This window comes from Gadus macrocephalus, chromosome 18 (assembly GCF_031168955.1).
Source record: "Gadus macrocephalus chromosome 18, ASM3116895v1".
In the NCBI taxonomy this organism is placed as follows: Eukaryota; Metazoa; Chordata; class Actinopteri; order Gadiformes; family Gadidae; genus Gadus; species Gadus macrocephalus.
This window is the reverse complement of record NC_082399.1, coordinates 20,290,748-20,412,643: the sequence shown is the minus strand read 5'-3', so window position 1 is coordinate 20,412,643 and position 121,896 is coordinate 20,290,748. Positions and strand designations below refer to the sequence as shown.

Here is a 121,896-nt window from a genome sequence, read left to right as displayed (position 1 = left end):
CAATTAAGAATACCATGTTTTATGGCTGTCAAGTCATTTCTTCTCAGAAGCCACAAGATTCTCACAAGTCTTACCTTCAGTATATTAAGACAGCCTGGAAATGAAGTTTCTTTCAACCGGGCACTGGTATCCGATTTTTTTACAAACATTTTTACAATGCATGATACTCGTTAGTTTCTAAAACACTATGCCCCGTGTGAGGCTCGAACTCACGACCTTCAGATTATGAGACTGACACGCTGCCTACTGCGCCAACGAGGCAGCAATAACATAACTATTCAGGCTCATACCAATTTTTGCGCTTAGATCGATTTAATGTATAATAGAAATCCATGTTACACTTATAATGTTAAATCAATATGACAAATTGAACTACTGTTGTACACAATTAGGAATGCCATGTTTTGTGGCTGTCAAGTCATTTCTTCCCAGAAGCAACAAGATTCTCATAAGTAATAGCTTCGGAATATTAAGATAGCCTGGAAATCAAGAATCTTTAAACTGGGCACTGGTATCCGATTTTGTTTTACAAACATTTTTACAATGCATGATACAATTTAGTTTCTTAAACTCTGTGCCCCAAGTGAGGCTCGAACTCACGACCTTCAGATCATGAGAATGAAGTGCTGCCTACTGCACCAACAAGGGAACCATTGAACAGCAAGAATCAGGCTTACAGCATTATTTGTGCTAAGATTGATATCAAGTATAATAAAAATCCATGTTACACATATTATGATAAATCAATATGAAAAATTTAACTACTGTTGAACTCAATGAAGAATGCCATGTGTTATGGCTGTCAAGTCATTTCTTCTCAGAAGCCACAAGATTCTCATGAGTAATACCTTCAGAATATTAAGATAACCTGGAAATCAAGAATCTTTACACATGGCACTGATACCCGATTTCTTTTACAAACATTGGCACAATGCATGATACTGGATAGTTTCTAAAACTCTGTGCCCCGTGTGAGGCTCGAATTTACGACCTTCAGAATATGAGAATGAAGTGCTGCCTACTGCACCAACGAGGGAACCAGCGAACAGCAAGACTCAGGCTTAGAGCAATTTTTGTGCAAAGATTGATATTAAGTATAATAAAAATCCACGTAACACATATTTTGTTAAATCGATATGATAAATCTAACTACTGTTGTACTCAATTAAGAATACCATGTTTTATGGCTGTCAAGTCATTTCTTCTCAGAAGCCACAAGATTCTCACAAGTCTGACCTTCAGTATATTAAGACAGCCTGGAAATGAAGTTTCTTTCAACCGGGCACTGGTATCCGATTTTTTTACAAACATTTTTACAATGCATGATACTCGTTAGTTTCTAAAACACTATGCCCCGTGTGAGGCTCGAACTCACGACCTTCAGATTATGAGACTGACGCGCTGCCTACTGCGCCAACGAGGCAGCAATAACATTACTATTCAGGCTCATACCAATTTTTGCGCTTAGATCGATTTAATGTATAATAGAAATCCATGTTACACATATAATGTTAAATCAATATGACAAATTGAACTACTGTTGTACACAATTAGGAATGCCATGTTTTGTGGCTGTCAAGTCATTTCTTCCCAGAAGCAACAAGATTCTCATAAGTAATAGCTTCGGAATATTAAGATAGCCTGGAAATCAAGAATCTTCAAACCGGGCTCTGGTATCCGATTTTTTTTACAAACATTTTTACAATGCATGATACAATTTAGTTTCTTAAACTCTGTGCCCCAAGTGAGGCTCGAACTCACGACCTTCAGATCATGAGAATGAAGTGCTGCCTACTGCACCAACAAGGGAACCATTGAACAGCAAGAGTCAGGCTTACAGCATTTTTTGTGCTAAGATTGATATCAAGTATAATAAAAATCCATGTTACACATATTATGATAAATCAATATGAAAAATTTAACTACTGTTGAACTCAATGAAGAATGCCATGTGTTATGGCTGTCAAGTCATTTCTTCTCAGAAGCCACAAGATTCTCATGAGTAATACCTTCAGAATATTAAGATAACCTGGAAATCAAGAATCTTTACACATGGCACTGATACCCGATTTCTTTTACAAACATTGGCACAATGCATGATACTGGATAGTTTCTAAAACACTATGCCCCGTGTGAGGCTCGAATTTACGACCTTCAGAATATGAGAATGAAGTGCTGCCTACTGCACCAACGAGGGAACCAGCGAACAGCAAGACTCAGGCTTAGAGCAATTTTTGTGCAAAGATTGATATTAAGTATAATAAAAATCCACGTAACACATATTTTGTTAAATCAATATGATAAATCCAACTACTGTTGTACTCAATTAAGAATACCATGTTTTATGGCTGTCAAGTCATTTCTTCTCAGAAGCCACAAGATTCTCACAAGTCTTACCTTCAGTATATTAAGACAGCCTGGAAATGAAGTTTCTTTCAACCGGGCACTGGTATCCGATTTTTTTACAAACATTTTTACAATGCATGATACTCGTTAGTTTCTAAAGCACTATGCCCCATGTGAGGCTCGAACTCACGACCTTCAGATTATGAGACTGACGCGCTGCCTACTGCGCCAACGAGGCAGCAATAACATTACTATTCAGGCTCATACCAATTTTTGCGCTTAGATCGATTTAATGTATAATAGAAATCCATGTTACACATATAATGTTAAATCAATATGACAAATTGAACTACTGTTGTACACAATTAGGAATGCCATGTTTTGTGGCTGTCAAGTCATTTCTTCCCAGAAGCAACAAGATTCTCATAAGTAATAGCTTCGGAATATTAAGATAGCCTGGAAATCAAGAATCTTCAAACCGGGCACTGGTATCCGATTTTTTTTACAAACATTTTTACAATGCATGATACAATTTAGTTTCTTAAACTCTGTGCCCCAAGTGAGGCTCGAACTCACGACCTACAGATCATGAGAATGAAGTGCTGCCTACTGCACCAACAAGGGAACCATTGAACAGCAAGAGTCAGGCTTACAGCATTTTTTGTGCTAAGATTGATATCAAGTATAATAAAAATCCATGTTACACATATTATGATAAATCAATATGAAAAATTTAACTACTGTTGAACTCAATGAAGAATGCCATGTGTTATGGCTGTCAAGTCATTTCTTCTCAGAAGCCACAAGATTCTCATGAGTAATACCTTCAGAATATTAAGATAACCTGGAAATCAAGAATCTTTACACATGGCACTGATACCCGATTTCTTTTACAAACATTGTCACAATGCATGATACTGGATAGTTTCTAAAACTCTGTGCCCCGTGTGAGGCTCGAATTTACGACCTTTAGAATATGAGAATGAAGTGCTGCCTACTGCACCAACGAGGGAACCAGCGAACAGCAAGACTCAGGCTTAGAGCAATTTTTGTGCAAAGATTGATATTAAGTATAATAAAAATCCACGTAACACATATTTTGTTAAATCGATATGATAAATCCAACTACTGTTGTACTCAATTAAGAATACCATGTTTTATGGCTGTCAAGTCATTTCTTCTCAGAAGCCACAAGATTCTCACAAGTCTTACCTTCAGTATATTAAGACAGCCTGGAAATGAAGTTTCTTTCAACCGGGCACTGGTATCCGATTTTTTTACAAACATTTTTACAATGCATGATACTCGTTAGTTTCTAAAACACTATGCCCCGTGTGAGGCTCGAACTCACGACCTTCAGATTATGAGACTGACGCGCTGCCTACTGCGCCAACGAGGCAGCAAAAACATAACTATTCAGGCTCATACCAATTTTTGCGCTTAGATCGATTTAATGTATAATAGAAATCCATGTTACACATATAATGTCAAATCAATATGACAAATTGAACTACTGTTGTACACAATTAGGAATGCCATGTTTTGTGGCTGTCAAGTCATTTCTTCCCAGAAGCAACAAGATTCTCATAAGTAATAGCTTCGGAATATTAAGATAGCCTGGAAATCAAGAATCTTCAAACCGGGCACTGGTATCCGATTTTTTTTACAAACATTTTTACAATGCATGATACAATTTAGTTTCTTAAACTCTGTGCCCCAAGTGAGGCTCGAACTCACGACCTTCAGATCATGAGAATGAAGTGCTGCCTACTGCACCAACAAGGGAACCATTGAACAGCAAGAGTCAGGCTTACAGCATTTATTGTGCTAAGATTGATATCAAGTATAATAAAAATCCATGTTACACATATTATGATAAATCAATATGAAAAATTTAACTACTGTTGAACTCAATGAAGAATGCCATGTGTTATGGCTGTCAAGTCATTTCTTCTCAGAAGCCACAAGATTCTCATGAGTAATACCTTCAGAATATTAAGATAACCTGGAAATCAAGAATCTTTACACATGGCACTGATACCCGATTTCTTTTACAAACATTGGCACAATGCATGATACTGGATAGTTTCTAAAACACTATGCCCCGTGTGAGGCTCGAATTTACGACCTTCAGAATATGAGAATGAAGTGCTGCCTACTGCACCAACGAGGGAACCAGCGAACAGCAAGACTCAGGCTTAGAGCAATTTTTGTGCAAAGATTGATATTAAGTATAATAAAAATCCACGTAACACATATTTTGTTAAATCGATATGATAAATCCAACTACTGTTGTACTCAATTAAGAATACCATGTTTTATTGCTGTCAAGTCATTTCTTCTCAGAAGCCACAAGATTCTCACAAGTCTTACCTTCAGTATATTAAGACAGCCTGGAAATGAAGTTTCTTTCAACCGGGCACTGGTATCCGATTTTTTTACAAACATTTTTACAATGCATGATACTCGTTAGTTTCTAAAACACTATGCCCCGTGTGAGGCTCGATCTCACGACCTTCAGATTATGAGACTGACGCGCTGCCTACTGCGCCAACGAGGCAGCCATAACAAAACCTATTCAGGCTCCTACCAATTTTTGCGCTTAGATCGATTTAATGTATAATAGAAATCCATGTTACACATATAATGTCAAATCAATATGACAAATTGAACTACTGTTGTACACAATTAGGAATGCCATGTTTTATGGCTGTCAAGTCATTTCTTCCCAGAAGCAACAAGATTCTCATAAGTAATAGCTTCTGAATATTAAGATAGCCTGGAAATCAAGAATCTTTAAACCGGGCACTGGTATCCGATTTTTTTTACAAACATTTTTACAATGCATGATACAATTTAGTTTCTTAAACTCTGTGCCCCAAGTGAGGCTCGAACTCACGACCTTCAGATCATGAGAATGAAGTGCTGCCTACTGCACCAACAAGGGAACCATTGAACAGCAAGAGTCAGGCATACAGCATTTTTTGTGCTAAGATTGATATCAAGTATAATAAAAATCCATGTTACACATATTATGATAAATCAATATGAAAAATTTAACTACTGTTGAACTCAATGAAGAATGCCATGTGTTATGGCTGTCAAGTCATTTCTTCTCAGAAGCCACAAGATTCTCATGAGTAATACCTTCAGAATATTAAGATAACCTGGAAATCAAGAATCTTTACACATGGCACTGATACCCGATTTCTTTTACAAACATTGGCACAATGTATGATACTGGATAGTTTCTAAAACTCTGTGCCCCGTGTGAGGCTCGAATTTACGACCTTCAGAATATGAGAATGAAGTGCTGCCTACTGCACCAACGAGGGAACCAGCGAACAGCAAGACTCAGGCTTAGAGCAATTTTTGTGCAAAGATTGATATTAAGTATAATAAAAATCCACGTAACACATATTTTGTTAAATCGATATGATAAATCCAACTACTGTTGTACTCAATTAAGAATACCATGTTTTATGGCTGTCAAGTCATTTCTTCTCAGAAGCCACAAGATTCTCACAAGTCTTACCTTCAGTATATTAAGACAGCCTGGAAATGAAGTTTCTTTCAACCGGGCACTGGTATCCGATTTTTTTACAAACATTTTTACAATGCATGATACTCGTTAGTTTCTAAAACACTATGCCCCGTGTGAGGCTCGAACTCACGACCTTCAGATTATGAGACTGACGCGCTGCCTACTGCGCCAACGAGGCAGCAATAACATAACTATTCAGGCTCATACCAATTTTTGCGCTTAGATCGATTTAATGTATAATAGAAATCCATGTTACACATATAATGTTAAATCAATATGACAAATTGAACTACTGTTGTACACAATTAGGAATGCCATGTTTTGTGGCTGTCAAGTCATTTCTTCCCAGAAGCAACAAGATTCTCATAAGTAATAGCTTCGGAATATTAAGATAGCCTGGAAATCAAGAATCTTCAAAACGGGCACTGGTATCCGATTTTTTTTACAAACATTTTTACAATGCATGATACAATTTAGTTTCTTAAACTCTGTGCCCCAAGTGAGGCTCGAACTCACGACCTTCAGATCATGAGAATGAAGTGCTGCCTACTGCACCAACAAGGGAACCATTGAACAGCAAGAGTCAGGCTTACAGCATTTTTTGTGCTAAGATTGATATCAAGTATAATAAAAATCCATGTTACACATATTATGATAAATCAATATGAAAAATTTAACTACTGTTGAACTCAATGAAGAATGCCATGTGTTATGGCTGTCAAGTCATTTCTTCTCAGAAGCCACAAGATTCTCATGAGTAATACCTTCAGAATATTAAGATAACCTGGAAATCAAGAATCTTTACACATGGCACTGATACCCGATTTATTTTACAAACATTGGCACAATGTATGATACTGGATAGTTTCTAAAACTCTGTGCCCCGTGTGAGGCTCGAATTTACGACCTTCAGAATATGAGAATGAAGTGCTGCCTAATGCACCAACGAGGGAACCAGCGAACAGCAAGACTCAGGCTTAGAGCAATTTTTGTGCAAAGATTGATATTAAGTATAATAAAAATCCACGTAACACATATTTTGTTAAATCGATATGATAAATCCAACTACTGTTGTACTCAATTAAGAATACCATGTTTTATGGCTGTCAAGTCATTTCTTCTCAGAAGCCACAAGATTCTCACAAGTCTTACCTTCAGTATATTAAGACAGCCTGGAAATGAAGTTTCTTTCAACCGGGCACTGGTATCCGATTTTTTTACAAACATTTTTACAATGCATGATACTCGTTAGTTTCTAAAACACTATGCCCCGTGTGAGGCTCGAACTCACGACCTTCAGATTATGAGACTGACGCGCTGCCTACTGCGCCAACGAGGCAGCAATAAAATAACTATTCAGGCTCATACCAATTTTTGCGCTTAGATCAATTTAATGTATAATAGAAATCCATGTTACACATATAATGTTAAATCAATATGACAAATTGAACTACTGTTGTACACAATTAGGAATGCCATGTTTTGTGGCTGTCAAGTCATTTCTTCCCAGAAGCAACAAGATTCTCATAAGTAATAGCTTCGGAATATTAAGATAGCCTGGAAATCAAGAATCTTCAAACCGGGCACTGGTATCCGATTTTTTTTACAAACATTTTTACAATGCATGATACAATTTAGTTTCTTAAACTCTGTGCCCCAAGTGAGGCTCGAACTCACGACCTTCAGATCATGAGAATGAAGTGCTGCCTACTGCACCAACAAGGGAACCATTGAACAGCAAGAGTCAGGCTTACAGCATTTTTTGTGCTAAGATTGATATCAAGTATAATAAAAATCCATGTTACACATATTATGATAAATCAATATGAAAAATTTAACTACTGTTGAACTCAATGAAGAATGCCATGTGTTATGGCTGTCAAGTCATTTCTTCTCAGAAGCCACAAGATTCTCATGAGTAATACCTTCAGAATATTAAGATAACCTGGAAATCAAGAATCTTTACACATGGCACTGATACCCGATTTATTTTACAAACATTGGCACAATGCATGATACTGGATAGTTTCTAAAACTCTGTGCCCCGTGTGAGGCTCGAATTTACGACCTTCAGAATATGAGAATGAAGTGCTGCCTACTGCACCAACGAGGGAACCAGCGAACAGCAAGACTCAGGCTTAGAGCAATTTTTGTGCAAAGATTGATATTAAGTATAATAAAAATCCACGTAACACATATTTTGTTAAATCGATATGATAAATCCAACTACTGTTGTACTCAATTAAGAATACCATGTTTTATGGCTGTCAAGTCATTTCTTCTCAGAAGCCACAAGATTCTCACAAGTCTTACCTTCAGTATATTAAGACAGCCTGGAAATGAAGTTTCTTTCAACCGGGCACTGGTATCCGATTTTTTTACAAACATTTTTACAATGCATGATACTCGTTAGTTTCTAAAACACTATGCCCCGTGTGAGGCTCGAACTCACGACCTTCAGATTATGAGACTGACGCGCTGCCTACTGCGCCAACGAGGCAGCAATAACATAACTATTCAGGCTCATACCAATTTTTGCGCTTAGATCGATTTAATGTATAATAGAAATCCATGTTACACATATAATGTTAAATCAATATGACAAATTGAACTACTGTTGTACACAATTAGGAATGCCATGTTTTGTGGCTGTCAAGTCATTTCTTCCCAGAAGCAACAAGATTCTCATAAGTAATAGCTTCGGAATATTAAGATAGCCTGGAAATCAAGAATCTTCAAACCGGGCACTGGTATCCGATTTTTTTTACAAACATTTTTACAATGCATGATACAATTTAGTTTCTTAAACTCTGTGCCCCAAGTGAGGCTCGAACTCACGACCTTCAGATCATGAGAATGAAGTGCTGCCTACTGCACCAACAAGGGAACCATTGAACAGCAAGAGTCAGGCTTACAGCATTTTTTGTGCTAAGATTGATATCAAGTATAATAAAAATCCATGTTACACATATTATGATAAATCAATATGAAAAATTTAACTACTGTTGAACTCAATGAAGAATGCCATGTGTTATGGCTGTCAAGTCATTTCTTCTCAGAAGCCACAAGATTCTCATGAGTAATACCTTCAGAATATTAAGATAACCTGGAAATCAAGAATCTTTACACATGGCACTGATACCCGATTTCTTTTACAAACATTGGCACAATGTATGATACTGGATAGTTTCTAAAACTCTGTGCCCCGTGTGAGGCTCGAATTTACGACCTTCAGAATATGAGAATGAAGTGCTGCCTACTGCACCAACGAGGGAACCAGCGAACAGCAAGACTCAGGCTTAGAGCAATTTTTGTGCAAAGATTGATATTAAGTATAATAAAAATCCACGTAACACATATTTTGTTAAATCGATATGATAAATCCAACTACTGTTGTACTCAATTAAGAATACCATGTTTTATGGCTGTCAAGTCATTTCTTCTCAGAAGCCACAAGATTCTCACAAGTCTTACCTTCAGTATATTAAGACAGCCTGGAAATGAAGTTTCTTTCAACCGGGCACTGGTATCCGATTTTTTTACAAACATTTTTACAATGCATGATACTCGTTAGTTTCTAAAACACTATGCCCCGTGTGAGGCTCGAACTCACGAACTTCAGATTATGAGACTGACGCGCTGCCTACTGCGCCAACGAGGCAGCAATAAAATAACTATTCAGGCTCATACCAATTTTTGCGCTTAGATCAATTTAATGTATAATAGAAATCCATGTTACACATATAATGTTAAATCAATATGACAAATTGAACTACTGTTGTACACAATTAGGAATGCCATGTTTTGTGGCTGTCAAGTCATTTCTTCCCAGAAGCAACAAGATTCTCATAAGTAATAGCTTCGGAATATTAAGATAGCCTGGAAATCAAGAATCTTCAAACCGGGCACTGGTATCCGATTTTTTTTACAAACATTTTTACAATGCATGATACAATTTAGTTTCTTAAACTCTGTGCCCCAAGTGAGGCTCGAACTCACGACCTTCAGATCATGAGAATGAAGTGCTGCCTACTGCACCAACAAGGGAACCATTGAACAGCAAGAGTCAGGCTTACAGCATTTTTTGTGCTAAGATTGATATCAAGTATAATAAAAATCCATGTTACACATATTATGATAAATCAATATGAAAAATTTAACTACTGTTGAACTCAATGAAGAATGCCATGTGTTATGGCTGTCAAGTCATTTCTTCTCAGAAGCCACAAGATTCTCATGAGTAATACCTTCAGAATATTAAGATAACCTGGAAATCAAGAATCTTTACACATGGCACTGATACCCGATTTCTTTTACAAACATTGGCACAATGCATGATACTGGATAGTTTCTAAAACTCTGTGCCCCGTGTGAGGCTCGAATTTACGACCTTCAGAATATGAGAATGAAGTGCTGCCTACTGCACCAACGAGGGAACCAGCGAACAGCAAGACTCAGGCTTAGAGCAATTTTTGTGCAAAGATTGATATTAAGTATAATAAAAATCCACGTAACACATATTTTGTTAAATCGATATGATAAATCCAACTACTGTTGTACTCAATTAAGAATACCATGTTTTATGGCTGTCAAGTCATTTCTTCTCAGAAGCCACAAGATTCTCACAAGTCTTACCTTCAGTATATTAAGACAGCCTGGAAATGAAGTTTCTTTCAACCGGGCACTGGTATCCGATTTTTTTACAAACATTTTTACAATGCATGATACTCGTTAGTTTCTAAAACACTATGCCCCGGGTGAGGCTCGAACTCACGACCTTCAGATTATGAGACTGACGCGCTGCCTACTGCGCCAACGAGGCAGCAATAACATTACTATTCAGGCTCATACCAATTTTTGCGCTTAGATCGATTTAATGTATAATAGAAATCCATGTTACACATATAATGTTAAATCAATATGACAAATTGAACTACTGTTGTACACAATTAGGAATGCCATGTTTTGTGGCTGTCAAGTCATTTCTTCCCAGAAGCAACAAGATTCTCATAAGTAATAGCTTCGGAATATTAAGATAGCCTGGAAATCAAGAATCTTCAAACCGGGCACTGGTATCCGATTTTTTTTACAAACATTTTTACAATGCATGATACAATTTAGTTTCTTAAACTCTGTGCCCCAAGTGAGGCTCGAACTCACGACCTTCAGATCATGAGAATGAAGTGCTGCCTACTGCACCAACAAGGGAACCATTGAACAGCAAGAGTCAGGCTTACAGCATTTTTTGTGCTAAGATTGATATCAAGTATAATAAAAATCCATGTTACACATATTATGATAAATCAATATGAAAAATTTAACTACTGTTGAACTCAATGAAGAATGCCATGTGTTATGGCTGTCAAGTCATTTCTTCTCAGAAGCCACAAGATTCTCATGAGTAATACCTTCAGAATATTAAGATAACCTGGAAATCAAGAATCTTTACACATGGCACTGATACCCGATTTCTTTTACAAACATTGGCACAATGCATGATACTGGATAGTTTCTAAAACACTATGCCCCGTGTGAGGCTCGAATTTACGACCTTCAGAATATGAGAATGAAGTGCTGCCTACTGCACCAACGAGGGAACCAGCGAACAGCAAGACTCAGGCTTAGAGCAATTTTTGTGCAAAGATTGATATTAAGTATAATAAAAATCCACGTAACACATATTTTGTTAAATCAATATGATAAATCCAACTACTGTTGTACTCAATTAAGAATACCATGTTTTATGGCTGTCAAGTCATTTCTTCTCAGAAGCCACAAGATTCTCACAAGTCTTACCTTCAGTATATTAAGACAGCCTGGAAATGAAGTTTCTTTCAACCGGGCACTGGTATCCGATTTTTTTACAAACATTTTTACAATGCATGATACTCGTTAGTTTCTAAAAGACAATGCCCCGTGTGAGGCTCGAACTCACGACCTTCAGATTATGAGACTGACGCGCTGCCTACTGCGCCAACGAGGCAGCCATAACTTACCTATTCAGGCTCATACCAATTTTTGCGCTTAGATCGATTTAATGTATAATAGAAATCCATGTTACACATATAATGTCAAATCAATATGACAAATTGAACTACTGTTGTACACAATTAGGAATGCCATGTTTTGTGGCTGTCAAGTCATTTCTTCCCAGAAGCAACAAGATTCTCATAAGTAATAGCTTCGGAATATTAAGATAGCCTGGAAATCAAGAATCTTTAAACCGGGCACTGGTATCCGATTTTTTTTACAAACATTTTTACAATGCATGATACAATTTAGTTTCTTAAACTCTGTGCCCCAAGTGAGGCTCGAACTCACGACCTTCAGATCATGAGAATGAAGTGCTGCCTACTGCACCAACATGGGAACCATTGAACAGCAAGAGTCAGGCTTACAGCATTTTTTGTGCTAAGATTGATATCAAGTATAATAAAAATCCATGTTACACATATTATGATAAATCAATATGAACAATTTAACTACTGTTGAACTCAATGAAGAATGCCATGTGTTATGGCTGTCAAGTCATTTCTTCTCAGAAGCCACAAGATTCTCATGAGTAATACCTTCAGAATATTAAGATAACCTGGAAATCAAGAATCTTTACACATGGCACTGATACCCGATTTCTTTTACAAACATTGGCACAATGCATGATACTGGATGGTTTCTAAAACTCTGTGCCCCGTGTGAGGCTCGAATTTACGACCTTCAGAACATGAGAATGAAGTGCTGCCTACTGCACCAACGAGGGAACCAGCGAACAGCAAGACTCAGGCTTAGAGCAATTTTTGTGCAAAGATTGATATTAAGTATAATAAAAATCCACGTAACACATATTTTGTTAAATCAATATGATAAATCCAACTACTGTTGTACTCAATTAAGAATACCATGTTTTATGGCTGTCAAGTCATTTCTTCTCAGAAGCCACAAGATTCTCACAAGTCTTACCTTCAGTATATTAAGACAGCCTGGAAATGAAGTTTCTTTCAACCGGGCACTGGTATCCGATTTTTTTACAAACATTTTTACAATGCATGATACTCGTTAGTTTCTAAAACACAATGCCCCGTGTGAGGCTCGAACTCACGACCTTCAGATTATGAGACTGACGCGCTGCCTACTGCGCCAACGAGGCAGCCATAACATACCTATTCAGGCTCATACCAATTTTTGCGCTTAGATCGATTTAATGTATAATAGAAATCCATGTTACACATATAATGTCAAATCAATATGACAAATTGAACTACTGTTGTACACAATTAGGAATGCCATGTTTTATGGCTGTCAAGTCATTTCTTCCCAGAAGCAACAAGATTCTCATAAGTAATAGCTTCGGAATATTAAGATAGCCTGGAAATCAAGAATCTTTAAACCGGGCACTGGTATCCGATTTTTTTTACAAACATTTTTACAATGCATGATACAATTTAGTTTCTTAAACTCTGTGCCCCAAGTGAGGCTCGAACTCACGACCTTCAGATCATGAGAATGAAGTGCTGCCTACTGCACCAACAAGGGAACCATTGAACAGCAAGAGTCAGGCTTACAGCATTTTTTGTGCTAAGATTGATATCAAGTATAATAAAAATCCATGTTACACATATTATGATAAATCAATATGAAAAATGTAACTACTGTTGAACTCAATGAAGAATGCCATGTGTTATGGCTGTCAAGTCATTTCTTCTCAGAAGCCACAAGATTCTCATGAGTAATACCTTCAGAATATTAAGATAACCTGGAAATCAAGAATCTTTACACATGGCACTGATACCCGATTTCTTTTACAAACATTGGCACAATGCATGATACTGGATAGTTTCTAAAACTCTGTGCCCCGTGTGAGGCTCGAATTTACGACCTTCAGAACATGAGAATGAAGTGCTGCCTACTGCACCAACGAGGGAACCAGCGAACAGCAAGACTCAGGCTTAGAGCAATTTTTGTGCAAAGATTGATATTAAGTATAATAAAAATCCACGTAACACATATTTTGTTAAATCAATATGATAAATCCAACTACTGTTGTACTCAATTAAGAATACCATGTTTTATGGCTGTCAAGTCATTTCTTCTCAGAAGCCACAAGATTCTCACAAGTCTTACCTTCAGTATATTAAGACAGCCTGGAAATGAAGTTTCTTTCAACCGGGCACTGGTATCCGATTTTTTTACAAACATTTTTACAATGCATGATACTCGTTAGTTTCTAAAACACAGTGCCCCGTGTGAGGCTCGAACTCACGACCTTCAGATTATGAGACTGACGCGCTGCCTACTGCGCCAACGAGGCAGCAATAACATTACTATTCAGGCTCATACCAATTTTTGCGCTTAGATCGATTTAATGTATAATAGAAATCCATGTTACACATATAATGTTAAATCAATATGACAAATTGAACTACTGTTGTACACAATTAGGAATGCCATGTTTTGTGGCTGTCAAGTCATTTCTTCCCAGAAGCAACAAGATTCTCATAAGTAATAGCTTCGGAATATTAAGATAGCCTGGAAATCAAGAATCTTCAAACCGGGCACTGGTATCCGATTTTTTTTACAAACATTTTTACAATGCATGATACAATTTAGTTTCTTAAACTCTGTGCCCCAAGTGAGGCTCGAACTCACGACCTTCAGATCATGAGAATGAAGTGCTGCCTACTGCACCAACATGGGAACCATTGAACAGCAAGAGTCAGGCTTACAGCATTTTTTGTGCTAAGATTGATATCAAGTATAATAAAAATCCATGTTACACATATTATGATAAATCAATATGAACAATTTAACTACTGTTGAACTCAATGAAGAATGCCATGTGTTATGGCTGTCAAGTCATTTCTTCTCAGAAGCCACAAGATTCTCATGAGTAATACCTTCAGAATATTAAGATAACCTGGAAATCAAGAATCTTTACACATGGCACTGATACCCGATTTCTTTTACAAACATTGGCACAATGCATGATACTGGATGGTTTCTAAAACTCTGTGCCCCGTGTGAGGCTCGAATTTACGACCTTCAGAACATGAGAATGAAGTGCTGCCTACTGCACCAACGAGGGAACCAGCGAACAGCAAGACTCAGGCTTAGAGCAATTTTTGTGCAAAGATTGATATTAAGTATAATAAAAATCCACGTAACACATATTTTGTTAAATCAATATGATAAATCCAACTACTGTTGTACTCAATTAAGAATACCATGTTTTATGGCTGTCAAGTCATTTCTTCTCAGAAGCCACAAGATTCTCACAAGTCTTACCTTCAGTATATTAAGACAGCCTGGAAATGAAGTTTCTTTCAACCGGGCACTGGTATCCGATTTTTTTACAAACATTTTTACAATGCATGATACTCGTTAGTTTCTAAAACACAATGCCCCGTGTGAGGCTCGAACTCACGACCTTCAGATTATGAGACTGACGCGCTGCCTACTGCGCCAACGAGGCAGCCATAACAAACCTATTCAGGCTCATACCAATTTTTGCGCTTAGATCGATTTAATGTATAATAGAAATCCATGTTACACATATAATGTCAAATCAATATGACAAATTGAACTACTGTTGTACACAATTAGGAATGCCATGTTTTATGGCTGTCAAGTCATTTCTTCCCAGAAGCAACAAGATTCTCATAAGTAATAGCTTCGGAATATTAAGATAGCCTGGAAATCAAGAATCTTTAAACCGGGCACTGGTATCCGATTTTTTTTACAAACATTTTTACAATGCATGATACTCGTTAGTTTCTAAAACACAATGCCCCAAGTGAGGCTCGAACTCACGACCTTCAGATCATGAGAATGAAGTGCTGCCTACTGCACCAACATGGGAACCATTGAACAGCAAGAGTCAGGCTTACAGCATTTTTTGTGCTAAGATTGATATCAAGTATAATAAAAATCCATGTTACACATATTATGATAAATCAATATGAACAATTTAACTACTGTTGAACTCAATGAAGAATGCCATGTGTTATGGCTGTCAAGTCATTTCTTCTCAGAAGCCACAAGATTCTCATGAGTAATACCTTCAGAATATTAAGATAACCTGGAAATCAAGAATCTTTACACATGGCACTGATACCCGATTTCTTTTACAAACATTGGCACAATGCATGATACTGGATGGTTTCTAAAACTCTGTGCCCCGTGTGAGGCTCGAATTTACGACCTTCAGAACATGAGAATGAAGTGCTGCCTACTGCACCAACGAGGGAACCAGCGAACAGCAAGACTCAGGCTTAGAGCAATTTTTGTGCAAAGATTGATATTAAGTATAATAAAAATCCACGTAACACATATTTTGTTAAATCAATATGATAAATCCAACTACTGTTGTACTCAATTAAGAATACCATGTTTTATGGCTGTCAAGTCATTTCTTCTCAGAAGCCACAAGATTCTCACAAGTCTTACCTTCAGTATATTAAGACAGCCTGGAAATGAAGTTTCTTTCAACCGGGCACTGGTATCCGATTTTTTTACAAACATTTTTACAATGCATGATACTCGTTAGTTTCTAAAACACTATGCCCCGTGTGAGGCTCGAACTCACGACCTTCAGATTATGAGACTGACGCGCTGCCTACTGCGCCAACGAGGCAGCCATAACATACCTATTCAGGCTCATACCAATTTTTGCGCTTAGATCGATTTAATGTATAATAGAAATCCATGTTACACATATAATGTCAAATCAATATGACAAATTGAACTACTGTTGTACACAATTAGGAATGCCATGTTTTATGGCTGTCAAGTCATTTCTTCCCAGAAGCAACAAGATTCTCATAAGTAATAGCTTCGGAATATTAAGATAGCCTGGAAATCAAGAATCTTTAAACCGGGCACTGGTATCCGATTTTTTTTACAAACATTTTTACAATGCATGATACAATTTAGTTTCTTAAACTCTGTGCCCCAAGTGAGGCTCGAACTCACGACCTTCAGATCATGAGAATGAAGTGCTGCCTACTGCACCAACAAGGGAACCATTGAACAGCAAGAGTCAGGCTTACAGCATTTTTTGTGCTAAGATTGATATCAAGTATAATAAAAATCCATGTTACACATATTATGATAAATCAATATGAAAAATTTAACTACTGTTGAACTCAATGAAGAATGCCATGTGTTATGGCTGTCAAGTCATTTCTTCTCAGAAGCCACAAGATTCTCATGAGTAATACCTTCAGAATATTAAGATAACCTGGAAATCAAGAATCTTTACACATGGCACTGATACCCGATTTCTTTTACAAACATTGGCACAATGCATGATACTGGATAGTTTCTAAAACACTATGCCCCGTGTGAGGCTCGAATTTACGACCTTCAGAATATGAGAATGAAGTGCTGCCTACTGCACCAACGAGGGAACCAGCGAACAGCAAGACTCAGGCTTAGAGCAATTTTTGTGCAAAGATTGATATTAAGTATAATAAAAATCCACGTAACACATATTTTGTTAAATCAATATGATAAATCCAACTACTGTTGTACTCAATTAAGAATACCATGTTTTATGGCTGTCAAGTCATTTCTTCTCAGAAGCCACAAGATTCTCACAAGTCTTACCTTCAGTATATTAAGACAGCCTGGAAATGAAGTTTCTTTCAACCGGGCACTGGTATCCGATTTTTTTACAAACATTTTTACAATGCATGATACTCGTTAGTTTCTAAAACACAGTGCCCCGTGTGAGGCTCGAACTCACGACCTTCAGATTATGAGACTGACGCGCTGCCTACTGCGCCAACGAGGCAGCAATAACATTACTATTCAGGCTCATACCAATTTTTGCGCTTAGATCGATTTAATGTATAATAGAAATCCATGTTACACATATAATGTTAAATCAATATGACAAATTGAACTACTGTTGTACACAATTAGGAATGCCATGTTTTGTGGCTGTCAAGTCATTTCTTCCCAGAAGCAACAAGATTCTCATAAGTAATAGCTTCGGAATATTAAGATAGCCTGGAAATCAAGAATCTTCAAACCGGGCACTGGTATCCGATTTTTTTTACAAACATTTTTACAATGCATGATACAATTTAGTTTCTTAAACTCTGTGCCCCAAGTGAGGCTCGAACTCACGACCTTCAGATCATGAGAATGAAGTGCTGCCTACTGCACCAACAAGGGAACCATTGAACAGCAAGAGTCAGGCTTACAGCATTTTTTGTGCTAAGATTGATATCAAGTATAATAAAAATCCATGTTACACATATTATGATAAATCAATATGAAAAATTTAACTACTGTTGAACTCAATGAAGAATGCCATGTGTTATGGCTGTCAAGTCATTTCTTCTCAGAAGCCACAAGATTCTCATGAGTAATACCTTCAGAATATTAAGATAACCTGGAAATCAAGAATCTTTACACATGGCACTGATACCCGATTTCTTTTACAAACATTGGCACAATGCATGATACTGGATAGTTTCTAAAACACTATGCCCCGTGTGAGGCTCGAATTTACGACCTTCAGAATATGAGAATGAAGTGCTGCCTACTGCACCAACGAGGGAACCAGCGAACAGCAAGACTCAGGCTTAGAGCAATTTTTGTGCAAAGATTGATATTAAGTATAATAAAAATCCACGTAACACATATTTTGTTAAATCAATATGATAAATCCAACTACTGTTGTACTCAATTAAGAATACCATGTTTTATGGCTGTCAAGTCATTTCTTCTCAGAAGCCACAAGATTCTCACAAGTCTTACCTTCAGTATATTAAGACAGCCTGGAAATGAAGTTTCTTTCAACCGGGCACTGGTATCCGATTTTTTTACAAACATTTTTACAATGCATGATACTCGTTAGTTTCTAAAACACAATGCCCCGTGTGAGGCTCGAACTCACGACCTTCAGATTATGAGACTGACGCGCTGCCTACTGCGCCAACGAGGCAGCCATAACATACCTATTCAGGCTCATACCAATTTTTGCGCTTAGATCGATTTAATGTATAATAGAAATCCATGTTACACATATAATGTCAAATCAATATGACAAATTGAACTACTGTTGTACACAATTAGGAATGCCATGTTTTATGGCTGTCAAGTCATTTCTTCCCAGAAGCAACAAGATTCTCATAAGTAATAGCTTCGGAATATTAAGATAGCCTGGAAATCAAGAATCTTTAAACCGGGCACTGGTATCCGATTTTTTTTACAAACATTTTTACAATGCATGATACTCGTTAGTTTCTAAAACACAATGCCCCAAGTGAGGCTCGAACTCACGACCTTCAGATCATGAGAATGAAGTGCTGCCTACTGCACCAACATGGGAACCATTGAACAGCAAGAGTCAGGCTTACAGCATTTTTTGTGCTAAGATTGATATCAAGTATAATAAAAATCCATGTTACACATATTATGATAAATCAATATGAACAATTTAACTACTGTTGAACTCAATGAAGAATGCCATGTGTTATGGCTGTCAAGTCATTTCTTCTCAGAAGCCACAAGATTCTCATGAGTAATACCTTCAGAATATTAAGATAACCTGGAAATCAAGAATCTTTACACATGGCACTGATACCCGATTTCTTTTACAAACATTGGCACAATGCATGATACTGGATGGTTTCTAAAACTCTGTGCCCCGTGTGAGGCTCGAATTTACGACCTTCAGAACATGAGAATGAAGTGCTGCCTACTGCACCAACGAGGGAACCAGCGAACAGCAAGACTCAGGCTTAGAGCAATTTTTGTGCAAAGATTGATATTAAGTATAATAAAAATCCACGTAACACATATTTTGTTAAATCAATATGATAAATCCAACTACTGTTGTACTCAATTAAGAATACCATGTTTTATGGCTGTCAAGTCATTTCTTCTCAGAAGCCACAAGATTCTCACAAGTCTTACCTTCAGTATATTAAGACAGCCTGGAAATGAAGTTTCTTTCAACCGGGCACTGGTATCCGATTTTTTTACAAACATTTTTACAATGCATGATACTCGTTAGTTTCTAAAACACTATGCCCCGTGTGAGGCTCGAACTCACGACCTTCAGATTATGAGACTGACGCGCTGCCTACTGCGCCAACGAGGCAGCCATAACATACCTATTCAGGCTCATACCAATTTTTGCGCTTAGATCGATTTAATGTATAATAGAAATCCATGTTACACATATAATGTCAAATCAATATGACAAATTGAACTACTGTTGTACACAATTAGGAATGCCATGTTTTATGGCTGTCAAGTCATTTCTTCCCAGAAGCAACAAGATTCTCATAAGTAATAGCTTCGGAATATTAAGATAGCCTGGAAATCAAGAATCTTTAAACCGGGCACTGGTATCCGATTTTTTTTACAAACATTTTTACAATGCATGATACAATTTAGTTTCTTAAACTCTGTGCCCCAAGTGAGGCTCGAACTCACGACCTTCAGATCATGAGAATGAAGTGCTGCCTACTGCACCAACAAGGGAACCATTGAACAGCAAGAGTCAGGCTTACAGCATTTTTTGTGCTAAGATTGATATCAAGTATAATAAAAATCCATGTTACACATATTATGATAAATCAATATGAAAAATGTAACTACTGTTGAACTCAATGAAGAATGCCATGTGTTATGGCTGTCAAGTCATTTCTTCTCAGAAGCCACAAGATTCTCATGAGTAATACCTTCAGAATATTAAGATAACCTGGAAATCAAGAATCTTTACACATGGCACTGATACCCGATTTCTTTTACAAACATTGGCACAATGCATGATACTGGATAGTTTCTAAAACTCTGTGCCCCGTGTGAGGCTCGAATTTACGACCTTCAGAACATGAGAATGAAGTGCTGCCTACTGCACCAACGAGGGAACCAGCGAACAGCAAGACTCAGGCTTAGAGCAATTTTTGTGCAAAGATTGATATTAAGTATAATAAAAATCCACGTAACACATATTTTGTTAAATCAATATGATAAATCCAACTACTGTTGTACTCAATTAAGAATACCATGTTTTATGGCTGTCAAGTCATTTCTTCTCAGAAGCCACAAGATTCTCACAAGTCTTACCTTCAGTATATTAAGACAGCCTGGAAATGAAGTTTCTTTCAACCGGGCACTGGTATCCGATTTTTTTACAAACATTTTTACAATGCATGATACTCGTTAGTTTCTAAAACACAGTGCCCCGTGTGAGGCTCGAACTCACGACCTTCAGATTATGAGACTGACGCGCTGCCTACTGCGCCAACGAGGCAGCAATAACATTACTATTCAGGCTCATACCAATTTTTGCGCTTAGATCGATTTAATGTATAATAGAAATCCATGTTACACATATAATGTTAAATCAATATGACAAATTGAACTACTGTTGTACACAATTAGGAATGCCATGTTTTGTGGCTGTCAAGTCATTTCTTCCCAGAAGCAACAAGATTCTCATAAGTAATAGCTTCGGAATATTAAGATAGCCTGGAAATCAAGAATCTTCAAACCGGGCACTGGTATCCGATTTTTTTTACAAACATTTTTACAATGCATGATACAATTTAGTTTCTTAAACTCTGTGCCCCAAGTGAGGCTCGAACTCACGACCTTCAGATCATGAGAATGAAGTGCTGCCTACTGCACCAACAAGGGAACCATTGAACAGCAAGAGTCAGGCTTACAGCATTTTTTGTGCTAAGATTGATATCAAGTATAATAAAAATCCATGTTACACATATTATGATAAATCAATATGAAAAATTTAACTACTGTTGAACTCAATGAAGAATGCCATGTGTTATGGCTGTCAAGTCATTTCTTCTCAGAAGCCACAAGATTCTCATGAGTAATACCTTCAGAATATTAAGATAACCTGGAAATCAAGAATCTTTACACATGGCACTGATACCCGATTTCTTTTACAAACATTGGCACAATGCATGATACTGGATAGTTTCTAAAACACTATGCCCCGTGTGAGGCTCGAATTTACGACCTTCAGAATATGAGAATGAAGTGCTGCCTACTGCACCAACGAGGGAACCAGCGAACAGCAAGACTCAGGCTTAGAGCAATTTTTGTGCAAAGATTGATATTAAGTATAATAAAAATCCACGTAACACATATTTTGTTAAATCAATATGATAAATCCAACTACTGTTGTACTCAATTAAGAATACCATGTTTTATGGCTGTCAAGTCATTTCTTCTCAGAAGCCACAAGATTCTCACAAGTCTTACCTTCAGTATATTAAGACAGCCTGGAAATGAAGTTTCTTTCAACCGGGCACTGGTATCCGATTTTTTTACAAACATTTTTACAATGCATGATACTCGTTAGTTTCTAAAACACAGTGCCCCGTGTGAGGCTCGAACTCACGACCTTCAGATTATGAGACTGACGCGCTGCCTACTGCGCCAACGAGGCAGCAATAACATTACTATTCAGGCTCATACCAATTTTTGCGCTTAGATCGATTTAATGTATAATAGAAATCCATGTTACACATATAATGTTAAATCAATATGACAAATTGAACTACTGTTGTACACAATTAGGAATGCCATGTTTTGTGGCTGTCAAGTCATTTCTTCCCAGAAGCAACAAGATTCTCATAAGTAATAGCTTCGGAATATTAAGATAGCCTGGAAATCAAGAATCTTCAAACCGGGCACTGGTATCCGATTTTTTTTACAAACATTTTTACAATGCATGATACAATTTAGTTTCTTAAACTCTGTGCCCCAAGTGAGGCTCGAACTCACGACCTTCAGATCATGAGAATGAAGTGCTGCCTACTGCACCAACAAGGGAACCATTGAACAGCAAGAGTCAGGCTTACAGCATTTTTTGTGCTAAGATTGATATCAAGTATAATAAAAATCCATGTTACACATATTATGATAAATCAATATGAAAAATTTAACTACTGTTGAACTCAATGAAGAATGCCATGTGTTATGGCTGTCAAGTCATTTCTTCTCAGAAGCCACAAGATTCTCATGAGTAATACCTTCAGAATATTAAGATAACCTGGAAATCAAGAATCTTTACACATGGCACTGATACCCGATTTCTTTTACAAACATTGGCACAATGCATGATACTGGATAGTTTCTAAAACACTATGCCCCGTGTGAGGCTCGAATTTACGACCTTCAGAATATGAGAATGAAGTGCTGCCTACTGCACCAACGAGGGAACCAGCGAACAGCAAGACTCAGGCTTAGAGCAATTTTTGTGCAAAGATTGATATTAAGTATAATAAAAATCCACGTAACACATATTTTGTTAAATCAATATGATAAATCCAACTACTGTTGTACTCAATTAAGAATACCATGTTTTATGGCTGTCAAGTCATTTCTTCTCAGAAGCCACAAGATTCTCACAAGTCTTACCTTCAGTATATTAAGACAGCCTGGAAATGAAGTTTCTTTCAACCGGGCACTGGTATCCGATTTTTTTACAAACATTTTTACAATGCATGATACTCGTTAGTTTCTAAAACACAGTGCCCCGTGTGAGGCTCGAACTCACGACCTTCAGATTATGAGACTGACGCGCTGCCTACTGCGCCAACGAGGCAGCAATAACATTACTATTCAGGCTCATACCAATTTTTGCGCTTAGATCGATTTAATGTATAATAGAAATCCATGTTACACATATAATGTTAAATCAATATGACAAATTGAACTACTGTTGTACACAATTAGGAATGCCATGTTTTGTGGCTGTCAAGTCATTTCTTCCCAGAAGCAACAAGATTCTCATAAGTAATAGCTTCGGAATATTAAGATAGCCTGGAAATCAAGAATCTTCAAACCGGGCACTGGTATCCGATTTTTTTTACAAACATTTTTACAATGCATGATACAATTTAGTTTCTTAAACTCTGTGCCCCAAGTGAGGCTCGAACTCACGACCTTCAGATCATGAGAATGAAGTGCTGCCTACTGCACCAACAAGGGAACCATTGAACAGCAAGAGTCAGGCTTACAGCATTTTTTGTGCTAAGATTGATATCAAGTATAATAAAAATCCATGTTACACATATTATGATAAATCAATATGAAAAATTTAACTACTGTTGAACTCAATGAAGAATGCCATGTGTTATGGCTGTCAAGTCATTTCTTCTCAGAAGCCACAAGATTCTCATGAGTAATACCTTCAGAATATTAAGATAACCTGGAAATCAAGAATCTTTACACATGGCACTGATACCCGATTTCTTTTACAAACATTGGCACAATGCATGATACTGGATAGTTTCTAAAACACTATGCCCCGTGTGAGGCTCGAATTTACGACCTTCAGAATATGAGAATGAAGTGCTGCCTACTGCACCAACGAGGGAACCAGCGAACAGCAAGACTCAGGCTTAGAGCAATTTTTGTGCAAAGATTGATATTAAGTATAATAAAAATCCACGTAACACATATTTTGTTAAATCAATATGATAAATCCAACTACTGTTGTACTCAATTAAGAATACCATGTTTTATGGCTGTCAAGTCATTTCTTCTCAGAAGCCACAAGATTCTCACAAGTCTTACCTTCAGTATATTAAGACAGCCTGGAAATGAAGTTTCTTTCAACCGGGCACTGGTATCCGATTTTTTTACAAACATTTTTACAATGCATGATACTCGTTAGTTTCTAAAACACAGTGCCCCGTGTGAGGCTCGAACTCACGACCTTCAGATTATGAGACTGACGCGCTGCCTACTGCGCCAACGAGGCAGCAATAACATTACTATTCAGGCTCATACCAATTTTTGCGCTTAGATCGATTTAATGTATAATAGAAATCCATGTTACACATATAATGTTAAATCAATATGACAAATTGAACTACTGTTGTACACAATTAGGAATGCCATGTTTTGTGGCTGTCAAGTCATTTCTTCCCAGAAGCAACAAGATTCTCATAAGTAATAGCTTCGGAATATTAAGATAGCCTGGAAATCAAGAATCTTTAAACCGGGCACTGGTATCCGATTTTTTTTACAAACATTTTTACAATGCATGATACTCGTTAGTTTCTAAAACACAATGCCCCAAGTGAGGCTCGAACTCACGACCTTCAGATCATGAGAATGAAGTGCTGCCTACTGCACCAACATGGGAACCATTGAACAGCAAGAGTCAGGCTTACAGCATTTTTTGTGCTAAGATTGATATCAAGTATAATAAAAATCCATGTTACACATATTATGATAAATCAATATGAACAATTTAACTACTGTTGAACTCAATGAAGAATGCCATGTGTTATGGCTGTCAAGTCATTTCTTCTCAGAAGCCACAAGATTCTCATGAGTAATACCTTCAGAATATTAAGATAACCTGGAAATCAAGAATCTTTACACATGGCACTGATACCCGATTTCTTTTACAAACATTGGCACAATGCATGATACTGGATGGTTTCTAAAACTCTGTGCCCCGTGTGAGGCTCGAATTTACGACCTTCAGAACATGAGAATGAAGTGCTGCCTACTGCACCAACGAGGGAACCAGCGAACAGCAAGACTCAGGCTTAGAGCAATTTTTGTGCAAAGATTGATATTAAGTATAATAAAAATCCACGTAACACATATTTTGTTAAATCAATATGATAAATCCAACTACTGTTGTACTCAATTAAGAATACCATGTTTTATGGCTGTCAAGTCATTTCTTCTCAGAAGCCACAAGATTCTCACAAGTCTTACCTTCAGTATATTAAGACAGCCTGGAAATGAAGTTTCTTTCAACCGGGCACTGGTATCCGATTTTTTTACAAACATTTTTACAATGCATGATACTCGTTAGTTTCTAAAACACAATGCCCCGTGTGAGGCTCGAACTCACGACCTTCAGATTATGAGACTGACGCGCTGCCTACTGCGCCAACGAGGCAGCCATAACATACCTATTCAGGCTCATACCAATTTTTGCGCTTAGATCGATTTAATGTATAATAGAAATCCATGTTACACATATAATGTCAAATCAATATGACAAATTGAACTACTGTTGTACACAATTAGGAATGCCATGTTTTATGGCTGTCAAGTCATTTCTTCCCAGAAGCAACAAGATTCTCATAAGTAATAGCTTCGGAATATTAAGATAGCCTGGAAATCAAGAATCTTTAAACCGGGCACTGGTATCCGATTTTTTTTACAAACATTTTTACAATGCATGATACAATTTAGTTTCTTAAACTCTGTGCCCCAAGTGAGGCTCGAACTCACGACCTTCAGATCATGAGAATGAAGTGCTGCCTACTGCACCAACAAGGGAACCATTGAACAGCAAGAGTCAGGCTTACAGCATTTTTTGTGCTAAGATTGATATCAAGTATAATAAAAATCCATGTTACACATATTATGATAAATCAATATGAAAAATGTAACTACTGTTGAACTCAATGAAGAATGCCATGTGTTATGGCTGTCAAGTCATTTCTTCTCAGAAGCCACAAGATTCTCATGAGTAATACCTTCAGAATATTAAGATAACCTGGAAATCAAGAATCTTTACACATGGCACTGATACCCGATTTCTTTTACAAACATTGGCACAATGCATGATACTGGATAGTTTCTAAAACTCTGTGCCCCGTGTGAGGCTCGAATTTACGACCTTCAGAACATGAGAATGAAGTGCTGCCTACTGCACCAACGAGGGAACCAGCGAACAGCAAGACTCAGGCTTAGAGCAATTTTTGTGCAAAGATTGATATTAAGTATAATAAAAATCCACGTAACACATATTTTGTTAAATCAATATGATAAATCCAACTACTGTTGTACTCAATTAAGAATACCATGTTTTATGGCTGTCAAGTCATTTCTTCTCAGAAGCCACAAGATTCTCACAAGTCTTACCTTCAGTATATTAAGACAGCCTGGAAATGAAGTTTCTTTCAACCGGGCACTGGTATCCGATTTTTTTACAAACATTTTTACAATGCATGATACTCGTTAGTTTCTAAAACACAGTGCCCCGTGTGAGGCTCGAACTCACGACCTTCAGATTATGAGACTGACGCGCTGCCTACTGCGCCAACGAGGCAGCAATAACATTACTATTCAGGCTCATACCAATTTTTGCGCTTAGATCGATTTAATGTATAATAGAAATCCATGTTACACATATAATGTTAAATCAATATGACAAATTGAACTACTGTTGTACACAATTAGGAATGCCATGTTTTGTGGCTGTCAAGTCATTTCTTCCCAGAAGCAACAAGATTCTCATAAGTAATAGCTTCGGAATATTAAGATAGCCTGGAAATCAAGAATCTTCAAACCGGGCACTGGTATCCGATTTTTTTTACAAACATTTTTACAATGCATGATACAATTTAGTTTCTTAAACTCTGTGCCCCAAGTGAGGCTCGAACTCACGACCTTCAGATCATGAGAATGAAGTGCTGCCTACTGCACCAACAAGGGAACCATTGAACAGCAAGAGTCAGGCTTACAGCATTTTTTGTGCTAAGATTGATATCAAGTATAATAAAAATCCATGTTACACATATTATGATAAATCAATATGAACAATTTAACTACTGTTGAACTCAATGAAGAATGCCATGTGTTATGGCTGTCAAGTCATTTCTTCTCAGAAGCCACAAGATTCTCATGAGTAATACCTTCAGAATATTAAGATAACCTGGAAATCAAGAATCTTTACACATGGCACTGATACCCGATTTCTTTTACAAACATTGGCACAATGCATGATACTGGATGGTTTCTAAAACTCTGTGCCCCGTGTGAGGCTCGAATTTACGACCTTCAGAACATGAGAATGAAGTGCTGCCTACTGCACCAACGAGGGAACCAGCGAACAGCAAGACTCAGGCTTAGAGCAATTTTTGTGCAAAGATTGATATTAAGTATAATAAAAATCCACGTAACACATATTTTGTTAAATCAATATGATAAATCCAACTACTGTTGTACTCAATTAAGAATACCATGTTTTATGGCTGTCAAGTCATTTCTTCTCAGAAGCCACAAGATTCTCACAAGTCTTACCTTCAGTATATTAAGACAGCCTGGAAATGAAGTTTCTTTCAACCGGGCACTGGTATCCGATTTTTTTACAAACATTTTTACAATGCATGATACTCGTTAGTTTCTAAAACACAATGCCCCGTGTGAGGCTCGAACTCACGACCTTCAGATTATGAGACTGACGCGCTGCCTACTGCGCCAACGAGGCAGCCATAACATACCTATTCAGGCTCATACCAATTTTTGCGCTTAGATCGATTTAATGTATAATAGAAATCCATGTTACACATATAATGTCAAATCAATATGACAAATTGAACTACTGTTGTACACAATTAGGAATGCCATGTTTTATGGCTGTCAAGTCATTTCTTCCCAGAAGCAACAAGATTCTCATAAGTAATAGCTTCGGAATATTAAGATAGCCTGGAAATCAAGAATCTTTAAACCGGGCACTGGTATCCGATTTTTTTTACAAACATTTTTACAATGCATGATACAATTTAGTTTCTTAAACTCTGTGCCCCAAGTGAGGCTCGAACTCACGACCTTCAGATCATGAGAATGAAGTGCTGCCTACTGCACCAACAAGGGAACCATTGAACAGCAAGAGTCAGGCTTACAGCATTTTTTGTGCTAAGATTGATATCAAGTATAATAAAAATCCATGTTACACATATTATGATAAATCAATATGAAAAATGTAACTACTGTTGAACTCAATGAAGAATGCCATGTGTTATGGCTGTCAAGTCATTTCTTCTCAGAAGCCACAAGATTCTCATGAGTAATACCTTCAGAATATTAAGATAACCTGGAAATCAAGAATCTTTACACATGGCACTGATACCCGATTTCTTTTACAAACATTGGCACAATGCATGATACTGGATAGTTTCTAAAACTCTGTGCCCCGTGTGAGGCTCGAATTTACGACCTTCAGAACATGAGAATGAAGTGCTGCCTACTGCACCAACGAGGGAACCAGCGAACAGCAAGACTCAGGCTTAGAGCAATTTTTGTGCAAAGATTGATATTAAGTATAATAAAAATCCACGTAACACATATTTTGTTAAATCAATATGATAAATCCAACTACTGTTGTACTCAATTAAGAATACCATGTTTTATGGCTGTCAAGTCATTTCTTCTCAGAAGCCACAAGATTCTCACAAGTCTTACCTTCAGTATATTAAGACAGCCTGGAAATGAAGTTTCTTTCAACCGGGCACTGGTATCCGATTTTTTTACAAACATTTTTACAATGCATGATACTCGTTAGTTTCTAAAACACAGTGCCCCGTGTGAGGCTCGAACTCACGACCTTCAGATTATGAGACTGACGCGCTGCCTACTGCGCCAACGAGGCAGCAATAACATTACTATTCAGGCTCATACCAATTTTTGCGCTTAGATCGATTTAATGTATAATAGAAATCCATGTTACACATATAATGTTAAATCAATATGACAAATTGAACTACTGTTGTACACAATTAGGAATGCCATGTTTTGTGGCTGTCAAGTCATTTCTTCCCAGAAGCAACAAGATTCTCATAAGTAATAGCTTCGGAATATTAAGATAGCCTGGAAATCAAGAATCTTCAAACCGGGCACTGGTATCCGATTTTTTTTACAAACATTTTTACAATGCATGATACAATTTAGTTTCTTAAACTCTGTGCCCCAAGTGAGGCTCGAACTCACGACCTTCAGATCATGAGAATGAAGTGCTGCCTACTGCACCAACAAGGGAACCATTGAACAGCAAGAGTCAGGCTTACAGCATTTTTTGTGCTAAGATTGATATCAAGTATAATAAAAATCCATGTTACACATATTATGATAAATCAATATGAAAAATTTAACTACTGTTGAACTCAATGAAGAATGCCATGTGTTATGGCTGTCAAGTCATTTCTTCTCAGAAGCCACAAGATTCTCATGAGTAATACCTTCAGAATATTAAGATAACCTGGAAATCAAGAATCTTTACACATGGCACTGATACCCGATTTCTTTTACAAACATTGGCACAATGCATGATACTGGATAGTTTCTAAAACACTATGCCCCGTGTGAGGCTCGAATTTACGACCTTCAGAATATGAGAATGAAGTGCTGCCTACTGCACCAACGAGGGAACCAGCGAACAGCAAGACTCAGGCTTAGAGCAATTTTTGTGCAAAGATTGATATTAAGTATAATAAAATTCCACGTAACACATATTTTGTTAAATCAATATGATAAATCCAACTACTGTTGTACTCAATTAAGAATACCATGTTTTATGGCTGTCAAGTCATTTCTTCTCAGAAGCCACAAGATTCTCACAAGTCTTACCTTCAGTATATTAAGACAGCCTGGAAATGAAGTTTCTTTCAACCGGGCACTGGTATCCGATTTTTTTACAAACATTTTTACAATGCATGATACTCGTTAGTTTCTAAAACACAGTGCCCCGTGTGAGGCTCGAACTCACGACCTTCAGATTATGAGACTGACGCGCTGCCTACTGCGCCAACGAGGCAGCAATAACATTACTATTCAGGCTCATACCAATTTTTGCGCTTAGATCGATTTAATGTATAATAGAAATCCATGTTACACATATAATGTTAAATCAATATGACAAATTGAACTACTGTTGTACACAATTAGGAATGCCATGTTTTGTGGCTGTCAAGTCATTTCTTCCCAGAAGCAACAAGATTCTCATAAGTAATAGCTTCGGAATATTAAGATAGCCTGGAAATCAAGAATCTTTAAACCGGGCACTGGTATCCGATTTTTTTTACAAACATTTTTACAATGCATGATACTCGTTAGTTTCTAAAACACAATGCCCCAAGTGAGGCTCGAACTCACGACCTTCAGATCATGAGAATGAAGTGCTGCCTACTGCACCAACATGGGAACCATTGAACAGCAAGAGTCAGGCTTACAGCATTTTTTGTGCTAAGATTGATATCAAGTATAATAAAAATCCATGTTACACATATTATGATAAATCAATATGAACAATTTAACTACTGTTGAACTCAATGAAGAATGCCATGTGTTATGGCTGTCAAGTCATTTCTTCTCAGAAGCCACAAGATTCTCATGAGTAATACCTTCAGAATATTAAGATAACCTGGAAATCAAGAATCTTTACACATGGCACTGATACCCGATTTCTTTTACAAACATTGGCACAATGCATGATACTGGATGGTTTCTAAAACTCTGTGCCCCGTGTGAGGCTCGAATTTACGACCTTCAGAACATGAGAATGAAGTGCTGCCTACTGCACCAACGAGGGAACCAGCGAACAGCAAGACTCAGGCTTAGAGCAATTTTTGTGCAAAGATTGATATTAAGTATAATAAAAATCCACGTAACACATATTTTGTTAAATCAATATGATAAATCCAACTACTGTTGTACTCAATTAAGAATACCATGTTTTATGGCTGTCAAGTCATTTCTTCTCAGAAGCCACAAGATTCTCACAAGTCTTACCTTCAGTATATTAAGAGAGCCTGGAAATGAAGTTTCTTTCAACCGGGCACTGGTATCCGATTTTTTTACAAACATTTTTACAATGCATGATACTCGTTAGTTTCTAAAACACAATGCCCCGTGTGAGGCTCGAACTCACGACCTTCAGATTATGAGACTGACGCGCTGCCTACTGCGCCAACGAGGCAGCCATAACATACCTATTCAGGCTCATACCAATTTTTGCGCTTAGATCGATTTAATGTATAATAGAAATCCATGTTACACATATAATGTCAAATCAATATGACAAATTGAACTACTGTTGTACACAATTAGGAATGCCATGTTTTATGGCTGTCAAGTCATTTCTTCCCAGAAGCAACAAGATTCTCATAAGTAATAGCTTCGGAATATTAAGATAGCCTGGAAATCAAGAATCTTTAAACCGGGCACTGGTATCCGATTTTTTTTACAAACATTTTTACAATGCATGATACAATTTAGTTTCTTAAACTCTGTGCCCCAAGTGAGGCTCGAACTCACGACCTTCAGATCATGAGAATGAAGTGCTGCCTACTGCACCAACAAGGGAACCATTGAACAGCAAGAGTCAGGCTTACAGCATTTTTTGTGCTAAGATTGATATCAAGTATAATAAAAATCCATGTTACACATATTATGATAAATCAATATGAAAAATGTAACTACTGTTGAACTCAATGAAGAATGCCATGTGTTATGGCTGTCAAGTCATTTCTTCTCAGAAGCCACAAGATTCTCATGAGTAATACCTTCAGAATATTAAGATAACCTGGAAATCAAGAATCTTTACACATGGCACTGATACCCGATTTCTTTTACAAACATTGGCACAATGCATGATACTGGATAGTTTCTAAAACTCTGTGCCCCGTGTGAGGCTCGAATTTACGACCTTCAGAACATGAGAATGAAGTGCTGCCTACTGCACCAACGAGGGAACCAGCGAACAGCAAGACTCAGGCTTAGAGCAATTTTTGTGCAAAGATTGATATTAAGTATAATAAAAATCCACGTAACACATATTTTGTTAAATCAATATGATAAATCCAACTACTGTTGTACTCAATTAAGAATACCATGTTTTATGGCTGTCAAGTCATTTCTTCTCAGAAGCCACAAGATTCTCACAAGTCTTACCTTCAGTATATTAAGACAGCCTGGAAATGAAGTTTCTTTCAACCGGGCACTGGTATCCGATTTTTTTACAAACATTTTTACAATGCATGATACTCGTTAGTTTCTAAAACACAGTGCCCCGTGTGAGGCTCGAACTCACGACCTTCAGATTATGAGACTGACGCGCTGCCTACTGCGCCAACGAGGCAGCAATAACATTACTATTCAGGCTCATACCAATTTTTGCGCTTAGATCGATTTAATGTATAATAGAAATCCATGTTACACATATAATGTTAAATCAATATGACAAATTGAACTACTGTTGTACACAATTAGGAATGCCATGTTTTGTGGCTGTCAAGTCATTTCTTCCCAGAAGCAACAAGATTCTCATAAGTAATAGCTTCGGAATATTAAGATAGCCTGGAAATCAAGAATCTTCAAACCGGGCACTGGTATCCGATTTTTTTTACAAACATTTTTACAATGCATGATACAATTTAGTTTCTTAAACTCTGTGCCCCAAGTGAGGCTCGAACTCACGACCTTCAGATCATGAGAATGAAGTGCTGCCTACTGCACCAACAAGGGAACCATTGAACAGCAAGAGTCAGGCTTACAGCATTTTTTGTGCTAAGATTGATATCAAGTATAATAAAAATCCATGTTACACATATTATGATAAATCAATATGAACAATTTAACTACTGTTGAACTCAATGAAGAATGCCATGTGTTATGGCTGTCAAGTCATTTCTTCTCAGAAGCCACAAGATTCTCATGAGTAATACCTTCAGAATATTAAGATAACCTGGAAATCAAGAATCTTTACACATGGCACTGATACCCGATTTCTTTTACAAACATTGGCACAATGCATGATACTGGATAGTTTCTAAAACACTATGCCCCGTGTGAGGCTCGAATTTACGACCTTCAGAATATGAGAATGAAGTGCTGCCTACTGCACCAACGAGGGAACCAGCGAACAGCAAGACTCAGGCTTAGAGCAATTTTTGTGCAAAGATTGATATTAAGTATAATAAAATTCCACGTAACACATATTTTGTTAAATCAATATGATAAATCCAACTACTGTTGTACTCAATTAAGAATACCATGTTTTATGGCTGTCAAGTCATTTCTTCTCAGAAGCCACAAGATTCTCACAAGTCTTACCTTCAGTATATTAAGACAGCCTGGAAATGAAGTTTCTTTCAACCGGGCACTGGTATCCGATTTTTTTACAAACATTTTTACAATGCATGATACTCGTTAGTTTCTAAAACACAGTGCCCCGTGTGAGGCTCGAACTCACGACCTTCAGATTATGAGACTGACGCGCTGCCTACTGCGCCAACGAGGCAGCAATAACATTACTATTCAGGCTCATACCAATTTTTGCGCTTAGATCGATTTAATGTATAATAGAAATCCATGTTACACATATAATGTTAAATCAATATGACAAATTGAACTACTGTTGTACACAATTAGGAATGCCATGTTTTGTGGCTGTCAAGTCATTTCTTCCCAGAAGCAACAAGATTCTCATAAGTAATAGCTTCGGAATATTAAGATAGCCTGGAAATCAAGAATCTTCAAACCGGGCACTGGTATCCGATTTTTTTTACAAACATTTTTACAATGCATGATACAATTTAGTTTCTTAAACTCTGTGCCCCAAGTGAGGCTCGAACTCACGACCTTCAGATCATGAGAATGAAGTGCTGCCTACTGCACCAACAAGGGAACCATTGAACAGCAAGAGTCAGGCTTACAGCATTTTTTGTGCTAAGATTGATATCAAGTATAATAAAAATCCATGTTACACATATTATGATAAATCAATATGAAAAATTTAACTACTGTTGAACTCAATGAAGAATGCCATGTGTTATGGCTGTCAAGTCATTTCTTCTCAGAAGCCACAAGATTCTCATGAGTAATACCTTCAGAATATTAAGATAACCTGGAAATCAAGAATCTTTACACATGGCACTGATACCCGATTTATTTTACAAACATTGGCACAATGCATGATACTGGATAGTTTCTAAAACACTATGCCCCGTGTGAGGCTCGAATTTACGACCTTCAGAATATGAGAATGAAGTGCTGCCTACTGCACCAACGAGGGAACCAGCGAACAGCAAGACTCAGGCTTAGAGCAATTTTTGTGCAAAGATTGATATTAAGTATAATAAAAATCCACGTAACACATATTTTGTTAAATCAATATGATAAATCCAACTACTGTTGTACTCAATTAAGAATACCATGTTTTATGGCTGTCAAGTCATTTCTTCTCAGAAGCCACAAGATTCTCACAAGTCTTACCTTCAGTATATTAAGACAGCCTGGAAATGAAGTTTCTTTCAACCGGGCACTGGTATCCGATTTTTTTACAAACATTTTTACAATGCATGATACTCGTTAGTTTCTAAAACACAGTGCCCCGTGTGAGGCTCGAACTCACGACCTTCAGATTATGAGACTGACGCGCTGCCTACTGCGCCAACGAGGCAGCAATAACATTACTATTCAGGCTCATACCAATTTTTGCGCTTAGATCGATTTAATGTATAATAGAAATCCATGTTACACATATAATGTTAAATCAATATGACAAATTGAACTACTGTTGTACACAATTAGGAATGCCATGTTTTGTGGCTGTCAAGTCATTTCTTCCCAGAAGCAACAAGATTCTCATAAGTAATAGCTTCGGAATATTAAGATAGCCTGGAAATCAAGAATCTTCAAACCGGGCACTGGTATCCGATTTTTTTTACAAACATTTTTACAATGCATGATACAATTTAGTTTCTTAAACTCTGTGCCCCAAGTGAGGCTCGAACTCACGACCTTCAGATCATGAGAATGAAGTGCTGCCTACTGCACCAACAAGGGAACCATTGAACAGCAAGAGTCAGGCTTACAGCATTTTTTGTGCTAAGATTGATATCAAGTATAATAAAAATCCATGTTACACATATTATGATAAATCAATATGAAAAATTTAACTACTGTTGAACTCAATGAAGAATGCCATGTGTTATGGCTGTCAAGTCATTTCTTCTCAGAAGCCACAAGATTCTCATGAGTAATACCTTCAGAATATTAAGATAACCTGGAAATCAAGAATCTTTACACATGGCACTGATACCCGATTTCTTTTACAAACATTGGCACAATGCATGATACTGGATAGTTTCTAAAACACTATGCCCCGTGTGAGGCTCGAATTTACGACCTTCAGAATATGAGAATGAAGTGCTGCCTACTGCACCAACGAGGGAACCAGCGAACAGCAAGACTCAGGCTTAGAGCAATTTTTGTGCAAAGATTGATATTAAGTATAATAAAAATCCACGTAACACATATTTTGTTAAATCAATATGATAAATCCAACTACTGTTGTACTCAATTAAGAATACCATGTTTTATGGCTGTCAAGTCATTTCTTCTCAGAAGCCACAAGATTCTCACAAGTCTTACCTTCAGTATATTAAGACAGCCTGGAAATGAAGTTTCTTTCAACCGGGCACTGGTATCCGATTTTTTTACAAACATTTTTACAATGCATGATACTCGTTAGTTTCTAAAACACAGTGCCCCGTGTGAGGCTCGAACTCACGACCTTCAGATTATGAGACTGACGCGCTGCCTACTGCGCCAACGAGGCAGCAATAACATTACTATTCAGGCTCATACCAATTTTTGCGCTTAGATCGATTTAATGTATAATAGAAATCCATGTTACACATATAATGTTAAATCAATATGACAAATTGAACTACTGTTGTACACAATTAGGAATGCCATGTTTTGTGGCTGTCAAGTCATTTCTTCCCAGAAGCAACAAGATTCTCATAAGTAATAGCTTCGGAATATTAAGATAGCCTGGAAATCAAGAATCTTCAAACCGGGCACTGGTATCCGATTTTTTTTACAAACATTTTTACAATGCATGATACAATTTAGTTTCTTAAACTCTGTGCCCCAAGTGAGGCTCGAACTCACGACCTTCAGATCATGAGAATGAAGTGCTGCCTACTGCACCAACAAGGGAACCATTGAACAGCAAGAGTCAGGCTTACAGCATTTTTTGTGCTAAGATTGATATCAAGTATAATAAAAATCCATGTTACACATATTATGATAAATCAATATGAAAAATTTAACTACTGTTGAACTCAATGAAGAATGCCATGTGTTATGGCTGTCAAGTCATTTCTTCTCAGAAGCCACAAGATTCTCATGAGTAATACCTTCAGAATATTAAGATAACCTGGAAATCAAGAATCTTTACACATGGCACTGATACCCGATTTCTTTTACAAACATTGGCACAATGCATGATACTGGATAGTTTCTAAAACACTATGCCCCGTGTGAGGCTCGAATTTACGACCTTCAGAATATGAGAATGAAGTGCTGCCTACTGCACCAACGAGGGAACCAGCGAACAGCAAGACTCAGGCTTAGAGCAATTTTTGTGCAAAGATTGATATTAAGTATAATAAAAATCCACGTAACACATATTTTGTTAAATCAATATGATAAATCCAACTACTGTTGTACTCAATTAAGAATACCATGTTTTATGGCTGTCAAGTCATTTCTTCTCAGAAGCCACAAGATTCTCACAAGTCTTACCTTCAGTATATTAAGACAGCCTGGAAATGAAGTTTCTTTCAACCGGGCACTGGTATCCGATTTTTTTACAAACATTTTTACAATGCATGATACTCGTTAGTTTCTAAAAGACAATGCCCCGTGTGAGGCACGAACTCACGACCTTCAGATTATGAGACTGACGCGCTGCCTACTGCGCCAACGAGGCAGCCATAACTTACCTATTCAGGCTCATACCAATTTTTGCGCTTAGATCGATTTAATGTATAATAGAAATCCATGTTACACATATAATGTCAAATCAATATGACAAATTGAACTACTGTTGTACACAATTAGGAATGCCATGTTTTGTGGCTGTCAAGTCATTTCTTCCCAGAAGCAACAAGATTCTCATAAGTAATAGCTTCGGAATATTAAGATAGCCTGGAAATCAAGAATCTTTAAACCGGGCACTGGTATCCGATTTTTTTTACAAACATTTTTACAATGCATGATACAATTTAGTTTCTTAAACTCTGTGCCCCAAGTGAGGCTCGAACTCACGACCTTCAGATCATGAGAATGAAGTGCTGCCTACTGCACCAACATGGGAACCATTGAACAGCAAGAGTCAGGCTTACAGCATTTTTTGTGCTAAGATTGATATCAAGTATAATAAAAATCCATGTTACACATATTATGATAAATCAATATGAACAATTTAACTACTGTTGAACTCAATGAAGAATGCCATGTGTTATGGCTGTCAAGTCATTTCTTCTCAGAAGCCACAAGATTCTCATGAGTAATACCTTCAGAATATTAAGATAACCTGGAAATCAAGAATCTTTACACATGGCACTGATACCCGATTTCTTTTACAAACATTGGCACAATGCATGATACTGGATGGTTTCTAAAACTCTGTGCCCCGTGTGAGGCTCGAATTTACGACCTTCAGAACATGAGAATGAAGTGCTGCCTACTGCACCAACGAGGGAACCAGCGAACAGCAAGACTCAGGCTTAGAGCAATTTTTGTGCAAAGATTGATATTAAGTATAATAAAAATCCACGTAACACATATTTTGTTAAATCAATATGATAAATCCAACTACTGTTGTACTCAATTAAGAATACCATGTTTTATGGCTGTCAAGTCATTTCTTCTCAGAAGCCACAAGATTCTCACAAGTCTTACCTTCAACTCAATGAAGAATGCCATGTGTTATGGCTGTCAAGTCATTTCTTCTCAGAAGCCACAAGATTCTCATGAGTCTTACCTTCAGTATATTAAGACAGCCTGGAAATGAAGTTTCTTTCAACCGGGCACTGGTATCCGATTTTTTTACAAACATTTTTACAATGCATGATACTCGTTAGTTTCTAAAACACTATGCCCCGTGTGAGGCTCGAACTCACGACCTTCAGATTATGAGACTGACGCGCTGCCTACTGCGCCAACGAGGCAGCAATAACATAACTATTCAGGCTCATACCAATTTTTGCGCTTAGATCGATTTAATGTATAATAGAAATCCATGTTACACATATAATGTTAAATCAATATGACAAATTGAACTACTGTTGTACACAATTAGGAATGCCATGTTTTGTGGCTGTCAAGTCATTTCTTCCCAGAAGCAACAAGATTCTCATAAGTAATAGCTTCGGAATATTAAGATAGCCTGGAAATCAAGAATCTTCAAAACGGGCACTGGTATCCGATTTTTTTTACAAACATTTTTACAATGCATGATACAATTTAGTTTCTTAAACTCTGTGCCCCAAGTGAGGCTCGAACTCACGACCTTCAGTTCATGAGAATGAAGTGCTGCCTACTGCACCAACAAGGGAACCATTGAACAGCAAGAGTCAGGCTTACAGCATTTTTTGTGCTAAGATTGATATCAAGTATAATAAAAATCCATGTTACACATATTATGATAAATCAATATGAAAAATTTAACTACTGTTGAACTCAATGAAGAATGCCATGTGTTATGGCTGTCAAGTCATTTCTTCTCAGAAGCCACAAGATTCTCATGAGTAATACCTTCAGAATATTAAGATAACCTGGAAATCAAGAATCTTTACACATGGCACTGATACCCGATTTCTTTTACAAACATTGGCACAATGTATGATACTGGATAGTTTCTAAAACTCTGTGCCCCGTGTGAGGCTCGAATTTACGACCTTCAGAATATGAGAATGAAGTGCTGCCTACTGCACCAACGAGGGAACCAGCGAACAGCAAGACTCAGGCTTAGAGCAATTTTTGTGCAAAGATTGATATTAAGTATAATAAAAATCCACGTAACACATATTTTGTTAAATCGATATGTTAAATCCAACTACTGTTGTACTCAATTAAGAATACCATGTTTTATGGCTGTCAAGTCATTTCTTCTCAGAAGCCACAAGATTCTCACAAGTCTTACCTTCAGTATATTAAGACAGCCTGGAAATGAAGTTTCTTTCAACCGGGCACTGGTATCCGATTTTTTTACAAACATTTTTACAATGCATGATACTCGTTAGTTTCTAAAACACTATTCCCCGTGTGAGGCTCGAACTCACGACCTTCAGATTATGAGACTGACGCGCTGCCTACTGCGCCAACGAGGCAGCAATAAAATAACTATTCAGGCTCATACCAATTTTTGCGCTTAGATCAATTTAATGTATAATAGAAATCCATGTTACACATATAATGTTAAATCAATATGACAAATTGAACTACTGTTGTACACAATTAGGAATGCCATGTTTTGTGGCTGTCAAGTCATTTCTTCCCAGAAGCAACAAGATTCTCATAAGTAATAGCTTCGGAATATTAAGATAGCCTGGAAATCAAGAATCTTCAAACCGGGCACTGGTATCCGATTTTTTTTACAAACATTTTTACAATGCATGATACAATTTAGTTTCTTAAACTCTGTGCCCCCAGTGAGGCTCGAACTCACGACCTTCAGATCATGAGAATGAAGTGCTGCCTACTGCACCAACAAGGGAACCATTGAACAGCAAGAGTCAGGCTTACAGCATTTTTTGTGCTAAGATTGATATCAAGTATAATAAAAATCCATGTTACACATATTATGATAAATCAATATGAAAAATTTAACTACTGTTGAACTCAATGAAGAATGCCATGTGTTATGGCTGTCAAGTCATTTCTTCTCAGAAGCCACAAGATTCTCATGAGTAATACCTTCAGAATATTAAGATAACCTGGAAATCAAGAATCTTTACACATGGCACTGATACCCGATTTCTTTTACAAACATTGGCACAATGCATGATACTGGATAGTTTCTAAAACTCTGTGCCCCGTGTGAGGCTCGAATTTACGACCTTCAGAATATGAGAATGAAGTGCTGCCTACTGCACCAACGAGGGAACCAGCGAACAGCAAGACTCAGGCTTAGAGCAATTTTTGTGCAAAGATTGATATTAAGTATAATAAAAATCCACGTAACACATATTTTGTTAAATCGATATGATAAATCCAACTACTGTTGTACTCAATTAAGAATACCATGTTTTATGGCTGTCAAGTCATTTCTTCTCAGAAGCCACAAGATTCTCACAAGTCTTACCTTCAGTATATTAAGACAGCCTGGAAATGAAGTTTCTTTCAACCGGGCACTGGTATCCGATTTTTTTACAAACATTTTTACAATGCATGATACTCGTTAGTTTCTAAAACACTATGCCCCGTGTGAGGCTCGAACTCACGACCTTCAGATTATGAGACTGACGCGCTGCCTACTGCGCCAACGAGGCAGCAATAAAATAACTATTCAGGCTCAAACCAATTTTTGCGCTTAGATCAATTTAATGTATAATAGAAATCCATGTTACACATATAATGTTAAATCAATATGACAAATTGAACTACTGTTGTACACAATTAGGAATGCCATGTTTTGTGGCTGTCAAGTCATTTCTTCCCAGAAGCAACAAGATTCTCATAAGTAATAGCTTCGGAATATTAAGATAGCCTGGAAATCAAGAATCTTCAAACCGGGCACTGGTATCCGATTTTTTTTACAAACATTTTTACAATGCATGATACAATTTAGTTTCTTAAACTCTGTGCCCCAAGTGAGGCTCGAACTCACGACCTTCAGATCATGAGAATGAAGTGCTGCCTACTGCACCAACAAGGGAACCATTGAACAGCAAGAGTCAGGCTTACAGCATTTTTTGTGCTAAGATTGATATCAAGTATAATAAAAATCCATGTTACACATATTATGATAAATCAATATGAAAAATTTAACTACTGTTGAACTCAATGAAGAATGCCATGTGTTATGGCTGTCAAGTCATTTCTTCTCAGAAGCCACAAGATTCTCATGAGTAATACCTTCAGAATATTAAGATAACCTGGAAATCAAGAATCTTTACACATGGCACTGATACCCGATTTCTTTTACAAACATTGGCACAATGCATGATACTGGATAGTTTCTAAAACTCTGTGCCCCGTGTGAGGCTCGAATTTACGACCTTCAGAATATGAGAATGAAGTGCTGCCTACTGCACCAACGAGGGAACCAGCGAACAGCAAGACTCAGGCTTAGAGCAATTTTTGTGCAAAGATTGATATTAAGTATAATAAAAATCCACGTAACACATATTTTGTTAAATCGATATGATAAATCCAACTACTGTTGTACTCAATTAAGAATACCATGTTTTATGGCTGTCAAGTCATTTCTTCTCAGAAGCCACAAGATTCTCACAAGTCTTACCTTCAGTATATTAAGACAGCCTGGAAATGAAGTTTCTTTCAACCGGGCACTGGTATCCGATTTTTTTACAAACATTTTTACAATGCATGATACTCGTTAGTTTCTAAAACACTATGCCCCGTGTGAGGCTCGAACTCACGACCTTCAGATTATGAAGGTCGTGACGCGCTGCCTACTGCGCCAACGAGGCAGCAATAACATAACTATTCAGGCTCATACCAATTTTTGCGCTTAGATCGATTTAATGTATAATAGAAATCCATGTTACACATATAATGTTAAATCAATATGACAAATTGAACTACTGTTGTACACAATTAGGAATGCCATGTTTTGTGGCTGTCAAGTCATTTCTTCCCAGAAGCAACAAGATTCTCATAAGTAATAGCTTCGGAATATTAAGATAGCCTGGAAATCAAGAATCTTCAAAACGGGCACTGGTATCCGATTTTTTTTACAAACATTTTTACAATGCATGATACAATTTAGTTTCTTAAACTCTGTGCCCCAAGTGAGGCTCGAACTCACGACCTTCAGATCATGAGAATGAAGTGCTGCCTACTGCACCAACAAGGGAACCATTGAACAGCAAGAGTCAGGCTTACAGCATTTTTTGTGCTAAGATTGATATCAAGTATAATAAAAATCCATGTTACACATATTATGATGAATCAATATGAAAAATTTAACTACTGTTGAACTCAATGAAGAATGCCATGTGTTATGGCTGTCAAGTCATTTCTTCTCAGAAGCCACAAGATTCTCATGAGTAATACCTTCAGAATATTAAGATAACCTGGAAATCAAGAATCTTTACACATGGCACTGATACCCGATTTCTTTTACAAACATTGGCACAATGTATGATACTGGATAGTTTCTAAAACTCTGTGCCCCGTGTGAGGCTCGAATTTACGACCTTCAGAATATGAGAATGAAGTGCTGCCTACTGCACCAACGAGGGAACCAGCGAACAGCAAGACTCAGGCTTAGAGCAATTTTTGTGCAAAGATTGATATTAAGTATAATAAAAATCCACGTAACACATATTTTGTTAAATCGATATGATAAATCCAACTACTGTTGTACTCAATTAAGAATACCATGTTTTATGGCTGTCAAGTCATTTCTTCTCAGAAGCCACAAGATTCTCACAAGTCTTACCTTCAGTATATTAAGACAGCCTGGAAATGAAGTTTCTTTCAACCGGGCACTGGTATCCGATTTTTTTACAAACATTTTTACAATGCATGATACTCGTTAGTTTCTAAAACACTATGCCCCGTGTGAGGCTCGAACTCACGACCTTCAGATTATGAGACTGACGCGCTGCCTACTGCGCCAACGAGGCAGCAATAACATAACTATTCAGGCTCATACCAATTTCTGCGCTTAGATCAATTTAATGTATAATAGAAATCCATGTTACACATATAATGTTAAATCAATATGACAAATTGAACTACTGTTGTACACAATTAGGAATGCCATGTTTTGTGGCTGTCAAGTCATTTCTTCCCAGAAGCAACAAGATTCTCATAAGTAATAGCTTCGGAATATTAAGATAGCCTGGAAATCAAGAATCTTCAAACCGGGCACTGGTATCCGATTTTTTTTACAAACATTTTTACAATGCATGATACAATTTAGTTTCTTAAACTCTGTGCCCCAAGTGAGGCTCGAACTCACGACCTTCAGATCATGAAAATGAAGTGCTGCCTACTGCACCAACAAGGGAACCATTGAACAGCAAGAGTCAGGCTTACAGCATTTTTTGTGCTAAGATTGATATCAAGTATAATAAAAATCCATGTTACACATATTATGATAAATCAATATGAAAAATTTAACTACTGTTGAACTCAATGAAGAATGCCATGTGTTATGGCTGTCAAGTCATTTCTTCTCAGAAGCCACAAGATTCTCATGAGTAATACCTTCAGAATATTAAGATAACCTGGAAATCAAGAATCTTTACACATGGCACTGATACCCGATTTCTTTTACAAACATTGGCACAATGCATGATACTGGATAGTTTCTAAAACTCTGTGCCCCGTGTGAGGCTCGAATTTACGACCTTCAGAATATGAGAATGAAGTGCTGCCTACTGCACCAACGAGGGAACCAGCGAACAGCAAGACTCAGGCTTAGAGCAATTTTTGTGCAAAGATTGATATTAAGTATAATAAAAATCCACGTAACACATATTTTGTTAAATCGATATGATAAATCCAACTACTGTTGTACTCAATTAAGAATACCATGTTTTATGGCTGTCAAGTCATTTCTTCTCAGAAGCCACAAGATTCTCACAAGTCTTACCTTCAGTATATTAAGACAGCCTGGAAATGAAGTTTCTTTCAACCGGGCACTGGTATCCGATTTTTTTACAAACATTTTTACAATGCATGATACTCGTTAGTTTCTAAAACACAATGCCCCGTGTGAGGCTCGAACTCACGACCTTCAGATTATGAGACTGACGCGCTGCCTACTGCGCCAACGAGGCAGCAATAACATAACTATTCAGGCTCATACCAATTTTTGCGCTTAGATCGATTTAATGTATAATAGAAATCCATGTTACACATATAATGTTAAATCAATATGACAAATTGAACTACTGTTGTACACAATTAGGAATGCCATGTTTTGTGGCTGTCAAGTCATTTCTTCCCAGAAGCAACAAGATTCTCATAAGTAATAGCTTCGGAATATTAAGATAGCCTGGAAATCAAGAATCTTCAAAACGGGCACTGGTATCCGATTTTTTTTACAAACATTTTTACAATGCATGATACAATTTAGTTTCTTAAACTCTGTGCCCCAAGTGAGGCTCGAACTCACGACCTTCAGATCATGAGACTGAAGTGCTGCCTACTGCACCAACAAGGGAACCATTGAACAGCAAGAGTCAGGCTTACAGCATTTTTTGTGCTAAGATTGATATCAAGTATAATAAAAATCCATGTTACACATATTATGATAAATCAATATGAAAAATTTAACTACTGTTGAACTCAATGAAGAATGCCATGTGTTATGGCTGTCAAGTCATTTCTTCTCAGAAGCCACAAGATTCTCATGAGTAATACCTTCAGAATATTAAGATAACCTGGAAATCAAGAATCTTTACACATGGCACTGATACCCGATTTATTTTACAAACATTGGCACAATGTATGATACTGGATAGTTTCTAAAACTCTGTGCCCCGTGTGAGGCTCGAATTTACGACCTTCAGAATATGAGAATGAAGTGCTGCCTACTGCACCAACGAGGGAACCAGCGAACAGCAAGACTCAGGCTTAGAGCAATTTTTGTGCAAAGATTGATATTAAGTATAATAAAAATCCACGTAACACATATTTTGTTAAATCGATATGATAAATCCAACTACTGTTGTACTCAATTAAGAATACCATGTTTTATGGCTGTCAAGTCATTTCTTCTCAGAAGCCACAAGATTCTCACAAGTCTTACCTTCAGTATATTAAGACAGCCTGGAAATGAAGTTTCTTTCAACCGGGCACTGGTATCCGATTTTTTTACAAACATTTTTACAATGCATGATACTCGTTAGTTTCTAAAACTCTATGCCCCGTGTGAGGCTCGAACTCACGACCTTCAGATTATGAGACTGACGCGCTGCCTACTGCGCCAACGAGGCAGCAATAACATGACTATTCAGGCTCATACCAATTTTTGCGCTTAGATCAATTTAATGTATAATAGAAATCCATGTTACACATATAATGTTAAATCAATATGACAAATTGAACTACTGTTGTACACAATTAGGAATGCCATGTTTTGTGGCTGTCAAGTCATTTCTTCCCAGAAGCAACAAGATTCTCATAAGTAATAGCTTCGGAATATTAAGATAGCCTGGAAATCAAGAATCTTCAAACCGGGCACTAGTATCCGATTTTTGTTACAAACATTTTTACAATGCATGATACAATTTAGTTTCTTAAACTCTGTGCCCCAAGTGAGGCTCGAACTCACGACCTTCAGATCATGAGAATGAAGTGCTGCCTACTGCACCAACAAGGGAACCATTGAACAGCAAGAGTCAGGCTTACAGCATTTTTTGTGCTAAGATTGATATCAAGTATAATAAAAATCCATGTTACACATATTATGATAAATCAATATGAAAAATTTAACTACTGTTGAACTCAATGAAGAATGCCATGTGTTATGGCTGTCAAGTCATTTCTTCTCAGAAGCCACAAGATTCTCATGAGTAATACCTTCAGAATATTAAGATAACCTGGAAATCAAGAATCTTTACACATGGCACTGATACCCGATTTCTTTTACAAACATTGGCACAATGCATGATACTGGATAGTTTCTAAAACTCTGTGCCCCGTGTGAGGCTCGAATTTACGACCTTCAGAATATGAGAATGAAGTGCTGCCTACTGCACCAACGAGGGAACCAGCGAACAGCAAGACTCAGGCTTAGAGCAATTTTTGTGCAAAGATTGATATTAAGTATAATAAAAATCCACGTAACACATATTTTGTTAAATCGATATGATAAATCCAACTACTGTTGTACTCAATTAAGAATACCATGTTTTATGGCTGTCAAGTCATTTCTTCTCAGAAGCCACAAGATTCTCACAAGTCTTACCTTCAGTATATTAAGACAGCCTGGAAATGAAGTTTCTTTCAACCGGGCACTGGTATCCGATTTTTTTACAAACATTTTTACAATGCATGATACTCGTTAGTTTCTAAAACACAATGCCCCGTGTGAGGCTCGAACTCACGACCTTCAGATTATGAGACTGACGCGCTGCCTACTGCGCCAACGAGGCAGCAATAACATAACTATTCAGGCTCATACCAATTTTTGCGCTTAGATCGATTTAATGTATAATAGAAATCCATGTTACACATATAATGTTAAATCAATATGACAAATTGAACTACTGTTGTACACAATTAGGAATGCCATGTTTTGTGGCTGTCAAGTCATTTCTTCCCAGAAGCAACAAGATTCTCATAAGTAATAGCTTCGGAATATTAAGATAGCCTGGAAATCAAGAATCTTCAAAACGGGCACTGGTATCCGATTTTTTTTACAAACATTTTTACAATGCATGATACAATTTAGTTTCTTAAACTCTGTGCCCCAAGTGAGGCTCGAACTCACGACCTTCAGATCATGAGAATGAAGTGCTGCCTACTGCACCAACAAGGGAACCATTGAACAGCAAGAGTCAGGCTTACAGCATTTTTTGTGCTAAGATTGATATCAAGTATAATAAAAATCCATGTTACACATATTATGATAAATCAATATGAAAAATTTAACTACTGTTGAACTCAATGAAGAATGCCATGTGTTATGGCTGTCAAGTCATTTCTTCTCAGAAGCCACAAGATTCTCATGAGTAATACCTTCAGAATATTAAGATAACCTGGAAATCAAGAATCTTTACACATGGCACTGATACCCGATTTATTTTACAAACATTGGCACAATGTATGATACTGGATAGTTTCTAAAACTCTGTGCCCCGTGTGAGGCTCGAATTTACGACCTTCAGAATATGAGAATGAAGTGCTGCCTACTGCACCAACGAGGGAACCAGCGAACAGCAAGACTCAGGCTTAGAGCAATTTTTGTGCAAAGATTGATATTAAGTATAATAAAAATCCACGTAACACATATTTTGTTAAATCGATATGATAAATCCAACTACTGTTGTACTCAATTAAGAATACCATGTTTTATGGCTGTCAAGTCATTTCTTCTCAGAAGCCACAAGATTCTCACAAGTCTTACCTTCAGTATATTAAGACAGCCTGGAAATGAAGTTTCTTTCAACCGGGCACTGGTATCCGATTTTTTTACAAACATTTTTACAATGCATGATACTCGTTAGTTTCTAAAACTCTATGCCCCGTGTGAGGCTCGAACTCACGACCTTCAGATTATGAGACTGACGCGCTGCCTACTGCGCCAACGAGGCAGCAATAACATAACTATTCAGGCTCATACCAATTTTTGCGCTTAGATCAATTTAATGTATAATAGAAATCCATGTTACACATATAATGTTAAATCAATATGACAAATTGAACTACTGTTGTACACAATTAGGAATGCCATGTTTTGTGGCTGTCAAGTCATTTCTTCCCAGAAGCAACAAGATTCTCATAAGTAATAGCTTCGGAATATTAAGATAGCCTGGAAATCAAGAATCTTCAAACCGGGCACTAGTATCCGATTTTTGTTACAAACATTTTTACAATGCATGATACAATTTAGTTTCTTAAACTCTGTGCCCCAAGTGAGGCTCGAACTCACGACCTTCAGATCATGAGAATGAAGTGCTGCCTACTGCACCAACAAGGGAACCATTGAACAGCAAGAGTCAGGCTTACAGCATTTTTTGTGCTAAGATTGATATCAAGTATAATAAAAATCCATGTTACACATATTATGATAAATCAATATGAAAAATTTAACTACTGTTGAACTCAATGAAGAATGCCATGTGTTATGGCTGTCAAGTCATTTCTTCTCAGAAGCCACAAGATTCTCATGAGTAATACCTTCAGAATATTAAGATAACCTGGAAATCAAGAATCTTTACACATGGCACTGATACCCGATTTCTTTTACAAACATTGGCACAATGCATGATACTGGATAGTTTCTAAAACTCTGTGCCCCGTGTGAGGCTCGAATTTACGACCTTCAGAATATGAGAATGAAGTGCTGCCTACTGCACCAACGAGGGAACCAGCGAACAGCAAGACTCAGGCTTAGAGCAATTTTTGTGCAAAGATTGATATTAAGTATAATAAAAATCCACGTAACACATATTTTGTTAAATCGATATGATAAATCCAACTACTGTTGTACTCAATTAAGAATACCATGTTTTATGGCTGTCAAGTCATTTCTTCTCAGAAGCCACAAGATTCTCACAAGTCTTACCTTCAGTATATTAAGACAGCCTGGAAATGAAGTTTCTTTCAACCGGGCACTGGTATCCGATTTTTTTACAAACATTTTTACAATGCATGATACTCGTTAGTTTCTAAAACACTATGCCCCGTGTGAGGCTCGAACTCACGACCTTCAGATTATGAGACTGACGCGCTGCCTACTGCGCCAACGAGGCAGCAATAACATAACTATTCAGGCTCATACCAATTTTTGCGCTTAGATCAATTTAATGTATAATAGAAATCCATGTTACACATATAATGTTAAATCAATATGACAAATTGAACTACTGTTGTACACAATTAGGAATGCCATGTTTTGTGGCTGTCAAGTCATTTCTTCCCAGAAGCAACAAGATTCTCATAAGTAATAGCTTCGGAATATTAAGATAGCCTGGAAATCAAGAATCTTCAAACCGGGCACTGGTATCCGATTTTTTTTACAAACATTTTTACAATGCATGATACAATTTAGTTTCTTAAACTCTGTGCCCCAAGTGAGGCTCGAACTCACGACCTTCAGATCATGAGAATGAAGTGCTGCCTACTGCACCAACAAGGGAACCATTGAACAGCAAGAGTCAGGCTTACAGCATTTTTTGTGCTAAGATTGATATCAAGTATAATAAAAATCCATGTTACACATATTATGATAAATCAATATGAAAAATTTAACTACTGTTGAACTCAATGAAGAATGCCATGTGTTATGGCTGTCAAGTCATTTCTTCTCAGAAGCCACAAGATTCTCATGAGTAATACCTTCAGAATATTAAGATAACCTGGAAATCAAGAATCTTTACACATGGCACTGATACCCGATTTCTTTTACAAACATTGGCACAATGCATGATACTGGATAGTTTCTAAAACTCTGTGCCCCGTGTGAGGCTCGAATTTACGACCTTCAGAATATGAGAATGAAGTGCTGCCTACTGCACCAACGAGGGAACCAGCGAACAGCAAGACTCAGGCTTAGAGCAATTTTTGTGCAAAGATTGATATTAAGTATAATAAAAATCCACGTAACACATATTTTGTTAAATCGATATGATAAATCCAACTACTGTTGTACTCAATTAAGAATACCATGTTTTATGGCTGTCAAGTCATTTCTTCTCAGAAGCCACAAGATTCTCACAAGTCTTACCTTCAGTATATTAAGACAGCCTGGAAATGAAGTTTCTTTCAACCGGGCACTGGTATCCGATTTTTTTACAAACATTTTTACAATGCATGATACTCGTTAGTTTCTAAAACACAATGCCCCGTGTGAGGCTCGAACTCACGACCTTCAGATTATGAGACTGACGCGCTGCCTACTGCGCCAACGAGGCAGCAATAACATAACTATTCAGGCTCATACCAATTTTTGCGCTTAGATCGATTTAATGTATAATAGAAATCCATGTTACACATATAATGTTAAATCAATATGACAAATTGAACTACTGTTGTACACAATTAGGAATGCCATGTTTTGTGGCTGTCAAGTCATTTCTTCCCAGAAGCAACAAGATTCTCATAAGTAATAGCTTCGGAATATTAAGATAGCCTGGAAATCAAGAATCTTCAAAACGGGCACTGGTATCCGATTTTTTTTACAAACATTTTTACAATGCATGATACAATTTAGTTTCTTAAACTCTGTGCCCCAAGTGAGGCTCGAACTCACGACCTTCAGATCATGAGAATGAAGTGCTGCCTACTGCACCAACAAGGGAACCATTGAACAGCAAGAGTCAGGCTTACAGCATTTTTTGTGCTAAGATTGATATCAAGTATAATAAAAATCCATGTTACACATATTATGATAAATCAATATGAAAAATTTAACTACTGTTGAACTCAATGAAGAATGCCATGTGTTATGGCTGTCAAGTCATTTCTTCTCAGAAGCCACAAGATTCTCATGAGTAATACCTTCAGAATATTAAGATAACCTGGAAATCAAGAATCTTTACACATGGCACTGATACCCGATTTATTTTACAAACATTGGCACAATGTATGATACTGGATAGTTTCTAAAACTCTGTGCCCCGTGTGAGGCTCGAATTTACGACCTTCAGAATATGAGAATGAAGTGCTGCCTACTGCACCAACGAGGGAACCAGCGAACAGCAAGACTCAGGCTTAGAGCAATTTTTGTGCAAAGATTGATATTAAGTATAATAAAAATCCACGTAACACATATTTTGTTAAATCGATATGATAAATCCAACTACTGTTGTACTCAATTAAGAATACCATGTTTTATGGCTGTCAAGTCATTTCTTCTCAGAAGCCACAAGATTCTCACAAGTCTTACCTTCAGTATATTAAGACAGCCTGGAAATGAAGTTTCTTTCAACCGGGCACTGGTATCCGATTTTTTTACAAACATTTTTACAATGCATGATACTCGTTAGTTTCTAAAACTCTATGCCCCGTGTGAGGCTCGAACTCACGACCTTCAGATTATGAGACTGACGCGCTGCCTACTGCGCCAACGAGGCAGCAATAACATAACTATTCAGGCTCATACCAATTTTTGCGCTTAGATCAATTTAATGTATAATAGAAATCCATGTTACACATATAATGTTAAATCAATATGACAAATTGAACTACTGTTGTACACAATTAGGAATGCCATGTTTTGTGGCTGTCAAGTCATTTCTTCCCAGAAGCAACAAGATTCTCATAAGTAATAGCTTCGGAATATTAAGATAGCCTGGAAATCAAGAATCTTCAAACCGGGCACTAGTATCCGATTTTTGTTACAAACATTTTTACAATGCATGATACAATTTAGTTTCTTAAACTCTGTGCCCCAAGTGAGGCTCGAACTCACGACCTTCAGATCATGAGAATGAAGTGCTGCCTACTGCACCAACAAGGGAACCATTGAACAGCAAGAGTCAGGCTTACAGCATTTTTTGTGCTAAGATTGATATCAAGTATAATAAAAATCCATGTTACACATATTATGATAAATCAATATGAAAAATTTAACTACTGTTGAACTCAATGAAGAATGCCATGTGTTATGGCTGTCAAGTCATTTCTTCTCAGAAGCCACAAGATTCTCATGAGTAATACCTTCAGAATATTAAGATAACCTGGAAATCAAGAATCTTTACACATGGCACTGATACCCGATTTCTTTTACAAACATTGGCACAATGCATGATACTGGATAGTTTCTAAAACTCTGTGCCCCGTGTGAGGCTCGAATTTACGACCTTCAGAATATGAGAATGAAGTGCTGCCTACTGCACCAACGAGGGAACCAGCGAACAGCAAGACTCAGGCTTAGAGCAATTTTTGTGCAAAGATTGATATTAAGTATAATAAAAATCCACGTAACACATATTTTGTTAAATCGATATGATAAATCCAACTACTGTTGTACTCAATTAAGAATACCATGTTTTATGGCTGTCAAGTCATTTCTTCTCAGAAGCCACAAGATTCTCACAAGTCTTACCTTCAGTATATTAAGACAGCCTGGAAATGAAGTTTCTTTCAACCGGGCACTGGTATCCGATTTTTTTACAAACATTTTTACAATGCATGATACTCGTTAGTTTCTAAAACACTATGCCCCGTGTGAGGCTCGAACTCACGACCTTCAGATTATGAGACTGACGCGCTGCCTACTGCGCCAACGAGGCAGCAATAACATAACTATTCAGGCTCATACCAATTTTTGCGCTTAGATCAATTTAATGTATAATAGAAATCCATGTTACACATATAATGTTAAATCAATATGACAAATTGAACTACTGTTGTACACAATTAGGAATGCCATGTTTTGTGGCTGTCAAGTCATTTCTTCCCAGAAGCAACAAGATTCTCATAAGTAATAGCTTCGGAATATTAAGATAGCCTGGAAATCAAGAATCTTCAAACCGGGCACTGGTATCCGATTTTTTTTACAAACATTTTTACAATGCATGATACAATTTAGTTTCTTAAACTCTGTGCCCCAAGTGAGGCTCGAACTCACGACCTTCAGATCATGAGAATGAAGTGCTGCCTACTGCACCAACAAGGGAACCATTGAACAGCAAGAGTCAGGCTTACAGCATTTTTTGTGCTAAGATTGATATCAAGTATAATAAAAATCCATGTTACACATATTATGATAAATCAATATGAAAAATTTAACTACTGTTGAACTCAATGAAGAATGCCATGTGTTATGGCTGTCAAGTCATTTCTTCTCAGAAGCCACAAGATTCTCATGAGTAATACCTTCAGAATATTAAGATAACCTGGAAATCAAGAATCTTTACACATGGCACTGATACCCGATTTCTTTTACAAACATTGGCACAATGTATGATACTGGATAGTTTCTAAAACTCTGTGCCCCGTGTGAGGCTCGAATTTACGACCTTCAGAATATGAGAATGAAGTGCTGCCTACTGCACCAACGAGGGAACCAGCGAACAGCAAGACTCAGGCTTAGAGCAATTTTTGTGCAAAGATTGATATTAAGTATAATAAAAATCCACGTAACACATATTTTGTTAAATCGATATGATAAATCCAACTACTGTTGTACTCAATTAAGAATACCATGTTTTATGGCTGTCAAGTCATTTCTTCTCAGAAGCCACAAGATTCTCACAAGTCTTACCTTCAGTATATTAAGACAGCCTGGAAATGAAGTTTCTTTCAACCGGGCACTGGTATCCGATTTTTTTACAAACATTTTTACAATGCATGATACTCGTTAGTTTCTAAAACACTATGCCCCGTGTGAGGCTCGAACTCACGAACTTCAGATTATGAGACTGACGCGCTGCCTACTGCGCCAACGAGGCAGCAATAAAATAACTATTCAGGCTCATACCAATTTTTGCGCTTAGATCAATTTAATGTATAATAGAAATCCATGTTACACATATAATGTTAAATCAATATGACAAATTGAACTACTGTTGTACACAATTAGGAATGCCATGTTTTGTGGCTGTCAAGTCATTTCTTCCCAGAAGCAACAAGATTCTCATAAGTAATAGCTTCGGAATATTAAGATAGCCTGGAAATCAAGAATCTTCAAACCGGGCACTGGTATCCGATTTTTTTTACAAACATTTTTACAATGCATGATACAATTTAGTTTCTTAAACTCTGTGCCCCAAGTGAGGCTCGAACTCACGACCTTCAGATCATGAGAATGAAGTGCTGCCTACTGCACCAACAAGGGAACCATTGAACAGCAAGAGTCAGGCTTACAGCATTTTTTGTGCTAAGATTGATATCAAGTATAATAAAAATCCATGTTACACATATTATGATAAATCAATATGAAAAATTTAACTACTGTTGAACTCAATGAAGAATGCCATGTGTTATGGCTGTCAAGTCATTTCTTCTCAGAAGCCACAAGATTCTCATGAGTAATACCTTCAGAATATTAAGATAACCTGGAAATCAAGAATCTTTACACATGGCACTGATACCCGATTTCTTTTACAAACATTGGCACAATGCATGATACTGGATAGTTTCTAAAACTCTGCGCCCCGTGTGAGGCTCGAATTTACGACCTTCAGAATATGAGAATGAAGTGCTGCCTACTGCACCAACGAGGGAACCAGCGAACAGCAAGACTCAGGCTTAGAGCAATTTTTGTGCAAAGATTGATATTAAGTATAATAAAAATCCACGTAACACATATTTTGTTAAATCGATATGATAAATCCAACTACTGTTGTACTCAATTAAGAATACCATGTTTTATGGCTGTCAAGTCATTTCTTCTCAGAAGCCACAAGATTCTCACAAGTCTTACCTTCAGTATATTAAGACAGCCTGGAAATGAAGTTTCTTTCAACCGGGCACTGGTATCCGATTTTTTTACAAACATTTTTACAATGCATGATACTCGTTAGTTTCTAAAACACTATGCCCCGTGTGAGGCTCGAACTCACGACCTTCAGATTATGAGACTGACGCGCTGCCTACTGCGCCAACGAGGCAGCAATAACATTACTATTCAGGCTCATACCAATTTTTGCGCTTAGATCGATTTAATGTATAATAGAAATCCATGTTACACATATAATGTTAAATCAATATGACAAATTGAACTACTGTTGTACACAATTAGGAATGCCATGTTTTGTGGCTGTCAAGTCATTTCTTCCCAGAAGCAACAAGATTCTCATAAGTAATAGCTTCGGAATATTAAGATAGCCTGGAAATCAAGAATCTTCAAACCGGGCACTGGTATCCGATTTTTTTTACAAACATTTTTACAATGCATGATACAATTTAGTTTCTTAAACTCTGTGCCCCAAGTGAGGCTCGAACTCACGACCTTCAGATCATGAGAATGAAGTGCTGCCTACTGCACCAACAAGGGAACCATTGAACAGCAAGAGTCAGGCTTACAGCATTTTTTGTGCTAAGATTGATATCAAGTATAATAAAAATCCATGTTACACATATTATGATAAATCAATATGAAAAATTTAACTACTGTTGAACTCAATGAAGAATGCCATGTGTTATGGCTGTCAAGTCATTTCTTCTCAGAAGCCACAAGATTCTCATGAGTAATACCTTCAGAATATTAAGATAACCTGGAAATCAAGAATCTTTACACATGGCACTGATACCCGATTTCTTTTACAAACATTGGCACAATGCATGATACTGGATAGTTTCTAAAACACTATGCCCCGTGTGAGGCTCGAATTTACGACCTTCAGAATATGAGAATGAAGTGCTGCCTACTGCACCAACGAGGGAACCAGCGAACAGCAAGACTCAGGCTTAGAGCAATTTTTGTGCAAAGATTGATATTAAGTATAATAAAAATCCACGTAACACATATTTTGTTAAATCAATATGATAAATCCAACTACTGTTGTACTCAATTAAGAATACCATGTTTTATGGCTGTCAAGTCATTTCTTCTCAGAAGCCACAAGATTCTCACAAGTCTTACCTTCAGTATATTAAGACAGCCTGGAAATGAAGTTTCTTTCAACCGGGCACTGGTATCCGATTTTTTTACAAACATTTTTACAATGCATGATACTCGTTAGTTTCTATAAGACAATGCCCCGTGTGAGGCTCGAACTCACGACCTTCAGATTATGAGACTGACGCGCTGCCTACTGCGCCAACGAGGCAGCCATAACTTACCTATTCAGGCTCATACCAATTTTTGCGCTTAGATCGATTTAATGTATAATAGAAATCCATGTTACACATATAATGTCAAATCAATATGACAAATTGAACTACTGTTGTACACAATTAGGAATGCCATGTTTTGTGGCTGTCAAGTCATTTCTTCCCAGAAGCAACAAGATTCTCATAAGTAATAGCTTCGGAATATTAAGATAGCCTGGAAATCAAGAATCTTTAAACCGGGCACTGGTATCCGATTTTTTTTACAAACATTTTTACAATGCATGATACAATTTAGTTTCTTAAACTCTGTGCCCCAAGTGAGGCTCGAACTCACGACCTTCAGATCATGAGAATGAAGTGCTGCCTACTGCACCAACATGGGAACCATTGAACAGCAAGAGTCAGGCTTACAGCATTTTTTGTGCTAAGATTGATATCAAGTATAATAAAAATCCATGTTACACATATTATGATAAATCAATATGAACAATTTAACTACTGTTGAACTCAATGAAGAATGCCATGTGTTATGGCTGTCAAGTCATTTCTTCTCAGAAGCCACAAGATTCTCATGAGTAATACCTTCAGAATATTAAGATAACCTGGAAATCAAGAATCTTTACACATGGCACTGATACCCGATTTCTTTTACAAACATTGGCACAATGCATGATACTGGATGGTTTCTAAAACTCTGTGCCCCGTGTGAGGCTCGAATTTACGACCTTCAGAACATGAGAATGAAGTGCTGCCTACTGCACCAACGAGGGAACCAGCGAACAGCAAGACTCAGGCTTAGAGCAATTTTTGTGCAAAGATTGATATTAAGTATAATAAAAATCCACGTAACACATATTTTGTTAAATCAATATGATAAATCCAACTACTGTTGTACTCAATTAAGAATACCATGTTTTATGGCTGTCAAGTCATTTCTTCTCAGAAGCCACAAGATTCTCACAAGTCTTACCTTCAGTATATTAAGACAGCCTGGAAATGAAGTTTCTTTCAACCGGGCACTGGTATCCGATTTTTTTACAAACATTTTTACAATGCATGATACTCGTTAGTTTCTAAAACACAATGCCCCGTGTGAGGCTCGAACTCACGACCTTCAGATTATGAGACTGACGCGCTGCCTACTGCGCCAACGAGGCAGCCATAACTTACCTATTCAGGCTCATACCAATTTTTGCGCTTAGATCGATTTAATGTATAATAGAAATCCATGTTACACATATAATGTCAAATCAATATGACAAATTGAACTACTGTTGTACACAATTAGGAATGCCATGTTTTATGGCTGTCAAGTCATTTCTTCCCAGAAGCAACAAGATTCTCATAAGTAATAGCTTCGGAATATTAAGATAGCCTGGAAATCAAGAATCTTTAAACCGGGCACTGGTATCCGATTTTTTTTACAAACATTTTTACAATGCATGATACAATTTAGTTTCTTAAACTCTGTGCCCCAAGTGAGGCTCGAACTCACGACCTTCAGATCATGAGAATGAAGTGCTGCCTACTGCACCAACAAGGGAAACATTGAACAGCAAGAGTCAGGCTTACAGCATTTTTTGTGCTAAGATTGATATCAAGTATAATAAAAATCCATGTTACACATATTATGATAAATCAATATGAAAAATGTAACTACTGTTGAACTCAATGAAGAATGCCATGTGTTATGGCTGTCAAGTCATTTCTTCTCAGAAGCCACAAGATTCTCATGAGTAATACCTTCAGAATATTAAGATAACCTGGAAATCAAGAATCTTTACACATGGCACTGATACCCGATTTCTTTTACAAACATTGGCACAATGCATGATACTGGATAGTTTCTAAAACTCTGTGCCCCGTGTGAGGCTCGAATTTACGACCTTCAGAACATGAGAATGAAGTGCTGCCTACTGCACCAACGAGGGAACCAGCGAACAGCAAGACTCAGGCTTAGAGCAATTTTTGTGCAAAGATTGATATTAAGTATAATAAAAATCCACGTAACACATATTTTGTTAAATCAATATGATAAATCCAACTACTGTTGTACTCAATTAAGAATACCATGTTTTATGGCTGTCAAGTCATTTCTTCTCAGAAGCCACAAGATTCTCACAAGTCTTACCTTCAGTATATTAAGACAGCCTGGAAATGAAGTTTCTTTCAACCGGGCACTGGTATCCGATTTTTTTACAAACATTTTTACAATGCATGATACTCGTTAGTTTCTAAAACACAGTGCCCCGTGTGAGGCTCGAACGCACGACCTTCAGATTATGAGACTGACGCGCTGCCTACTGCGCCAACGAGGCAGCAATAACATTACTATTCAGGCTCATACCAATTTTTGCGCTTAGATCGATTTAATGTATAATAGAAATCCATGTTACACATATAATGTTAAATCAATATGACAAATTGAACTACTGTTGTACACAATTAGGAATGCCATGTTTTGTGGCTGTCAAGTCATTTCTTCCCAGAAGCAACAAGATTCTCATAAGTAATAGCTTCGGAATATTAAGATAGCCTGGAAATCAAGAATCTTCAAACCGGGCACTGGTATCCGATTTTTTTTACAAACATTTTTACAATGCATGATACAATTTAGTTTCTTAAACTCTGTGCCCCAAGTGAGGCTCGAACTCACGACCTTCAGATCATGAGAATGAAGTGCTGCCTACTGCACCAACAAGGGAACCATTGAACAGCAAGAGTCAGGCTTACAGCATTTTTTGTGCTAAGATTGATATCAAGTATAATAAAAATCCATGTTACACATATTATGATAAATCAATATGAAAAATTTAACTACTGTTGAACTCAATGAAGAATGCCATGTGTTATGGCTGTCAAGTCATTTCTTCTCAGAAGCCACAAGATTCTCATGAGTAATACCTTCAGAATATTAAGATAACCTGGAAATCAAGAATCTTTACACATGGCACTGATACCCGATTTCTTTTACAAACATTGGCACAATGCATGATACTGGATAGTTTCTAAAACACTATGCCCCGTGTGAGGCTCGAATTTACGACCTTCAGAATATGAGAATGAAGTGCTGCCTACTGCACCAACGAGGGAACCAGCGAACAGCAAGACTCAGGCTTAGAGCAATTTTTGTGCAAAGATTGATATTAAGTATAATAAAAATCCACGTAACACATATTTTGTTAAATCAATATGATAAATCCAACTACTGTTGTACTCAATTAAGAATACCATGTTTTATGGCTGTCAAGTCATTTCTTCTCAGAAGCCACAAGATTCTCACAAGTCTTACCTTCAGTATATTAAGACAGCCTGGAAATGAAGTTTCTTTCAACCGGGCACTGGTATCCGATTTTTTTACAAACATTTTTACAATGCATGATACTCGTTAGTTTCTAAAAGACAATGCCCCGTGTGAGGCACGAACTCACGACCTTCAGATTATGAGACTGACGCGCTGCCTACTGCGCCAACGAGGCAGCCATAACTTACCTATTCAGGCTCATACCAATTTTTGCGCTTAGATCGATTTAATGTATAATAGAAATCCATGTTACACATATAATGTCAAATCAATATGACAAATTGAACTACTGTTGTACACAATTAGGAATGCCATGTTTTGTGGCTGTCAAGTCATTTCTTCCCAGAAGCAACAAGATTCTCATAAGTAATAGCTTCGGAATATTAAGATAGCCTGGAAATCAAGAATCTTTAAACCGGGCACTGGTATCCGATTTTTTTTACAAACATTTTTACAATGCATGATACAATTTAGTTTCTTAAACTCTGTGCCCCAAGTGAGGCTCGAACTCACGACCTTCAGATCATGAGAATGAAGTGCTGCCTACTGCACCAACATGGGAACCATTGAACAGCAAGAGTCAGGCTTACAGCATTTTTTGTGCTAAGATTGATATCAAGTATAATAAAAATCCATGTTACACATATTATGATAAATCAATATGAACAATTTAACTACTGTTGAACTCAATGAAGAATGCCATGTGTTATGGCTGTCAAGTCATTTCTTCTCAGAAGCCACAAGATTCTCATGAGTAAAACCTTCAGAATATTAAGATAACCTGGAAATCAAGAATCTTTACACATGGCACTGATACCCGATTTCTTTTACAAACATTGGCACAATGCATGATACTGGATGGTTTCTAAAACTCTGTGCCCCGTGTGAGGCTCGAATTTACGACCTTCAGAACATGAGAATGAAGTGCTGCCTACTGCACCAACGAGGGAACCAGCGAACAGCAAGACTCAGGCTTAGAGCAATTTTTGTGCAAAGATTGATATTAAGTATAATAAAAATCCACGTAACACATATTTTGTTAAATCAATATGATAAATCCAACTACTGTTGTACTCAATTAAGAATACCATGTTTTATGGCTGTCAAGTCATTTCTTCTCAGAAGCCACAAGATTCTCACAAGTCTTACCTTCAACTCAATGAAGAATGCCATGTGTTATGGCTGTCAAGTCATTTCTTCTCAGAAGCCACAAGATTCTCATGAGTCTTACCTTCAGTATATTAAGACAGCCTGGAAATGAAGTTTCTTTCAACCGGGCACTGGTATCCGATTTTTTTACAAACATTTTTACAATGCATGATACTCGTTAGTTTCTAAAACACTATGCCCCGTGTGAGGCTCGAACTCACGACCTTCAGATTATGAGACTGACGCGCTGCCTACTGCGCCAACGAGGCAGCAATAACATAACTATTCAGGCTCATACCAATTTTTGCGCTTAGATCGATTTAATGTATAATAGAAATCCATGTTACACATATAATGTTAAATCAATATGACAAATTGAACTACTGTTGTACACAATTAGGAATGCCATGTTTTGTGGCTGTCAAGTCATTTCTTCCCAGAAGCAACAAGATTCTCATAAGTAATAGCTTCGGAATATTAAGATAGCCTGGAAATCAAGAATCTTCAAAACGGGCACTGGTATCCGATTTTTTTTACAAACATTTTTACAATGCATGATACAATTTAGTTTCTTAAACTCTGTGCCCCAAGTGAGGCTCGATCTCACGACCTTCAGTTCATGAGAATGAAGTGCTGCCTACTGCACCAACAAGGGAACCATTGAACAGCAAGAGTCAGGCTTACAGCATTTTTTGTGCTAAGATTGATATCAAGTATAATAAAAATCCATGTTACACATATTATGATAAATCAATATGAAAAATTTAACTACTGTTGAACTCAATGAAGAATGCCATGTGTTATGGCTGTCAAGTCATTTCTTCTCAGAAGCCACAAGATTCTCATGAGTAATACCTTCAGAATATTAAGATAACCTGGAAATCAAGAATCTTTACACATGGCACTGATACCCGATTTCTTTTACAAACATTGGCACAATGTATGATACTGGATAGTTTCTAAAACTCTGTGCCCCGTGTGAGGCTCGAATTTACGACCTTCAGAATATGAGAATGAAGTGCTGCCTACTGCACCAACGAGGGAACCAGCGAACAGCAAGACTCAGGCTTAGAGCAATTTTTGTGCAAAGATTGATATTAAGTATAATAAAAATCCACGTAACACATATTTTGTTAAATCGATATGATAAATCCAACTACTGTTGTACTCAATTAAGAATACCATGTTTTATGGCTGTCAAGTCATTTCTTCTCAGAAGCCACAAGATTCTCACAAGTCTTACCTTCAGTATATTAAGACAGCCTGGAAATGAAGTTTCTTTCAACCGGGCACTGGTATCCGATTTTTTTACAAACATTTTTACAATGCATGATACTCGTTAGTTTCTAAAACACTATGCCCCGTGTGAGGCTCGAACTCACGACCTTCAGATTATGAGACTGACGCGCTGCCTACTGCGCCAACGAGGCAGCAATAAAATAACTATTCAGGCTCATACCAATTTTTGCGCTTAGATCAATTTAATGTATAATAGAAATCCATGTTACACATATAATGTTAAATCAATATGACAAATTGAACTACTGTTGTACACAATTAGGAATGCCATGTTTTGTGGCTGTCAAGTCATTTCTTCCCAGAAGCAACAAGATTCTCATAAGTAATAGCTTCGGAATATTAAGATAGCCTGGAAATCAAGAATCTTCAAACCGGGCACTGGTATCCGATTTTTTTTACAAACATTTTTACAATGCATGATACAATTTAGTTTCTTAAACTCTGTGCCCCAAGTGAGGCTCGAACTCACGACCTTCAGATCATGAGAATGAAGTGCTGCCTACTGCACCAACAAGGGAACCATTGAACAGCAAGAGTCAGGCTTACAGCATTTTTTGTGCTAAGATTGATATCAAGTATAATAAAAATCCATGTTACACATATTATGATAAATCAATATGAAAAATTTAACTACTGTTGAACTCAATGAAGAATGCCATGTGTTATGGCTGTCAAGTCATTTCTTCTCAGAAGCCACAAGATTCTCATGAGTAATACCTTCAGAATATTAAGATAACCTGGAAATCAAGAATCTTTACACATGGCACTGATACCCGATTTCTTTTACAAACATTGGCACAATGCATGATACTGGATAGTTTCTAAAACTCTGTGCCCCGTGTGAGGCTCGAATTTACGACCTTCAGAATATGAGAATGAAGTGCTGCCTACTGCACCAACGAGGGAACCAGCGAACAGCAAGACTCAGGCTTAGAGCAATTTTTGTGCAAAGATTGATATTAAGTATAATAAAAATCCACGTAACACATATTTTGTTAAATCGATATGATAAATCCAACTACTGTTGTACTCAATTAAGAATACCATGTTTTATGGCTGTCAAGTCATTTCTTCTCAGAAGCCACAAGATTCTCACAAGTCTTACCTTCAGTATATTAAGACAGCCTGGAAATGAAGTTTCTTTCAACCGGGCACTGGTATCCGATTTTTTTACAAACATTTTTACAATGCATGATACTCGTTAGTTTCTAAAACACTATGCCCCGTGTGAGGCTCGAACTCACGACCTTCAGATTATGAGACTGACGCGCTGCCTACTGCGCCAACGAGGCAGCAATAAAATAACTATTCAGGCTCATACCAATTTTTGCGCTTAGATCAATTTAATGTATAATAGAAATCCATGTTACACATATAATGTTAAATCAATATGACAAATTGAACTACTGTTGTACACAATTAGGAATGCCATGTTTTGTGGCTGTCAAGTCATTTCTTCCCAGAAGCAACAAGATTCTCATAAGTAATAGCTTCGGAATATTAAGATAGCCTGGAAATCAAGAATCTTCAAACCGGGCACTGGTATCCGATTTTTTTTACAAACATTTTTACAATGCATGATACAATTTAGTTTCTTAAACTCTGTGCCCCAAGTGAGGCTCGAACTCACGACCTTCAGATCATGAGAATGAAGTGCTGCCTACTGCACCAACAAGGGAACCATTGAACAGCAAGAGTCAGGCTTACAGCATTTTTTGTGCTAAGATTGATATCAAGTATAATAAAAATCCATGTTACACATATTATGATAAATCAATATGAAAAATTTAACTACTGTTGAACTCAATGAAGAATGCCATGTGTTATGGCTGTCAAGTCATTTCTTCTCAGAAGCCACAAGATTCTCATGAGTAATACCTTCAGAATATTAAGATAACCTGGAAATCAAGAATCTTTACACATGGCACTGATACCCGATTTCTTTTACAAACATTGGCACAATGCATGATACTGGATAGTTTCTAAAACTCTGTGCCCCGTGTGAGGCTCGAATTTACGACCTTCAGAATATGAGAATGAAGTGCTGCCTACTGCACCAACGAGGGAACCAGCGAACAGCAAGACTCAGGCTTAGAGCAATTTTTGTGCAAAGATTGATATTAAGTATAATAAAAATCCACGTAACACATATTTTGTTAAATCGATATGATAAATCCAACTACTGTTGTACTCAATTAAGAATACCATGTTTTATGGCTGTCAAGTCATTTCTTCTCAGAAGCCACAAGATTCTCACAAGTCTTACCTTCAGTATATTAAGACAGCCTGGAAATGAAGTTTCTTTCAACCGGGCACTGGTATCCGATTTTTTTACAAACATTTTTACAATGCATGATACTCGTTAGTTTCTAAAACACTATGCCCCGTGTGAGGCTCGAACTCACGACCTTCAGATTATGAAGGTCGTGACGCGCTGCCTACTGCGCCAACGAGGCAGCAATAACATAACTATTCAGGCTCATACCAATTTTTGCGCTTAGATCGATTTAATGTATAATAGAAATCCATGTTACACATATAATGTTAAATCAATATGACAAATTGAACTACTGTTGTACACAATTAGGAATGCCATGTTTTGTGGCTGTCAAGTCATTTCTTCCCAGAAGCAACAAGATTCTCATAAGTAATAGCTTCGGAATATTAAGATAGCCTGGAAATCAAGAATCTTCAAAACGGGCACTGGTATCCGATTTTTTTTACAAACATTTTTACAATGCATGATACAATTTAGTTTCTTAAACTCTGTGCCCCAAGTGAGGCTCGAACTCACGACCTTCAGATCATGAGAATGAAGTGCTGCCTACTGCACCAACAAGGGAACCATTGAACAGCAAGAGTCAGGCTTACAGCATTTTTTGTGCTAAGATTGATATCAAGTATAATAAAAATCCATGTTACACATATTATGATAAATCAATATGAAAAATTTAACTACTGTTGAACTCAATGAAGAATGCCATGTGTTATGGCTGTCAAGTCATTTCTTCTCAGAAGCCACAAGATTCTCATGAGTAATACCTTCAGAATATTAAGATAACCTGGAAATCAAGAATCTTTACACATGGCACTGATACCCGATTTCTTTTACAAACATTGGCACAATGTATGATACTGGATAGTTTCTAAAACTCTGTGCCCCGTGTGAGGCTCGAATTTACGACCTTCAGAATATGAGAATGAAGTGCTGCCTACTGCACCAACGAGGGAACCAGCGAACAGCAAGACTCAGGCTTAGAGCAATTTTTGTGCAAAGATTGATATTAAGTATAATAAAAATCCACGTAACACATATTTTGTTAAATCGATATGATAAATCCAACTACTGTTGTACTCAATTAAGAATACCATGTTTTATGGCTGTCAAGTCATTTCTTCTCAGAAGCCACAAGATTCTCACAAGTCTTACCTTCAGTATATTAAGACAGCCTGGAAATGAAGTTTCTTTCAACCGGGCACTGGTATCCGATTTTTTTACAAACATTTTTACAATGCATGATACTCGTTAGTTTCTAAAACACTATGCCCCGTGTGAGGCTCGAACTCACGACCTTCAGATTATGAGACTGACGCGCTGCCTACTGCGCCAACGAGGCAGCAATAACATAACTATTCAGGCTCATACCAATTTCTGCGCTTAGATCAATTTAATGTATAATAGAAATCCATGTTACACATATAATGTTAAATCAATATGACAAATTGAACTACTGTTGTACACAATTAGGAATGCCATGTTTTGTGGCTGTCAAGTCATTTCTTCCCAGAAGCAACAAGATTCTCATAAGTAATAGCTTCGGAATATTAAGATAGCCTGGAAATCAAGAATCTTCAAACCGGGCACTGGTATCCGATTTTTTTTACAAACATTTTTACAATGCATGATACAATTTAGTTTCTTAAACTCTGTGCCCCAAGTGAGGCTCGAACTCACGACCTTCAGATCATGAGAATGAAGTGCTGCCTACTGCACCAACAAGGGAACCATTGAACAGCAAGAGTCAGGCTTACAGCATTTTTTGTGCTAAGATTGATATCAAGTATAATAAAAATCCATGTTACACATATTATGATAAATCAATATGAAAAATTTAACTACTGTTGAACTCAATGAAGAATGCCATGTGTTATGGCTGTCAAGTCATTTCTTCTCAGAAGCCACAAGATTCTCATGAGTAATACCTTCAGAATATTAAGATAACCTGGAAATCAAGAATCTTTACACATGGCACTGATACACGATTTCTTTTACAAACATTGGCACAATGCATGATACTGGATAGTTTCTAAAACTCTGTGCCCCGTGTGAGGCTCGAATTTACGACCTTCAGAATATGAGAATGAAGTGCTGCCTACTGCACCAACGAGGGAACCAGCGAACAGCAAGACTCAGGCTTAGAGCAATTTTTGTGCAAAGATTGATATTAAGTATAATAAAAATCCACGTAACACATATTTTGTTAAATCGATATGATAAATCCAACTACTGTTGTACTCAATTAAGAATACCATGTTTTATGGCTGTCAAGTCATTTCTTCTCAGAAGCCACAAGATTCTCACAAGTCTTACCTTCAGTATATTAAGACAGCCTGGAAATGAAGTTTCTTTCAACCGGGCACTGGTATCCGATTTTTTTACAAACATTTTTACAATGCATGATACTCGTTAGTTTCTAAAACACTATGCCCCGTGTGAGGCTCGAACTCACGACCTTCAGATTATGAGACTGACGCGCTGCCTACTGCGCCAACGAGGCAGCAATAACATTACTATTCAGGCTCATACCAATTTTTGCGCTTAGATCGATTTAATGTATAATAGAAATCCATGTTACACATATAATGTTAAATCAATATGACAAATTGAACTACTGTTGTACACAATTAGGAATGCCATGTTTTGTGGCTGTCAAGTCATTTCTTCCCAGAAGCAACAAGATTCTCATAAGTAATAGCTTCGGAATATTAAGATAGCCTGGAAATCAAGAATCTTCAAACCGGGCACTGGTATCCGATTTTTTTTACAAACATTTTTACAATGCATGATACAATTTAGTTTCTTAAACTCTGTGCCCCAAGTGAGGCTCGAACTCACGACCTTCAGATCATGAGAATGAAGTGCTGCCTACTGCACCAACAAGGGAACCATTGAACAGCAAGAGTCAGGCTTACAGCATTTTTTGTGCTAAGATTGATATCAAGTATAATAAAAATCCATGTTACACATATTATGATAAATCAATATGAAAAATTTAACTACTGTTGAACTCAATGAAGAATGCCATGTGTTATGGCTGTCAAGTCATTTCTTCTCAGAAGCCACAAGATTCTCATGAGTAATACCTTCAGAATATTAAGATAACCTGGAAATCAAGAATCTTTACACATGGCACTGATACACGATTTCTTTTACAAACATTGGCACAATGCATGATACTGGATAGTTTCTAAAACTCTGTGCCCCGTGTGAGGCTCGAATTTACGACCTTCAGAATATGAGAATGAAGTGCTGCCTACTGCACCAACGAGGGAACCAGCGAACAGCAAGACTCAGGCTTAGAGCAATTTTTGTGCAAAGATTGATATTAAGTATAATAAAAATCCACGTAACACATATTTTGTTAAATCGATATGATAAATCCAACTACTGTTGTACTCAATTAAGAATACCATGTTTTATGGCTGTCAAGTCATTTCTTCTCAGAAGCCACAAGATTCTCACAAGTCTTACCTTCAGTATATTAAGACAGCCTGGAAATGAAGTTTCTTTCAACCGGGCACTGGTATCCGATTTTTTTACAAACATTTTTACAATGCATGATACTCGTTAGTTTCTAAAACACTATGCCCCGTGTGAGGCTCGAACTCACGACCTTCAGATTATGAGACTGACGCGCTGCCTACTGCGCCAACGAGGCAGCAATAAAATAACTATTCAGGCTCATACCAATTTTTGCGCTTAGATCAATTTAATGTATAATAGAAATCCATGTTACACATATAATGTTAAATCAATATGACAAATTGAACTACTGTTGTACACAATTAGGAATGCCATGTTTTGTGGCTGTCAAGTCATTTCTTCCCAGAAGCAACAAGATTCTCATAAGTAATAGCTTCGGAATATTAAGATAGCCTGGAAATCAAGAATCTTCAAACCGGGCACTGGTATCCGATTTTTTTTACAAACATTTTTACAATGCATGATACAATTTAGTTTCTTAAACTCTGTGCCCCAAGTGAGGCTCGAACTCACGACCTTCAGATCATGAGAATGAAGTGCTGCCTACTGCACCAACAAGGGAACCATTGAACAGCAAGAGTCAGGCTTACAGCATTTTTTGTGCTAAGATTGATATCAAGTATAATAAAAATCCATGTTACACATATTATGATAAATCAATATGAAAAATTTAACTACTGTTGAACTCAATGAAGAATGCCATGTGTTATGGCTGTCAAGTCATTTCTTCTCAGAAGCCACAAGATTCTCATGAGTAATACCTTCAGAATATTAAGATAACCTGGAAATCAAGAATCTTTACACATGGCACTGATACCCGATTTCTTTTACAAACATTGGCACAATGCATGATACTGGATAGTTTCTAAAACTCTGTGCCCCGTGTGAGGCTCGAATTTACGACCTTCAGAATATGAGAATGAAGTGCTGCCTACTGCACCAACGAGGGAACCAGCGAACAGCAAGACTCAGGCTTAGAGCAATTTTTGTGCAAAGATTGATATTAAGTATAATAAAAATCCACGTAACACATATTTTGTTAAATCGATATGATAAATCCAACTACTGTTGTACTCAATTAAGAATACCATGTTTTATGGCTGTCAAGTCATTTCTTCTCAGAAGCCACAAGATTCTCACAAGTCTTACCTTCAGTATATTAAGACAGCCTGGAAATGAAGTTTCTTTCAACCGGGCACTGGTATCCGATTTTTTTACAAACATTTTTACAATGCATGATACTCGTTAGTTTCTAAAACACAATGCCCCGTGTGAGGCTCGAACTCACGACCTTCAGATTATGAGACTGACGCGCTGCCTACTGCGCCAACGAGGCAGCAATAACATAACTATTCAGGCTCATACCAATTTTTGCGCTTAGATCGATTTAATGTATAATAGAAATCCATGTTACACATATAATGTTAAATCAATATGACAAATTGAACTACTGTTGTACACAATTAGGAATGCCATGTTTTGTGGCTGTCAAGTCATTTCTTCCCAGAAGCAACAAGATTCTCATAAGTAATAGCTTCGGAATATTAAGATAGCCTGGAAATCAAGAATCTTCAAAACGGGCACTGGTATCCGATTTTTTTTACAAACATTTTTACAATGCATGATACAATTTAGTTTCTTAAACTCTGTGCCCCAAGTGAGGCTCGAACTCACGACCTTCAGATCATGAGAATGAAGTGCTGCCTACTGCACCAACAAGGGAACCATTGAACAGCAAGAGTCAGGCTTACAGCATTTTTTGTGCTAAGATTGATATCAAGTATAATAAAAATCCATGTTACACATATTATGATAAATCAATATGAAAAATTTAACTACTGTTGAACTCAATGAAGAATGCCATGTGTTATGGCTGTCAAGTCATTTCTTCTCAGAAGCCACAAGATTCTCATGAGTAATACCTTCAGAATATTAAGATAACCTGGAAATCAAGAATCTTTACACATGGCACTGATACCCGATTTCTTTTACAAACATTGGCACAATGCATGATACTGGATAGTTTCTAAAACTCTGTGCCCCGTGTGAGGCTCGAATTTACGACCTTCAGAATATGAGAATGAAGTGCTGCCTACTGCACCAACGAGGGAACCAGCGAACAGCAAGACTCAGGCTTAGAGCAATTTTTGTGCAAAGATTGATATTAAGTATAATAAAAATCCACGTAACACATATTTTGTTAAATCGATATGATAAATCCAACTACTGTTGTACTCAATTAAGAATACCATGTTTTATGGCTGTCAAGTCATTTCTTCTCAGAAGCCACAAGATTCTCACAAGTCTTACCTTCAGTATATTAAGACAGCCTGGAAATGAAGTTTCTTTCAACCGGGCACTGGTATCCGATTTTTTTACAAACATTTTTACAATGCATGATACTCGTTAGTTTCTAAAACACTATGCCCCGTGTGAGGCTCGAACTCACGACCTTCAGATTATGAGACTGACGCGCTGCCTACTGCGCCAACGAGGCAGCAATAAAATAACTATTCAGGCTCATACCAATTTTTGCGCTTAGATCAATTTAATGTATAATAGAAATCCATGTTACACATATAATGTTAAATCAATATGACAAATTGAACTACTGTTGTACACAATTAGGAATGCCATGTTTTGTGGCTGTCAAGTCATTTCTTCCCAGAAGCAACAAGATTCTCATAAGTAATAGCTTCGGAATATTAAGATAGCCTGGAAATCAAGAATCTTCAAACCGGGCACTGGTATCCGATTTTTTTTACAAACATTTTTACAATGCATGATACAATTTAGTTTCTTAAACTCTGTGCCCCAAGTGAGGCTCGAACTCACGACCTTCAGATCATGAGAATGAAGTGCTGCCTACTGCACCAACAAGGGAACCATTGAACAGCAAGAGTCAGGCTTACAGCATTTTTTGTGCTAAGATTGATATCAAGTATAATAAAAATCCATGTTACACATATTATGATAAATCAATATGAAAAATTTAACTACTGTTGAACTCAATGAAGAATGCCATGTGTTATGGCTGTCAAGTCATTTCTTCTCAGAAGCCACAAGATTCTCATGAGTAATACCTTCAGAATATTAAGATAACCTGGAAATCAAGAATCTTTACACATGGCACTGATACCCGATTTCTTTTACAAACATTGGCACAATGCATGATACTGGATAGTTTCTAAAACTCTGTGCCCCGTGTGAGGCTCGAATTTACGACCTTCAGAATATGAGAATGAAGTGCTGCCTACTGCACCAACGAGGGAACCAGCGAACAGCAAGACTCAGGCTTAGAGCAATTTTTGTGCAAAGATTGATATTAAGTATAATAAAAATCCACGTAACACATATTTTGTTAAATCGATATGATAAATCCAACTACTGTTGTACTCAATTAAGAATACCATGTTTTATGGCTGTCAAGTCATTTCTTCTCAGAAGTCACAAGATTCTCACAAGTCTTACCTTCAGTATATTAAGACAGCCTGGAAATGAAGTTTCTTTCAACCGGGCACTGGTATCCGATTTTTTTACAAACATTTTTACAATGCATGATACTCGTTAGTTTCTAAAACACAATGCCCCGTGTGAGGCTCGAACTCACGACCTTCAGATTATGAGACTGACGCGCTGCCTACTGCGCCAACGAGGCAGCAATAACATAACTATTCAGGCTCATACCAATTTTTGCGCTTAGATCGATTTAATGTATAATAGAAATCCATGTTACACATATAATGTTAAATCAATATGACAAATTGAACTACTGTTGTACACAATTAGGAATGCCATGTTTTGTGGCTGTCAAGTCATTTCTTCCCAGAAGCAACAAGATTCTCATAAGTAATAGCTTCGGAATATTAAGATAGCCTGGAAATCAAGAATCTTCAAAACGGGCACTGGTATCCGATTTTTTTTACAAACATTTTTACAATGCATGATACAATTTAGTTTCTTAAACTCTGTGCCCCAAGTGAGGCTCGAACTCACGACCTTCAGATCATGAGAATGAAGTGCTGCCTACTGCACCAACAAGGGAACCATTGAACAGCAAGAGTCAGGCTTACAGCATTTTTTGTGCTAAGATTGATATCAAGTATAATAAAAATCCATGTTACACATATTATGATAAATCAATATGAAAAATTTAACTACTGTTGAACTCAATGAAGAATGCCATGTGTTATGGCTGTCAAGTCATTTCTTCTCAGAAGCCACAAGATTCTCATGAGTAATACCTTCAGAATATTAAGATAACCTGGAAATCAAGAATCTTTACACATGGCACTGATACCCGATTTATTTTACAAACATTGGCACAATGTATGATACTGGATAGTTTCTAAAACTCTGTGCCCCGTGTGAGGCTCGAATTTACGACCTTCAGAATATGAGAATGAAGTGCTGCCTACTGCACCAACGAGGGAACCAGCGAACAGCAAGACTCAGGCTTAGAGCAATTTTTGTGCAAAGATTGATATTAAGTATAATAAAAATCCACGTAACACATATTTTGTTAAATCGATATGATAAATCCAACTACTGTTGTACTCAATTAAGAATACCATGTTTTATGGCTGTCAAGTCATTTCTTCTCAGAAGCCACAAGATTCTCACAAGTCTTACCTTCAGTATATTAAGACAGCCTGGAAATGAAGTTTCTTTCAACCGGGCACTGGTATCCGATTTTTTTGCAAACATTTTTACAATGCATGATACTCGTTAGTTTCTAAAACTCTATGCCCCGTGTGAGGCTCGAACTCACGACCTTCAGATTATGAGACTGACGCGCTGCCTACTGCGCCAACGAGGCAGCAATAACATAACTATTCAGGCTCATACCAATTTTTGCGCTTAGATCAATTTAATGTATAATAGAAATCCATGTTACACATATAATGTTAAATCAATATGACAAATTGAACTACTGTTGTACACAATTAGGAATGCCATGTTTTGTGGCTGTCAAGTCATTTCTTCCCAGAAGCAACAAGATTCTCATAAGTAATAGCTTCGGAATATTAAGATAGCCTGGAAATCAAGAATCTTCAAACCGGGCACTGGTATCCGATTTTTTTTACAAACATTTTTACAATGCATGATACAATTTAGTTTCTTAAACTCTGTGCCCCAAGTGAGGCTCGAACTCACGACCTTCAGATCATGAGAATGAAGTGCTGCCTACTGCACCAACAAGGGAACCATTGAACAGCAAGAGTCAGGCTTACAGCATTTTTTGTGCTAAGATTGATATCAAGTATAATAAAAATCCATGTTACACATATTATGATAAATCAATATGAAAAATTTAACTACTGTTGAACTCAATGAAGAATGCCATGTGTTATGGCTGTCAAGTCATTTCTTCTCAGAAGCCACAAGATTCTCATGAGTAATACCTTCAGAATATTAAGATAACCTGGAAATCAAGAATCTTTACACATGGCACTGATACCCGATTTCTTTTACAAACATTGGCACAATGCATGATACTGGATAGTTTCTAAAACTCTGTGCCCCGTGTGAGGCTCGAATTTACGACCTTCAGAATATGAGAATGAAGTGCTGCCTACTGCACCAACGAGGGAACCAGCGAACAGCAAGACTCAGGCTTAGAGCAATTTTTGTGCAAAGATTGATATTAAGTATAATAAAAATCCACGTAACACATATTTTGTTAAATCGATATGATAAATCCAACTACTGTTGTACTCAATTAAGAATACCATGTTTTATGGCTGTCAAGTCATTTCTTCTCAGAAGCCACAAGATTCTCACAAGTCTTACCTTCAGTATATTAAGACAGCCTGGAAATGAAGTTTCTTTCAACCGGGCACTGGTATCCGATTTTTTTACAAACATTTTTACAATGCATGATACTCGTTAGTTTCTAAAACACAATGCCCCGTGTGAGGCTCGAACTCACGACCTTCAGATTATGAGACTGACGCGCTGCCTACTGCGCCAACGAGGCAGCAATAACATAACTATTCAGGCTCATACCAATTTTTGCGCTTAGATCGATTTAATGTATAATAGAAATCCATGTTACACATATAATGTTAAATCAATATGACAAATTGAACTACTGTTGTACACAATTAGGAATGCCATGTTTTGTGGCTGTCAAGTCATTTCTTCCCAGAAGCAACAAGATTCTCATAAGTAATAGCTTCGGAATATTAAGATAGCCTGGAAATCAAGAATCTTCAAAACGGGCACTGGTATCCGATTTTTTTTACAAACATTTTTACAATGCATGATACAATTTAGTTTCTTAAACTCTGTGCCCCAAGTGAGGCTCGAACTCACGACCTTCAGATCATGAGAATGAAGTGCTGCCTACTGCACCAACAAGGGAACCATTGAACAGCAAGAGTCAGGCTTACAGCATTTTTTGTGCTAAGATTGATATCAAGTATAATAAAAATCCATGTTACACATATTATGATAAATCAATATGAAAAATTTAACTACTGTTGAACTCAATGAAGAATGCCATGTGTTATGGCTGTCAAGTCATTTCTTCTCAGAAGCCACAAGATTCTCATGAGTAATACCTTCAGAATATTAAGATAACCTGGAAATCAAGAATCTTTACACATGGCACTGATACCCGATTTCTTTTACAAACATTGGCACAATGCATGATACTGGATAGTTTCTAAAACTCTGTGCCCCGTGTGAGGCTCGAATTTACGACCTTCAGAATATGAGAATGAAGTGCTGCCTACTGCACCAACGAGGGAACCAGCGAACAGCAAGACTCAGGCTTAGAGCAATTTTTGTGCAAAGATTGATATTAAGTATAATAAAAATCCACGTAACACATATTTTGTTAAATCGATATGATAAATCCAACTACTGTTGTACTCAATTAAGAATACCATGTTTTATGGCTGTCAAGTCATTTCTTCTCAGAAGCCACAAGATTCTCACAAGTCTTACCTTCAGTATATTAAGACAGCCTGGAAATGAAGTTTCTTTCAACCGGGCACTGGTATCCGATTTTTTTACAAACATTTTTACAATGCATGATACTCGTTAGTTTCTAAAACACTATGCCCCGTGTGAGGCTCGAACTCACGACCTTCAGATTATGAGACTGACGCGCTGCCTACTGCGCCAACGAGGCAGCAATAACATAACTATTCAGGCTCATACCAATTTTTGCGCTTAGATCAATTTAATGTATAATAGAAATCCATGTTACACATATAATGTTAAATCAATATGACAAATTGAACTACTGTTGTACACAATTAGGAATGCCATGTTTTGTGGCTGTCAAGTCATTTCTTCCCAGAAGCAACAAGATTCTCATAAGTAATAGCTTCGGAATATTAAGATAGCCTGGAAATCAAGAATCTTCAAACCGGGCACTGGTATCCGATTTTTTTTACAAACATTTTTACAATGCATGATACAATTTAGTTTCTTAAACTCTGTGCCCCAAGTGAGGCTCGAACTCACGACCTTCAGATCATGAGAATGAAGTGCTGCCTACTGCACCAACAAGGGAACCATTGAACAGCAAGAGTCAGGCTTACAGCATTTTTTGTGCTAAGATTGATATCAAGTATAATAAAAATCCATGTTACACATATTATGATAAATCAATATGAAAAATTTAACTACTGTTGAACTCAATGAAGAATGCCATGTGTTATGGCTGTCAAGTCATTTCTTCTCAGAAGCCACAAGATTCTCATGAGTAATACCTTCAGAATATTAAGATAACCTGGAAATCAAGAATCTTTACACATGGCACTGATACCCGATTTCTTTTACAAACATTGGCACAATGCATGATACTGGATAGTTTCTAAAACTCTGTGCCCCGTGTGAGGCTCGAATTTACGACCTTCAGAATATGAGAATGAAGTGCTGCCTACTGCACCAACGAGGGAACCAGCGAACAGCAAGACTCAGGCTTAGAGCAATTTTTGTGCAAAGATTGATATTAAGTATAATAAAAATCCACGTAACACATATTTTGTTAAATCGATATGATAAATCCAACTACTGTTGTACTCAATTAAGAATACCATGTTTTATGGCTGTCAAGTCATTTCTTCTCAGAAGCCACAAGATTCTCACAAGTCTTACCTTCAGTATATTAAGACAGCCTGGAAATGAAGTTTCTTTCAACCGGGCACTGGTATCCGATTTTTTTGCAAACATTTTTACAATGCATGATACTCGTTAGTTTCTAAAACTCTATGCCCCGTGTGAGGCTCGAACTCACGACCTTCAGATTATGAGACTGACGCGCTGCCTACTGCGCCAAAGAGGCAGCAATAACATAACTATTCAGGCTCATACCAATTTTTGCGCTTAGATCAATTTAATGTATAATAGAAATCCATGTTACACATATAATGTTAAATCAATATGACAAATTGAACTACTGTTGTACACAATTAGGAATGCCATGTTTTGTGGCTGTCAAGTCATTTCTTCCCAGAAGCAACAAGATTCTCATAAGTAATAGCTTCGGAATATTAAGATAGCCTGGAAATCAAGAATCTTCAAACCGGGCACTGGTATCCGATTTTTTTTACAAACATTTTTACAATGCATGATACAATTTAGTTTCTTAAACTCTGTGCCCCAAGTGAGGCTCGAACTCACGACCTTCAGATCATGAGAATGAAGTGCTGCCTACTGCACCAACAAGGGAACCATTGAACAGCAAGAGTCAGGCTTACAGCATTTTTTGTGCTAAGATTGATATCAAGTATAATAAAAATCCATGTTACACATATTATGATAAATCAATATGAAAAATTTAACTACTGTTGAACTCAATGAAGAATGCCATGTGTTATGGCTGTCAAGTCATTTCTTCTCAGAAGCCACAAGATTCTCATGAGTAATACCTTCAGAATATTAAGATAACCTGGAAATCAAGAATCTTTACACATGGCACTGATACCCGATTTCTTTTACAAACATTGGCACAATGCATGATACTGGATAGTTTCTAAAACTCTGTGCCCCGTGTGAGGCTCGAATTTACGACCTTCAGAATATGAGAATGAAGTGCTGCCTACTGCACCAACGAGGGAACAAGCGAACAGCAAGACTCAGGCTTAGAGCAATTTTTGTGCAAAGATTGATATTAAGTATAATAAAAATCCACGTAACACATATTTTGTTAAATCGATATGATAAATCCAACTACTGTTGTACTCAATTAAGAATACCATGTTTTATGGCTGTCAAGTCATTTCTTCTCAGAAGCCACAAGATTCTCACAAGTCTTACCTTCAGTATATTAAGACAGCCTGGAAATGAAGTTTCTTTCAACCGGGCACTGGTATCCGATTTTTTTACAAACATTTTTACAATGCATGATACTCGTTAGTTTCTAAAACACAATGCCCCGTGTGAGGCTCGAACTCACGACCTTCAGATTATGAGACTGACGCGCTGCCTACTGCGCCAACGAGGCAGCAATAACATAACTATTCAGGCTCATACCAATTTTTGCGCTTAGATCGATTTAATGTATAATAGAAATCCATGTTACACATATAATGTTAAATCAATATGACAAATTGAACTACTGTTGTACACAATTAGGAATGCCATGTTTTGTGGCTGTCAAGTCATTTCTTCCCAGAAGCAACAAGATTCTCATAAGTAATAGCTTCGGAATATTAAGATAGCCTGGAAATCAAGAATCTTCAAAACGGGCACTGGTATCCGATTTTTTTTACAAACATTTTTACAATGCATGATACAATTTAGTTTCTTAAACTCTGTGCCCCAAGTGAGGCTCGAACTCACGACCTTCAGATCATGAGAATGAAGTGCTGCCTACTGCACCAACAAGGGAACCATTGAACAGCAAGAGTCAGGCTTACAGCATTTTTTGTGCTAAGATTGATATCAAGTATAATAAAAATCCATGTTACACATATTATGATAAATCAATATGAAAAATTTAACTACTGTTGAACTCAATGAAGAATGCCATGTGTTATGGCTGTCAAGTCATTTCTTCTCAGAAGCCACAAGATTCTCATGAGTAATACCTTCAGAATATTAAGATAACCTGGAAATCAAGAATCTTTACACATGGCACTGATACCCGATTTATTTTACAAACATTGGCACAATGTATGATACTGGATAGTTTCTAAAACTCTGTGCCCCGTGTGAGGCTCGAATTTACGACCTTCAGAATATGAGAATGAAGTGCTGCCTACTGCACCAACGAGGGAACCAGCGAACAGCAAGACTCAGGCTTAGAGCAATTTTTGTGCAAAGATTGATATTAAGTATAATAAAAATCCACGTAACACATATTTTGTTAAATCGATATGATAAATCCAACTACTGTTGTACTCAATTAAGAATACCATGTTTTATGGCTGTCAAGTCATTTCTTCTCAGAAGCCACAAGATTCTCACAAGTCTTACCTTCAGTATATTAAGACAGCCTGGAAATGAAGTTTCTTTCAACCGGGCACTGGTATCCGATTTTTTTACAAACATTTTTACAATGCATGATACTCGTTAGTTTCTAAAACTCTATGCCCCGTGTGAGGCTCGAACTCACGACCTTCAGATTATGAGACTGACGCGCTGCCTACTGCGCCAACGAGGCAGCAATAACATAACTATTCAGGCTCATACCAATTTTTGCGCTTAGATCAATTTAATGTATAATAGAAATCCATGTTACACATATAATGTTAAATCAATATGACAAATTGAACTACTGTTGTACACAATTAGGAATGCCATGTTTTGTGGCTGTCAAGTCATTTCTTCCCAGAAGCAACAAGATTCTCATAAGTAATAGCTTCGGAATATTAAGATAGCCTGGAAATCAAGAATCTTCAAACCGGGCACTAGTATCCGATTTTTTTTACAAACATTTTTACAATGCATGATACAATTTAGTTTCTTAAACTCTGTGCCCCAAGTGAGGCTCGAACTCACGACCTTCAGATCATGAGAATGAAGTGCTGCCTACTGCACCAACAAGGGAACCATTGAACAGCAAGAGTCAGGCTTACAGCATTTTTTGTGCTAAGATTGATATCAAGTATAATAAAAATCCATGTTACACATATTATGATAAATCAATATGAAAAATTTAACTACTGTTGAACTCAATGAAGAATGCCATGTGTTATGGCTGTCAAGTCATTTCTTCTCAGAAGCCACAAGATTCTCATGAGTAATACCTTCAGAATATTAAGATAACCTGGAAATCAAGAATCTTTACACATGGCACTGATACCCGATTTCTTTTACAAACATTGGCACAATGCATGATACTGGATAGTTTCTAAAACTCTGTGCCCCGTGTGAGGCTCGAATTTACGACCTTCAGAATATGAGAATGAAGTGCTGCCTACTGCACCAACGAGGGAACCAGCGAACAGCAAGACTCAGGCTTAGAGCAATTTTTGTGCAAAGATTGATATTAAGTATAATAAAAATCCACGTAACACATATTTTGTTAAATCGATATGATAAATCCAACTACTGTTGTACTCAATTAAGAATACCATGTTTTATGGCTGTCAAGTCATTTCTTCTCAGAAGCCACAAGATTCTCACAAGTCTTACCTTCAGTATATTAAGACAGCCTGGAAATGAAGTTTCTTTCAACCGGGCACTGGTATCCGATTTTTTTACAAACATTTTTACAATGCATGATACTCGTTAGTTTCTAAAACACTATGCCCCGTGTGAGGCTCGAACTCACGACCTTCAGATTATGAGACTGACGCGCTGCCTACTGCGCCAACGAGGCAGCAATAACATTACTATTCAGGCTCATACCAATTTTTGCGCTTAGATCGATTTAATGTATAATAGAAATCCATGTTACACATATAATGTTAAATCAATATGACAAATTGAACTACTGTTGTACACAATTAGGAATGCCATGTTTTGTGGCTGTCAAGTCATTTCTTCCCAGAAGCAACAAGATTCTCATAAGTAATAGCTTCGGAATATTAAGATAGCCTGGAAATCAAGAATCTTCAAACCGGGCACTGGTATCCGATTTTTTTTACAAACATTTTTACAATGCATGATACAATTTAGTTTCTTAAACTCTGTGCCCCAAGTGAGGCTCGAACTCACGACCTTCAGATCATGAGAATGAAGTGCTGCCTACTGCACCAACAAGGGAACCATTGAACAGCAAGAGTCAGGCTTACAGCATTTTTTGTGCTAAGATTGATATCAAGTATAATAAAAATCCATGTTACACATATTATGATAAATCAATATGAAAAATTTAACTACTGTTGAACTCAATGAAGAATGCCATGTGTTATGGCTGTCAAGTCATTTCTTCTCAGAAGCCACAAGATTCTCATGAGTAATACCTTCAGAATATTAAGATAACCTGGAAATCAAGAATCTTTACACATGGCACTGATACCCACTGATACCCGATATCAGCAGAAGGAGCTTGTCAAGGGGAGGGGCAGAGAGCTGAGGAACACCTCCTTCGGCATGAATGACCAATTCCCTCCGGAGATACATGACAGGCGTAAAGTACTTTTCCCTATCATGAGAGAACATCGGAGCCATAACAGCCGCGTTGCCCTGGTAGTCGACAAATTGTACATCAATAATCAACTGTTCAGAGACTCCAGCATCACTCCCTGGTTATTTTAATGTCACAATCCCAGTAGGCCTGTGTATTGGCATGCTGGACTTGTTTTATGGCTAGTTCACGCATTGATGGGACTTTTTCCAAATCGGGTCTTCCTAAGGGCCTGGCATTAGCTCATTTAAACATCTGCAGCTTGAGGAATAAAACACATGAACTCTCAGCGAAATTGATGGACAATGGAATTCATGTAATGGCTATAACTGAAACACACTTGGATAGTACATTTGATGACTCATTGATATCAATTGAGGGTTTTTCCATGTTCAGAAAAGATAGAAATAGATTTGGCGGGGGCGTGGCAATCTACGTGAAACATCATATACCAGTAAAACTAAGACCTGATTTGATGAATGACAACATTGAGGCATTGTGGTTACAGGTTAATTTACCCCATACTAGCCCAATACTGATTGGTTGTTGCTATAGACCACCCAACTCTAGAATAGAATATCTCAATGGAATCTGTGATATGTTTGACAGAGTTGCAGATGAAAATAGAGAAATGTACTGTCTTGGTGATTTTAATGTGAACTGGTTTGAAGATGGCTGCTCTATGAAGAAAAGGTTGCTTGATATGACCAATACTTGTCATTTGAGTCAAATTGTTTCCATACCAACTAGGAATGCTCTGAACCGAGATGGAGCTCAATCATCCTCCTGTATAGATCATATTTATACAAATGTGCCTGACAGGTGTTCCAAGGTAATGTCATTGTTAGTTGGCTTCAGTGACCATGACCTGGTTGCTGTGTCCAGAAAGTCAAAGATCCCAAAAGCAAAGTCAAAGATAATCTGTGCTAGGTCATATAAGAATTTCAGCAACAATGCTTTCTTAGAAGATGTCAAGTATGCTCAATGGTCTAAAGTCTGTGTTGAACCTGATGCTGAAAAATCTTTAAATATTTTTATGGATTTGTTCGTACCCATTGTAAACAAACATGCACCACTTAAGAAATTCACTGTCAAGCCTAATGGAGCTCCCTGGATTGATGAGGAGTTAAAGAACTTAATGAAACAAAGAAATGAGCTAAAAAGATGCTTTATTGCCTCTGGTTCAGTCAATGATAAAAGTGCATATTGTAAAATACGGAATCTAGTTACGAAGGTGAACAGAGAAAAAAAGAGAGAATTGTATCGGCAAAGGATTGATAGAGCCCAACATGACAGTAAGAAATTATGGAAAGTGATGAATGATATTATCGGTCGGAGTACTAATGCTTCTGCATCCTTCATTGAAACTGATAATGGTGTATTTATTTCTAAGCCTAAGGATATGTCAAATTACCTGAATAAGTATTTTGTGGAAAAAGTTGAAAATTTGAGGGGGGGCTTTTGTACAAATGTAAAGAACAAATCGTGTCTGCTCATTGATGATCTCATAATGAAAGGCAAACAGTGTACTTTTGAGTTCAATTCGGTTGAAATCAAGGAGGTTGAAAAATTGTTACGATCCATTTCTAAAGACTCTGCTGGTATAGATTGTATTGATGGTAAATTACTCAGAATAGCTGTTGATTATATGGGACTCTCTAAATCGACGCCACTTCGACCTGGGCGGGACTTACCGGGACTTTACGTCCTACGTCACTCGCTATGGGTGTGCATGTGTGCGCATAGCCGTCACTCGCGATGGGTGTGCATGTGAGAAAGGTTTTCGCTTGATGATAGCGTCTATGGGTTGGTAATAACGGTTCTGATGATTTTTCTGATGGAAAAGTGGTCTTTTATTTCCATAATCTTTGTTCAGTGAACGCATAAATCCGTTTGTTAGTTAGCAGTTAAAAAAAATGCGATCTCTTTGTGTGCGCATAGCCGTCACTCGCGATGGGTGTGCATGTGAGAACGGTTTTCGCTTTTAGCGTCTATGGGTTGGTAATAACGGTTCTGATGATAGCGTCTATGGGTTGGTAATAACGGTTCTGATGATTTTTCTGATGGAAAAGTGGTCTTTTATTTCCATAATCTTTGTTCAGTGAACGCATAAATCCGTTTGTTAGTTAGCAGTTAAAAAAAATGCGATCTCTTTGTGTGCGCATAGCCGTCACTCGCGATGGGTGTGCATGTGAGAAAGGTTTTCGCTTTTAGCGTCTATGGGTTGGTAATAACGGTTCTGATGATAGCGTCTATGGGTTGGTAATAACGGTTCTGATGATTTTTCTGATGGAAAAGTGGTCTTTTATTTCCATAATCTTTGTTCAGTGAACGCATAAATCCGTTTGTTAGTTAGCAGTTAAAAAAAATGCGATCTCTTTGTTTACAGTTACCAACGACCAACGTTTAAAGACTGCTGATTGGGGGTTCGATTCCCAAGTGATGCAAGGTTTTTCTTTCATTTTGGACTGCACACACATCGCGAGTGACAGATACTCGCACATTTCTAGTTTTTGCAACACAATATTTCTTACAATAACACAAAGTCCAAAGTTTTGATGACTCCAGTAGGAAACTTAAGATACCTAGAGAAATGCGTGAGTGCTCACAAATCATCAACAAGTCAGCAGTGTGGTACAGGGTGATCATTTCTGATATACAGTACAAAAGCTGAAACTATTAGCCAGGAGTGGGAAAGATGCAGACGCAGACGTGGGAAGCAATAAGACACACCAACACACAGTTGCCTGTTGCAAAATGGTTTAATATAAATATTTAGGGTTAGCTAGGGATTTTTTTGCCGAGCTCCGTGCAGGACAGCAGAAGAGCTGTGGCCCAGTGTCTCCTCCTCGCAATGTTCGATTAGGGGCGACAAGGGAGCTGTACAAATAAAACATGTAAAAGAGGACAGTAAATTATAATGAGCAGAAGGAACCCTGGAGTGGAAGGCAAGTATTAAGCATGCAGGGGGCAAGTATGGTGGAGAACAGAGTCATTGCCGTTTTGACATGTTTGCATTTTAACAAATATTATAAGCAATTATTATAAGCAAAAACATAACATACTGTACCTTGGGTCCATTTTCGTTTTCTGGACAGTTTTGATTTGTGCTTTCGAACTGGCAGTGCCCTAAGATCATGTTTTTTATACATAACAATGTCATCCAGTTCATTAAGAATCAGTCCATTCTCTCTCTTGCACAGTTGTTCAATTGTTTGTGTCATATTTTCCAGAGCTACAGTCATTTGTTGTAAAGTCTCCAAATCATCACACAAATACGAGTCATCCGTTAACTTCTTCAGTTTTTCTCTCATTGCAACCTGTGCCGATTTGATCCTTAATCTGTCTACCATGATTTCTCCTCTGCATCCACCATCCAGCATCCTCTCCCCTCCTCCATCCAGGATCCTCTCTCCTCCTCCTCCTCCCTCCAGCATCCTCTCCCCTCCTCCATCCAGCATCCTCTCTCCTCCTCCTCCATCTAGCATCCTCTCCCCTCCTCCATCTAGCATCCTCTCTCCTCCTCCATCCAGGATCCTCTCTCCTCCTCCTCCCTCCAGCATCCTCTCCCCTCCTCCATCCAGCATCCTCTCTCCTCCTCCTCCTCCCTCCAGGATCCTCTCTCCTCCTCCTCCTCCCTCCAGCATCCTCTCCCCTCCTCCATCCAGCATCCTCTCCCCTCCTCCATCCAGGATCCTCTCTCCTCCTCCTCCATCCAGCATCCTCTCCCCTCCTCCATCTAGCATCCTCTCTCCTCCTCCTCCATCTAGCATCCTCTCTCCTCCTCCTCCCTCCAGCATCCTCTCCCCTCCTCCATCCAGCATCCTCTCCCCTCCTCCATCCAGGATCCTCTCTCCTCCTCCTCCTCCCTCCAGCATCCTCTCCCCTCCTCCATCCAGCATCCTCTCCCCTCCTCCATCCAGGATCCTCTCTCCTCCTCCTCCATCCAGCATCCTCTCCCCTCCTCCATCCAGCATCCTCTCCCCTCCTCCATCCAGCATCCTCTCCCCTCCTCCATCCAGCATCCTCTCCCCTCCTCCATCCAGCATCCTCTCTCCTCCTCCTCCTCCATCCAGCATCCTCTCTCCTCCATCCAGCATCCTCTCTCCTCCTCCATCCTCGAAGGTATCGAGGGTAAGATATGGCGACATTGTGTACGTTGAAGGGAGAAAATCCCATGAGTAGTTGGTGAAATTAAAAATGGCAATCATGTGCTTGCATGGTAGGTAAGAATCTTGAAATGCACCACACTCACACAACGGCCCTCTAAGGTTGACGGAGTAAAAGAGGGGAGATTGCTCACTTCTGACTAGGCATGTACCATCACCTTTATCCACAACATCTTGAGCAGTGAAATGGGAAGCAGAACTGATGCTTCTCAAGCAGTGGAGGACCACATCTCTTGGTCGGTTTTTGAGGTGCTCTGGTACATCCTCATTGTAGCTCTTGTGGCTTGTGGATTGATTGTAATTCAGCCGCTCGTAGCCTTTCATTTTGTCAGGAATAAATTCTCGAACAACTGTTCCCAGTAGAGAAGAGAGAGTCCCAGTACCTGAGATTTTCAGGTAGAATGCCTTCAGATTTTTATTCATGGTTTCAACTCCATTGTTGGTGGTGACTGACACATTAAATGCCTCTGGCGCATAGGCTCTGCACCATTTCTGGAAAAAAACAAACAAAAAAAACAAACAGTGATGACAACAATTATATCAAATAATTACATACATAACAATTATATCTAATATTCACATACAGACTATACTGTCACTACACACATCCACTCTTCAAAACATATACACACATCCTAACACATTACACAACACATACACAAACACACACCACACTTACAGCAATTGAGCTAGACCCCCCCACACACACACATTTAATCAATGACAATGTCTAACCTCTTTGATGGCAAGCCATCTCTGCTCAACATACGTCATCACTTGTTGATTGTCTTTATATAGGTAACTGTCCCTCAATGTCCCTAATGCTAACAAACAGCTCTCCTCTGTCCTGGCCCAAGCAATACTGCGTAGAAGTGTCAACAGGTCTCACTGCTCCCTGTCGGCAAGCTTGTTTTTTCCTACAATCATAATAATTTGGTCATACAGGCAGTATTCACTGTTTCCGTTGCAAAAAACACACAAGATTCCAATACAATCTCTGCACGTTACTAGATCTCACCATCTTTAGTCCAGCGGAGCCAGGCCTGCTCTCTGTGGAATGCACATAGGTGTGTTACTGCAGTCTGTCATGAAGTACTTTGGAGTCCACTGAGGATTCCATGTCTTCAAGATGTCCAGTGCTTCTGCAATGGACTTTGTAGTTTCACTCTCACATACAAACTCTGCTACAGGTTTGTAGCCAACATTGGTTCGAACAACCAAAAAAAACAGTGGCATGGAATATTTTGAGGTTTTGTATGTGGCATCCAAAAGAACCATTTCCCCATATCGCTGCAGGAGCCGTATTTGTTTGTGGTGCTGATGTATGAAAAGAAACGATTGCCCTCATCTTCAACCTTCCATTCTGCCACTTTCTTTGCAAGATTCTCCTGATCCAGCGCAGAGTAACGACCAGCCACTAATGCCATGTGAATGTGATTCTGGATAGTTGTGTTCGATGGAAAATATGCTTCATCGTTGTTGTGCGGCCGCTGGAGATCCTCTCCACACAAGTCATTTAGCACATACTGCTTCAAGGCTCTCTTCACGAAAGCTATATTAGTTATCCCTTGTCCGACCATCACCTGAATTTGATTTTTTAGTTTTGGATGGATCGGTCTTGAAAAACAGGATCCTGCTCCAATTGTATGATTGTGAACTTCCAATAGAGGAATTTTTAGATGAATGAATGTAGAGGTTGGTGGGTTTTCTGAGTTTTGAAGTGCTATCTTAAGATTTCTCATAGTGTCTTCTTTATGGGATTTTGTGGCATCCCCTCTCACACTGAATGAGTCATATCTAAAAAGCAAAACAAACAAGCAAGCAAAAATTAATCTACCCCATGGTCTGATTGACAATATTGATCAATCAGATCACTTTCACTATTGATCGATTCACACTGGATTTCTCCTGCAAAGGAGACAGAGCGGTTGAAAAAAGCTTACCTCAGCACATGCCGAATGAAAAGTTTAGCTGGGCAGTCCAACTTCTTCCCATTTTGGACATGAAAACGTTTTTTTGTGTATACATGCTCTGCTGAACGTTTCTCCTAGACAAGATAAATAATGAGATTTTCAATACAATGTCGGTTTTCAAGTTGTACCAGTGCAAGACAAGTCAGGTGTAGATTTTGCATAGGCCTGCACCTATTAGACATCCATTAAAACTGAAGACATTGCAGCAAAAAATTATTAAATCCACAAAATGTTATGTAATTCTGTTTTTCATGTCATTTGAACAGTTGACCTGTGCCTGTCTGGACCCTCGAATCAGAGAAACTTTGGTCGGTGGACCCTGTAGACTTATAATTGAACACCGCTGATCTAAAGTAACAGGGGTGTGTGAGTGTGTGTTACTTTAGATCAGGGGTGTTCAATTATAAGTCTACAGGACCCACATACCAAAGTTTCTCTGTCCAGACAGGAGGGGTTGTTTACTATACTGTTTACCAATGTACCTTTTCTTTTTTCTGTCGAGCTCTGCCATGCTGACAAGCAAGGACCATTCTTTTCTTTACACATAGAGGGGTGTCTTCATTGAAATCCTCCACCTGCCATAGATGCCTCTCTTTGGTGCCATCTTTTATGTGTTCAGACCTATAGTAGGATAATATGAAAGGGGCTTTTATAATTACCCAAACTTCATTAGGCTACATTAATATTTATTAGAATGAATATTTGCTTATTTGTTCTTCTCAATGTTAATGGAATTAAAAAAAAACATAAACACAACACAAACCATCCATCAAATGCCTTTTCCTTCATACATCACACTCTGGTCTTACACCTACCATTTGACAAACGATGTCAGTGTGGCCCTTGAGTGGACCTCCAGCAGACTCTCCAATTCTTTTTGAGTCTGGACAAATCCAGAAATGTATCCATTGCTTGTATTTATTATTTTAAAATACGACGGTACCCAGGGTGGATCTATAAGATGTTCGAGAAAAAGAGTAAAGATTAATGTTAATCTAATGATCTGGACAATTTCACCATTGACAGTGTTGACTTTTTGAAGTCAGTTAACCCTTTACCCGCCAAAAGTGTTTTCTTTATAGTCTAATGTTAGCTTAGTTCGTGTTGTTTCGTCATGTTAATCGCTAGTAATAGTAAGTCATTTGTCGAAATATAATGTTAGCTTAGTTCGTGTTGTTTCGTCATGTTAATCGCTAGTAATAGTAAGTCATTTGTAGAAATATAGCCTATCATCACAGACTGTAGGAATGTCACACACCCCCCATCGCGTTCGACACAACCGTTCGTGCACAGATCCCGGAGACAAACGGCTACGCGCACAGATCCCGGAGACAAACGGCTACGCGCACACATGCACTCCCAGCGAGTGACCCATAGCGAGTGACGTAGGACGTAAAGTCCCGGTAAGTCCCGCCCAGGTCGAAGTGGCGTCGATTTAGAGAGTCCCTTGATTATATAGCTCTTCCTGTATGTCACATATTTAATTCCTGTCTATCTAATGGAACCTGTCCTAAAATCTGGAAAGAAGGAAAAATTATTCCCATACCAAAAGATACCAAATCAACATTCAGTGGTCCTAACTGTAGACCTATAACAATCCTACCTGTTTTGAGTAAAATTTTAGAAAGGATTGTATATAACCAAATTCATGATTATATGTCTAAGAATGATTTGATAAGTAATGCACAACATGCCTACAGAGAGGGTCATTCCACCTGCACAGCCTTGGTAAAAATGACTGACGATTGGTTAAGGGGGATTGACAATTCATTGTTATCTGGTGCTGTCATGTTGGACTTCAGCGCTGCATTTGACCTAATTGACCATAAGTTGTTGATTGAAAAACTCACGCATTATGGTTTTGGACCTATGGCAATCTCTTGGTTTGAAAATTATTTATCTTTCAGAACTCAACAGGTTTTCTTGAATGGTACTCTGTCCAACAGCATTAACATAGACTGTGGTGTGCCGCAAGGAAGTTGTTTGGGTCCGCTCTTATTTTCAATTTTTACGAATGATCTCCAGCTTGTTATTCAAGAATCCACTTTGGTTTTATACGCTGACGATTCTACACTGTACTATTCTGCATCTTCATGCTGTAAACTTAAGTCCGTTCTGTCACAAGATCTGAAAGCAGTGGTCAATTGGGTTACTGCAAATAGACTTGTTTTAAATCTATCAAAAACTGTCAGCATTGTCTTTGGATCTCGGCATAATGTAGCCAGTCAGCCTATGCTTGATCTGCAGATTTCTAGTCAGCCAGTCAAGCAGGAGAGCAAGTTAAAGCTTCTGGGACTTTCTATTTGTAACACTCTGTCCTGGACTGATCATGTTAGGCAGATAGTTGCCAAGATGAGTAGGAGCATTGCTACGGTCCGGAAATGTGCCACCTACTTACCAGCTACTTTACGGAGACAGGTTGTTCAAACATTAGTATTATGCCATCTCGACTATTGTTCTGTTATTTTGGCCTCTGCCTCTAAGACTGACCTAAGCAAACTACAAACTGTACAAAACCGGGCTGCTAGACTTGCCCTTGATAGATCTTACAGATCAAATGTAGATCAGATGCATTCTGATCTCAAGTGGCCTAAAGCTCTTGATAGGTTATCCATTAGGTCCTTGATATTTATTAAGAATGTAATTTCCACTCATGTTCCTAGAGCTCTTTTTAATGAAATTGTTTTTTGCTCTGATGCTCATTCATACGGTACTAGATCTGCAACAGCAGGGCTAGTTGTGCTCCCACACTGTTGGAGTAATGCAATGAGGAGGACATCCTTCTATAGGTCCATTTCTTTGTGGAATATACTCCCTTCGCACATTCGTGTTATACCTGTGAAGAGGGAATTCAAGAGGCAAATTAAATCCTATTTTTATTTATGTTAAATGTGAACTCGGGACTCTGACTTGGCTTGGCGCTCAATGAATTATGTTTGTTTGTTTGACTGTTGCTATGTATTTGTAGTTTTGTCACTACTTTTACTGTATTTGAGTGATGATTAATTGTTTGTATGTTCTGATTTTAATTGGACCCCAGGAAGACTAGTCTGCCGCTTCTGCGACAACTAATGGGGATCCACAATAAACAATAAACAATAAACAATTTCTTTTACAAACATTGGCACAATGCATGATACTGGATAGTTTCTAAAACTCTGTGCCCCGTGTGAGGCTCGAATTTACGACCTTCAGAATATGAGAATGAAGTGCTGCCTACTGCACCAACGAGGGAACCAGCGAACAGCAAGACTCAGGCTTAGAGCAATTTTTGTGCAAAGATTGATATTAAGTATAATAAAAATCCACGTAACACATATTTTGTTAAATCAATATGATAAATCCAACTACTGTTGTACTCAATTAAGAATACCATGTTTTATGGCTGTCAAGTCATTTCTTCTCAGAAGCCACAAGATTCTCACAAGTCTTACCTTCAGTATATTAAGACAGCCTGGAAATGAAGTTTCTTTCAACCGGGCACTGGTATCCGATTTTTTTACAAACATTTTTACAATGCATGATACTCGTTAGTTTCTAAAACACTATGCCCCGTGTGAGGCTCGAACTCACGACCTTCAGATTATGAGACTGACGCGCTGCCTACTGCGCCAACGAGGCAGCCATAGCATAACTATTCAGGCTCATACCAATTTTTGCGCTTAGATCGATTTAATGTACAATAGAAATCCATGTTACGCATATAATGTTAAATCAATATGACAAATTGAACTACTGTTGTACACAATTAGGAATGCCATGTTTTATGGCTGTCAAGTCATTTCTTCCCAGAAGCAACAAGATTCTCATAAGTAATAGCTTCGGAATATTAAGATAGCCTGGATATCAAGAATCTTTAAACCGGGCACTGGTATCCGATTTTTTTTACAAACATTTTTACAATGCATGATACAATTTAGTTTCTTAAACTCTGTGCCCCAAGTGAGGCTCGAACTCACGACCTTCAGATCATGAGAATGAAGTGCTGCCTACTGCACCAACAAGGGAACCATTGAACAGCAAGAGTCAGGCTTACAGCATTTTTTGTGCTAAGATTGATATCAAGTATAATAAAGATCCATGTTACACATATTATGATAAATCAATATGAAAAATTTAACTACTGTTGAACTCAATGAAGAATGCCATGTGTTATGGCTGTCAAGTCATTTCTTCTCAGAAGCCACAAGATTCTCATGAGTAATACCTTCAGAATATTAAGATAACCTGGAAATCAAGAATCTTTACACATGGCACTGATACCCGATTTCTTTTACAAACATTGGCACAATGCATGATACTGGATAGTTTCTAAAACTCTGTGCCCCGTGTGAGGCTCGAATTTACGACCTTCAGAATATGAGAATGAAGTGCTGCCTACTGCACCAACGAGGGAACCAGCGAACAGCAAGACTCAGGCTTAGAGCAATTTTTGTGCAAAGATTGATATTAAGTATAATAAAAATCCACGTAACACATATTTTGTTAAATCAATATGATAAATCCAACTACTGTTGTACTCAATTAGGAATGCCATGTTTTATGGCTGTCAAATCATTTCTTCTCAGAAGCAACAAGATTCTCACATGTAATACCTTCAGAATATTAAAGGCACCCAGTGCAACTTTCGAGGCTTAAAAATAAACATTCAATTTCTAGTCTTTTTTACACGTAGTAAGTTTCAATAACTCCATACCATTACATACCGACATTCAAGCAGCAAAGATGAGACGTCGTTGTGTGGTGAGAACTGATAGAAAATCGATAACAACAACAATGCCGCCATTTTCTTTATTTTTTGTAACCTACAATAAATAAAGCAGGCTTCCAGTCAATGGAAAAATGGCTTCTCCCCATCGGCGATTGTTGTTGTTTACGATTTTCTATCAGTTCTCACCACACAACGACGTCTCATCTTTGCTCCTTGAATGTCGATATGTAATGGTATGGAGTTATTGAAACTTACTACGTGTAAAAAAGACTAGAAATTGAATGTTTATTTTTCATTGAATGTTTACATAAAGTTGCACTGGGTGCCTTTAAGATATTCTGGAAATCAAGAATCTTTACACCTGGCACTGATATCCGATTTTTTTTACAAACATTTGCACAATGCATGATAGTAGTTAGTTTCTGAAGCTCTGCGCCCCGTGTGAGTCTCGAACTCACGACCTTCAGATTATGAGACTGACGCGCTGCCTACTGCGCCAAAGCTAGGGAATATTAGTATTTTAGGGGGGGGGAAGAAGGAAGGAAGGGGGGGAGAGGGGGGGAGAAGAAAAGGAAGGAAAAAGAGAGGAAAAAGGGAGAAAAAGGGGAAAGGGAAGGGAAAGAGAGAAATTTAGGCCTCCATTACATAAAAAACAAATAAAAACCTGAGGCTGTGGAGTTTTGTGTGCAATTGTTCAGCCTTTGAATGGAACAAAAGGTCGGCGGTTCAAGTCCCACCGGTGACAAAGATTTGTTTTGGTTCATTCATGGATGTACTGAAGATCTCTTGCGCAAATATAATTACCGTTGTCCTCCATTGACACACATATGCACTTATTTTAATGGGAATATTCTAATTACTATGTTACTTTCTATTCCACTATTGTTGTAGCCATACATCTATTCACAGCACACCTGTGCACTCTTTAGCAAGCTACTTGTTTAGTTATTATTTGTATTGTAACCTGTAGGCTCAATTTAGCCTCCATCTTCAACCTACAAGTATTTCAACTATAAATCATTTTGTGTGCATATTATATTGCAATAGTAGTATGTTCCTTCCTCTTGTGGAGTGGATCTGGCTAATGGTTCGAATAAGATGACCAGCAAATAAATCCTAAAACATTTGTTAGAATATAAACATGTTTATTTGAACATATAACATATAGATTTTACACGGGTGATCTTTGTTCCTCCTCTCCGCCAACCACTGCTCCTTGGTCAGGGACTCGGAGGAGGGGCAGGGTGCATAAAAAAGCGGTCTGGTGACGGGACCTGGTTGTAGATGAGGGCAGGAACTGGTGGCTCATACCAGAGCTGGACGTCCGGGCGCAGCCGCTGGTTCCTCCACAGCGTGGATGCAATCCAGCGCTGGTCCTGCTGGGGAATGGTCTTCTTCATTTCCACCGGCAGCCAGAACTGATCTGGAGCAGCAAGAGGAGGAGCAGGGAGGGGACCAGGAGGAGCAGGACTCAATCTGATACAACCTAAATGAAAAAGATCATAAATCATCTATCCGCTACACGCTACAGTATGTAAGACCTGTGTAGAGGTTATTACAGTTGCACTAACCAGAGGAGAAGAGCTGGTCCTCACCGCCGACATGACAGGGCTGGATGGAGGCAGAGAGAAAGGGGAGACAGGCCTGTAGAAGCTGGGACTGGAAGGGGGCGTCACTCGAGGTGGGGTAGCGGATGGAGTGCTTCTCCCAGCCGGGACTGTGGCAGGGCTGGAGGGACGCTGGGAAGAGGGGGAAACGGAGCCGATGAAGTACAATTACAAAACAAGGATAGTGTTGGCTGTATGGCTGTTTTCTTAGGCAACAGGCACAGCTATAGGTACATCAATTACCTCAGCAGGCCTCCTAGTCAGATTGACATTCGGCTTGTCTGCAGCAGACAAAGTCCCACCGAACCGCGCTTTCTCAAACTGAAAGTCAACCAAGAATAGTCTTAATAAAATGGTGTTAGAAATGACATTATACACACCAGTGATACGCATGAAAGTTATGTAAACACACAGATCTGAGATGAGTTGATCATGGCTAACCAGGTGAATGACATGGTATTTAATGGGATGGAAATATTCACCATTGCCAGCGTCAATGCAGGCCTCCCAGGGCTCAGTGCAGGCGCAGCAGAGGTGGAGGCAGAGGTAGCTGCAGGGCTTCTCACAGACTGACAGACAGAAACAATAAAACCATTAAACAAGCATTAATACTAATCAATATGGGATTTTGACCACATCACAAATTGTAAGCCTACAAAATGCATTTATTTCACCAGGCTCCCAATATTACCTGCTGGGGGTGAAAGCCACAGGTACATGTCTGCGCTACCCTTAAGATTGAGGTCTGCCCACGCAGCATCATGGGACACTTCTCAATCTGTAATTAATTGAAACTAATGATTTACTTAGACACAATCGGTTCACTTTGGAGTTTTTGTCCAGGGATCCTTTCGAGCCACTTTCTCAGGCCACTTTGGATGCCCTGTCATTTAAGACGGCGCTCTTGTTGGCCTTGGTTTCTGCCAAGCGGGCCGGTGAGCTAACCGCTCTGTCTGTCAGCCCGAGTTGCTTGTTGCTAAACAAGGACAGCTCCTTCGCGTTGCTCAGACCTAATCCTGCGTTCCTCCCGAAGAACATTAATAGTTATTTTTGGTCGAGGGATATTGTGCTTAAGGCTTTTCACCCCCCGCCTCATTCTAGTGAGGCGGAGGCGGAGTATGCATCTCCTGTGCCCGGTTCGGGTGTTGGCCATGTTCGTGAATCGCTCGGCCCCATTCCGCTCCACACAACAGTGGTTTGTGTGTTATAGCGACGCTAGCAGGGGCTGCGCTCTCTCTAAACAGCGGTTTTCTCGCTGGGTATGTGAGGGTGTTTGCTTAGCCTAGTCTCGGCAGGGCTTGGCACCACCGTTGGGCGTTAAAGCTCACTCCACACGGAGCGTGGCCGCTTCAACGGCTCTTCTTAAGGGCGTTTCGGTGGAAGACATCTGCGCGGCTGCGTCTTGGTCTTTCCCCGGCCCCTTTGTCCGTTTTTACATGTTAGACATGTCCAAGGGCTCACTCGGCAACTCTGTGCTGGAGTCCGGGACCCCTTTTACGGCTTAAGAATATAGACATGTTCTTTAAAGCGGCGTGGTTGGATTTCCTCTCGCCGGCTGGCGAGTTGGACTTGATTACCAGTCTTACTCTCCCACCTTTTTTCAAATGAAAAACAGGCTAGGGGGGTTTTCTATTGGCTCGCCAATTGTCAGGTGGTTTTGTTTGCCAGTGTGGCACTCCCGCCGTTTTCTTCTAATAAGAAACGGCCGAGAGAGACCCCTTATTGGAGAGCCGGATTCCGTGGCTCCACCCCCGGTGGTAGCGGACCTAATGGAAACCGTGTTGCTCTGGTTTTTCTTTTCCTTTTCATGGGTTCCATGAAGCACGAATTAGAGCCGGAGTCTTTACAGACTCACTTTTTTCTCCCTTGATCATTGCCTTGCTTGATCTAGGAGGAATTCGTTTTTTATTAAGTTGTTGTGTTTTAAACTTCCTTGGCTTTTTTGAGTCTTAATGTGCTCTGGTGACTTAGGTCGTTTTGACTGGGGTCCAGCAGGAGTACATTGATCGGGCTCCGCTCGCAGCTTCACCTTAGCCCATAAGGCGAAGCCTGGACGGCGTAGCCTACATGAAATAGAACGATAGTTATGTTATTATAACTCTTGTTCTATGATTGTAGGCGTAGCCGTCTAGTTTCCCACCTGCTGTACCCTCCAAATGCTGAAAGAAAAGCGTGGAGGATGAGCGACGGTATACACCGCGTTATATAGACACGATACCGTGGGGAAATGTGGGCGGTGCCCACGCTGATAGGTGCATAGTTTGAATGCAGGTTTTGTCCCGATTTTGTCGTCTGAGTAGCGGTGCCGGACCTGGATCTAGTCATGCAATTGGCGTGTCTGCACCATTTACGGTTTGGGCTGTGGTCCCACTTTCAAGGTGGGAAGAATAATAAGGACAATCCTTACAAAAACAATAGGGATCCAACCTGTTGGCTTCGCCCATAAGGCGCAGCCTAGACGGCTACGCCTACAATCATAGAACTAGAGTTAGAATAACATAACTATCGTTTCGGTTGTCGATAAACAGGGAATACAAAGGGCATAGTACAATGTAGACTGGCTGGATTGGTGAGGTTTGGCAACGACACTGCCAGTGGCATCCAAATACAGAAAACAGGTATTTTTCTTTTGTAAATCTTGGAGAATATTTAGCTGGGTCTCCGAATAACAATGCACAGTAAAAGGACAGATTGCAATAAACTGCACACTGCTGTGCTTTATTTTGGTGCTGGGATTTCGCTCATCCTGCATTTGCTGTATAGCAAAGCACTCCACTCCATCACCCAAGTGGGTGCTACATATTGGTGGTGGTTAGTGAGGTCCCCCCTTCACTTTAGGCGTCTTTGAGTGTTATTATTATTATTCATGTTTAACCTCTGTTTTCCTTTTATTCCTAGTCTGTTTTACATAGTTTTGAATGATGACTATATGCTCTGTAAGGTGACCTTGGGTGTCTTGAAAGGCGCCTCTAAATTAAATGTATTATTATTATTATTATTATGAAAATATCCTTATCCAGGCTGTGTTGTCTCTCCTGGCACTCATTTAATATTCTTACATTGATTTCTTAAATATGTATATGTAAAAACGGATGTGAATAATTACTTTACAGTTAAAATAAGCCAATGTATAAATTCATATTATTTTGCCGTTTTAGGTTTGCGATTATGTCACTTCCGGTTTAGTGACTTCCTGTGACGTCATTTCCTGTTAAAAATCTTACCTCTGTAGAAGGAATGGCAGACATGTGCATCTTCTGATTGTAATCCGCTGGCATCCACATGAAAGCATCTAAGAGGCAATGCCGTAAGTTTGTTTAATCAATGCAAGACATGTTTAAGATAATATATTTGAGTGGATTTAGTTAAAAATAATGTTTGATGTGTTGTTAAAAACGTTTTGATTAGCAATTGTGTACAAACTAAAATCAATGCAATCGGCATCAGAATGTCTTCATACAGTGTTAGACAGTTTATATTATTATTTACAACTATGTACAACATGCTGTTTAGTCAAATGTACATTCAGTATTTTTGTATTCTTTTATTTGCAGTTTTCACCGTCTGTTAAAGGTCCCATGACATGCTATTTTATGTATTCTTTAATATAGGTATTAGTGGGCAACTAACACAGTATTCAAAGACGTTCCCTAAATTCAGCCGTGGTGCAGAGTTACAGCCACTCCGAGCCAGTCGCACATTGAGCTTCCCCCAAATGCGCTGTTTCGGTGGGCGTGTCAAGGAGGAGGGTGGGGGTGTGGCCCTGAGCAGCTTGCAGCCACCATGCGCTCTGTTTACAGTGGATGTATCGCAATGGCGAGCCGCACACAGCCTTTAGCCGTGTTCTGTAAATATTCTAGAACACACGGGAGTCCTGGAGCTCTATATCTAAATATTATCATATAGCCTACACAGATATCTATATCATATAATATATATTATCACGGCCAAAAGCTGTGTGAGCCGATATTATGAATCTCAAACGACCGCGTTGGGTTCTCCGACGTTCCTGGTTCTTCAACGTCCACATCAATGTGAATACACACACTGTAACGCAAGTGTTTCTTGTCGGTTCTTTGACGTGTCTTGTATTTCCACAACGAGACTGTCTTGGGGGTTATCTGAGCCATGGTTGAGAAGGAATTGGGGGAAAGGAACTTTGATTTGACTCGCTGAAGTACATGAACTGCGACATGCCGCCGGTTGCCGCGAGGCACCATCGCCCGGCAGCGGGCAGCCGGCAGCAGGCAGCGCGCGGTTCAGTCGACTTCAGGTTGATGTGAAAGTGGAAGAACCAGAGACGTCGCAGAACCCGACAAAGTCGTTTGTGATTCATAATATCGTCTGGAGGCGCACACAATATGTTATATGATATAGATATCTATGTATATGATATTATTTAGATATAGAGCTCCAGGACTGTAACGCAAGTGTTGTACACTTCCTTGTTATTTGGATAACCGTTCTGCTGTTGGTGTGATGGCGCATAACACGTCGGACTCTCGTATCTGGTATTTCTACAACGAGACTCGTATTGGGGGTTATCTCAGCCAAGGTTGAGAATGAATTGGGGGGAAGGAACTTTGGCTTTGACTCCCTCAAGAACATGAACCACGACATGGAGGAGAAAGGGATTGTTGGCGGCGAATGTCTCCCGCTTGAGCCCCGCTGAGGGACCACCGCCGGAGGCGGAGGTGCATAAGCGCTGCCCGGCAAAGATCCCTTTCTGGTGAGTTTGTTGGCGTGCTAACTCACACCAACAGCAGAACGGTTATCCAAATAACAAGGAAGTGTACAACACTTGCGTTACAGTCCTGGAGCTCTATATCTAAATAATATCATATAATACATAGATATCTATGTCATATAACATATTGTGTGCGCCTCCAGACGATATTATGAATCACAAACGACTTTGTCGGGTTCTGCGACGTCTCTGGTTCTTCCACTTTCACATCAACATGAAGTCGACTGAACCGCGCGCTGCCTGCGGCCGGCTGCCCGCTGCCGGGCGATGGTGCCTCGCGGCAACCGGCGGCATGTCGCAGTTCATGTACTTCAGCGAGTCAAACCAAAGTTCCTTTCCCCCAATTCCTTCTCAACCATGGCTTAGATAACCCCCACGACAGTCTCGTTGTGGAAACACAAGACACGTCAAAGAACCGACAAGAAACACTTGCGTTACAGTGTGTGTATTCACACACACACATGTGGCGCTCGCACGGTCGAGTCTCATTGGCGGGCCAACGTCTCTGGGCGGGCCAGGCAGAGTAAGGGGAGGAGCTGAGATTCCTCATGACGTCATGAGCACAGATTTCCAAATCAGCGCGCTTGAGCCTCCGTTTTTTCAAAGGCGAGCAGAACAGCTAGTGCTCGTTTTACACCAAACGCAAGTTTTAGCCACTGGGGGACCATGGGCAGGCTAGGGGAACTCATATTTATGTTAGAAAACCTCATAAATTTTGATTTTCATGTCATGGGACCTTTAATGAGGAATTGTGACAGTAAATGGTCAACCTTACTACGACTCTTGTCTTCATTGGCTACGGTTTAACTCTGTGTTAAGTCAGAGTTACAACACACTGCACGAGAACACTACAGTGAAAAGGCAGCATTGGATGTTTTGAAGTGGTCGCCATGGCAAGCAACAGATCGTCTGTCGGCAGTGCTAAGAGCATCAAAACATCAGCATCATCAGTAAGCGCAGCCCGCGCCCGGGCTGAAGCAGAAGCTGCAAAGGTGAGAGCTTCATATGCTAGCCAGGAGGCTAAGCTAAAAATGGAAAAGGCTGCTAGAGAGGCAGAAAGGGCAACTAGAGATGCTCAAAATAAAATGGAAACTACAAGAATAGACAGAGTATAAATTGGAAACTGCAAGAATAGACACAGAGTTGGAAGTGTTAACCCTTCATAGAGAAGCTGACGCAGCCATGGAAGACGTGTTGGAAGACGCAGAGGCGATGCAGTCTGTTGTCGAAGACGGGAAATCTGAATCTGAAAAGATGAAAATTAAACGCACCAGTGAATACGTTCAATCCCAGATCGACCTTAAGAACCGTTCTCCTTCCCCACCATTACCCGTTGCTCCCTCAATTAAGGCAAAGTCACATGACATTTTCATGACATGGCATCCAGCGGAGGAAGACGACTATCAACCACAACCTGTCAGCAAGGAAAATGCTGACAGTAAACAACCATCGCCACCACATTTACATGACCCAACTAAAGCTGAGACAAAGGCTAAGGTTAGTAGAGCTAACCCCACCATGCACGCTCATGCTCCGTCGTATACTCCGCTACATTCCCCTCAAACTGGCACACCCATGTTCCCTTTAGGGGAGCCTTTGGCACAGTATTTGGCACGACGAGACCTTGTGACTTCAGGGCTGTACCAGTTCGATGACAAGCCAGAGAATTATCGGGCATGGTACTCCTCTTTCTCCAGTGCAGCCAGTGAAGTTAACCTCACAGCAACCCAAGAGTTGGACCTCATGACCAAATGGCTGGGAAAATAATCTAGCGAACAGGTTAAACACATACGATCGGTGCATGTCAACAACCCCAATCTGGCTCTAGACAAAGCATGGGAACGGTTGCGTGAATCCTATGCCGCCCCCGAAGTCATTGAAAAGTCAATGTTTCAGCGCTTAGACAACTTTCCGAAGATTTCAGCCAAGGATCATTTGAAGTTACGTGAACTTGGAGATCTACTTACGGAGATCCAAGGTGCTAAAGAAGATGGATATCTGGCCGGCTTGTCCTACCTGGACACCTCACGCGGCATTGGACCAATCGTAGACAAACTTCCTTACGGGCTTCAGGAGAAGTGGGTGTCTGCAGGGTCACGGTACAAAGAAGGAAACAACCGTCGCTTCCCTCCCTTCGAGTACTTTTGCAACTTTATTAGCTACGAGGCAAAAAAGCACAACGACCCTAGCTTTAATTATCAAGGCAGCACAACAACACCCACCAAACCTGACAAACCATTTTCACGGAACTTGAACACCAACGAACCAATCTCAGTTCACACAACGGATATTTCCACTACCAACAACGACCCTAACAATAACTGCCCATTACATAACAAACCCCATCCCCTTAAAAGGTGTAGAACATTCAGGAACAAACTCCTCGATGATAGAAAGGCCTTCCTCAAAGAGAAAGGAATATGTTTCAAGTGCTGTGCCTCCAGCTCCCACCTTGCCAAAGACTGCAGGTCCCCTGTGATGTGCTTTGAATGCAACAGCACCGGTCATGATACAGCCATGCACCCTGGCCCACCTCCTCAAACTGTCAAGGCTCCTCCACGTCACAAGAGTACGGCGGGGAGGGAGATCATCCCGACATGGCTGTCGTTGGAGCAACATGCACAGAAGTTTGCGGTCCAGGCCAGTGGAGCCGTTCATGCTCAAAAATCTGTCTCGCAAAGCTTTACCCCAAGGGTTCAAAGGACATGGCCATCAAAGCCTATGTAATCCTGGATGACCAGAGCAATCGCTCATTAGCAAGACCAGAGTTCTTTGAGCGGTTCAGTGTGAAGAGCGAACCATTCCTGTACCATCTCAGAACTTGCTCTGGCATCATAGAAACATCCGGCAAGAAGGCAGAAGGATTCGAAATCGAGTCACTGGACGGCACAGTTCTCATTTCTCTCCCACCACTCATTGAGTGTCATGAGATCCCGAATAATCGGTCTGAGATTCCAACACCAAACGCTGTTTTTCATCAGCCTCATCTCCATCACATTGCAGAGCACATCCCTGAACTGGACCCAGAGGCAGAAATACTACTGCTGCTAAGAAGAGATGTTCTCAGGGAACACAAAGTAAGGCAGCAGGTCAACGGACCACATAACGCCCCTTTTGCCCAACGTCTGGACTTGGGTTGGGTAGTGATAGGGGAAGTGTGCTTGGGTAATTTACATAAACCAACAGTCAACACGTTCAAGACGAATGTGCTGGACAGCGGTCGCCACTCAATCTTTCAACCCTGTACAAGCTTCATGCACGTCAAGGAGACACATCAAAGCTCTGGAACAGCACCCAAGAGAATGCTGGGACAGACAGTGTTCAACCGTACTGAGAACGACAACAAACCTGCTCCATCAGTGGAAGACACCATCTTCATGAAGATAATGGACACAAACGTCTACAGAGACGACGCTAACAGTTGGGTCGCCCCATTGCCCTTCAGAGAAGTACGACGGCCTTTACCAAATAACAAAGAGCAGGCACTCAATCGGTTTGCATCCCTGCAACGAACCTTGAAAAGAAAACCGGAGATGCAAGAACAGTACGTGACATTCATGAAGAAGGTCTTTGCCAATGGACATGCCGAGGAAGCACCACCGCTGAGAGAAGAGGAGTGCTGGTATCTCCCAACGTTTGGAGTTTATCACCCTCAGAAACCCAATCAGATCAGAGATGTCTTTGACTCCAGTGCCCAGTACTCCGGTGTCTCCCTCAACGACGTGCTCCTCACTGGACCCGATCTCAACAACTCCCTCATTGGGGTTCTTTTACGTTTCCGGAAAGAGAGAGTTGCAATCCTCGCAGACATCCAACAGATGTTTCATTGTTTCTGAGTGCACGAAGACCATCGCAACTTCCTCCGGTTTTTGTGGTATAAAGACAGTGACGTGAACAAGGAAGTTGTTGAGTACCGGATGAACGTCCACGTCTTTGGCAACTCACCGTCTCCTGCTGTTGCCACTTATGGGCTGCGAAGAGCCATAAGAGAGGGTGCACGAGAGCATGGAGCTGATACTGTCGAGTTTGTGGAAAGACATTTCTATGTGGATGATGGCCTAATATCACTACCGTCTGAAACCGAGGCCATCGATCTTCTTCAACGAACACAGGCCTCTCTCGCCGAATCAAACCTACGCTTACATAAGTTCGTATCAAACAGCCCAGTAGTCACAGAGGCTTTTCCGCCCGAAGATTGCGCTCCAGTCGTCAAAGACCTAGATTTGAGTGGAGAAACTGAACCCACACAACGGAGCTTAGGTCTGCTCTGGGAGATCACGTCCGACAAGTTTACTTACTCAGCATCAAACGTGGATAAACCATACACTCGACGTGGAGTCCTCTCCACAGTCAACAGCATTTTTGATCCCCTGGGTCTACTGGCACCCGTCACTATCCAGGGAAGAGCCCTCCTTAGGGAGCTTACATCCGAACTGTCTGACTGGGATACACCCCTCCCAGAAGACAAATCAAGCAGATGGGCAGGTTGGAAAGATTCCCTCCAAGACCTGAAACAGCTTCATGTTCAGCGCACATACACGACAACCTCCCTCACGAAAGCTGTCCACAGGGAATTGTGTGTGTTCTCGGACGCGTCAATCAAAGCCATCGGTGCTGTGGCCTACTTGAAGATGGTGCAGGAAGATGGGAAGACCGAAGTAGGTTTCGTTATGGGTAAGGCCAAGCTGGCACCCCTGTCAGAACCGACAATACCAAGGCTTGAGCTGTGTGGCGCCGTCTTGGCAGCAGAGATGGCAGATCTTATCAAAGATGAGCTGGACCTGAAGTTAGATGCCATTACGTTTTACACGGACAGCAGAGTAGTGCTTGGCTATATTTGCAACGAAACAAAGCGATTCTACACATATGTCCACAACAGAGTCCAACGAATCCGGCAGTCCTCAAAGCCCGAGCAATGGCACTACGTATGTACAGAAGAGAACCCTGCCGACTACGCATCAAGGTCTTTACCCGCGTCCCGCCTGGCACAGACCTCTTGGTTCACTGGACCTTCTTTCCTGCGTCAGCCACCAGCGGAGAAAACGCAGACAGCTGAGAGATTCAGGTTAATCGACCCTGAAAAAGACTCCGAAATCCGACCACAGGTACAAACTTCAGCTACTTACCTGGAGGAATCAATACTGGTCGTTTCGAGCGCTTCTCCACCTTTACTTCACTGGTAAGAGGAATTGCATTCCTCGTGCACATGGCAAGATCCTGCAAACATTCAAACCAAGACAGCAGGTGCAAAGGCTGGCATAAATGTAACTTACCTCGGACTCTAGACGAAATGGCACAAGCAAGGAAAGTTATCTTTTAAAGCAGCTCAGAAAACAGTCCTGGCAAAAGAACTGGCAGTTCTCCATGCCAACAAAACCATACCAAAGAACAGTCCTCTGAGGACACTCAACCCAATCTTGGAGGATGACCTCATCTGCGTTGGAGGGCGACTAAAGCACTCTCATCTTGCTACCGCAGAGAAGAACCCAATAGTTCTGCCCAAAGGAAGCCACATTTCCCTACTGCTCACACGGCATCACCATGAGCAGGTGAGACACCAAGGCCGTCACCTGACGGAAGGAGCGATTAGGGCAGCAGGACTGTGGCTCTTGGGAGGCAAGAAGCTCATTAACTCAGTAATCCACAAATGCGTAACCTGTCGCAAGCTACGCGGGAAGCTGGAGGAACAAAAGATGGCAGACCTGCCTTCAGAACGTCTTGAAATCTGCCCTCCTTTTACATATGTGGGCCTCGATGTATTTGGGCCCTGGTCTGTTACAATCAGACGCACCAGAGGAGGACAGGCAGAGAGCAAGCGTTGGGCCATCATGTTCAGTTGTATGAGTTCCAGAGCTGTTCACATCGAAGTAATCGAATCTATGGACACATCCAGTTGCATAAATGCCCTCAGACGTTTCTTCGCACTCAGAGGCCCAGCTAAACAGCTAAGATCTGGTTTGTCCATCCCAAGCAAGGAGCTTGGGATGGACAAATCAGTACAAAGGTACCTCAGCGAACAAGGATGTAGCTGGGAATTCAACCCCCCGCACGCCTCTCATATGGGAGGTTCCTGGGAGCGTATGATTGGCGTTGCCAGAAGAATCCTCGACTCAATGCTCCAACAGCAAAACACTCGCTTGACCCATGAAGTGCTTTGCACACTAATGGCGGAAGTCACAGCGATTATGAATGCACGCCCACTCTTACCTGTGTCTACAGATCCCGAGAAACCTTTCATACTTTCTCCGTCCATGATCCTCACACAGAAGTCGGGAGTTACACCTCCTCCTGGAGACTTTTCCGACAAGGATCTGTACACAAAGCAATGGAGACATGTCCAGGCCCTCGCAAACCAGTTCTGGACCCGCTGGAGCCGAGAATACTTACCTTCCTTGCAGCACAGACAGAAGTGGACAGTGCCCCGCAGAAACCTTCAGGTTGGAGATCTGGTTCTGCTCAGGGACAAGCAGGCCGCTCGCAACAACTGGCCTATGGCCAGAGTCAATGCCACATTCCCTGGGAAAGATGGGCATGTAAGGAAGGTCGAAGTGAAAACAACTGACCAAGGCAATGTTAAAACCTTTCTCCGGCCGACTACAGAGATTGTTCTGCTCCTTCCTGAAGACTGATCTAAAGACAATGTTCAAGACCGGTACAAGTTCTAAGTGACCTCACATAGGTCAGACGGGGAGTGTGTTGTCTCTCCTGGTACTCATTTAATATTCTTACATTGATTTCTTAAATATGTATATGTAAAAACGGATGTGAATAATTACTTTACAGTTAAAATAAGCCAATGTATAAATTCATATTATTTTGCCGTTTTAGGTTTGCGATTGTGTCACTTCCGGTTTAGTCACTTCCTGTTAATCGTACCTCTGTAGAAGGAATGGCAGACATGTGCATCTTCTGATTGTAATCCGCTAGCATCCACATGAAAGCATCTAAGAGGCAATGCCGTAAGTTTGTTTAATCAATGCAAGACATGTTTAAGATAATATATTAGAGTGGATTTAGTTAAAAATAATGTTTGATGTGTTGTTAAAAACGTTTTGGTTAGCAATTGTGTACAAACTAAAATCAATGCAATCGGCATCAGAATGTCTTCATACAGTGTTAGACAGTTTATATTATTATTTACAACTATGTACAACATGCTGTTTAGTCAAATGTACATTCAGTATTTTTGTATTTGCAGTTTTCACCGTCTTAATGAGGAATTGTGACAGTAAATGGTCAACCTTACTACGACTCTGTCTTCATTGGCTACGGTTTAACTCGGTGTTAAGTCAGAGTTACAACACACTGCACGAGAACACTACACAGGCGATTCTGAAGATTTTTCTCGCTTGATATCTTTTGAAGGACTTTGAGGGACTTTACATCATTGTGGTTGCCTGCAACAAGTTTCTCTTCATCCGCACTGGCAAGTGTTCTAGTGTGGAGAAGCATGGGAGAAAATTCTCCAAGTTTTCCTTTATGCGTTTCCCGCTCAGGTTGTCGACAGTGTCGTGTGTGCTGTTCATAACAGCTATGGCCGCCGACATTTCCCTGGACTGCATGTACCTTTACTTCACCTATTGTTGATAGGTTGATTTGGATCTTCAGCAATAGAGTGCAAATGTGGCACAGCCTGTGAACTTACATACAGCCTTAGCCTTCAAATACACCCCATTGGATTTTCTGCTCTGAAAACATCTTATTTTGTTTGCTTTGAATGCAAGGACACAACATTTATTGACTGACTATTTTATTGCTAATAAGGTCAGTCCAACCCTTTTTTAAGACTCCAGCTTCCCTATCGTCTGGTTTGATCGTAGACCATTCCTGCCTCGTCAGGGTAACATAGAAATCTCGAGTAAAGGATGGCAGGTCTGCCTCAAAGGATAACCTCCTTTTTATGTTTACGTCTTGTTCTGGGTATGTTGCCTTTGGATCTGTCTTGCAGGAAGGACAGTGCCATGTGGAAATGGCAGCAATGTCCTCTACACTTTGGTAGCCAATGCAACCTGGATGAAACCAGTCTTTGCAGATGCTGCATTGAGCATATGGCTCGCTAGGATTGTTTGGCTGCCTGCAAACACAAAATAACGTGTTATCAGGGTAGTCATTTTCGTTGGCTTCAATGCAGTCACCCGCTTTCACCCTGGTCTGACTCTAAGCAATGTCTTCTGTCTCATCTTGACCCTTTCCATGATTTGCGTCCTTAATCTCAGACCTGGTGTCTGTTTTCCTCATCCTCATTTTTTCCTGTTTTCTCCTCAAACGCTTTTTCCTCATTGTAACTTTCCACTCTTATTCTTGAGTCACTTGCCCTTTTATCGCCATTATTCTCATTTTCATATTTTTTCATATTCTTTTTTTTCTGCCTCAGCAGTGCTCTCGTTCTAATTGACTTTCTGTCACTGTTCCATACAGTGTACAGCCACTTCTTCTTATCAACAGCCTTGTCTTTAAATATTTTCCCAGCTAAGGTTTCCCACATGGGGCTGTTCCAATGGATTTTCTTTGAAAGATTTACAAAAGCTAAGAGTTCAGCCACTATCTTATCCTCTCCTCCTGACTGTGTCCATAAGTCTGGACTGTCTTTTCTTAATTTATCCATGTTGAAACCTGACAAATCAAAGAAACGTATATATATATATATTTCTATTGAAACCACACAGTAGCAATTAACAAAATGTTGTAAATAACACTTGTGTCAGGGTGCAATTTTCTGGGGGATGAAGAGGTCCTTATATCCCTTCCTTAGCTAAATTATTTTCATCTCCCCCCTTACTGATGCCACTTTACAACTAATAAGAATAATTTAAAAAAGCAAGTGGAGCAATCAGGGGCCTTTTTACCCTTTATACATCATGATTACAAAATAATCAGAAACAGTAAGCTTTCTATCTACATGGGAGTGGACAAATATGATTGGCTTTATTATATATAGTATTATTATTATTATTATTATTCTTTTTCTAACATCCTAAACAATTTCAAACACTGTCCAGAATATTATCCAGAACCTCAAAAGGTACTGACTTGTTTGGATTTATTTTTTTTGCCATATTATTGATAATGAGTCTGCTCATGTCCTTCCACTGTCTTTTAGTATGGTCACAGTGCGATATTGATTGATTGATGGATTGACATTTATTTCGAACATGTAAAACAAAACAAAAAATATATATCATACACAAATTATTGATGTTAAACAAAATAGAAAGCATAATTCGATACATAAATGATCAATACTTGATAATTGTAACATGTTCGAAAAGGGGTGGGAAGAAGTTGACACTTATTTAATCCCATCCCTTCTCCGTAATTCATTGAAATTAACATTCCTTAGTCATAATAATTGTTAACATTTTCATTTATTAATAAATATATATATATACACATATATATATATATATGTATTAGATATATACACTATACATTATTCCGTAACGTATCCAAACATATATATTATTATCTTTTTTTTTTCTTTTCTTTTTTTTTTTTTATAAAATGTGTAACTTATATGTTCATATCAGATATATACTATAATTTTACACATTTGTCAAAAAAAACAAAAACAGGTGGAATTAATAAATAAATTAACAAAATAAACAAAAAAAAACATTCATGAAAATATATAGATATTATCTCACTATTGATAAGTTTTTGTATCCAAACAATATTTTTCATTCAGAAAGAAAATAAATACAAAAAAATAAAGAATAAATAACAAACTAAATAACTAAACAATTAACACCCAAAGAAAATCAAACACCTTCATCCTTGTACCCTGTGAGAATCATTTCCTTTAACCTTGTTTTGAATAGTTTTATGTTAGGACATTGTTTGAGCTCTTCTTTTAACCCTTTCCACAATTTTACTCCACAGACAGAAATACAAAAACTTTTTCTGGTTGTACGCACCTTTTTCATTTTAAAATTAAACAATCCCCGTAAAAAATAACTCCCTTCTCTTTGTGTGAACATTTTTTGAATATTTGCCGGTAGTTTGTTATTTTTTGCTTTAAACATTAACTGTGCTGTTTGAAATTCAACCAGATCTGGTAATTTGAGTATTTTTGACTGCATGAATAATGAGTTTGAATGATCCCTATACCCAACATTGAAAATGGTCCGTATTGCTCTTTTCTGCAGAATAAAAAGTGAATGTAATGTACTTTTGTAATTATTGCCCCAAACCTCTACACAGTAACTTAAATAAGGTGAAACCAGTGAACAATAGAGGATTTGTAACGACTTATGATCCAGAACCTGTTTGGCTTTATATAATACTGCAATACTTCTTGACAACTTCGAGTGTATATGTTTTACGTGAGATTTCCAGTTTAATTTCTCATCAATTGTTACCCCAAGGAATTTTATTTGACTAACTTGTTCAATGTCTACGCCATTAATCTGTATCTTTATTTGTTCATTTGTTCTGCAGTTTCCAAATAACATAAATTTTGTTTTGCTCAAGTTTAACGATAATTTATTATTATCTAACCATAATTTTAATTTACTAATTTCAAAATTGATCGCCTCTACTAATTGATATAAATCATCACCTGAAAAAAATATATTTGTATCGTCAGCATACAGAACAAGCTTCAACACATTCGATACATTACATATATAATTTATGTAAAGAATAAACAATTTTGGGCCCAACACTGACCCCTGTGGGACACCGCAAGCAATGCCCAAACACGCAGAGGAACAATCACCAAGTGTCACAAATTGATATCTGTCACTCAAATAACTCCTCACCCAGTTGCCCACTATACCCCTGATGCCGTAACGTTCCAGTTTTTTGATTAATATGTCATGATTTATTGTGTCAAATGCTTTTTTTAGATCTAGGAATATCCCTATAGATTGTTGTTTTTTGTCCATAGAATTTGTGATTTCTTCAACTGATTCTAATAAGGCCATTGATGTAGATCTATTTGCTCTGAATCCGTATTGATTATCAGTGAGCAGTTTGTGTTTATCTATGAAATTGTCCAGTCGATTATTGAATAGTTTTTCAAGAATTTTGGAGAATTGTGGCAGTAACGAGACCGGTCTGTAATTTGTGAAGTGGTGTTTGTTTCCAGATTTGTACAAAGGTATGACTTTAGCTATTTTCATTTTGTTTGGAAATGTACCCGTTTGGAATGAAAGGTTACAGATGTATGTGAATGGTTTTGTTATTCCATCAATCACTTTTTTTACCACAGTCATATCTATCTCATCACAATCATTTGATTTTTTACCCATAAAATTCAAAACAATATCAACAATTTCCCTTTCGTCCACTGCTGTGAGAAACATAGAGAACTCATTTCTACTAATTAATTTTTCCATATTTTGCTCAGATGATCCTTGATCTGGAATTTTTTCTGCTAGGTCCGAACCAATATTCACAAAATAATTATTAAAGCAGTTGGCCACAACATCCATATTGTACTCCTCCTTATCATCAACCAAAAAATACTTAGGATAATTTCTGAGTCCAGAACCATTTTTTATAACTGTTCAGTATGTTATATATATACTGTTCAGTATGTTCCATATTCCTCTAATATAGTTTTTGTTTTTTTCCAATAAATTCCTATAGTATCTTTTTTATTAGTTCTTATGATTTTAGTTAACTTATTTTTATATGTTTTATATCTGTTCTCAGCATCTTCAGTTTTCAGCCTTATAAAATTCAGGTACAGTGTATTTTTCTTTTTACAGGCATTTTGTAGGCCCTTCGTGATCCATGGACATTCAGAGTATTTAATTTTTCTTGTATATTTCCTTATTGTACAGTTTTTATTGTATAATGTTTTGAATATCCTGAGAAATTCTTCATATGCACTGTTAATGTCTATTTTCTCATATATTTCATTCCAATTCTGTGCCTGCAGTTCATTTTTAAAAGCAATCATCGATTCTTCAGATCTAACTCGTCTGTAATCATTGTTATTGACTGGCTTAATGATCTTATAGTTCCTGTCATAAACTGTAAAAACTGGTAGATGGTCGCTTATATCATTTATCAATAGTCTGCTTAGTGTATTGTTTTCAATGTCATTGGTGAATATATTGTCTATGAGAGTGGCACAATGTGATGTGATTCTGCTAGGTCTGGTAATGATGGGATAGTAGCTCATGGTGTACATTGTGTTTATAAATTCCTCTGTCATTTTATGTTTATTTGGATTAAGAAGGTCAATATTGAAGTCTCCACAGATGAAAATGGTTTTGTTACCCTTGTTGGAGAAAATGTCTTCCATCCAATCTTTGAACACCTCAATATTAGAGCCAGGTGCCCTATATAAACAGCTAATGATCAAATTCTTTCTTTTTTCTTTGCAGATTTCTATTGATTTCTATTGCAGATTTCAGATTTCTATTTTGATTGATCCAAAACATTGTCCACCACTGTTGTCATTCTGTCCAGCACCTTGAAATTTAATGTCTTGTCCACATATATGGCTACACCTCCTCCTCCTTTATTTTGTCTATTTATATAACTAAGTTCATAACCATCCAGGTCAAAGTCCTGTTCTCTATCCTTATTGAGCCAGGTTTCAGATATTGCGATGATATTGAATGGTTGTGAAAATGTATCCAAGTAATCCCTGATAGAAGTGAAATTTGCATACAGGCTTCTGCTGTTGAAGTGAATAATTGATAATTTGCCAACGGTCTTAATGCTCCGGTTGAACTGCTCCCGAGTGTAATAGTGACAGTTGTTGTCGATGGTAGAACATTTTTTGTTGTCCGGGTCTATTTCGTGCTCCAAATCCAGTTCACTATGATCAGTATATTCAAATGATCAGTATATTCAAATGATCAGTATATTCAGTATATTCATCACTTCACCAAGGCTATCTTATGAAAAGGGTTAGGGTTGGGTTAACCCTAACCCTTACCCTAAACAGAGAAATCGAAATTACGTTTCTCTCCAACCCACTTTGCAATGAGTACAAAAGGATAAAATTAGATAAGAAAAAAATATGTATATAAATTGAAATGTGCAATCTTAGGAACATTATTATACAATACGTTGGTTTGATCGTGAAGCGTCATTCATAGGCTACAACAAAGTTCAAGTTCTGAAATTCGTGATTCAGTGTTGGGGGTAACGCGTTACAGTAACGATATGGGTAACGACGTAAAGTAATGCATTACATTTAAAATATCGGTAACTACACTACGTTACTAGACTATAGTAACGCGCTTTCCTGCGTTACCCAAGCCGTGTTTGCCTGAGTGTAAAGTTATGATCTGTTTAAGTGCGTTTGCAGGGTCGGGTAAATAGCTGGTGGCTCTGCTACCACTTGTTGAGAGGGCTATAGCGCCAGCTAGCGTAGCGGTACAATTTACAGAAGTAACTAGTAACAAGTAACTAATTACTTCTTTTTTTTGTAATTTTTAACTACCCCAACACATTTAAGCTTCATGGTTTCAAAAAAGAGTCCCTCAGAATTTTTCACAAATCGCACCCTGCTTAGGCTACTTACCGAGTCATTGCAGACCAGTGTAGCTATATGGTCTAAACTTAAGGAACAATTAAAGCTAGGGTCTACTATGCTGAAGAGCGAGCATGATTTGGAATAAGCTTCTCCTTGGAGTTCCGTCTAACCCCCCCCCCCCCCATCCCCCACACACACACACGCAAACACACAGACATGCACGAACACTGCTGCGTAGCTACCTGGGGTCTCATTTATAAAACTGCGTGGGATCGTTACTAAAAGTGTACGTACGCCCAAAAGCCAAGTTTTGCGTGCTCCAGAAAATATTCGGATTTATAAAACCCTGCGTACGCACACCGTGCGCAATCTTTGCTTTATAAATCACAGAGTGCGTACAAGTGTGCGCAGCTGAATCAGCTTCACGTTCCGCCCTGTACACGCCCCTTTTTAACCATAAATGGTCAATGCAAATGACCTCATGAATGCGATCTGCATATAAAACAGACTCAGATGCAAGTATTATGACTTGTCGGAAACAATGGCAGAAGTACTGAGAAAAGCAAAAAAGCGAAATTTCACTGAGGTTGAAGTGGAGACACTTGTGGGTGAGATGGAGGCCCGAAAAGTAGTTTTGTTCGGCGGTCACGGGATTGGGAACACCAACAACAAATAGCAGAATGAGTGGCTGCAGCAGTGAACTCTGTCAGTAGCACGGAGCGCACAGTCCCAGAATTAAAAAAGAAGTGGTCTGACATAAAGGTACATATTTTTATGTACCAATAAATCGTTATGGTCCGTAAAGACCCTATCCCTCCGAATCCTGCCATTTGCATGGTCCGCCAGAAGTGCCATATGGTGCAGCATTACCACAGCGCTCACCTCTGTATTTATAGGGTTACGGTAATAAGACTGACAGAGAACACCTTGGATAATCAGTTTGTAATCACCCACGTAAAATGTTCTTGAACTTTTTAATGCCTGATTTGTCATGAAAGCATCAAGAGTAACGGACAACGATTGTGATGAGGAGTGTGGCTTGGTTTTCCACACTTGGGATTTAATTGACATTTGATTGTGTTTACAGTGTCACATGAAAATATTATGTTATTGACACATGTTGGACAGATGCATTATTCCATGCAGTTGCGCCGTCAGTGGAGAGTATGGAGTGACGGGATTAAATATAGAGATTCTTTTTTTTTTAATATTCTACGGAGATGTTTCTGGAGTTATAACTGAGAAATAACGCAGTTGACTTAAATCATTCTGATTACATAGATTTAACGCATGATACGGGTTGAAATTAAATTTATGAAGGGTGATGATAAAACATAATCGTTCTTCTCACTCTACAATTCTTCTGTCCGACTTCAGTTCACCACCACACCATTTGTGTCGCCAATTCTCCTTTTCCTCCAAACCATGCGTACGCATGGGTCCGAGTTTGCTTTGGGCTGCGCACATTTTCCCGTCAAGTTGTTTTTTTATAGATCACAACCTTGGCGTGGAAAGTCACGTACGCCAATTTCAGCCCCGTTTTGTGCGTACCCAATGGTTATAAATGAGACCCCAGGTCTATGAAACGATTGTGGAGGTGGGGCGGCGTCTGGCCTGCAGGGGGAGTATGGAGCACCGGGTCTGCTGGGGTGATGGGGTCTGATTGCGGACAGGTGTCTGCAATCTGACCCAATCAGGAAGTGTGTATTTATGTGCCTGCTTGTCTTTCAGTGAGGGTTGGAGAGAGAGAGAAGGAAGACGCCGTTACAGTTCAGACGAGTCAGGACACAGTTCTCCAGCGAAAATGGAGCGAACTTCCGTTTATTTCTCCTTCGGAGCAAACAACCACAGTGTCAAACGAACAAAATGTTCTTTCCGTCCGTCTCGTGCTCTTACGACGCTCTCTCGGGCTCGCAGAGAGCGTCTTCCTTCTCTCTATCCATGTCGACAACCCCTCCTGTCTGTTTGCAGCAGATTTCCTGAATGTGCTTGAGTGTCTTGGCCTGCAGCAGCATGTTGAGGTCCCTACTCACACCAAGGGGCACACTCTGGATCTGGTCATTACTGACACTGCCCTAATAAATAACATACAGGTCTACGATCTTGGTGTATCTGACCACAAGGTGGTCTCAATGGCCCTGTACCTGTGCCCTGGACCCCATTCCCACTGCTCTGCTCAAGTCACACATCCCCACTCTCAGTCCTCTCATCACCAAAATTGTCAACCTTTCCCTTCAGTCAGGCTGTGTCTCGCCGGCTCTCAAGGTCGCTGTCATCCGTCCCCCTCTCAAGAAGCCCACCCTGGACCCGGAGGTCCTAGCCAACTACCGGCCTATCTCCAACCTTGCCTTCCTGTCCAAAGTGCTAGAGAAGGTAGTTGCTTCTCAACTTCAGGACCACCTCAAACACAACAACCTGTTTGAAAAATTCCAGTCAGGATTCCGTTCAGCCCACAGCACTGAAACCGCCTTGCTCAGGGTGACAAATGACCTGCTGATGACAGCCGATGCAGGATCACCCTCACTCCTCATCCTCCTCGATCTGACTGCTGCATTCGACACAGTGGATCACACAATCCTCCTAGAGCGCCTCCACACCACCATTGGACTGTCAGACTCTGCACTCAAGTGGTTCCAGTCCTACCTATCTGGCAGAACTGAGTATGTCTCACTGGGAAGATGCAATTCCAGACAGCTCCCTGTCTCCTGTGGTGTTCCACAAGGGTCTGTCCTCGGCCCCATCCTCTTTATTATCTACATGCTCCCCCTCGGCTGTGTTGTCAGCAGACATGGGATGTCCTTCCACTGCTATGCCGATGACACACAGCTGTACATCAAAACTGCCCCAAGCCCCTCTGCTGCCATGTCATGTCTCACAGCCTGTCTTGGGGAGATAAAGGCATGGATGAGAAACAACTTTCTCCAGCTAAACAGCAGCAGAGTTGGCACTCCACACCAGGTTCAGTCATCCTCCATAACTCATCTCACTTTCGACAGTCAGGTCATACCCCTCTCCACCACAGTCACAAATCTAGGAGTTAGGTTTGACCCTCACCTCACCTTCAACGATCATATAAAGCATCTGTGCAAAATCTCCTTCTACCATCTCAAAAACATCGCCAAGCTCCGCCCCACTTTAACCCTGCCAGATGCTGAGAAGCTCGTCCACGCCTTCATCTCCTCAAGACTGGACTACTGCAATTCACTGTTCATTGGGATCACTGGCAGGAACATCCAAAAGCTCCAGTACATCCAGAACAGCGCTGCCAGGATCCTGATGAGAGTCAGGAAATACAACCACATAACCCCCATTTTACACTCACTGCACTGGCTCCCTGTCTCATCCCGCAGGTCCTCCTACTCACCTACCAATGCATAAACGGTCATGCCCCCCCTTACCTGCAAGAACTCATCACTCCCCAAACATCAACCCGCCCCCTCAGATCCAATAACAGTCGGCCGACGAGAATAGCGTTGGACATTGTAGGACCCCTACCCAGGACGAGCCGGGGACATCGGTATCTCCTCGTCATCCTAGATTATGCGACCCGATATCCCGAGGCCCTCCCACTGCGTGCGGCGACTAGCAAGGCGGTAGCCCGGGAGCTAATGCTACTATTTAGCCGGGTGGGACTCCGAGAGGGGGCACACTCCCGAGGAGCCCGAGAGCTCCCCCCTAACTGAGCTGTCGGACTTCGCCCAGGCTGGGGGGGAGAACTCGGCCCGGCCGGGGCAGTTCGCCACAGCCCAGCATCGGGACGATGCCCTGCGGCACGCGTGGGGACATGTGGTCGCCCACGACGGTCAGGTGAGGGACTCAGTGAGCCACCTGACCCACCCCCACTTCTGTACTCAGCGGGGGTTGTTGTATAGGGTCGACGTACGCGAGGGGGAGGTAGTACGTCAACTGGTGGTACCGCGACCGTACGTGAGTAAGGTTTTATTCATGGCCCACACACATTTGCTCGGCGCACATCTAGGCATGGACAAAACGCGAGAGCGAGTGGTGGCGCGGTTTTATTGGCCCGGTGTACGCAAAGATGTAGCGCGTTACTGCCAGGAGTGTCCCGACTGCCAGCGCGTAGCCCCGCGGGCGGTGGAGCGGAGCCCGCTCATTCCGATGCCCATTATCGAGACCCCCTTCGAGAGAATAGCGTTGGACATTGTAGGACCCCTACCCAGGACGAGCCGGGGACATAGGTATCTCCTCGTCATCCTAGATTATGCGACCCGATATCCCGAGGCCCTCCCACTGCGTGCGGCGACTAGCAAGGCGGTAGCCCGGGAGCTAATGCTACTATTTAGCCGGGTGGGACTCCCAAAGGAGATCCTCACCGATAAAGGCTCGTGTTTCATGTCCCGCGTGGTCAAGGAGCTACTAAAACTATTGCAGGTCTCCCAGCTCCGGACCTCGGTGTATCACCCTCAGACGGACGGGCTAGTGGAGCGATTCAACCAAACCATCAAGCTAATGCTCAAAAAGAGCATCGAGGCGGACGGGAAGAATTGGGACCAGTTACTTCCCCACGTTCCCTTCGCCATTCGCGAGGTGCCCCAGGCTTCCACAGGGTTCTCTCCCTTCGAACTCCTTTATGGGAGGAGGCCCCGTGGAATACTGGACCTGGCGAAGGAGGCGTGGGAGAGTCATCCCTCTCCACATAGGACCACCATCGAACATGTGGAGCTCGTCAGGGACCGAATGGCCAAGGTCTGGCCCATAGTCCGGGACCACCTCGCCCGTGCTCAACAGGCCCAAGCGCGCGTATATAACAGGGGGGCACGCGTGCGGAACTTCTGACTGGGCGACCAGGTCTTAGTACTGGTTCCAACCAGTGAGTGCAAATTCCTCGCGAAATGGCAGGGCCCGTACGAGGTGGTAGAGGCCATGGGACCCGTCAACTACAAGGTGAGGCAACCCGGGAGACGCAAGCCCACCCAGGTTTATCATGTAAATCTGTTAAAACAGTAGCGGGGTGAGGGCGACCCTCCCCTACGGGCACCCATGGTCTTGATGGCTCGAACCGCGGTCCCTGACGTCCCGATGGGGACCGACCTCAGCCCCGCCCAGAGACAAGAACTAGGGGAGCTGGTACTGCAGAACCGGGACGTGTTCTCGGACGTTCCGGGACGGACCTCGGTGACCTCCCATGAGATCCGGACCACTCCGGGGGTGACGGTCCGGATCCCGCCCTACCGGGTGCCCGAGTCCCGGCGCAACGCCATCCGAGCCGAGGTAGAGCGGATGCTGAAACTTGGGGTAATTGAGGAATCCCGTAGCGCTTGGGCTAGCCCTATCGTGCTGGTGCCCAAACCAGACGGAACCCACAGGTTCTGCAATGACTTCCGCCGACTAAATGAAGTGTCTGACTTTGACTCCTACCCCATGCCTAGAGTAGACAAGCTTATCGAGCGGCTGGGACCGGCCCGGTACCTGTCCACGCTGGACCTAACCAAGGGGTACTGGCAGGTCCCCCTGACACCGTCGTCCCGGGAGAAGACGGCCTTTGCGACGCCGGGGGGCCTGTTCCAGTACACTGTCCTGCCCTTTGGTGTCCACGGGGCCCCCGCTACGTTCCAGCGGATGATGGACCAGGTCCTAAGGCCGCACTGCAGTTACGCAGCAGCCTACATTGATGACATAATCATCCACAGTGCCAGTTGGGACGAACACGTCAGGCACGTGCGAGCCGTGCTCAACGGCCTACGAGCGGCCGGGCTTACCGCCAACCCTGCGAAGTGCAGGTTGGGGCGGGAGGAGACGGCCTATTTGGGGTACCGGGTGGGGAGGGCAGGGTGTCCGCGGAGGTCTTAAAAGTCTTAAAAAGTATTAAATTAATTTTTCTAAATTTAAGGCCTTAAAAAGTCTTAAATTCGTCAAAAATGTCACATGCTGGTCTTAAATTTATAACTCGGAGTTCTTAAATTTGTCGGGGCAGGGTTATTTAATTTTTTTTTTTCGCGGGACTTTTCGGGAAGGAGATGTACGAGAGGCTACTTTCTTGCTAGCTGCATATATAAACGGATGTCTGCGCGCTTGCTAGCTAGTCTGCAACAATGGGGAAATGCAAGTTCAACGTCAGTTGGCTGGAAGACGTCCGTTTCCGAGGTTGGCTAGCGTCCGTTGCCAACCCAGAACAGGCCTGATGCATTCCGTGCAAAAGTAGCCTACATTCAAGCTCGGCACCATGGGGATTAAGGCTGTCGTCAGCCATATGCAGAGCCAAAAACATAAAACCTCTGCCAGGAGCCACTCACTGACCCCAGCCATTTCTACGTTTTGCATCTCTGCCCCGGCGCCACCGCCGCAGACGGTCCGCGCTGCTAGCACTGACCTGAGGGTAGCATTTGGTGCGACACCAACACTGAAAGCGGAGGTGTTGTGGATTCTAAACACAGTGGTCAAGCACCAGTCCTACAACTCGAATGAGGGGATAGGAGATCTCTTCGGTTTGATGTTCCCTGACTCTCAAATCGCGAGCACCTTTACTGCTGGAAGGGACAAAACGGCGTATATAACTCGCTTCGGACCAGCGCCTTTCATCCGAAACGAGCTAATCTGCAGCGTCAACAAGGCTGCTTTTGTTTTGATATTTGAGACGTTGAACCACGCCACTAAAAGCAAGCAACTTGACGTGCACGTCCGATATTGGGTCGGAGATCGAGTGCATTCCCGGTACTTGGGCTCGCAATTCATGGGGCCCCACATATATGGGGGTAAAAGGGATGATGATACATAATATTTTTTAGACAATATGCAGAATCTTTTCACTTACGAATTAACACGGTTGGCTATTTTTGCCAGCACGCCACCCTAGCCATATTATGGGCAACCGTGTTCCCCTTGGCTGTGATTTGAACTTTGAATTCCTCGTAGGAGTTCATGATAATACATTGCTCGCCTTGGATGAAGTACACCGCTCTTTCGCGATTTATTTTGCATAAGGGTGAGTCAAATGACGCGAGAAACGCCTCTTTTATGTGAACGCGCATTGAACCTAAAGCGGATAACCTGGTTCAACTAATTGAATCTAAAGTGAGCGTCGTGGTACCATTTAACTGTGATTGCGAGTTGCGGCTCTGTCGAGCCAGGTTTTCCCAAGAAAGCCTGGGTATGTTCAACGAGGTTCGTAGTATACCCCCCAGGTCTTACTGAAGGCATTTATTTAATGGTGAAAATATTATTAATCAGTGGCGTAAATATCGACGGTGCAACCGGTGCAGCTGCCCGGGGGCCCAGACGCTGTCACCCCCCTCTCAACAACTCACAACTTCGGTGCACCATAAATACGTGCTGGTGCACCCAAATTAAAAATGTAGGCGCACCAGTGCACCCAAGGAAAAAGTTAGTCTGGAGCCCTGGGGCCGTATTCACAAAGCATTTTATCTTACCGCTAGGAGTGCTCCTAACTCGCGCTAAAACATTTTACGTAGGAGTTTTTTCTTAAAAGTTATTCACAAAGCCGCTGAGACCTACTCTTACTAAGGATAAATCACAAAGAGTGAACTAAGAGTGACGCGCCGTTGCTATGGATTACGTCAATTCTCGTGCACGAGTTTAGAGGCGGTCAGTTCGGTGATTGGTTGTTCAGACGAGCCCACTGAATCACCGAAAAACAAGGAAATAGCCTAGGCTAGAAATGAGTTCCTATTAAGTAGTTATAGTGCAGTTAGCAGAATACACGCATGATGACAAGTTTGTGCAGACCACGATAATGACGTTGTAGCCTGCACGTTCAATAGAGAGAAAGCAAACAATAAAAATACGTTGCATTAAATCACGGAGGCAATTAAAACACCCTGCAAACTATTATCTAATTAGCATATTTCCTTTCAATAAAAGCCCATACCGGAATTCAAGTCTCCCTATCATGATGGATGATGAAAAAGTGAAACGCAAGCGAAAGGCCAATTGGTCCCAAGACCAATTACTACTACTTTCCCAGTTTGTGCTGGAGCGGAGGGTGGTAATAAAGGGTAGATTCGGGGCTGGAGTGACCAGCAAGAAGAAGCGGGAGGCATGGGAAGAAATTTGCGTTAACATCAATGCTTCCTTCCCTGCTGTGTGTCGCTCTACCGATGAGTGCGAAAAACGCTGGTATGCCCTGCAATCACAGTGTAGGTTCGAAATTGCCGACTATAAAAGAGCTGTCGCGGCTACTGGTAAGTCCATTATTAACATTGCTTGCCTTCATTTGGGAAATGCATTTGCATGTCTTAAATTTACAATTAACAAAGGCTACGGTGATATGAAACGTGAATAAAACTGAAATTAAATTTGTAGGAGGAGGACCTGCACCAAAGCCGTTGTCCCCGGTCGCATCGGTGGTGTACGCCGTCCTAGGCTCGGACATAAGTATAACTGGCCTTGAGGGTGCAGCTGATCCTGCAGTCGATTTGCTAAAGGAGATTGAGGGGTATGTATGCAATGATTGCAATAGGCTCCATGAAAAACCTTTCTGTTTAATATTTACAGAAGAATTACAATGTGCAACTGGTCAACCCACTTCCCAAAAATGTGTGACAAATTATATATATATATTCCCCACAGGAGAAATTAAGAACAAAGTCCTGCTGCAGCTGCAGCATCACATCAGACAGCTCTTCCTCTTCTCCCCCTCCTAGCCCTTCCTCTGCCAGCTCTCCCTCTTCCAGCTGCACCTCCTCTCACAGCTCGTCCTCTTCCAGCTGCACCTCCTTTCACAGCTCTTCCTCTCCCTGCTCTTCCTCTTCCAACTCTCCCTCTTGGTGCACCCACTGGCTCTCCTCTCCCTCCTGCTGCTGGTGCCAGTTCACTGTTGGAGAAGAAATTGAGGCTGGAAATGAGGGTTTTAAAAAGGCAAAGAAAGGTCCTCAAAGCGAAAGAGCGGCTTATAAAAATGAAGACTGAATATTACTGTCTTAAGATGGAAAAATTGAAGAATTGAAAGAAAATAAATGTTTTGAACTACACAAATGTGTGTTGACTGATTTGTGCCAAGGTATTTACCTAAAATGTGTATTCACAAAGTGATCCCTAAATGCCAGTCCACTCGGTTCCACAGGGCCAAATTCCTCGTCATGTTGATCGCCATCATCATCGTCCTCTTCATCGTCGTCATCATCTTCTGGCTGTGGAATGTTCCTCCGCTTGCAGAGGTTGTGGAGAATGGCACATACAGTGATTACTGTGCTTGCCCTCTCTGGGGTGAGGCGAATTTCGCCGTGGAGGACATGAAACCGACGTTTCATCTGCCCAATTCCTCTCTCCACCACATTTCGTGTATGTTTGTGTGCTCTAAGGAAAACAGTTAACAATAATTAATATGGATTCAACAAATAGGCCTAAAAGGCGTCAAAGAGCCAATACGATGTGTTTTACGCATAGGACTAAGCGTAATCTGCGTAATCACTTACATGTTATACGTTAACTGTGCTCCCGGTTGTGGATTGAGGTAGGGTGTCAAGAGCCACGTCTTGCAGGGATAGCCACTGTCACCCAGCAAGTGACACCCAACTGGTACATGGTGCCTCTCAAAAAGCTGCCTCAGACCGCTCTCCGTTAAAATGCGCGAATCATGGGTAGCTCCAGGCCACTTTGCAACAACATCCAGTATGTTAAAATTTGCATCAAAAACAACCTGGGTGTTGATGGAATGCACCTTCTTTCTATTGACGAACGCGTCCTCGTCATTTGATGGCGCGATTATTTTTATGTGCGTCCCGTCAATAACACCGACCACACCGGGCATACCTGCAATTGCCATGAAGTTGGCTTTGATCCTGTGTAAATGTTGAATGTCCAAAGGAAACCGGATAAACTGTTGGATTATATGTGGTCTAGAGAGCGCGTTGATGGTTTGGTTTATGGCACGGCTGACTGATGGTTGCGATATTCCAAAATCGTCGGCATTGCAAAGTTGCATTTTCCCTGTTGCTAAATAGCGCAGTGTTGCCAAACATTTTATTTCGGGACTAATTGGATTGTTTCTGTTAGTCGGGGATGTTATTGCATCCCGCACTAACTCCACAACAATTTTAATGCCCTCACGATTAAGCCTATATCTCTTTATCAACTCACAGTCTTCCATTGTCTCCAACACATTTCGTCTCGCAGCCATTTTGCGATCCTTTGTGAATAGGTCTTAGTGAGTTAGGAGTCCTCTCGAGGACTTTTAAGCTCTCCTAGACTTAGGTGCTACTTTTAGGCCTAAAATGCTTTGTGAATTGCTCTTAGTGAAAAAAGTTAGGAGTCCTAAATTTAAGAGTGACACGCCCATTATTTTTAGGAGTTACTCCTAAATTCGCCAGTTAGGACCTACTTTTAGCCCTAAGATCCTTTGTGAATACGGCCCCTGGAGTATCACTTTATGTTCAATAAACAGACAGAAAGTAAACTTGAATGAGTCTCATTGAGTGACACACATGCTATGCTTGGGTTGTAATACAGCGGGATCCCCCCCCACCATCGCGGGTTTAAGGTCTTAAATTTCATTCAAGGTGGTATTAAAAAGGTCTTAAAAAGTCTTAAATTTGACTTGCTGAAACCTGCAGATACCCTGGGAGGGGGAACGTTGTCCTCCCCCAGGAGGACAAGGTGGCAGCTATCCGGGAGTGGCCTCAACCACGGACCAAGAAGCAGGTGAGATCGTTCCTGGGGCTGGTGGGGTTTTATCAACGCTTTATCCCGGGGTATGCCACCCTAGCCTGCCCCTTGAACGATCTCACCCGGAAGGCCCTCCCGGATAGGGTCCAGTGGACTGAGGCAGCGACGAGGGCCTTCGAGGACCTACGGGGGGCCTTATGTAAGGAGCCTCTACTGGTCACCCCTGATTTTAACCTCCCTTTCACCCTCCAAACAGACGCGTCTGAAGTGGGACTAGGGGGGGTCCTATCCCAGGTCCGGAACGGAGAGGAGCATCCGTTGACCTACCTCAGCCGGAAACTCCTCTCCCATGAGCGGAATTACAGCCCGGTAGAGAAGGAGGCGCTGGCCATTAAGTGGGCCGTCACAAAACTAACTTACTATCTCCTAGGACACCAGTTCGTCCTGGTGACGGACCACGCCCCACTAAAGTGGATGGCCACCGCCAAGGACACGAATGCCCGGATAACAAGGTGGTTCCTGTCCCTACAGCCCTT

The 121,896-nt window shown here is 39.6% G+C and overlaps 1 protein-coding gene and 50 non-coding genes across 51 annotated transcripts; all 51 read right to left on the bottom strand.

Annotated features, from left to right (window-relative positions):
• Positions 1-16,444: 16,444 nt before the first annotated feature.
• Positions 16,445-16,517, bottom strand: trnam-cau (transfer RNA methionine (anticodon CAU)). Its single transcript has one exon. It is a non-coding gene; the product is annotated as a tRNA-Met (tRNA).
• Positions 16,518-17,605: 1,088 nt separating this feature from the next.
• trnam-cau (transfer RNA methionine (anticodon CAU)) lies at positions 17,606-17,678 on the bottom strand. Its single transcript has one exon. It is a non-coding gene; the product is annotated as a tRNA-Met (tRNA).
• A 1,088-nt stretch (positions 17,679-18,766) lies between these two features.
• trnam-cau (transfer RNA methionine (anticodon CAU)) lies at positions 18,767-18,839 on the bottom strand. Its single transcript has one exon. It is a non-coding gene; the product is annotated as a tRNA-Met (tRNA).
• Positions 18,840-19,927: 1,088 nt separating this feature from the next.
• trnam-cau (transfer RNA methionine (anticodon CAU)) lies at positions 19,928-20,000 on the bottom strand. The gene has a single exon. It is a non-coding gene; the product is annotated as a tRNA-Met (tRNA).
• Positions 20,001-21,088: 1,088 nt separating this feature from the next.
• On the bottom strand, positions 21,089-21,161 carry trnam-cau (transfer RNA methionine (anticodon CAU)). The gene has a single exon. It is a non-coding gene; the product is annotated as a tRNA-Met (tRNA).
• A 1,088-nt stretch (positions 21,162-22,249) lies between these two features.
• trnam-cau (transfer RNA methionine (anticodon CAU)) lies at positions 22,250-22,322 on the bottom strand. Its single transcript has one exon. It is a non-coding gene; the product is annotated as a tRNA-Met (tRNA).
• A 1,088-nt stretch (positions 22,323-23,410) lies between these two features.
• trnam-cau (transfer RNA methionine (anticodon CAU)) lies at positions 23,411-23,483 on the bottom strand. The gene has a single exon. It is a non-coding gene; the product is annotated as a tRNA-Met (tRNA).
• Positions 23,484-24,571: 1,088 nt separating this feature from the next.
• On the bottom strand, positions 24,572-24,644 carry trnam-cau (transfer RNA methionine (anticodon CAU)). Its single transcript has one exon. It is a non-coding gene; the product is annotated as a tRNA-Met (tRNA).
• Positions 24,645-25,732: 1,088 nt separating this feature from the next.
• Positions 25,733-25,805, bottom strand: trnam-cau (transfer RNA methionine (anticodon CAU)). The gene has a single exon. It is a non-coding gene; the product is annotated as a tRNA-Met (tRNA).
• Positions 25,806-26,893: 1,088 nt separating this feature from the next.
• On the bottom strand, positions 26,894-26,966 carry trnam-cau (transfer RNA methionine (anticodon CAU)). Its single transcript has one exon. It is a non-coding gene; the product is annotated as a tRNA-Met (tRNA).
• A 1,088-nt stretch (positions 26,967-28,054) lies between these two features.
• Positions 28,055-28,127, bottom strand: trnam-cau (transfer RNA methionine (anticodon CAU)). Its single transcript has one exon. It is a non-coding gene; the product is annotated as a tRNA-Met (tRNA).
• Positions 28,128-29,215: 1,088 nt separating this feature from the next.
• On the bottom strand, positions 29,216-29,288 carry trnam-cau (transfer RNA methionine (anticodon CAU)). Its single transcript has one exon. It is a non-coding gene; the product is annotated as a tRNA-Met (tRNA).
• Positions 29,289-30,376: 1,088 nt separating this feature from the next.
• trnam-cau (transfer RNA methionine (anticodon CAU)) lies at positions 30,377-30,449 on the bottom strand. Its single transcript has one exon. It is a non-coding gene; the product is annotated as a tRNA-Met (tRNA).
• A 1,088-nt stretch (positions 30,450-31,537) lies between these two features.
• Positions 31,538-31,610, bottom strand: trnam-cau (transfer RNA methionine (anticodon CAU)). The gene has a single exon. It is a non-coding gene; the product is annotated as a tRNA-Met (tRNA).
• Positions 31,611-32,698: 1,088 nt separating this feature from the next.
• Positions 32,699-32,771, bottom strand: trnam-cau (transfer RNA methionine (anticodon CAU)). The gene has a single exon. It is a non-coding gene; the product is annotated as a tRNA-Met (tRNA).
• A 1,088-nt stretch (positions 32,772-33,859) lies between these two features.
• On the bottom strand, positions 33,860-33,932 carry trnam-cau (transfer RNA methionine (anticodon CAU)). Its single transcript has one exon. It is a non-coding gene; the product is annotated as a tRNA-Met (tRNA).
• A 1,088-nt stretch (positions 33,933-35,020) lies between these two features.
• trnam-cau (transfer RNA methionine (anticodon CAU)) lies at positions 35,021-35,093 on the bottom strand. The gene has a single exon. It is a non-coding gene; the product is annotated as a tRNA-Met (tRNA).
• Positions 35,094-36,181: 1,088 nt separating this feature from the next.
• trnam-cau (transfer RNA methionine (anticodon CAU)) lies at positions 36,182-36,254 on the bottom strand. Its single transcript has one exon. It is a non-coding gene; the product is annotated as a tRNA-Met (tRNA).
• Positions 36,255-38,585: 2,331 nt separating this feature from the next.
• On the bottom strand, positions 38,586-38,658 carry trnam-cau (transfer RNA methionine (anticodon CAU)). Its single transcript has one exon. It is a non-coding gene; the product is annotated as a tRNA-Met (tRNA).
• Positions 38,659-40,907: 2,249 nt separating this feature from the next.
• trnam-cau (transfer RNA methionine (anticodon CAU)) lies at positions 40,908-40,980 on the bottom strand. The gene has a single exon. It is a non-coding gene; the product is annotated as a tRNA-Met (tRNA).
• Positions 40,981-42,068: 1,088 nt separating this feature from the next.
• On the bottom strand, positions 42,069-42,144 carry trnae-uuc (transfer RNA glutamic acid (anticodon UUC)). The gene has a single exon. It is a non-coding gene; the product is annotated as a tRNA-Glu (tRNA).
• A 1,088-nt stretch (positions 42,145-43,232) lies between these two features.
• Positions 43,233-43,305, bottom strand: trnam-cau (transfer RNA methionine (anticodon CAU)). Its single transcript has one exon. It is a non-coding gene; the product is annotated as a tRNA-Met (tRNA).
• A 1,088-nt stretch (positions 43,306-44,393) lies between these two features.
• Positions 44,394-44,466, bottom strand: trnam-cau (transfer RNA methionine (anticodon CAU)). The gene has a single exon. It is a non-coding gene; the product is annotated as a tRNA-Met (tRNA).
• A 1,088-nt stretch (positions 44,467-45,554) lies between these two features.
• Positions 45,555-45,627, bottom strand: trnam-cau (transfer RNA methionine (anticodon CAU)). The gene has a single exon. It is a non-coding gene; the product is annotated as a tRNA-Met (tRNA).
• A 1,088-nt stretch (positions 45,628-46,715) lies between these two features.
• On the bottom strand, positions 46,716-46,788 carry trnam-cau (transfer RNA methionine (anticodon CAU)). The gene has a single exon. It is a non-coding gene; the product is annotated as a tRNA-Met (tRNA).
• Positions 46,789-47,876: 1,088 nt separating this feature from the next.
• Positions 47,877-47,949, bottom strand: trnam-cau (transfer RNA methionine (anticodon CAU)). Its single transcript has one exon. It is a non-coding gene; the product is annotated as a tRNA-Met (tRNA).
• A 1,088-nt stretch (positions 47,950-49,037) lies between these two features.
• trnam-cau (transfer RNA methionine (anticodon CAU)) lies at positions 49,038-49,110 on the bottom strand. The gene has a single exon. It is a non-coding gene; the product is annotated as a tRNA-Met (tRNA).
• Positions 49,111-50,198: 1,088 nt separating this feature from the next.
• On the bottom strand, positions 50,199-50,271 carry trnam-cau (transfer RNA methionine (anticodon CAU)). Its single transcript has one exon. It is a non-coding gene; the product is annotated as a tRNA-Met (tRNA).
• A 1,088-nt stretch (positions 50,272-51,359) lies between these two features.
• Positions 51,360-51,432, bottom strand: trnam-cau (transfer RNA methionine (anticodon CAU)). Its single transcript has one exon. It is a non-coding gene; the product is annotated as a tRNA-Met (tRNA).
• Positions 51,433-52,520: 1,088 nt separating this feature from the next.
• Positions 52,521-52,593, bottom strand: trnam-cau (transfer RNA methionine (anticodon CAU)). Its single transcript has one exon. It is a non-coding gene; the product is annotated as a tRNA-Met (tRNA).
• A 2,249-nt stretch (positions 52,594-54,842) lies between these two features.
• trnam-cau (transfer RNA methionine (anticodon CAU)) lies at positions 54,843-54,915 on the bottom strand. The gene has a single exon. It is a non-coding gene; the product is annotated as a tRNA-Met (tRNA).
• A 1,088-nt stretch (positions 54,916-56,003) lies between these two features.
• On the bottom strand, positions 56,004-56,076 carry trnam-cau (transfer RNA methionine (anticodon CAU)). Its single transcript has one exon. It is a non-coding gene; the product is annotated as a tRNA-Met (tRNA).
• Positions 56,077-57,164: 1,088 nt separating this feature from the next.
• Positions 57,165-57,237, bottom strand: trnam-cau (transfer RNA methionine (anticodon CAU)). Its single transcript has one exon. It is a non-coding gene; the product is annotated as a tRNA-Met (tRNA).
• Positions 57,238-60,729: 3,492 nt separating this feature from the next.
• On the bottom strand, positions 60,730-60,802 carry trnam-cau (transfer RNA methionine (anticodon CAU)). Its single transcript has one exon. It is a non-coding gene; the product is annotated as a tRNA-Met (tRNA).
• A 1,088-nt stretch (positions 60,803-61,890) lies between these two features.
• On the bottom strand, positions 61,891-61,963 carry trnam-cau (transfer RNA methionine (anticodon CAU)). The gene has a single exon. It is a non-coding gene; the product is annotated as a tRNA-Met (tRNA).
• A 1,088-nt stretch (positions 61,964-63,051) lies between these two features.
• On the bottom strand, positions 63,052-63,124 carry trnam-cau (transfer RNA methionine (anticodon CAU)). The gene has a single exon. It is a non-coding gene; the product is annotated as a tRNA-Met (tRNA).
• A 1,088-nt stretch (positions 63,125-64,212) lies between these two features.
• On the bottom strand, positions 64,213-64,288 carry trnae-uuc (transfer RNA glutamic acid (anticodon UUC)). Its single transcript has one exon. It is a non-coding gene; the product is annotated as a tRNA-Glu (tRNA).
• A 1,088-nt stretch (positions 64,289-65,376) lies between these two features.
• Positions 65,377-65,449, bottom strand: trnam-cau (transfer RNA methionine (anticodon CAU)). Its single transcript has one exon. It is a non-coding gene; the product is annotated as a tRNA-Met (tRNA).
• A 1,088-nt stretch (positions 65,450-66,537) lies between these two features.
• Positions 66,538-66,610, bottom strand: trnam-cau (transfer RNA methionine (anticodon CAU)). Its single transcript has one exon. It is a non-coding gene; the product is annotated as a tRNA-Met (tRNA).
• A 1,088-nt stretch (positions 66,611-67,698) lies between these two features.
• On the bottom strand, positions 67,699-67,771 carry trnam-cau (transfer RNA methionine (anticodon CAU)). The gene has a single exon. It is a non-coding gene; the product is annotated as a tRNA-Met (tRNA).
• A 1,088-nt stretch (positions 67,772-68,859) lies between these two features.
• On the bottom strand, positions 68,860-68,932 carry trnam-cau (transfer RNA methionine (anticodon CAU)). Its single transcript has one exon. It is a non-coding gene; the product is annotated as a tRNA-Met (tRNA).
• Positions 68,933-70,020: 1,088 nt separating this feature from the next.
• On the bottom strand, positions 70,021-70,093 carry trnam-cau (transfer RNA methionine (anticodon CAU)). Its single transcript has one exon. It is a non-coding gene; the product is annotated as a tRNA-Met (tRNA).
• Positions 70,094-71,181: 1,088 nt separating this feature from the next.
• trnam-cau (transfer RNA methionine (anticodon CAU)) lies at positions 71,182-71,254 on the bottom strand. The gene has a single exon. It is a non-coding gene; the product is annotated as a tRNA-Met (tRNA).
• Positions 71,255-72,342: 1,088 nt separating this feature from the next.
• Positions 72,343-72,415, bottom strand: trnam-cau (transfer RNA methionine (anticodon CAU)). Its single transcript has one exon. It is a non-coding gene; the product is annotated as a tRNA-Met (tRNA).
• A 1,088-nt stretch (positions 72,416-73,503) lies between these two features.
• Positions 73,504-73,576, bottom strand: trnam-cau (transfer RNA methionine (anticodon CAU)). The gene has a single exon. It is a non-coding gene; the product is annotated as a tRNA-Met (tRNA).
• Positions 73,577-74,664: 1,088 nt separating this feature from the next.
• Positions 74,665-74,737, bottom strand: trnam-cau (transfer RNA methionine (anticodon CAU)). Its single transcript has one exon. It is a non-coding gene; the product is annotated as a tRNA-Met (tRNA).
• Positions 74,738-76,986: 2,249 nt separating this feature from the next.
• Positions 76,987-77,059, bottom strand: trnam-cau (transfer RNA methionine (anticodon CAU)). The gene has a single exon. It is a non-coding gene; the product is annotated as a tRNA-Met (tRNA).
• A 1,088-nt stretch (positions 77,060-78,147) lies between these two features.
• trnam-cau (transfer RNA methionine (anticodon CAU)) lies at positions 78,148-78,220 on the bottom strand. The gene has a single exon. It is a non-coding gene; the product is annotated as a tRNA-Met (tRNA).
• Positions 78,221-79,308: 1,088 nt separating this feature from the next.
• Positions 79,309-79,381, bottom strand: trnam-cau (transfer RNA methionine (anticodon CAU)). Its single transcript has one exon. It is a non-coding gene; the product is annotated as a tRNA-Met (tRNA).
• A 5,517-nt stretch (positions 79,382-84,898) lies between these two features.
• Positions 84,899-87,597, bottom strand: LOC132447005 (uncharacterized). Its single transcript, XM_060037608.1, has 6 exons — positions 87,532-87,597; positions 87,089-87,227; positions 86,756-86,894; positions 86,244-86,347; positions 85,576-86,097; positions 84,899-84,935 (listed from the first exon to the last, which is right to left on the bottom strand). Exons 1-6 carry the CDS (start codon positions 87,536-87,538, stop codon positions 84,899-84,901), a joined length of 948 nt encoding a protein of 315 aa, XP_059893591.1. The 5' UTR covers positions 87,539-87,597.
• Positions 87,598-89,821: 2,224 nt separating this feature from the next.
• trnam-cau (transfer RNA methionine (anticodon CAU)) lies at positions 89,822-89,894 on the bottom strand. Its single transcript has one exon. It is a non-coding gene; the product is annotated as a tRNA-Met (tRNA).
• Positions 89,895-121,896: the final 32,002 nt, after the last annotated feature.

Excerpts from the sequence above, each read along its gene's own strand:
- LOC132447005 (XM_060037608.1), bottom strand. Across the intron at positions 86,098-86,243 it reads TTCATTCGGCATGTGCTGAG|ATATGACTCATTCAGTGTGA; the intron begins GTAAGCTTTTTT and ends TTTGCTTTTTAG. Across the intron at positions 84,936-85,575 it reads TGCAGCGATATGGGGAAATG|GATGTGTGTATATGTTTTGA; the intron begins GTTCTTTTGGAT and ends GTAATGTGTTAG.